The sequence below is a fragment of the Ostrea edulis genome, chromosome 7 (genome assembly GCF_947568905.1).
Source record: "Ostrea edulis chromosome 7, xbOstEdul1.1, whole genome shotgun sequence".
Classification (NCBI taxonomy): domain Eukaryota; kingdom Metazoa; phylum Mollusca; class Bivalvia; order Ostreida; family Ostreidae; genus Ostrea; species Ostrea edulis.
Window position 1 is genome coordinate 82,577,385 of NC_079170.1, and position 129,156 is coordinate 82,706,540.

The window sequence follows — 129,156 nt, forward strand, 5'->3', positions numbered from 1 at the left end:
TGTATTGAGTCTGTATTTGTTGTATTGAGTCTGTATTTATTGTATTGAGTCTGTATTTGTTGTATTAAGTCTGTATTTATTGTATTGAGTCTGTATTTGTTGTATTGAGTCTGGGTTTTTTATTGAGTCTGTATTTATTGTATTGAGTCTGTATTTATTGTATTGAGTCTGTATTTATTGTATTGAGTCTGTATTTGTTGTATTGAGTCTGTATTTATTGTATTGAGTCTGTATTTGTTGTATTGAGTCTGTATTTATTGTATTGAGTCTGTGTTTCTGTATTGAGTCTGTATTTGTTGTATTGAGTCTGTATTTCTTGTATTGAGTCTGTATTTATTGTATTGAGTCTATATTTGTTGTATTGAATCTGCATTTGTTGTATTGAGTCTGTTTTTATTGTATTAAATCTGTATTTATTGTATTGAGTCTGTATTTGTTATATTGAGTCTGTATTTATTGTATTGAGTCTATATTTGTTATATTGAGTCTGTTTTTATTGTAATGAGTCTGTATTTATTGTATTGAGTCTGTATTTATTGTATTGAGTCTGTATTTTTTGTATTGAGTCTGTATTTATTGTATTGAGTCTATATTTGTTGTATTGAATCTGTATTTGTTATATTGAGTCTGTTTTTATTGTATTGAGTCTGTATTTGTTGTATTGAGTCTGTATTTCTGTATTGAGTTTGTATCTATTGCATTGAGTCTATATTTATTGTATTGAGTCTGTATTTATTGTTCTGAGTCTGTATTTGTTGTATTAAATATGTATTTATTGTATTGAGTCTGTATTTGTTATATTGAGTCTGTATTTATTGTATTGAGTCTATATATGTTGTATTGATTCTGTATTTATTGTATTGAGTCTGTGTTTCTGTATTGAGTCTGTATTTGTTGTATTGAGTCTGTATTTGTTGTATTGAGTCTGTATATATTGTATTAAGCCTGTATTTATTGTATTGAGTCTGTATTTATTGTATTGAATCTGTATTTATTGTAATGAGTCTGTATTTATTGTATTGAGTCTGTATTTGTTGTATTGAGTCTGTATATATTGTATTAAGCCTGTATTTATTGTATTGAGTCTGTATTTATTGTATTGAGTCTGTATTTATTGTAATGAGTCTGTATTTATTGTATTGAGTCTGTATTTATTGTATTGAGTCTGTATTTCTTGTATTGAGTCTGTATTTATTGTATTGAATCTGTATTTGTTGTATTGAGTCTGTATTTATTGTATTGCGTCTGTATTTATTGTGTTGAGTCTGTTTTTATCGTATTGAGTCTGTATTTTTGTATTGAGTCTGGATTTATTGTATTGAGTCTGTATTTGTTGTATTGAGTCTGTATTTCTTGTATTGAGTCTGTATTTATTGTATTGAGTCTGTATTTGTTGTATTGAATCTGTATTTGTTGTATTGAGTCTGTATTTATTGTATTACGTCTGTATTTATTGTGTTGAGTCTGTATTTATCGTATTGAGTCTATATTTGTGGTATTGAGTCTGTATTTCTGTATTGAGTCTGGATTTATTGTATTGAGTCTGTATTTGTTGTATTGAGTCTGTATTTCTGTATTGAGTCTGTATTTCTCTATTGAGTCTGTATATTTGTTGTATTTAGCTTGATTATATCTATTGGGCGAATTCAGATTCTTTTGATTATAATTGTTCATATATAATTATTGATCACTGTTCGTGATCTTCACCTTTCTTTAATAACAATATCTTCGCTTTACACTAATAATAAAAATTTCCTGTGTCTGAAGGAAGTCCAAACGGAGCAAAATCATTTGCAAATGTGGTATGGAACACATAGGTTATGGAGCGAAAATAACCATGTGTGCAGTAGGGCAAACATTTCAGCAATGACATTTTAATTTTGACTTGGCATTCGACTATTGTAGAAGTGCAACGCTAACGACCGTATAGGCTTAAACTTCAAGCTGAATTACAATAATCCGTCATTTTCAGAATGATTAACAATGAAAAAGAAAATCACATGTGTGTGGGACTCTATAAAAAGACTGAACCTAAAACATAAATCGCCATTGTGCTGTGCGTTAGCTATCGTGATTAAATGTCAGAAAGAATGTTTTACTGGATGGGACTTCTCATGGCCGCCGGACTAGCTGGTGGTACTCACCTTAGCTACACCATAGAAGAATACACGGAACTGCAAAATTCTCTCCTCGGGAACTATTCAAGCAAGATCCGCCCCATCAAAAATCAAGGGCAATCTTTACAGATGGAGGCCAGCTTGTGGATATCGAGTATAAATGATGTGAGCGCCGTGGACCAGAAAATGATCACCACAGCTTATTTGAACATCGAATGGACGGACGAGTTACTGACCTGGGATTCTACTTCAACAGGGATTTATTGGATGCAGATTAATCAGGTTAGTAGGACGTCTTCATGCAGTTGTTATGAGAATTTTAAAACAATGGAAATTATCAAATTTTGGGAACGACATCTGACTGAAACATGATTGATGACGAAGAATTTGAACGCTTCTTTTGTTTTAAATGTGTAGATTATGTCTTACATTAATTTACAAATGAAGATAGTTACAGACAGTTATCATGTCAATTGCAGAAAGATATCTGGATGCCAGACATTGTACTGAAGAACGGGTTCTCGGCTTTCAAAGCATTGGGAGGTGATTTTTACTACAATTTTGTGGACTATGATGGCACGATTCACTGGTATCCGTATACGGTATTTGAATCCATCTGCGATATTGATGTTTCATTTTATCCATTTGACACACAAACGTGCGACATCATATTCACATCATGGAGCTACACGCGATGGGAAATAAATCTAACAGTTCCTACAGCTTCTAACATAGGGTTTTACGAATTTGTCCCAAACAGTGTTTGGGAAGTGGTGTCGACTGACGCGTCACATGACTTAACATCCTCCGATAATGATATCAAATTTACGATAAATCTTAAAAGGAAGCCCCTGTATTACATAATGACCTTAGTCCTTCCAATCGTGTTTCTGGGCATTCTTAATCTTTTAGTGTTTATAATCCCTGCCGATGCGGGAGAGAAAATGGGATTCGCTGTGACTATATTTCTCACTTTCGCAGTCTTTCTTACAATAGTCAGTGGTGAGCTTCCCATAAATTCAGACAGTGTTTCTATATTGAGCATTTACCTTATAATAAAGCTAGCCATGGGCATATTTGTGCTTCTTGTAACATCAATACAACTGCGATTGCATCACAGAGGTGCTGAACACACGATAGGAAAAGTATTTCGCTTTATAGTAAGGGTAGAACGAGGCGTAGAGTGTGATGGACGACCTAAATGCTGGAATGCAGGTTGCCTTTCAGGAAAATGTGGGACTAACACTCGTATAACTCAAGTACAAGTAGAAGAGAAATATGCTCGGGATGACGTCAAAACGGAAGAAGAGAAAAACGACAAAGAGGAAGAGGAAATGACGTGGTCTGATGTGTCGTCTGCCATAGACTTTGTATCTTTCTGGACTTTGCTATTATTTGAGTTTGTAGTTACAACTGTCGTGTTTACTTATGCATCGGTAAATTAGCATCATAAACGGATTGCTATGAAAGGTAAAGATGACGAACAGTGATCAATCTCATAACTCCTATAAGCAATACAAAATAGAGTATTGGGCAAACACAGACCCCTGGACACACCAGAGGTGGGATCGGGTGTCTAGGAGGAGTAAGCACCCCCTTTCAACCGGTCACACCTGCCTTGAGCCCTATATTGATCAGGTAAACGGAGTTATCCGTAGTCAAAATTAGTGTACCAATAACGGCCTAACAATCGGTATGAAACAAATCAGACAGCATTTGACCCAATGATAGGCTGAATTGGCATAATAGATTGTTTTAACGACCATATAATTTGCGAAATGCTGACTTTAAACGAGACTGTTAACATCCTTGCACCATCAACTTGTTTGTTTGAAGCCTGCATCTATTAAAAAAACTGAGCATACGCAGAACAAGCTCTTGCGTTTCGAATCAGATGAGAGATATAAACACCACATGCAGGTGATAATGGAATGTTGCTACAGAAATATGGGAAGTTGACAATGTATATCTCTTCTCATTATATCTGTCTGGCGTTCTATCGTTTTGTATTTCTATGATATAGGGACACTTCAACTTCTACATATTGTTTCTCTTTTTTTTCATAGTGTATATTGTAATTAATTACCACATGATGGGATATACTCTGGTGTCAAAGGGTTACAGATGTTTAGCATACACTTGATTTGTTAGGGGGTGGATACTGTAACAAATAACATTTTCTTGAACTGGGCCTGTATGGGTAAGATTTGGTATACGGTTTGTTTACCTATCATTAGAGACAGAAATTACAAAATAATTACATTCATTTTACACAAGCCGATGACCGTGGTATATATTACGACCATCAAGTGACGTGATCGGTAAATATTTCACATTACGGTTTCAAACAAGTCTATTTATCTGTTTTATTTACGACAATGATTAAATGCACATCTGCAATTTCAATGTCATTTGTTGTTGTCACTGGAATTCATGCAATTCAAGAAATAAAAAAAATCTCAAAGTATTGCAGCATGAAGACAGTAGTAATTTTTTTTAAAAAAAATTACCATATTCTTTGTTTTTTTTAAGATTCTGAATGATCGTAAATTTTCAATAATGAGATAAATCATTTTGGTTTTCTTTGCTTTTATTTTGCATTATTTTAGAGGTGGATGTTGTATATTCCTGAAATATTGTATTTTGAAACCAATGTTGTCGAAACTAATGTTGCAGGGGTGGTGGTTTGTAATGTAGAAATAACCAACTCCTGGCTTAGGGTTCACAATGCACTCATTTATTGCATGGTAAAACGAATAAGGATGATGACGATGATTACATAATGTTGATTACAAAATATCCATTATAAAAAATATGGCCCTAAAAGACAAAATAGTAACAATGAATATCACAGCGATTTACAATCAATAGAGAGTACATTTCAACCTTAAGAGTTATCTCCCTTAATTCAAATATAGTAAAATATACTTTACTCAAATATTTACAGTTGCATTACAAATAATGTAACACTATGAAATTACATCTTTTAAATATAATAAAAGGTAATATCTTTTAATTACCTATCTATGGGACAAGGCCCAATGCATGCAAACATCAAAATGCTGCCTGTATGCTTCTAATCTATTTATAACAAATATATCATTACAGTACTATATACACTATAATAACTATAGATATAATATAAGCATATACTGAGATGAAATAACTTTAAATTGATATTTACTGTTCTTCATAATATTTAAACTTTCACTCTTCTCTCAAACAGTGATATTAGTTATATATACATATTATGAAGATAAATGTTAATAAAATTAGTACTTACTGTCAGGTCTGGATTTGAAGGTCTAATAATGTCTTTGTCAAAACCAAAATGTCAAATCAGCACAAAGATACCAAAACTGCTTAAAATGCAAACCACAACCAACCTGACCAAAAACTCTCTAGATTCTAACTGAATAAAACTCAGTTCTATAGCCAATGAAATAGCAAGACCTGTGAACCTTTTCACTCACCTATTACACTAAGTAAATAAAGGGGTGGATCTGGGAATTTGACTTAAATCATAAAATGTGCTTTTAATTCCATATGCACTATTCATGTTTATCAAAATATGGTATCATATAATATATACAAGTTAAAACACACTGCTACACTAATACTCTACTACTAAATGTAAATCGTGTTCTGTTTACCGTTGATGAAATGGTTTTCCTCTATCTGGTTTAGTTGGGGGAGGTCTTGAGGGTTTGAATTGCTGTTTTGTTTTTAAATCTGCTAGATTTCAATAGATTTACCTTATTAAGCGTTTAAATCGTTGTGAATATTCTCAGAAATGCTTGAAATACCAGAATATTGTGTAAATTGAAGTATATGATACTATCAGTTAAGACACAAAGGTTTTCAATTTTGCACATGCGCCTAAGATGAATTTCGTTATGAAAGTTTTAATTAGAATCCACAACTCTACGTATGTAATATCCAGATAAAAATTTAGAAAGGGGGATCCAGTCATTTTTGCAGTATTGATCCTTTCTTTCAAGGAGGGGTATTACAGAACTATGATAGCATAATTAGACATTGGGGCGGTTTGGGATAGAGTGCCCCCTTCGGATAGAGAAAGTATGAATATTTCCCTCCAAAGAAGCCATATCAATTTTTATCTAATAACTTATCTATTTGCGAGATATGTGATCTAATTCAGAATTATTTCGAAAACATTTTTGACTGATATGTGAGCATTTACAAGAATAGAAATCCTTTATGAATTTAGAAAGCACCGATTTGCGGCTTATAGTGTTGTGTTGAAATAAATTAATACAATTATCTACATTATCAAGAAAAACTTAATATTAATAAATCAATCGAATTGAGAGCGTATTTACTATCTTTTGGTGGCTCCTTTCCCCGGGGATGTACTACCGGTACTGAATAAAACACAAAAGACAAACGAATCACACACACACACACACACACACACGCACGCACGCACGCACGCACGCACGCGCGCTACAACCTTTACTTTTAGCTGATTTTGTAGTTGATAGTATTTGCAACTCATTATGAAAATATCAGATATGGTTTTCACGGTAATTGTGATGCTACGGTTGTTATGGTTACCCCTCTTGTAGACTTTCCGTAATAAATGATGCAGGTGTTTCAGATGGTGTTTAAAAATGATACAAAGAGCGTAAGTGATACAATTGTTTTTATGAAATTGAAGTTAAATCTTTAATTCCTATATAATTTGCGTTCATATGAAGTAGACGCACGATTGCTTATTAGCAGTTTTGCTATTTTTAGAAGGCAATCATTTACCACAGCAGGCATATCTTCACCCCCTGAGAAATAAATGAACAATGAATTCTTTTTATTTTTACACATGTTAGTAGGAATGTTTCCCGAAAGTATCAATATTGGTTTTTAAGTTTACTATGCCGCTATGAGCATATAGTTACACCCCTTCCTCTCCTTATATAAATGCTACAAGTGATAATATAGATAAATATGCATCTTATTTGTGTTTGTTTTAACTCGTATTAAAACTATAATAATGTTTTGATGTTTATTATTGCATTCATTCCACATGGAATGCTCTTACTGTTGCTTTGGAGATGTATTTGTTACTTTCTGTTTGAGATTACTTGTATATTCATGTTCTGTTAATGTCAAACTCCCCGTCGAGGCCTCATTACGTCACCTACGTACAGAGCAAACGAACTCTGGCGGAAGTTTGCTGTTAATGTATGTTAAAAACGCGGGGAATGACGCGTGTCAACATACAGTCGATGTAAACTATGCATTGTGACATCATAGGCGTAGCTTGGGTTCGAATAATACCGAGGCAGGGGGTCTGGCTATCGACATTTTAACAACGTAAAAGGTGTTTTTTTTGTTTGTTTTTTTACCGAGGCAGCTGCCTCGGTTGCCTCAATGGAAGCTACGCCACTGGACATCGTATTACCTGCAATGTTTTGTTTTGTTTTTCCTTTTCAAACCAAGCGATTATCAACAACAAACATTTTCTCTTATTTTGATATTATATGAATTAACTGAATTAATTGAGAGAAAAAAATCTTAACAGCAAGTGCTAAGAATTATTGAACATTTTCGCTCAAAATGTGGCGTTTACGTAACCCGTGTTTCCTCGGCTTGCGGCTCCCCTTAGATATTATGTCTCCAGCATTTTAAATTAATATGTGCACTAACACTGTATGGTATGGAATTTATAACATTATATATCACGATTTTAATCGGCCTAGTGGTTTGAGAATTAGATTTACGTTTTGTAAGACTGAAAATTAACACGAGAGGGGGTAACATGGATACTTCAACTATTTTGAAAAAGATAATAAAAATGTAAGGGATTTTTCATATGTATTTATTTTTACTTGTATATTTCTAAACATATTTTCACTTTATCCTGTGTCTGGTTATATCTGACAAGTCTTTGTTTCCATCGTCTGTCATTACTGATACTCAAGTGCGCGATGTATTCCGGAATCAGAAACGAAAATAGTCTCCCTTTAGATACTACATGAATAAACCATGTGATGCCTTGCAACTCAATAATCATTGTGTTTAATCGCAAACTTTTGCGTTTTTAAAAACGCATTGTTGTTTGCGTTTAAACGCAAACTTTTGTGAATAAACGTAATAATCTTAGACGCAATAAAAGAAAGTTCTTTCTATGCACTTGCCGCAAAAGGCGTCCGTAATATAGTTAGCCTACATGTCATGTTACTCTCTTTAGAGAAGTCGCGAGACATAACCCTCGTTTAGCTGATGTTTGCGCAGGAGTGATTGTGCATTGCATGGCTACCGAGAATTTAGTTTTATGATATCGATATCGAAAGGGCATATAGACCATGGGCTAGTAAAGGTAATGGGGGACCCCCCTTGGGATTTTTGCAAACAAATATTTTTTGAAAGTACATAGTCCCTAGATTATAAATCAGGTTGTTTGACATTTCTACGTGGGGGCGTTTATGAGTTTTGGGGCAAAAAACATGAAATTTTGTAAAAATGATTGCCATAAACTGGAAAAACTCTGCAAATCCGATATAGATGTCATTGACATTTGCAAACAAGTATTTTTTGAACGAATATAACCCTTTGTTTGTATATAAAGTTGTTTGACATAAATATGTGAGGGTATTTACGAGTTTTGGGGCTAAAACATGATTTTTTTTTTCTTTAAAAATTGACAAAAAATAGAAAACTCCTTCAGATCCTATATAGATGACATGGACATTTGCAAACAATTATTTTTCTGAAAGTCTGTAACCCTTTAACTATAAATCAGATTGTTAACATTGAGACCTTTTAGATTTTGGGGGCAAAAACCAAAAATTCGTAAAAATAATAGCCGAAAACTGGAAAAAAATCTTCACAGATGTCATTGACATTTACACACAAGTATTATGTGAATTTATGTAACCCTTTGATTGACAAGATGTTTGACATAAATAATTAGGGGTGTTTACGACTTCTGGGGCTAAAATATGATTTTTTTCTTTAAAAATCACCGAAAAATGGAAAAGTTCTTCAGATCATTTATAAATAATATGGACCTTTGAAAACAATTATTTTTTGAAAGTATGTAACACTTGAATTGTGAAAAAGATTGTTTGACATTAATGCAAGGGGACCTTTTCAAGTTTTGGGGCAAACTCATGAAATTCGTAATTAAAGTATCATGTTGTTTAAGGTAAATCCATACTCGCAGTTTTATCTGATGCAAGTTTTAAACGTATATCTATTTCCATTCATTAGAGTTAAAACTCGCAAATTATCCAATAAAATACATAGGTCATCACACTTTTTAAGATGCGAGACTTACATAAACAGAATCATATATCACCGTCAGAAAATTGCAATTTTATAAATTTCATACAAACTGGTTATGACGATATAGTAGCATTAATAACAATTTCATGAAACCATATCTTCACAAAAATATACAAAATGTCTGTGAAAGTAAAGGAAATCGATCACATAATAGACTTGATATAGAAATCAATAAAACAGAGTTATTGCCCTTGGATTCAATATTTTAAAACGCATCATTGGTTATTCATATATAACTTAGACTTTTGAAATAGTTTATTTTTAACAAGATTTTTTACAATAACTATCGGAAAAGACTCTTAACAAAATATATGTTCCTATCATGCATAAATCTAAATAAATCATTGATTTTGCAAAGTCTGATGACATCACAGGAGGGTGGAATTACTTTAAGAATGGAAAAACTTCGAGAATCTTACAAACACGATATGGACATTTGCAAAAATGTATTTGCATTAAAGAACTTAACCCCTTGTTTATATATCAAGTTGTTTGATATTAAGGCGAGGTATATGAATTACTGAGCAATTAGTAAGAAATATTCTTGCATGCAATATTAATTCAGAATTTGTAATCGCATTGCAAACAGTAGTTTAAAACTCTTGAGTCTGTGAGTAACTTCTACAACCGGCCGCGAAAAACTAAGTTGTTAAAACAGGTAGTGACAGTTCCATCGCCAAACGCTAGGCATCAGGTGTGGATGTCACGAGTCTTCGGAGATGACCTTAAAAACGGATGTTCCGTGTCGCAGTAGGTGTGTCACGCTAAAGAACCCTCATTGCTTAATGGCCGCAAGTGCCGAGTAAAGGCCTAAATTTGAAGCCCTTCACCGGTCTTGGTGACGTCTCCATATCAGTGAAAAATTCTCGAGAGGGACGTTAAGCAAGATACAATCAATCAATCTACAGTGACATATGTTTGATAGTGTAATTAACTTAGTACTTTTCGTCAGATGGTGCATAGTCATTTTAAACGCGAGGTGCTTAGGTAATATTCATTTGCCATCCATAGCTGAGACACATATGTCCTGAGAATACGATTTGGGAAACCTTTTTGCCATTGAAAATAAGATGGATTGTCTGATACGACTTGAGAGAGACATGCAATGAGATATTATATACACATGTATTCAGAGATGATGGAGAGGTGGCCATGGTAAGTTATTGCATGGCAATTTTGTGGCAGTCAGAAATCTGAGTTTTGATTATCATAGCAGATTCTTTGTCTTGAAAGGACTAACGCAAATGCAGACTCAATTCAGTAGCAACACATGCAGATTATATAAGTTTGCCTTAGGCGTTTTCCGAAATTCAATTTTGCTACCAAATTTTCTTTGTGTGTTTTTTTTTTTAGGTTTCAAATTTTGTAATCACTGTTAAATGAATCGGGATAAATGACAAGTATCTCTCTCTGAGCTTTGTCATACTTTCAGCCACATAATTCTACACGATATTTATCTCCATATATTCGGATAAAGTCAAATGCCTTTCCATGTTGCTCAAGAATTATATCAATTTTAGGTGTTGATTTTAGATCATCGGACTTAGTGTACGTTTTTCTACAGGTTGGATAAAACATTCCCCCCTTTAGCAACCAAATCAATATACTGAACTTTACTTATAGTTGTCCCGTGGGTATCTGGTTTAGAAGTGATAGGTCCTCAGTACCTTTTGCTTTTCGTAAGAGGCGAATAATGGGGCAAGAAGACCATTGTCCCGTGGGAATCCAGATTAGAATAGGTCCTCATTACCCCTTTGCTTATTGTAATAGGTGACTAAATGGGGCAGTCTTTTGGATGATATCGCAAAACCGAGGTCTCGTTTCACAGCAGGTGTGGCATGATAAAGATCCCTCCCTGCTCAATGGCCGTACGCGCCAAGCTTAGGTCTAAATTTTGCAGCCCTTCACCGGCAACGGTTAACAGACATTTATGGGCGGGGAGAGTGTTGATAGTGAACACAGGTTGAGTGAACGTCTCTTAGTCTTACAGTTCACTTGACTCAGCGCAACTTCGTCAATGCTCAAGTTTTACTCCTACATGTAGTAACTAATTAATATTTGTAAATTATTATAACACCAGCGATACAAACCATGCAAGGTACCATTTAAAGCTACTAAGCAATCTATGCCTTTATTAATCTTGGGACTCTATCTTATGTGACATCTTTATAAGTAAGCTGAAAATTGAAAAAGTGTTCAATATTACATATGACAATATATTTATCTATTTTACAATTGTAGATTAATACAATTCATTAATCTAAATTATTCATAAACTAGTTTATTGTTTGTAATATGTCATATTCTCAATAGTCGAGCCATTATTTATCAGGGTTTTCCCCATATTTGCATTGTATACTCAAACGTAATCCATGCGCTTTCTTTTTATTGATTATACACATATATGGGTTTCCATACATTAGATATATCGTGTGAGACATGGAAATGTGGACAACGATTTTTATGTTGAAAGTTATATTTACTAACTCAAGATTTTATATATATCATATAAAGATAGGGTCTATAGATTATAGTATCTAGGAATGAACAGTTTTTCATACAGTACTGTTTATTTAGTATTGAATATGTTAATAGGTACACCTTATTTTGAAAATGCAGTATACACTGTATAATTTCGTAAGACATGAAGTTGTAGACATTTAAAAAAATGTACCACTTTCTATAATACACTGTCTTCTATTTTTTATACGTATTTCTCACAAATGCCCTCTCTGGGAAGTCCCTATCCCGTTGTTTGTGTTTACAATGTGTCGTCTTTAAAGCGGTATGGAACACCGTAACAGCCATGTTGAATTTGCCAAAATGTTGATAAATTCAAATGGCCATATCTTGAAAACGCCCCAACATAAATTTATCAAACAATCTTCATTTACCTTTATTTTATATACACTTTCAAAAAATCATAGTGTGAAAAATCCCGTGGGGGGTGGGGGTGGGGGGTGGGTAATGTGTTACTGGTCCATGGTCTAATACCATATTGGAAGGAAAATGTTTACTGTCACACATATATATGCTAGCTAGATTTAAAATGTCCGGAACGGATAATTTTGGGAAGTGGAAAGTTGGAAACAAGATTTTGTGATGTAGCATTCTTGGGATTCCGTGTTAGTATGTACTTATATTTACATTTTCAATGGTTTTGCCTTTCATATCTTTACCTACTGCAATAGCCAATACCTAATTAATGATTAATTATACACTGTGGTTGTGAAAAAAGGCGCACATGAATCTTTATATATATAGCACGTCTATTTTAACGGCTGGGAATACCCGACAGAATTGAAAACAGAAAGGAATTATAATAAATGAATTTCATGTTTAAAAATACACGAGAGTATGAACAGCAACGCTTCACATCGGCCTACATAACTGCACATTACGATGTATGCAGGCATTAAGCCTCTCAGTTCATACATATGTATTTCCAGAAGCAAAATGTACTTTAAAGCGTTATTAATAGCTGTGTCCGCCGGGAAACGCCGAGTGTGAGTTGTATAAGCTTCTTATAATATATATCTGCTTTAAACAATCTTGAAAGATTGAGTTATTTATCTATTACATTATATTTGTAAGTATATGTCGTTAATTTCTCAGCAGAATTCGTTTATAATTCCTTTAGCGCTTTTGAAATCATTGTGATTCATGTCAATGTTTTAATATACACTGTAGTCTTAAAACCAAAAAACATACATGTGTAGCAATGGTGCATGGTCAAAGTATGGTCTTGGGCTGGTGTACTATTTCGGGTTTACGCCCAGTATCACGCTCCTTTGTGAAAAGCGATTGAGAACGGTCTAAATTTTGGTGTAAATTAGTTAGTCGACCTGACTTACGTCCTAAATTTACACATTTTTGTGAAATGGGCCGCTGGGGCAGATGATGAATTACAAGTGATAGAATTATCAATTCGCGAAAATAGTGATACATGTATTCTGTTTGCAAACTTTCTCGTGAAAACACTTCGGAGAAAAAAAAAGGGAATTTGGAACGAAATAATCAAATAGTTAGTAGTCTTTCATGAGTTGAAATATACCGAACGTTCAGATAAATATACATGCAGTAAAAGGAGAAAATGTTAAAACATTTGATGTTGGGATTTGCCATGCTTCCCCAAAAATTGAAAATCAGGACTCAGTATGCAGTCGTTACCCTCTCTGATAGAGTATCATAACTTTGATGATATAAAAATTGTAAACTATCGGTCACTGGACACAGTCATTTTTTTTAAAAAACTTTGTTGATAGGAAGGAGTAAATTTCTAGAGGGTTGACATTAATCTCCCTTGGTAGTAAAAGAGACTTATTCTAAAATATGCATGTAACGTTTTACGTTCCGTGATTTTCCCTATAAATGAAAGTAAAATTTAGTAATTTTTTTTTTCAAAATTGAAACCTTCCAATATTGGCATCTGATATACATGTACAGTAGTAGCCCATAAGCCTGTACCTAGAAAGATTCTCACTATATATTTCATATAAAACAACAGTTTCTTTTTTACTAAACCTTAATGTAATATATTCGAAGTTTATAGCGATAGGAATTGGATATATTTTTTTTATATAGATGGTCCTTTTTAGAAATCATAATTCGATTCAGAGTGAATTTGACCAGTGTCTGAAAACCCTTTCTCTTCTTATCTGCCGATGTCTGCGTTGCCTCAAAATCAACACCGCCGCCATTATTCGTTTAGTTGTTTACAGACTACTAGTAAGAGTTACACCTAGGCACGAGTTCTAAATCTAAGCCATACATAGTCGGCTACAAACGTAGTCTGTTTTATGAAATGCAGCTTAGTTCGGTTTTATGACCTAGTCCTGTTTTTACTCCAGTCCTCCAACAGCTTCCATATACTGGAGAGAGAGAGAGAGAGAGAGAGAGAGAGAGAGAGAGAGAGAGAGAGACGTTTGCCGATATCCCTCCACAGAAGTGGTTAAATTCTAATCTCTAGTTTTGAGACAAGGGATTGAGGTCGACGTATCTTGATATGCACTCTTTAATGTTGATATGTTAACGGGTTAATGTGTCTTACGAGCACTTAATTCACATAAACTCCACTCTAAAATGTCGTCTTGCTTTGCCATAAATAAAATCATTTCTTGACATTCGGAGCTATTTTTACATTGGCATTTGTAAACACACTTCGTTAAATTGCCATGTGGTATGACATCTTCAACAATGAATATGCAGAAAGTTACGCCTCCGTGAAATCCTTCTTTTGAATTTGTCGTTGGGAAGGATACCTGAAAAGAAAAACCACAATGCTCGTATATATTTCTCAACTTTTACCATAGATAGACATTACTTAGATATTTTATTGAAAATAAATATTAACGGCAAAATAGCAACTCAGCTTTATGACAAACGGGATGATTTCAGCTTCTCCATCGTCAACTTCCCATATTTATGTAACAATATTCCATTATCACCTTTACATGGTGTTTATATCTCTCAACTCATTCGATACGTATGAGCTTGTTTTGCGTGTGATCAGTTTTTAAATAGAGGCAAAACAACTTGCTGTTACAGGTGTATCAACAGTTTCGTTTAAAGTCGGTATTTCCCAAATCCGTTATAACGATCTAGTTTGCCAATACAACCTATCATTGGGTCAAATGCTGTCTGACGTCTTACCACTTGTTAAACCGTACTTGGTACGCTGATTTTGATTACGAGTTACTCCGTTTACTTGATCAAAATATAGGGCTCGTGCAGGGTGTGACCAGTCGACGGGGGATGCTTACTCCTTCTAGGCACCTGATCACCTCTGATGCGTTTCCTAACTCGTTATGCTGTATTCCTGATAGGAATTATGAGACTGATCTCTGTTCGTTATCTTCACCTTTTTAAATGACTGATATTCATTAGAAGCTTCTTTGATTGTGCATCTCTGATTCACTTTTGAAGATTACGATGCCAGACTCAACATTTGTTGTGAGGGTTTGGAATTACGATGACATCAAATTTACAACTCCAAAAGAAACGTTATCGAAACATCATAACTGTCCAGAAACTTTGGTAGTGACATACTTTCACGAATTCCCTTTACTATTAGAAAAGTAATAATTGTTAGAAATTCGTGCAAACGAATAAAAAACATATTTGATCTAAAACTGAATTTACTCCTCCTACCTGTAGAATCCTTTGCCCATGCTGTGCACATGATATTCGCATGCCTACAACCGTTACAGTATACTCTGTAGACGAAATATTAAGCCATGATGTATAAATCCTCATCCACAGAAACGGAGGAACGGCTCCCTGCACGGGTAAGTGTAGACATGTAGTATGATTACCGTCGAAGATTTCATTAAGCTGTGACATAATGGTCCCGTTATCATCTCCCCAAACTTCCGGACTGTTAAATGAGATGTTGTACTCCGACACAGATTCACCAAGGACTGCGGATACAACATGGGTGTCTCCTAATTTCGCTTTACTGGTATCGATTTTGATGTCAATCTCAAACATTATATTGTTTGAAGTCTCGTCTTTGCCAATATTTATGTAATGTAAAGTTACAATAGCTAAATTCTGAATTGAAGAAACTGGAGTATGATTGTATGTCACTGTAAAGTTGGTGCAAAGAAAATTCGCACCTATTTCGTGGACTCTGATTGTGTCAATCATCAGGGCTGGTTCGTTTGTTGTGGTTATTTCGTGGGTGGAAACATTGATGGTTATTATATCTGCGCTATCTTTTAGTGTAGAAATCGTCATTACCAGTGATGTTGCACTATTTGGAAATAACTCACGTGATGATGTACCGTTAAGGTGAACTTTGGAGATCTGACAAGAGGAAATATATAATCCTTAATTGATCCATTGAAAGAAACCTAATGCGTAAAAGTTTAGATATTTTTTTCTGTATGCATATACTTACATACATTTCATTACATATTATTGAATACATAGTCCACCTTGAACGTATTGTTGATTTAACAATCCGAAGTTCGTGTAAGTCAAGGCAATGTTTAATGTTTTATTCATATTCTTACATTATCAAAACCACATCGTGATAATTGTGATGTTAGATGAAATAATGGTTGTATCACATTGTGTTAATTCTGAGATATGATGAAGACATGATTTTATCCCCCGTGGTGATTCTGAGATAAGATAAAGACATGATTTTATCCCACGTGATAATTCTGATATTAGATGAGGTGGTTTTATGACATTGTGGTGATTCTGATATTGGATGAGGAGATAGTTTTATGACATTGTGGTGATTCTGATATTAGATGAGGTGGTTTTATGACATTGTGGTGATTCTGCTATTGGATGAGGAGGTGGTTTTATGACATTGTGGTGGTTCTGATATTGGATGAGGAGGTGGTTTTATGACATTGTGGTGATTCTGATATTGGATGAGGAAGTGGTTTTATGACATTGTGGTGATTCTGATAATAGATGAAGACAAGATTTTTGTGATTGCTGTAACATGGAATGCATTAATACGAGAACTCATTTCTTTTATTACCATATGCCCTGAGTGAGCATCCATACTTATGAATATATTTTGTCGCTCTTTCCTTATTGATGTGAAATTACAGATATACATGTACTTAAATGATACGGAATGTTTTCAGCTTCTCCATCGTCAACTTCCCATATTTATGTAGCGATATTCCATTAACACCTGCATATGGTGTTTATATATCTCAATTGATTCGATATGCAAGAGCTTGATCTGCGTATAGCAGTTTTGAAATCGAGGTAAGCTACTGACAAACAAGTTGATGGTAAAGGGGTTTCAACAGTCTCGATTGAAGTCAGCATTTCGCAAATTCTATGGTCGTCATAACGATCTAGTTCGTCAATACAACCTCGCATTGGGTCAAATGCTGTCTGACGTGTTTCATGCCGATTGTTAAGCCGTTCTTGGCACACTGCTTTTGACTGCGGATAATCCGTTTACCTGATCAAGATATATGGCTCAAGGCGGGTGTGACCGGTCAACAGGGGATGCTTACTCCTCCTAGGCATCTGATCCCACCTCTGGTGTGTCCAGGGGTCCGTGTTTGCCCAACTATCTATTTTGTATTGCTTATAGGAGTTATGAGATTGATCACTGTTCGTGATCTTCACCTTGGATCAATTAGGAAAAGAACAAATATATTGTATCGTGTATTTAACATTTATATTACCAATTTCATGAAATTCTTATTTATGTTCTCAAAATTAATAAAAAGCTGGTCAAGTTTCAATATGATTGAATGATTCTCGGAAGGTGGGCAATCAGTTTTGTTGCTACGGTACTCACATTCGAAATCGATTTATTTGCAGCCAAGGAAATGGTTGACGCCCAGTCTTGAGTACCATTGAGCAGGATAGCGATGTCCACTTCGTCATTAATCCAAGTACTGACCGGGTCTAGTATGATCACTCCGGCCTCGAACTCGATTAGGTCCTCGTCTGTGGTATTTTGTGAAGCATAGTAGCCTGAAATTTCCGTATGAAAATATATCGAAGGCTTGATGAAAAAAATCTTCATTTTACATGTCTGTGCATTGAATATTGATGAAAAGAAATGTTTTCCATAATTATGATTGTGATAAACTTGATAACAAAATTGTAATGAATGATAGTTTTTTGTGCAGTTCATATCTATACAAAGGGATCGATAACACCATATAACCGACATTGTTCAATAGATGATGTAAACCAGCCAAGGACATTTTTAGAGGTGTGTGGGACAGTCGTGAGCGTGAAATTCGAGATATGTGTGGGACAGTCGTGAGCGTGAAATTCGAGATATGTGTGGGACAGTCGTGAGCATGAAATTTGAGATATGTGTGGGACAGTCGTGAGCGTGAAATTCGAGATATTTGTGGGAGAGTCGTGAGCATGAAATTTGAGATATTTGTGGGACAGTCGAGAGTGTGAAATTCGAGATATTTGTGGGACAGTCGTGAGCATGAAATTCGAGATATTTGTGGGACAGTCGTGAGCGTGAAATTCGAGATATTTGTGGGACAGTCGTGAACGTGAAATTCAAGATATTTGTGGGAAGTCGTGAAGGTGAAATTCGAGATATGTGTGGGACAGTCGTGAGCGTGAAATTCGAGATATTTGTGGGACAGTCGTGAGTGTGAAATTCGAGATATTTGTGGGACAGTCGTGAGGATGAAATTCGAGATATGTGTGGGACAGTCGTGAGCGTGAAATTCGAGATATGTGTGGGAGAGTCGTGAGCATGAAATTTGAGATATTTGTGGGACAGTCGTGAGCATGAAATTCGAGATATTTGTGGGACAGTCGTGAGCATGAAATTCGAGATACTGGTGGGAGAGTCGTGAGCATGAAATTCGAGATATTTGTGGGACAGTCGTGAGCGTGAAATTCGAGATATGTGTGGGACAGTCGTGAAGGTGAAATTCGAGATATTTGTGGGACAGTCGTGAGCGTGAAATTCGAGATATGTGTGGGAGAGTTGTGAGCATGAAATTCGAGATATTTGTGGGACAGTCATGAAGGTGAAATTCGAGATATTTGTGGGACAGTCGTGAGCGTGAAATTCGAGATATTTGTGGGACAGTCGTGAGCGTGAAATTCGAGATATTTGTGGGACAGTCGTGAGCATGAAATTCGAGATATTTGTGGGACAGTCGTGAGCGTGAAATTCGAGATATGTGTGGGACAGTCGTGAAGGTGAAATTCGAGATATTTGTGGGACAGTCGTGAGCGTGAAATTCGAGATATGTGTGGGAGAGTTGTGAGCATGAAATTCGAGATATTTGTGGGACAGTCATGAAGGTGAAATTCGAGATATGTGTGGGACAGTCGTGAAGGTGAAATTCGAGATATTTGTGGGAGAGTCGTGAGCGTGAAATTCGAGATATTTGTGGGAGAGTCGTGAGCGTGAAATTCGAGACATTTGTGGGACAGTCGTGAAGGTGAAATTTGAGATATTTGTGGGACAGTCGAGAGTGTGAAATTCGAGATATTTGTGGGACAGTCGAGAGTGTGAAATTCGAGATATTTGTGGGACAGTCATGAGGTAGATGCTGTCATGATCGGTAATGTAGATTTCTAAAACATGTTCAGCATCTTTTTACTATTCGAAGTAGTTCAGAGTTAGCGCGTTTGATTCTGACAGGGAGGTCATGATAGTCATTCCTCCTGCGCCAAACGCTCGACATTTAGAAGTGGGATTCGCGGATCGTTAGGATATGACCTTAGCAAAACAGAGGCCCCATGCTGCGGTAGGCATTTGCCCGTTAACGACGACCAAAGCGCTAAGCATTGTTGTAAATTTCTAGTTGTTCACCTACAACTACTGACGTCTCAAGATACGATGTACCATATGACGTACTCTGTCTTACGATACACCTAATTTTGTAAGATGGTTAAGGTGATCTGAGGTAGACCTCAATTACAAAACACGAAAGCAAAGGAAACATAGGGTAATATACTCCTAGTGTTCCACACAAATATCTGGAATGTCCAAGTATCCGTTTATACCCTAACCTTAATTATATATTCTGTATAGAATATATACGAGATCGATGACTGTTATCTTTACGTTTCCATTCATATGATTATAGTTTTGCGTTTCCAAACTTAAGTGACAGTAACATTTTCCATGTTTTAAATTTGCAGTACTTCACCTACAACCGGTGGCGTCTCAATATGAGTGAACAATTTTCGACGGGAGGTAAACAAACAAACAATACATATTTGCCATGTCAGTGGTAGTATTACATGTACATAGTAAACATTCACCCTCAAATTGGGTACCACATAAGCAATGTAGGTGTAAGACATTCTCCGTTTATCTGATCAGGAAATAGGGCCCATGATGGGTATGAGCGGTCGACAGGGGATGCTTACTTCTCCTAGGCACCTGATCCCACCTCTGATGTGTCCTGAGGTCCATATTTGCCCTACTCTCTATTTTGTATTTCTTATAGGAATTATGAGATTGATCACTGTTCGCTATCTTCACTTTTCATACATATATGATTTATATTTTGTAGTCATTAACATCATTCTGAAACATGGAAAAAGATAGCTTTATTGATTGAACTGATATACAAGTAAGATTGTTTGTTTTACCTCTGTTGACCCATTGTGCAGGAAATCCTAATCTAATATGGTCAGCAGAAAGATCGGAGAAATGACAGGCTGTTAAATAGTCTATCTTCGCACCCTACAAATACATTATTTCAAAGCAGCTGTTATAAAATAAATCGGCAAAAGTAATTTTAAAATATTATTTAAAACAAAGATGATAGCAACGAAATCGTTATACAATTTTGTAAAGCTATTTAGAAATGTTTTTGATATTATTAAACTTCATATTTGCCTCAAGATTTTTCTATTAGTCCATATTTTTACTTTTGCATTATTCATAGTTCTTGACTTGAAAATTCTATTACATTGTTTTTGTAATAAAATAAGAGAAAATTCATAGAAACACCGAATTGTAAAGATTTTTCCTTAATGAAAATATGTCCTATTCAAAGCAAAGCTATTTATATATTCAATAGAATCTAAATATTTATTTTCAAAAAACTTAAGCTAATTTTATTAGTAGTAATGGTTTAAGTGGCATACAAATCTATCATAATAGCATATTTTACAACAAAATAAAATTTTCAGACTTAGAGATGATTTTGCTTTCAAATGAAATACACGCAGTATACATGAAATACACCTGATCCCATCTCTGCCAATACAACCTATCACTGAGTCAAATACTGTCTGACAAGTTTCATACCGATTGTTAGACCATTCTTGGCACACTGATATTGACTACGGATTACTCCATTTACCTGATTAAGATAGAGGGCTAATGGTGGGTATGACCGGTCGACAGGGGATGTTTACTTCCCCTTGGCACCCGATCCCACCTCTGGTATAATCAGGTGTCCTTGTTTGCCTAACTCTCTATCTTGTATTCCTTAAGGGAATTATGAGATTGATCACTGTTCGTTATCTTCACCTTCATACAGTACAGTATGTACCATTATACACAAGGTATGTATATCACGTTGCATTAGTAACTTACGGGTTTAAAATGATTAGCGACTGTCAAAACTCTTAGATAGGCAGCCCAGGTTGTGTTTGATAACGTTCCATTTCCATAATTTACTGTAACTTCAATTCTAGGATTATAGTACGGCATCCATGATCTAAAAACCATCTTTGTAACCGCCTTAAATTCAGAGAAGATTTCTGAAGGAACTCCCGTGTCCAGTTCATAATACGCCGTTTTATTGATTTCCTGTAAAAACACGAACATATCTGTATTGTGTGCAATATTTCCAGTCATATAGAATTTAGTGAAATGCAATTTTTCGATCAAGCATAACAAAATTGAAAACAAATTACAACGACGGTCATTTTCTGTGTAGAATTTGCACTACACAGTTGTATCCAATTTAATTAAACAATCATCTGTTCGGGTTTCGTTCACTAGTGGCAAAGTACAAAGTAATAAAGGGAATCCGAACAGATGATTTTGATCCGATATAAGAATAAGGTCTGAAAATTGATGTGTTTCATATAATGGTATCGTGACTATTTATATATTTTTCGCTTTGAACAGTTTTATAATTTATTCAATTTCTATATACGAGTACTGAGGTTCTGGCAGTAAATACAATTTCTATATACCAGTACTGAGGTTCTGGCAGTAAATACAATTTCTATATACCAGTACTGAGGTTCTGGCAGTAAATACAATTTCTATATACCAGTACTGAGGTTCTGGCAGTAAATACAATTTCTATATACCAGTACTGAGGTTCTGGCAGTAAATACAATTTCTATATACCAGTACTGAGGTTCTGGCAGTAAATACAATTTCTATATACGAGTACTGAGGTTCTGGCAGTAAATACAATTTCTATATACCAGTACTGAGGTTCTGGCAGTAAATACAATTTCTATATACCAGTACTGAGGTTCTGGCAGTAAATACCACGATGTTTTCATATACAGCATCACCCGATTTTGTCTGGACCGTAGCTCGACCAATAACACTGATGTTTTGTCCATCCATCAGACCGTCTGCATTATGGAAGTAGATATCAGAATCACAGTTGCATTGTCGTTTTCCCACAGCATCCGAGATTGTCACGCTAGTCAGGTGTAGAGAGGTTTGGTACGCAAACTTTCTGGCAAAACCTGTCTAGAAAGCAGAAATAGAGTCAGTTAGATATCCGCCTTATGAACAAATGCATTCCGTCAAATCAAAACAGTACAATTAGTTCTTACACGCGAGAACCAAATTTGGCAAATGATCGATAAAATGTCATGTCTTATACCCCTGATGATTCTAATCACGCTTGGACCGTATTATACATTGTCTCGGTGATTTTTTTTACTGTGCCTTGATATCATAGGCTGGGTGATTTTTACTGTGCTCTGATATCACAGGCTGGATGATATTTACTGTGCCTACAGATCATATATAGCCTGTATGAAATTAACTTTGCCTTCCTATTATGCTTACCGTAGATGATTTTATTCTGCCTTCATACTATACATAGCCTGCATGGTGATGTTAACTGTGGATTAATATCATGCAGAGACTGGATGATTTTTGACTGCGCATTTATATGTGGTAGCACTTAAATATATTCTCTAGTCGGTTTTAACTCCATTAAAAAGAAAATGACTTACTATAGACCATGTTGTCTGTTATATCTAACATACGCCACTCTCAGTAGCAGAACAAGACTCATCATTAGGATTACTTACTCATTTACCACAGCTTCCAAAGTGAACTGTGAACGTGAAATATGTAAGATGTAAGTACATGTACTTACAAATGGGATGGTTTCAGCTTCTCCATCTTTAACTTCCCATATTTATGTAGCAATATTCCATTATCACCTGCGCGGCGATGGCCTACAGGCTAGAGCATTCGCCCCGCATGCAGAAGGCCGGGGTTCGAATCCCGGCCGCGACAAACTTAAATCGTTAAAACAGGTATTGACAGTTCCATTGCCAAACGCTCGGCACCAGGTGTAAATATCACGGGTCCTGGGAGATGACATTAAAACGGATGCCCCATGTCGCAATAGGTGTGGCACGCTAAAGAACCCCCACTGCTCAAAGGCTGTAAGCGTCGAGCAAAGGCCTAAATTTGGAGCCCTTCACCGATCTTGGTGACGTCTCCATGTGAAAGAAAATTCTCGAGAGAGACATTAAGCAAAATACAATCAATCAATCACCTGCGTGTGATGTTGATATATCTCAACTGATTCGAAACAGAAGAGCTCGTTCTGCATATGATCAGTTCTTAAATCGAGGCTGTCTACCGACAAACAACTTGATGTTACAGGGTTAAAGTAAGCATTTCGCTAATTATATTATCATTATAATGATCTAGTTTGCCACTACAAATTAGTATTGGATCTGACGGGTTTCATACCGATTGTTAGGCCATTCTTGGCACACTGATTTTGATTACGGATTACTCCGTTTACCTGATAAAGATATAGGGTTCTCGACGGGTGTGACTGGTCGACTGGGGATGCTTACTCCTCCTAGGCACCCAGTCCCACCTGATATGTCCAGGGATTTAATCCAGAGGGGATCAGGGTTAGAATAGGTCCTCAGTACCCCATCCCCGGGGATCAGGGTTAGAATAGGTCCTCAGTACCCCATCCCTGGGGATCAGGGTTAGAATAGGTCCTCAGTACCCCACCCCCGGGGATCAGAGTTAGAATAGGTCCTCAGTACCCCACCCCCGGGGATCAGGGTTAAAATAGGTCCTCAGTACCCATTGCTTGTCATGAGAGACGACTAAATGGGGCGGAACTTCGGATGAGACCGCAAAAACTGTGGTCCCGTGTCAGAGCAAGCGTGGAACGATAAAGATCCCTCCCTGCTCAGAGGCCATAAACGCCGAGCGCAGGCCTAAATTTTGCAGCCCTTCACCGGCAATGGTGATGTCTTCATATGAGTGAAAATTCTCAAGAGGGACATTAAACAATATACAATCAATCAATCATGCAGGGATCCGTGTTTGCCTAAATCTATTTTGTATTCCTTAACCCTTTCTCTACCGGCACATTTTAGAGGTAGCTAAGAGATTAATCTTCATCTTTCATTAATGTACAAAATGAAATTTCAACATCGATTTTTGGAAAACGTGTATAAAGTTAAAACAGATTCCTTTGATTTGTTGGATTCAATTGACTTCGGGGCAAAACTAAAACTAATTTACAATACATATTTCTCTTCTATACAGGCCCAACAAATCATTCTCAATGAACATTAGGAAAAATAAACTTACTTTTCCAAAATTGGCCACATATACTGTAGATTTAGACGCGTATCTAACAGAACTACCCCACTGACAGTTGAAGTATCCGATATCAATGTACTTTACTCCTCGTGCGATTCTGAGTTTAACCAGGTTGTAACTTCCGGGTGGTAATGTTAGAGATAGTCTTAAAGTGGCTTTCATACCGACATTCAGTTCCGTTGTGGTTTCGTTATACGGATAAGTGGAAAATTTCAAATTCGGGCAATCTGAATAAGAAAAAATCTTTATGAAAACAAAATAAACCCACTTTACTGTATGTAAGTCAGTCAATTGATTCTTCTTTCATAATGACAACAGTTCCTTTTAGGTGTTCTACAAACAAGTGTAGCTGGTGGATGCCTTACTTTACCTTCTCATGTGTTGTGCGCAAAGCAGCCGTTGCAGATGTTAAATGTTGTCTTTGTTATGAATTTACATCTACAGGTACTGTGCAAAATGTTGTCCATGTTATGAATTTACATCTACAGGTACTGTTTTAAATGTTGTCTTTGTTATGAATTTACATCTACAGGTATTGTGTTAAATGTTGTCTTTGTTATGAATTTACAACTACAGGTACTGTGGTAAATGTTGTCTTTGTTATGAATTTACAACTACAGGTACTGTGCTAAATGTTGTCTTTGTTATGAATTTACATCTACAGATATTGTGTTAAATGTTGTCTTTGTTATGAATTTACATCTACAGGTACTGTGCTAAATGTTGTCTTCGTTATGAATTTACATCTACAGATATTGTGTTAAATGTTGTCTTTGTTATGAATTTACATCTACAGGTACTGTGCTAAATGTTGTCTTCGTTATGAATTTACATCTACAGATATTGTGTTAAATGTTGTCTTTGTTATGAATTTACATCTACAGGTACTGTGTGTGTTAAATGTTGTCAATTTCCGTTTTCAATCCTTACGTTTGTTCATTATCTTTGAAATATCTCGTCTAATTATCGCACGATCTTTCAAATATTTTAATAATCCCGTGCGGATCCAGGTTAGAATTGATCATTAGTACCTCTCCCTTGACCTAAGAGGCGACTAAATGGGGCGGTCCTTCGGATGAGACCGCATAAACCGAGACCCCACAGCAGGAGTGAAACGATAAAGATCCCTCTCTGCTCAATGGCCATAAGCGCCAAGTATAGGCCTAAATTTTGCAGCCCTTCACTGGCAATGGTGGCGTCTTCAATATTCTAGAGAGGGACGTTAAACAATATACAATCAATCAATATTCTAATATAAAAGGGACACAAATCGTAAAGGAAGTCGCAAGCATATTGTGTGAGAAACTCTACACTGGAAGGATCATATGGCGGGTGTGACCGGTCAACAGGGGATGCTTACTCCTCCCAGGCACCTGGTACCACCTCTGGTATATCCAGGGCTCCGTGTTTGCCATGAAACTATCTATTTTGTATTGCTTATAGGAGTTATGAGATTGATCACTGTTCGTTATCTTCACCTTTTATACTAGAAAATCCCACGTAAACACAGCGAAAACTTAATCATTAGGTGCTTCCAACATCTTCACCATACAACCGCGACAGACCGTAAACCTCAAGGTAAACCTCAAGGTTCCGTGTCCCGCGTGGAGATAAAGACCCCCATTGTGATACATCTGTAGCACTTTATCAACTTACAGCTGATACTTAATGAAACATTCTAAAATTTGAACAACAAACAAATACATTGAAATATATTCTTACCTGTTACATTCGACGCTGTCTCAATATAGTTGTCGTCTGTCGTAGTGACGTCATTTAACAGAATTAGAGCTGTTGTTATGTCGGTAACTTGTGCCCATGCGTGATCTATAGAACCCAAGACAGATATTTGCATTATCAAATCATAATGTTCCATATATATATATGAGATTGATCACTGTTCGATGTCTTCACCTTGCATGCATATACAAAGCACTAAAATGACCAACGACACGAACAACCAGATTGTCAAATTTTCGGGACGACCCGTCCCTTCTTTAGGACAAACAAAAAGAATTACATAATGTGGTCAATATTAACAGAGAATAATAACAAAAACTACATATAAATACAACTAGCACTAATCTACAAACGTATTTACAACGCAGACTACATGTTTTTTGGTCTTTAGTCTTGCCAATCAATGTTAAAAGTGGAGCGAATTAGGACATGCCTTATTCGTCCAAAGAGCTGATCCAAAAATGTTTGGCTGTTGTTGGAACTTTAGTGCTTTTATTTATATATATATATATATATATATATATATATATATATATATATATAATCACCGAGTTCCAACAACACCCGATACCTAAAAGTGTCGGATCCACAACGTGCATACAAGCTGAAATACAAATATTAAACAAAGCACTAAAGTGACCAACGACACGAACAACCAAATTGTCAAATGTTCGGGATGACCTGTCCCTTCTTCAGGACGAACGAAATGAATTACATTATATGGCTAATATTAACAGAGAATAACAACAAAACAACAATAATTACACATAAATACACCTAGGACTGCAACAACACTAATCCACACACGTATCTACAGCGTAGACTACGTGGTTTTTTTTTGGCTTTTAGGCTCGATTGGTTGGCAAGCCTAAGGATATATATATTGTAACGTGTAACCTTGCGTAGGATTCTAAGGGGATAATTTTTCCTCTAACTCTACCTGAGTGTATGATTAATTTATATACAGTATAATAATTTTTCCCTAACCTATCTGGGTTCTTTTATTTTTAACTACAGAAGTTATGAGGTGGGCTTCGATTCTAATCACTGGGTAACTCTTATCACCGTGTACCTTGCTCCAGGTTCCTATTGATGGCGGATACTACATGTAGGTGTTTCAATCTTTCGATTTACAGCCCCCAGTATCTCGACTCAATCCCCCGAGATTCTTGCCACTGGTGCTACTCTACAAGTCTAGTTTTTTTTTTAAATTATTTATTCTTACCTCTCGAATTTCTTTCTTCAGCTTTCCAACAGCTGCTCTGTATCAGACTACCCTGAAACTCTTAGTGCGTTCTAATATATACCCTTCAGAGTAGTCCACTTTGAGGGAGGACAGGTCATTCCATTATTGTCCTGAATCTAGGTCTACTCTGCGTTATTCACTAATCATTTAATAACTTTTAAAGTGATGACTTAACAACGATGCTGATTGGTTGAAAAATTCGTTTGATTTCTCTGTCAAAATTTCGTTCGGAGTTCATCTGCACTAAGCACGCGGGACTACTTTTCTATGGAATGCGTCTTCCCCGTTCTAATTTTAGCACTATTTATAGAATGGGATTTTCTACACAAGCATTTTATATAATGATACGCATTCGTTTGATTTTTGTTTTTCATTGCTATAAAAAATAAGCACAACTAGAGCAAAGCTCGTTGCAAAGCAACGAGAGGTCTTCCGTCGGAGCTGTGTGACATAAAAACCTTGAACTTGACCATATGTCCTTGGGTCAGGTCCTAATGCAGCCTCAGTTAACATGAAAATCTGTTGTAAGTATGAAATCTAAATGTTTCTTCACTACTTGATATGGCCAGGACGGGGTTTGTATTTTCTAAAAAGTGAACTTGACAATGTGACCATGGGTCAAGGCCAGGACATATTCTTTTATCATATGGAAACTTTTTATCAATATTAATTAAAACACACAGTGCCCACAGAAGTCGCGTATGAATTTCACGCCAGGGGCACGTACCGAAGTTACATAATTTGGACCAGGAGTTCTGAATCAATGTTTAATCAAAGTCATTGTTTTTAAACAATACAACAACAAATCATTTGAAATGAGACTGGCCGGCCATGGGTTTCTGAATATTCTATACGCATGTTTAGATTTGCATGGTTTAATCCTGATTATAAACTATTGATTTCAAAACATGTTCAGAAATAATTCGTTATGATTGTAAAATGTATCCATTTTCTTTTTCCCAACGAAGAATTTGAGTAAAGCTTGTGTGTTCAGTTAAAGTAGTGTGAAATCACAGATCGCTAGTCCAACAGTGATGAATCTCCGATATTAAACACACATTCAATTAGACATGATTGAGAAACGAACTGTATATTAAATTGCCTGACTCAATGCTCTAGAGTTTTGAATTTAAAACAAATCAAACGTAAGACCAGGGACGTATAAACAAGTGTACACATCCCCGGAAAGACTGAATTATTCGAAAAATCCAATATGATCAAAAACATAACATTCTGTGTTATATCTAGGACGACAATGTTTACTTTGTGTACATGCCCTGGTTCACACGCGATGGTTCCTCGAGTCGGTTACGTAATTGTAAACAAAAACAAACCCCGCGGTGTATGTAAGATGCGTGTAGTTAATGACTGAGTTATTCTATGCTTGAAGGTTTGTTTCTTCAATCAAATATATCGTTGTTTTAATAACAAACGTAGAAGAGATAACCTTTTCCTCTTTTTTTTCTTTGGAACGATTGTTTATATTGAAGCTACTAAATAATAAAAAAAGAAAGTTGTCGATAGATGATTTTTAAAGGAACCATAGGTCACGTTAAAACCTTATTTTAAAAGAATATTAGCATTTCATGAAGTCAGATTTATCAATTAAAGCAAGTTTATTTAAGTTATACGCATATTTTTCCCCCTTCACCTACCTAATGATACGGTTACTTGTTTGCGGGTCAAGCTTTTTACTCATATATAACACAAAACTCGAACAAAATATTATGTTTATCAGATCAATAAGATGTTAAAGAACAACCTTTCCAGCAAAAGCCATATTGAAATATTTACCGTTTTGAGTTATAAAGCGAAAACTTTGAAGATCCCCAGATCCCTAATTTAAGAGACCAGCCCCTTTTAAGGGATATTAAAAGAAAGCTCTTAACATTTTGCACAACTTTTGTTCTACACGTCTTAACAAAATATTTTTAGTTTAAAAGATACAAAGGAAAATATGTGTAATTTTTTTGCTCCTTTAGGCGTCCTAATTCTTTTAACCCTGTCAACCACTATTTCGAACGCTGTAATTAAAAAACAAAAAACGATGTGCACAACTACAATGCTCCTACTTTTCATTTTCAATGCATTTTCTGCTCAAGCTTATACAGTCTCGGAGCCTTTGTCTGGAAACCAAAGCCCCTAAAATTTCATTCAAAGGGGAATAACTCGTGAACAGAAGGGAATTTCTCAAATGTAGTACATGATTTTAAAATTGTTCTGTAAAGTTTATAAACACTGAAAATTTGAGCAAAATCCATGCAGAAATGAGCGAGATATGAAGCTTCAAAGTTAGCGTCTAGGAAAAAGAAAGAAAAAAGAATAATAAGAATAATCTTAACCAGCACAATCAGTAGAAGGTCTCCCGTTGTTACGGAAGACCTTAACTAAAGATATGAATAAATTAAAAATTAATTTAAAGAAACAATTCATAAGCGATGACGTGGCAAAATAGTCAACTTGATGACGTAGACCCCTTACTGGTAGAAGTAGACAGATTACACGAATTCCCGGTATGAATCGTCTGCTTTACGAGATCGATAACATGACGGAGCAAGTGGCGACTTCTAATCTGGTAAATGTCAATGAAATTGAACTGCGTTATATGGGGCTCAGTCAACGAGTGCGTTTTACATGTAGATGAAGAGGTGTTGAACTTTTTACTCGATATTGAAATGGAGCCGAGTTGCATTCCACCGTTCCAACGACACAACCAGTGTTCAACATCTCCTTCAACACAATGCAGTATAAATCCAGTCACCACTTGTTATCCTCCTTTATATTTAATTCAGCTTTTAACCATTGCACCTTTAATTTGGCGTATAATCCATTTAAATCTGCACAGTAACTGGAACGCACAGCCATGCCGTTTGTTGTTGTTTTCATTCTTACATATATATGTTCAAAAACGTTGATCAAGCTTTTTGATGGGAGAAACTATTTGTTTGTCTATCTTAAAAACATAATTAAATGATAAGAAGTAAAATTATAATTCTTTGTTTGATGCATGCATCAAACGAAACATTGGACGGAAAACTTTTTCATCAATGCGCTACGAATTATAAGTTTCATTTTTTAATCATTACTATAACATATATAATTATATGAAAGTCAAACTTAAAAACCCGGATAACATTCTAGTTAGCGCTTTCGGCTTTAATCGTTAATACCTCCCCCCACCCCTCTAAAAAACCGAGGCATAAAATATTTCCGAGCAGAAGTAATTTTATGTCTGTGCTTGACTAGCGGAAAACCCATATTCACGATTTTGCACTATTGTAGACATGTACCGATGCATCTTATTAATAATTCTCTTAAATAAAAAGGTAAAGATAACGAACAGTGACCAATCTCCTAGTCTATAAGGAATACAAAATAGATAAGATTGACTCAAAGTACTTTAATTTTCAATGTTTCAGTTCCTGCACTTTTTTAAAACACAATTCATTCCATATAACGTACAAATGGTTTGAAAACACTTTCTAACAACTTATCGAGTTTTTTTTTCATAAGCTATATGTGTGGAATAGCTATACATTTGAAGGCGGAAAAAAGCTATAGAATATATATTTGGCACGCTGTTTTTGGCTATATTTAGCTCTAAAACTTCATAGTTATTTCGGATTTCAAACATTTCGGTTGAGCATCACCGAAGAGACATTATTTGTCGAAATGCGCATCTGGTGCATCAAAATTGGTACCGTATAAGTTATATATATTAGTGAAATACTAATTTCAGTTAAAAACAAAGTACCATACCAAAATTTAATAAAAATAGTTTGAATGCTAAGTTTAAAACAAAGTTAGAAAACTAAGCAAAATACAGCGTTAGATCCTAAGTTCAAACGTTGAATACGAACTTAGAATGCTTCAATAATGAATATGTAAAAGAAAAGTTGAAATATGATCTTAAGTTGATACTAAGTTAAAGATCATTTTAGATACAAAATCAGAATCCCTAGTTAAACAAAAACTTAGATACTGAGTGAAAAAAGAGTTGAAATACAAAATTAAGTTAAAAAACAAGTAAAATATTGAAATAATAAGTTGAATGCAAAGGTAGAATTTAAAGGCTGTTGTCATTGGGACAAATGATGTCTGACATATTTCACACCAATTGTTAAGTCGTTCTTTACACACTGATTATTGCTACATGTAGCTCCGTTTACCTGATCAAGATATAGGGCTCACAGCGGGTGTGACCGGTCGACAGGGTATGCTTACTTCTCCTAGGCACCTGATCCCACCTCTGGTATATCGAAGGGTCCGTGTTTGCTCAACGCTTAATTTTGTATTGATGTCTTTATAGGAGTAATGGCATTGATTACTGTTCCTTATCTTTACCTTTTCATCATAAGATGAATACATAGTTTGATAATGATTTTAAGAGAAAATTTAAAAGTACCAAGTAAAAAGCAAAGTTACGAAAGTTAATTGAATATGAGTTAGATATAGATTGAAATAGAACATTTGAATTTTTCATAGTATCTTCAAGTATCTACATCCTGAATAAACTTTTCTACAAAAATACGTACATGTACACCATAGAATTCTACTCAGTATCAGCATAGTAGGTGATGTGTTTCCTCAGCATCTAGTCACGTGACTTACTTATCTATTAACCCTTTTCTAACGGTATCAGTAAATTTGACTGATTGTCTTTAAAAAGGGGGAGGGGTAGACATGCCTAACTTTCAGACATCGCCCTGGAACTTACTTAAATTGAAATCAAATATTCATGACATAAATCTCTCTTTAGGGAATGCATCCTTTTTTCTGTTTCCATTTCTCAAATGAATTACTTTATTCAAGCGAGCCTATTGCATATTGATGATTGTGTAGAGTTTTGTGGACTGACCTTAATTTGATATGCGACTTGGATGTTTTGAACCACTATTTGAAATAAATTGCCTGCTAACATTGTGAGAAAAAGCATGTTCTAAGCTGATGTAGTACTTATATAATGCTCATCTTCTCTATTCTAATTATGGAGGTCACACGCACTTTGGTTGATTATAACATTCAGATATGAAGTACAAATATAACATTAAAAGTTGTAGTACAATTATAATATTCATATAGTTGGAGTACAAATATTCATATTTACATTTGTAATACAAGTATGGCATTTATAGTTGTAATACAATTGTATCATTAACAGTTGGAGTACTTGCACCTTGTGTCGACAGGTACAAATTCTATCATGTCTCAAAAATTGTCGTTCATTGCAGGCCTAAGTATTGCATTCTATTTAATGTTTTAGAAATTTAGGAACATTTCATTCCTATTATATCATCAGCTATATAATGTCACTATCCATAGAGTCGGTACTCATTTATCTTAATGACAATCAAGTCGGTGAATTGTTAATCGGAAAATACTTGTACAGAATCCCATGAGGTGCAGAAATCAACATACCGTATCAAAATATGCAATACCAATGGAAACGAAATAAACAAATGTTTAAATTTTAAAATGAATTAAAGAAACTAGACCATTTTACATAATTCAATCGTGATGTCAACATCGCGATATCTGTAGTTGAAGTGTCACGTATGCGCTACTCTCAGTAGCAGGGTGGTTTATTAAATGTGTCCGTGTCTGCCGCCACACAGGATATTGGGGTTTTTAAAAAAAAAAAAAAACCACAATTCACACTTCACGAGCATTTGGCAAAGACGCAATCACTAACCAATTTTGCGTCTTAGATTTGACGCGACCTTGACGCGAGCGGAGATTGACCTCCCGGCGGCGAGATGAATGATCAGACTACTGAGACTCAAACGACAGATCTAAAACCATTTGTGAAACTTTCTACATAACCAGTAACAATGAGATCAGTTCACAACGTAACCAAATCACGGTCCAGTCATACAAGAAAATAACCGAATCATGACACAGCCATACTATACAATAACTCAATCATGACACAGTCATACTATATAATAACCCAATCACGACACAGTCATACTATACAATAACCGAATCATGACACAGTCATACTATACAATAACCGAATCATGACACAGTCATACTATACAATAACCGAATCATGACACAGTCATACTATACAATAACCCAATCATGACACAGTCATACTATATAATAACCCAATTACCGCACATTCATATTATACAATAACCCAATCACAACATAGTCATACTATATAATAACCCAATCACCGCCCAGTCATACTATACAATAACTCAATCACGACACAGTCATACTATATAATAACCCAATCAGGACTCAAACATACTATATAAAAACTCAATCACGGTTTTGTCATATTTTTATAACCCAATCATTACCCTGTGCTATATATAATAAACCAATCACAACCTAGTCATACTATATGATAACACAATTGTGACGTATCGTTGCCGGATTTTAGATTTTTGACTGTTGCTGGTTCATAGTTGTAGTTTGTTATTGTTGCTTCCACGAAAATTACATTCGGAGAAAATGACCCTTGTTGGTTTTTTGTAGTGATTCTGGGCCCCAAAAGGAGTAAGTGTATTATCCTTATGCTTGATTTAGTTGATTTCGCAAATTCTATGGTCGTTATAACGATCTACTTCGTCAGTACAACCTCGCATTGGGTACCGATTGTTAAGCCGTTCTTGGCACACTGATTTTGACTGCGGATAACTCCGTTTACCTGATCAGGATATAGGGTTCACGGCGGGTGTGACCGGTCAACAGGGGATGCTTACTCCTCCTAGGCACCTGATCCCACCTCTGGTGTGTCCGGGGGTACGTGTCTGTCCAACTATCTATTTTAAATTGCTTGTAGGAGTTATGAGATTGATCACTGTTCATTATCTTCACCTTTATAGGAGTTATGAGATTGATCACTGTTCGCTATCTTCACCTTGTAGATCAGTTATATTAATCATATTTAAAGTGACTCCATTTGTTATTATGTTTCTGTTGCAAATTTCATATTTTTCAACGGATACCAACTTTCATCTTCGTTTGTGGAATTCGTGCATTTATATTGCAGTAAAGTTGTATGCGTCAATTGTCATTTTATGTGAACATTTTGTAAGGATTTGTTTTGTATGCAAAGTTAGATAATAGAGGGTGTTGTCATTGGGACAAATAATGTCTGACGTATTTCACACCAATTGTTAAGTCGTTCTTTACACACTGATTATTGCTACATGTAGCTCCGTTTACCTGATCAAGATATAGGGCTCACGGCGGGTGTGACCGGTCGACAGGGGATGCTTACTGCTCTTATGCACCTGATCCCACCTCTGGTATATCGAAGGGTCCGTGTTTGCTCAACGCTTAATCTTGTATTGATGTCTTTATAGGAGGAATGGAATTGATTACTGTTCCTTATCTTTACCTTTTCATTATAAGATGAATACATAGTTTGATAATGATTTTAAGAGAAATTAAGTACCAAGTAAAAAGCAAACTTACAAAAGTTAATTGAATATGAGTTAAATACAGATTAAAATACAAAGTTTAAATATATAATAGTATCTTCAAGTATCTACATCCTGAATAAACTTTTCTACAAAAATACGTACACCATAAAATTATACTCAGTATCAGCATAGTAGGTGATGTGTTTCATCAGCATCTAGTCACGTGAACTATTTATCTATCAACCCTTTTCTAAAGGTATCAGTAAATTTGACTGATTGTGCTTTAAACAAGAGGGGGAGGAAGACTTGCCTAACCTTCAGACATCGCCTTGGAACTTACTTAATTTGAAATAAGATGTTCATGATATAAATCTCTCTTTAGAGAATGTATTCCTTTTTCTGTTTCCATTTCTCAACTGAATTACAATGTACTTTATTCAAGCGAGCCTATTGCATATTGATGATTGTGTAGAGTTTTGCGGACTGACCTTAATTTGATATGCGACTTGGATGTTTTGAACCACTATTTGAAATAAATTGCCTGCTAACATTGTGAGAAAAAGCATGTTCTAAGCTGATGTAGTACTTACATAATGCTCATCTTCTCTATTCTAATTATGGAGGTCACACGCACTTTGGTTGATTATAACATTCAGATATGAAGTACAAATATAACATTAAAAGTTGTAGTACAATTATAATATTCATATAGTTGGAGTACAATTATCATATTTACATTTGTAACACACTTATAATATTTATAGTTGTAATACAAGTGTATCATTAACAGTTGGAGTACTTGCACCTTGTGCCGACATGGACAAATTCTATCATGTCTCAAAAATTGCCGTTTATTGAAGGCCTAAGTTTTGCATTCCATTTAATTTTTAGAAATTTAGGAACATTTCATTCCTATTATATCATCAACTATATAATGACACTATCCATAGAGTCGGTACTCATTTATCTTAATGACAATCAAGTCGATGAATTGTTAATCGGAAAATCCTTGTACAGAATCCCATGAGGTACAGAAATCGATATGTCGTATCGAAATATGCAATACCGATGGAAACGAAATAAACAAATGTTTAAATTTTAAAATGAATTATGGAGACTAAAACATTTTACATAATTCAATCGTTATGTCAACAGCTGCAGTTGGGGTGTCACGTATGCGGTACACGCAAGACAGTAGCAGGGTGGTTTATTTAATGTATCAATGTCTGCCGCCACACAGGATATTGTTTTTTTTTTTTTTTTTAAAACCACAATTCACACTTCACGAGCATTTGGCAAAGATGCAATCATTATCTATCTTTACGTCTTAGATTTGACGCGGTCGTGACGCGAGCGGAGATTGACCTCCCGGCGGCGAGATGAATGATCAGACTACTGAGACTCAAACGACAGATCTAAAACCATTTGTGAAACTTTCTACATAACCAGTAACAGTCAAAAAACCTTCCCAACATAACCTAATAACTGCCCAGACATTCTATATAATAACCCAATCACCCCCCAGTCATACTATATAGTAACCCAATCACGGCCCAGTTATACTATATGATAGCCGAATCCCAGCACATCATATACTAACCCAATCACAGCCCAGCCATACCATACAATTACCTAATTACCAATACTACATTCGAAAAGTAACAAAAAAATCCCACCCCAGAAGTGTTGTGAATATTGTCATTTATCATTTAACAACTACGGGGCCTAAAACCATTCAGTTTGGATGGATCAAATGTCAGTGACAGATCCCCCCCCCCCCCCCCCCTGTTGGAGGGTAATGATGCTTACTTTTACTATAGTTTACTTAAGCAATGAATTTATTATTTTTTGAAAGATGTAGTCTCATAACTGCAAAGGTATGTGCATACAAATTGTAGAATGTTGGTCAATCCGGCCCTAAGGTCAATCCGGCCCTAGTCGACCCGGCCCCTGTCGATCCGGCCCCAAGTCATTCCGGCCACAATTACCGTAGTCAGCCCGTCCCCATATACGTTTTATAGTTATTTTCTGTTTATAATTTATGTAATGGGGTGGGAAGTACATTTATGTTTTATAAATGATGAAACATTGTCTAATATGATAAATAAAAAATGTATCAATTCATCAAATTTCAGTTAAAGCAATACAAGTTAACTTAATTCAAAATAAAAGATCAAATAGAATAACATAGACAATTTTATTGACAATTAATTCATTATCAAAATTTCATTTGAGTGGCACGTTTGCTATTTATTATTTCCTCATACTTTGAATACTCAAAATTTACATGATGTAATACATTTGTATTTTAAAACAAATGAAATGTGTAGGTATGAGGATTATATTAGTCATACCGATAGGTGTTAATATTGGTGCAGACTACTGTGATAGTTGAAAGTACCGCCAGTTAATTACAGCTTGTATTGCTTTAACATATAACAATTATCACTTACAAATTGAAAAAAAAAAGATATAAAGAAATACAAATTCTAGAACTCTTAAGTGTCTGCATCCGTTGTGTTCCAAACAGATAACGTACACGTCACGCACATGTACATGTTACAAACAAATCTTTAATCTAAATCATGGTTATAATCACTACAAACAATATAATTATATTGATGTTTGGATGAAAATTATAGCATTAACTGTAAATAAGAAGACAGTAAAAGCTTTATTAACCTTGGGGCCGGATTGACTGGGGCCGGATCAACTAGGGACGGAACGACTTGAGGACGGAACGACTAGGGGACGGATTAGTTTTGGGGCCGGAACGACCTGTTACCCAAATGGTACTTATGAGACTACATCTTTCAAAGAATGATAATTCATTGTTTATATTTACATTTTTAAAACCTTTTTAACGTGTGCAATTTTCATTTATATTTCAAATCTCCCGCCTAATTCTTTGGGTAAGTAGCGATTAACGGAACAGCCATGGAAAGCAAAAGATGTCAAAACGTGGAAGAAAACAGTGCGCAATACTGAAAAAAATTATAATAGTCCTATTCTTGCATTGATTGTCAATTAGATATCATAAACATCAACATATCAACAAAATTGTACAATCTGTAACTGGGTTTAAACATAAAGTTCATTTCTATTCAAATTTATCTGATTGTAAACAGCGTAGGTATAATCACTAGAGGTGCTACATGTAGTATTCCATGTTGTCACTTCAAGACATTGAGAGTGCACTTACTGAAAGAAGAATTGTTGAAAACTCCCGCTCTTGGATTGATTTCTTGTGGGGTTTTTTGTGTGTGATTTCAATGTCATTAGATGTAAGATCAACTTCTCCGACATCGAATAAGGTGCACTTGTGTTGTCTGAGACGGGAATGGACAACAAAGCTTTGTTTTCATTCTGCACATGTGCGACCGATTTTATTTATAATGCTTATAGTATGTGTCTATACCATACTACCTTTAGTAAGGGGTAATAATAATTTTATTAGTAAATGGTATGGTATAGACCCATACTATTATTATTACAAAATCAACGGTTCCTTTAGGCAGAGATGCAGACGACATGCTCGACAGTGTTCATACGCCTAATAGATTTATAGTGATTCGTTGTATGCATGTATTAGCAAATACTTCAAAACTCTCTAATGAAAGGCGAAGATAACGAACAGTGATCAATCTCATAACTACTATCAACAATACAAAATAGATAGTTGGGCAAACACGGACCCCTGGACACACCAGATGTGGGATCAGCTGCCTAGGAGGAGTAAACATCCCCTGTCAACCAGTCACACCCGCCGTGAGCCCTATATCCTGATCAGGTAAACGGAGTTATCCGTAGGCAAAATCAGTGTGCCAAGAACGGTCTAACAATCGGTATGAAACACGTCAGAAAGCATATGACCCAATGATAGGTTGTATTGGCAAACTAGATCGTTATAACGAACATAGAATGGTCGAAATGCTGACTTTCATCGAGCCTGTTGAAACCCTTGTACATATGTACCATTAACTTGTTTGTCAATAGCTTGCATCGATTTAAAAACTGACCATACGCAGAACAAGCTCTTGAGTATCGAATCAGTTGAGAGATATAAACACCATATGCAGGTGATAATGGAATATTATCTCCCTCACGCATAGCTTTTATCCTTAGACGAATTTGACTCCACTTTTTTGGCACACCGTTTTTCCCTATAAAAGCTCTAAAACGTCATTGTTATTTCGGATTTCAAACATTTCGGTTGAGCATCACTGAAGAGACATTATTTGTCGAAATGCGCATCTGGTGCATCAAAATTGGTACCGTATAAGTTTTACATATTGCTACATAAATATGGGAAGTTGACGATGGAGAAGCTGACATCATCCCGTATGTCATACAGTTAAGTTGTCAGTTTGTCGTTAATGTCTATTTTCAATGCAATATCTAAATATGAAGCAGACGTGGACGACTCTGTGACGTCTCTTATTTCGAGCTCACAGGAATATATCGAATCGACACGTGAATGGAAATTGTTATTGTTAATAGACAAACCGTCGTCGATATACATGTATCTAAATGTCGAATTGAGGGCCACAGCAAGAGATTTTTTCTTCTCACGTAAGAGTTGTTTAAAAATTCCGCTTCATATGAATATAAAAACAGGTCAGCTAACAAAGGAGCACAATTCGTGCCCATGGGAATTCCAACAGACTGTTGGAAGACCTGATCACCAAAGACCACGAAGATATTGTCAATGAGAAACTCTAGCATATTTTTTATTTCAACTTCAGAGTACTTGTGCTTAGAATCAGAGTGGTGTTTAACAAAGTAATTTTTTTTGGATGATTGGTCTCTAGATATGAATATTCCGTTTTCCATTTTTGTTGAAGAAGCAACTGTCTATGATGTCAAAATGTCTAACTTATAGTGAGAAATGGTCGTGTAAAGTGTTGAAAAGTCATAGGTTTTGATGGTATTTATTTGGGAAAATTTTTGCAATTTCAAGTTTACTAAAAGTTCGTTAGAATTTTTAGGTCACCTGAGTAAAGCAATCGGTTGTTGTCCGTCGTCGTGCGTTAACAATTGAACATTTTTAACTTCTCCTTGATAACTACCTGTCCAATTCTTTTCATATTTGGTATGAAGCATCTTTGAAACAAGGGGGACAAAAATTGTAAATTGCAGTATTCCTGAACTCCTTGGGCCTTAGGGACGGGGCAAAAACTGCCCAAAATTGACCATTTTTCAAAAATCTTCTTCTCAAGAACCGCATATGTGTAAGAAAAACTAAATGCATGGTGATGGAGAACAGGAAGGCCTCTACCAAAAGGGTAAATTTCATGATCCCAGGGGTAGGGGTTCTGACCCCAGGGCGGGGCCAAACTTGGTATATAGTGTTTATGTGTAAAACACTTAAATAACATCTGCTTTAGTGCTGTTGATACTATATTGGAACTCAATAGATAATTAGAAAGAGCAGGTAGTCCTTTACCAAAATCGTAAATTTGATGATCCCAGGGGTAGGAGGTTTGGTATCAGGGTGGGGCCAAAATGGTCAGTTATTAAATATGTGAACAATATACATTTTAACTTCTTCTTGATAACTATCATTTCAATTCTTTTCATATTTGGTACCAAGCATTCTTGGAACAAGGGGGACATAAAATGTAAATTTAAGGATTCCTGCACCCCTGGGGCCTTAGGGGCGGGCCAAAAACTGCGCAAAATTGACAAATTTTCAAAAATCTACTTCTCAAGAACCGAACACGTGTAAGAAAAACTAAATGCATGGTGATGGAGAGCAGGAAGGCCTCTACCAAAAGGGTAAATTTCATGATACTCGGGGTAGGGGTTTTGACCCCCAGGGCGGGGCCAAACTTGTTATATAGTGTATATGTGTAAAACACTAAAGAACATTTTCTTTAGTGCTATATAATGTTTAAAATTTGAATGCAAGCTTAGGAATAGCAGAAAAGGATTACAAAAAATAGTGAATTTCAATCAAAACCCAGGGTTGTGACTTTAGGATGAGTCCAAATTAGTCTTATCTTTTGATGTTTTAATGTTAATACACCTATTATTTTAAGCCTTTCATCAGTGTATGCACTTTTGAAGGCAGTGAAGTTTTAAGAACACATCTTGTTTTATACTGTTGCTGAACATTAGAACTTTGCTTAGATATTCAGAACAGGAATTTTTTTTCTTCTAGATTGTATAGCCCATGGAAGTAGTGATACTTTTTCACTAGTATTCAGGTGACCGATAAGGCCTGTGTGCCTCTTGTTTAGAACCCACATTTGATTAACACCACTTCTGGCATATGCAGTCGCACTGTAAGTTTGAAGTTACTCCTTCACAGCTATTACTATTTTCGTGAGGAGCAAAGATAGGGGCTTGGTAGAGCAATAATGCACTTTATCAAAGGATTAAAGAGTAAATGTAAATATGAATTAAGTGCTTTATTTATTTAAACATCACGGCTTTAACAATGAGTACTGTGATTTTCAAATATCAACATTTATTTTCCTATCGCTAGGTATATGTAGGCTAATGCTACATTTTCAATACGAGTAATTTAAACAATTTACCATGTTCAAAATACATTTGATATTTATTCTCGCACCTTTAACAAATACTGTAGATTGGGTTTTAACACAATGGTTTTAATTTTACTATATTCACGATTTGTCATTTTCCCCACAAAATTAAATCCATAGTTATTAATATATTAGAACTATTTCAATGCTTTTGCAATGGGATTTTTCTATAACGTGAAAGTAAATTCATCGCTATTGTTGCCCATGTAAAAAGACGTAGAATTAAAGCTATGTACAGTAATTCTGAACTTGCAATACTGTATTTTAAAATTCTTATGATAATTGTAACTTTAATGTATTATAGGAGAAAATCACTTGCATCTTTAGAATTTAACTTGATTCTCATAAATATTTTATTACATATCTATCTATCTATCTATCTATCTACATGTATATCCATCCATCTCTCCGTCCACCTCTCGATCTTGATCTACAATTTCAATCATAAATCTCCTTCGGACACTTGACCTATGATCGATGAAATTGCTGAATATTTCAAGAAAACTCTTGAAAATTTTTAATGAAACCAAAATTTTGCAATGCAAATGCATATGTAGAAATAAACACCATTGTCAAACATTTTCCAGAGAGAGAGAGAGAGAGAGAGAGAGAGAGAGAATAAAATTGAATCTGAATATAGAAAACCAAAAGAAAGAAAGAAACATGATTTTTCCCCAAAATGTTGACTTAGAAAATTTATATGCAAATGATGTTAATCATTATGATTATATGCGAAAACAAGAGTTATGAATTGGATTACTAAATTGGATTTCAGATTAGAATTTTGGAGCATATCCTAACAAACAAGTCGATTGTTAAATGGGTTTCAACAGTCTCGTTTAGGGTCAGCATGTTGCAAATTCTATGGTCGTTATAATGACCTAGTTTGCCAATGCGGTCTATCAATGGATCAAATGCTGTCTGGCGTGTTTCATACCGATTGTTAGGCCGTTCTTGACACACTGATTTTAATTACAGATTACCCCGTTTACCTGATCAAGATATAGGGCATATGGTGGGTGTGACCGCTCGACGGGATATGTCTACTCCTCCTACAAACCTAATTCCACATCTGGTATATACAGGGATCCGTGTTTGCTCAACTCTCTAATTTGTATTCCTTTTGGGAGTTATGAGATTGATCACTGTTCGTTATCTTCACCCTTCATATTATTCAATACTTTACAACAAAGGCAAACTTGTACTTCCACTTCCTACTAGTAACATTTTAATGTACTTACTAATTACTTATCAATTATATCGTATTTACTAATTACTTATCAATCCGATCGTAGTTACTAATTATTTGGTACTTACTAATTACTTAAAATTATATTACATTTACTACTTAACGTATTACAAATTACTTAAATCAATTATGTCGTAGTTACTAGTTACTTATCAATAATATTACAGTTACTAATTATATTGAAATTACTTATCAAATTTATTGCACTTACTAACTTTCTATCAATTATATCGTAGTTACTAATTACTTGTCAATTCTATGGTAGTTATTAATTACTTATCAATTCTATTGTAGTTATTAATTACTTATCAATTCTATTGTAGTTATTAATTACTTATCAATTCTATTGTAGTTATTAATTACTTATCAATTCTATTGCACTTAGTAATTACTTATCAATTCTATTGTAGTTACAAATATTTAATAATTATAGATTATTTATCAATTACATGTATATTGCAGCTACTCCGTGTATATAATTGTTTAATCATATTATAAGATAAACAGGTGAAATGTACAAAGTAAAATACTCACTACCACCGTGTAAAATCACACCGACTCGCAGCAAGAAATCTACTACATACATATCCATCCTCAACCAAAGCCGGAAAGCAAGCGAACCCGCTTATTGCCGTAGCTTATAGCTGCTCAATGTAAAATATCGCTGGAGGTTGAAAGTCACCTGGTAGATACGATCTACAGTGTGTGGTGCATGTCAATGTTATTTCAAATAGATCGAATTTGTACAGATGATTATAGGTGCAGATGTTTTGGTACATCTATCGGGTTTATTGATATCAATTAAAGACATATTTAATTTGATTTTCTTGTATACATGGTATTACTTTCCCAATCATAAGTTCTGCCTCGTCAGAATACACGGGCCTTGTAAAAGCTTTAATTTCTTTAGTTCCATATTCACAGCACTTGATTTGAGTTTAATGTCATTGGGGATTACTAAACATCTCTCGTCTCATCATTGCTAAGTGGCTTTTTGAGCTAATGGAATATTTTAGTGACTGTTCTAGCATTTCAAAGTACATAAGAAATAAAAGTTTACCACTACATATAGTTCAATGTGTGTGGTGCATCGCTTGAGATGACAAATGATCGAACAATTGAATCCATGCTCTAACATTGAATTACACTCAGTTTTTACAACCAGTATTCGGAACAAACCCTCTCACCGTGTCGATATTACCATTATCAGAATATTAAGAAAGTGCTGGTTTTCTGAGAGTATTTAATTTATGACAGACATTTACAGCTATTCCGGACGCACGCGTGTTTGGTTTTACATTTAGACACGATTTTACTCGGATGTATTTGCTTTGATTGGTATTCTGCAATGCATTGATTGCAGTAAATCAACTGTTTCAGTGTTTGGAGATTTTGTGATTCCTCAGTCATGAAGTTTATTGTATGGTTAGAACAGAATACCCGTGTTCTGGTGTTCACCCCTATACGTAGTATTGGAAGTTTCTTATTAATGGTAGGACCTTAAATTCCATAGAGACATAAAAAGTAATTGCTTCCTTCAACCTTTGTACATAGGCGTAGCTTGGGTTCGAATATTACCGAGGCAGGAGGTCTGGGGGGCTTCGCCCCCCAGAAGCTATCGACATTTTAACAACGTAAAAGGTGTTGTTTTTTTTTTTACCGAGGCAGCTGCCTCGGTTGACTCAATGGAAGTTACGCCACTGTTTTAGCAAGTAATTCTTTTTTTAAAATTAATTATAAATTAAAGGAAAAAATCAAGAACAACTCACAAATATGAAAATAGAATAAGAATAATTCGGATTGCAGATAGCACTGTGTCGGTGTGCATGTGTATCTAGAAGCATTACCGACAAAATATTTCTTTCGACCTGTGACCCGCTTTGTGTTTTCAATCCAAATATCAAAGCCTTTGCTCTCATCTCTTAAATACATGTTGGTAGCTTTCAGAGCAAATTCCTTCTATACTAATATTACTTATATAGCTTATTCCATCAATCGATTGGGGTCAGAGGGAATAATAGAACCGTTTTCCTTTTGTATACATGTATAAGTATATTTTGGTAAACTTTTCTTGAGTACCAAGAACACAGGGAAATTCACTATTACATGGATACCCTTTTTCGCCCCTGCCCGGGGCCGATCTCACGACCTGCGGAACCAAACCTCCAAGCAGCGAGCGACCAGCGCGCTAGACTGCTCGACCATCTTAGCAAGTCTAACAAAATTGGGAATTCTCGCGATGTTTCAACACGCTATACGGTAATTGAGAATTGGAAATGGGATACAGTCATTTGCACACTGCATATGAGATACATGTATTTTATAAAGCACAGAGATTGCAATTGTAGTGTGTATCCTGATTGTAATGAACTCTGAAAATTAACACGACTACCCCAAGTGAAAGAATATTTTAATATAAAGCACAGGGAAATTCACTAATATATGGATACCCCACTTCCGCCCCTACCTGGGGTTGAACTCACGACCTGCGGTACTATATCGAGGTTACACTTTCATTGAAATTGGACAAAGATCACTTTCGATAAACTGTCCCCTTAAAGGGAAAGGCAACCCTAACCACAGTGTTGCTTTATTAATAAAGTATTACTTACTAATATATTAAATGACTGTCTTTAACAACAGCAATCCTTGCTTAACTATGAAATCAATATTAATCTATCATACATTCTAAATTAAAGAGCGGCCATTGAAGTCTAATTTATAACTTCACACAGTCGGTTCCAGTTTATTTCATCAGCAGCACTGTAAACATGACAAGTCACGAACAGTTAAGTTTGGAACTGTATAGATTTGAGCTTGTTTTTTCGCAAGAAGAAATTGAGAAAAGAAGACGTTCAGTCGAGTCGCAGACCAGGCAGACGGTACACGTTTCTTCATATAAATGTCTCGAACCTAAACTTTTATCATAACGCAAATGATGGATCCACAGTTTAAATAATCTTTTCTTTTCAGATGACTTGGTTGGGTCAGGAATTTCGAAAAAAACAACAACAAAAACAACCTTTTCTCACATCTCTCCTTCTCATTAGTACAATTAACAGCTTGGCAGGAAGACATCAACGTATTTATTCGTAAAATCTACCACATGTACATCTTTGATGATCTTACAATCTCACCAAAACCGGAATAGATGGCGTGACGTCAACATTAATTATATTTGTGGTTTTGAATACAAAAGAGTACCACATCATGGCAGCCTCTGCAGTTCGCGGGAATTTCAATTTTTAACTTTTTCAAATTAGTATTAAAGCTTATCTAGGCCGTATATCAAAAGAATAGAATGTTAAATGTTTTATCATATAATTAATCGTATCATTTATCATGTAAAACGATTTTGGGTTGTCTTCCCCTTTAAGAAATAAAATCTTAAATTGATGCAGTTACTCAAAAGATATACTCTCCCTGCAAAAAGCATTGTAAATACTTAAAACACTAACATCTCGCAATGCACTAAAATCCAGAAGTTTTGCTCAAAATCTTACTCAGCCTCTGAGGGCCATGGTAGCCCCCTAGAACCCTTCTTGAATCACTGTCTCCCCCAGATTAAGTATCACTGAAGGCTATTAATAGAATACATACTTTCCAACGTGGTTCGAATCCCGCTCACGCCGGTAAGTGAGAAAGTTTCCCAGTTTACTTTCGGAAGGTCGGTGGTCTCTTCCCAGGTACATTGTATCTGGGTTCTCTCTTCCACCAATAAAAACTGGGCGCCACCAGATAACTGAAAAATTGTTGAGTGTGGCGGAAAACATCAATCAATCAATCCAACGTACACACAATTCTTACATTTACCTGTCAATTTCAACATATAGTGCACTAGTATGAGATGACGTGACCCCGCCAACAATCATTGGTCAATCGCGACATCTGTAAAGATTTCGAATACTTCAGGAATACTCTTTTGATGTGTCTAATACGTGATTTTAATATTCATTTTATAATTTTTATTCATTCTGGTGTAAAGTTCCTCATATTTAGTATATCGTCTGGCATACATGTAATCTTCGACAGAATTCATAACAGAGATGAATTTCTGTCGCCAAGCCCGGGGTTCTCCGAATTCATACTTCGCTCGGTCAAACGCCGGTCACATCGTTATCAATGGTGAGAATAACGACCAGTGATAAATCTCATAGCTCCTATGAGCAATACAAAATAGCAAGGAGTAAGCATCCCCTGTCGACCGGTCACACCCGCCGTCCAGGAATAAAGAGGATTTTTGAAGTCGCATTAATTTTGATGGTTTTGGCCTCTTTGAGACAAGGTCCTTGAAATTCACAATTTTTATCCTCCTTTACATAGATTATATTTACTAAAGTTGGTTAGGAAACTTGAAATTGATTCAGCCGTTCAAGACAGATCCTGAAAATGTTCAGGGACCAGTTGCACAAGTTAGTCAAGTTTAACTGAAAGTTAACTTCAAGTTACGCTAAATAAATGTTCAAGTTAATGGCAAGTTAACTGTCAGTTAAAGTTAACTAAGCTTTGTGCAACTGAGTCCAAAAGTTTACGACTGACGGACAACAATGGGCGAAAACAGATAACAATAGGTCACTTGAGTAACGATAAATGAAAAATATCTCATAACTACAAAGGAATCAATCTCAGAGCATATTTGTGTATTGAATAAATAGATTTGGAGGTGCACCGTACATATAAAATATACATGTATTGATAAAAAAAAAAACTTCGAAATAATTGACGATTTCTTACTTCACTCTTATACAGCTTGGGATAACTTGGGGGTAAATAATCAAAAAAGCTCCTAAGCCATTCTTAACTCAGGTATATTATATTGTACAATACAGAACATCAAAGGCGTTGAATTCCCATAATATCCGAGAATCGAACCCGCGCTCCAAGGTCGTGTTTTAGAGCCCCAATTGTCCAAGAATGATCTCCGATTGCACTGATTACTTCTGTCATTGATTAGCATCAATAGAAAGACTACACTACCCGACAACCCGTGCACACATTGTTTTCTGGATATTTGTTAAATTAAGGGAAATATTTGCTAAAATGTTTATTCGCAGAGTGATTTCCACAAAAATAGATAAATTAATAAATCGCCCAACAAAACTTAACCCAGCAATGTTGTGTTGAACTCGGTGGATATACTCCATTAATCTACGTAATTAAACACTTAAATGTGAAATGGCTATTTACAAAATTGACAAGTAGATATGCCGCAAGTGTTAACAATATTTAACTTAAACAAAGCAATCAATAGTCGGTTTTCTCATCTGTCAAAATTATTCATAGATATTGTATTCTCAAATGGTTACCCAACCTATTTAGCGACAATAAAAGATAAAGAAACATTATCGTAACAGAATATCGGACACATTTCATGTTGTAACATACTCTATCTAACATAAAGGAGTGTCTGGAACAAATCAAAGAAGCGGGCCAGGGCCATTCTGAAATCCCCTAACGCTCCAGGAATAGTTCGCCTAGCCTACCAGACAAAGGCAGGGAAATAAAACTTTAATATCTATTTTCTGAGCTGCAACATTGTAATTCTTCAAAAGGTTTCAAAAGTGTGTTTATAATGAACAATGAAGCAACAGATGTTCACAAATCCCTGGCCATCTTTGTGCGGTACATCACTGACCGTTCACAAATCTCTGGCTTTCCGTGTGCGGTACATTGCTGACCGTTCACAAATCCCTGGCTTTCCGTGTGTGGTACTTCCTTGTCATGTCCGTCTGCTACATCGGCACTGCGGCAAACTGGCGACATTAGAGCGACCTCTATACAATAACGAACAGCAACCAATCTCATAAATCTTAGAAATACCACAACATTAAGAGAAGGGAAAACACGGAGCCCTGAACACACCCTCAGTGAGCCCTCTGTCTTGATCAGGTAAACGGTGTAATCCGTAGTCAAAATCAGCGTGCCAAGAACGGTCTAACAATCGGTATGAAACACGTCAGGCAGCATTCGATATTTTTTTGCAAATAGTATGAAAGAAGTGATCAATTTCATAACTCCCCTAAGGAATACAAAACATAGAATTGGGCAAACATGGACCCCTGGATATACAGAGTGTGACCAGGTGCCGAGGAGGAGTATTCAGTAAGCACCCCCTGTCGACCAGTCACACCCACCGTAAGCCCTGTATCTTAATCAGGTAAACGAAGTTATCCGTAGTCAAAATCAGTGTAGCAAGAACGGCCTAACAATCGGTATGAAACAGGTCAGATGGCATTTGACCCAAACGTAGGTTGTATTGGCAAACTAGATCATTATAGCGACCACAGAATTGGCAAAATGAGGTCTGTGTTTGCCCGACTGTCTATTTTGTATTGATTATAGGAGTTATGAGATTGATCACTGTTGGTTATCTTTGCCTTTCACGAGACTGTTGAAACCCCTGTTAAAGCTGACATGAATTAATAAATATAGTATAATTCTATATGTCCGCCATATTTCTCTGCTAATCCTCCATATTTGTTGGAATTTCTATTGTTATATGTATCAGGGTTCGCATGGTATATAAGGGGACGAGCTTTGCTACGCTTCACTTCACATCAGTGTCTTCGATTTACCTGTGCGGGTAGCTTTGACAGGTAACACGTAAATCTCCGATACTAATTTATAGGACACCAAGAAGAAATGAAATCACGTTTTGAAACACCATGCAGTGCTCAAAATTACAATAAACATATCGTACAGTAGTAAATCATTCTAAATATATATATTTGGATAAATATATATAGAATGCCTTTTCTTTACGCGAACGTGCGTACATTTGCAGTAAATATGTCAAAACTATACAAAAATGCGGAGAAATATTTCATCTTTTATCTATTGATAAAATGGAATAAGCAAAGAGTATACAATCTATACCATTCACAACTACTTCAAGTAAAAGGCAAAGACATAAACACTACTGTACTTATAAAAATGGCATGTATGCTCGCCATGAAAACGCATCGAATGCGGACGACTATTTACCTGGGCCTACTCGTAATATCTGTAAAGGACCGCAGATGTACGTGTACACTTGTCGAAAATACTCTAAGTAGTAGTAAAACTCCCTTTATTTGCATAATCCATGAAACAAAACGATAAACTCCATTTACATTCCAACAGTAAACAACATTGTCCATTGTACAGACTGCGACACACTTAGCCCGTGCCGATCAGCTATCTTCAATCAGGGGAAGTATCAGAGTATAATATTTACCCTGTATTGTGCATGAATCCTTATACCATACGATTTACTGGTCAGAGTATTGCAGATTTATAAATCAGGAAATCATTTAGGTACATAAATTTGCATATACAACATTGTACGAGTGTATGGGATGAGAGAGAGAGAGAGAGAGAGAGAGAGAGAGAGAGAGAGAGAGAACCATTGATCTTGTAATAATCGTGCTCTTATTAAGACAAATGATATCGTAATTCAATAAAAAGTGAACAGTACTAGTAACTCAATATTGCTCTCATTAATTGATAATACAAATTTATGTGATTCATTTAAAGCACGCAATAATTAAAAATTAAACATATTTTTAAATAATGTTATTTTCAATTACTTCATTTTATGTTAATTTGGCGCTTAATAGATCTTATATATCTATGCCATTTTGCGTTATTACATTCTGCGTCGAACTCGACGCAAATTGCACTAATGCAAAATGTAATAATCGAGTTTATCATATTATGCGTCGTTATCAAACATCAAGGGGAGAGGACAAGAGTGTCTGTCACCCACCTTTAATAACAATATCCATTTTTTGTTAGTTTGTAATGCAAATAAAAGATACATTGAGTGACAACCCCTTCCCCACTTACCCCAGCTTGAAAGTTCTGATATAATAGTAGAAGACACACACCACCACCAATTAAGAAAATGAAGATATGAGGCACTCATAGTAGAGGACTCTAACCACCCCATGCGACCCCCAACGATTGAAGAAAATGAAGTGTAAGGGGAAATTATTGAGGTAGTCAAAGTAAAAGACTCTTTAACCCTTCACCCCCACATTAGGACTTTGAACATCGGACAAAACATATTGGTTTGTTTGGGTGTTTTATTTTATTTTATTGCTGTTTTCGTTCATATTTTTTAATTATTATTTTGAATGGCAAGAGATTTTGCCCCCCCCCCCCCCCATGAAAAATTACGATACATGTCTGGTTATTACATGTACATTTTGCTTTGAAGCACATGCGTGTATACTAATTGTATGGTGCATGTAGAATTGCACCCTTTACCAACTTTTCCTTTATTTACAGTGTAAGGAATGGTAAACCAAAATCACAAAACAAAATGCATAAAGACCAAGATATTTTCAAGCGTAGGAACTTCATTCATAAATACATAAATACATGTATTCAGAAAAATAGCATGCATGCATTGCAGGACTATAGCATTTGTATGTTTTAACGTTTCTGTAACATGCCATAATGATTGCTTTGAGGCTTGAGTGTAATTTATTCATAAATATTTTCATTTCGTAGATCTGGCGCAATGGCCATACCGCTGTACGTAGAAATTTCAAATTCAAATGTATTCGATAAGATGTTAGTATGCATAAATCAGTAAAATTCGTGTTGAGGTTTTATTTGATATGATACAATGTCAATATACTGTAATGCATTAGTAGGATATGCAGAAGGCAAGAGTATAAACATTTCCTTTTTTTGATTATCAGTATCAATATCTATATGATCACGAAAAAACATTATATAATTTATATCCGGATTCATTTATACCGATTTAGATATCAATAAAAACAAAGCTGCATAGTTTGGGAGAGGGGTTTCTAATGAGTCTGATGAAATTAAAAGAAGGAACCCAACATTTGCATTCAAACTAGATGTACTTCAAAATGAATTCATTTCTGCTCTGACTGAAAGCATGATTCTAAATTCGGGAGCGAATCTTGCATACAAAATGATTAATAGGGGAACACATAAATTCGAGCTCCTTTGGAATTTAATGAAATGTAGATATGCACCTTTCTTTCAACACGAATTGATATGTTGTTTCAGGCACGAAAACAGGGGGTTGGGGTGGGCAGGAAGGCTGGTCTGCTTTTCCCACTTTTTTTTTGACAATTTACTTTTCCCCCCGTTATTCTAACATACAAAGTCAGTATTTTCTACATGCACATTTCAAACTAATATTCTTTTTTTTTAAAATTTGTAATGAATTCAATTATAAGCATCAACTACTGTAAGTTTCCAATATATTGTCAATCACAAATTTTTAAATAGCTGGAAATTTTTAATACTTGTAAGCTTACATTTATATAAGTGATCAATTTTCTTTCCTTCTGTGAAATGATATCTTATAAATCGAAGTAGGACGGTCTCTCTCTCTCTCTCTCTCTCTCTCTGAATATGGACATACAGAGACCGTAAATAATTATGTGGTTCCAAAAGAGACAACAAAACTATATTTTCGTTTATAAATTTCCTTTCATATGTGTCTTTGTGTAATGAACTGTTTATTATGGATTGCAAATGTAATACACGCATTTGCACATAGATGTATATTTTCGATCATTATTCCCTTATTTGTATATCCAAGTTTGTATATGATCATCGAGAAATTTTGAATTGTGCACGCAATATATCCAACCAGATATTAGATTCCCGATTTCTATGAACTGCAAAACCTCGACCAGACAAGCATTCAATACAGGAAAAATTTTCGACTCTGACATCTCCCCTGATTGAAGACACCCTGTTTGGCACGGGTGAAGTGTGTCGCAGTCTGTATAATGGAATGACAATGTGTTGTAAAGTTCTAACGAGATACAAATGGAGTTTATCATTTTGTTTCGTGGATTTATCAGAATAAAGAGAATCTAATATTTTCGGTAAGTGCACATCTCCGATACCTGTTGAATAGACGCTCGAATTTGATACTTTGTTTGGCGATTATACCTTGTGCATTGCATATTATGCATATGGCATGCACCTTTATTTTGCAAGAATTGATATAAATAATATATTTTATGCTCTTTGCCTATTCCATTCTATCAGTCTGTAATTGGCAAATGATTTATCCGCATTTAATTTATTAGAAAATGCAAATACCTGCATGCACTTGCAAGTATGCAAGAAAAGTTTTTTTTTTTTTTTTGTATTTTTGTCTAACTTATCTAAACTTCCAGAATGTTGCATTAGTATACAATCAATATTTTGTAATTTTGAGCAAAGCATATTGTTTTAAAATGTTATTTTATTTGTTTCTCATTCCCTATATATTACTATCGGAGATGTGCACTGGTCGAGTCCACCTAGAAAAATCACTCAGGTGTGACAATCACATTTGGGGTATATACGGGTAGAATAAATTAGGCTACCTGAGAGAAATATGGCGGATAAGATGAGAAAGGTGTACGTATTTATTAATTCATGTCAGCTTTAACATAAACTTGTTTGTCAGTAGCCTGCCTCAATTTAAAAACTGGTCATACGCAGAACGAGCTCTTGCATATTGAATCAGTGAAGATATTGTAGTATAAGAAGAGAGGAGAAAATATTTGGCTGGACCGGGAATCGAACCCGGGACCCCTGCATTACTAGTCAGGTGCTCTAACCTCCGAGCTATCCAGGCCGATATCCACGGTCCGTATAGCCCTAATTACTACAATATATAAACACTATATGCTGGTGATAATGGATTATTGCTACATAAATATGGGAAGTTGATGATGGAGAAGCTGAAATCATCCAGTTTGTCATAAAGTTGAGTTGTTAGTTTACTGTTAATATCTATTTTCAATAAAATATCTAAGTACGAAGCAGATGTGGAGGACTTTGTAGTGTCTTTCATTTCAAGGTCATAGGGATATATCAAATCGATATATGAATGAAAAGTATTATTGTTAATAAATAAAAGGTCTTCGATATATCTAAATGTCGAGTTGAAGGCCACAGCAAGAGTTTGATCTCTAAGTTCATTTGAGATTAAAACATTTAAAGAAAGAAAAACACTAGAATGTAACTGCTTTCGTAAAATAAATAAAAAATTAAAATCTGGAGATTCTGTGTTTCTAGCTCAGGTCAATTTAAATCTGAAGATTCTGCTCGTCAACATCAGGCCATTACTTTTGAGTTCCAAAGTGAGTGGAAATATCGTTAAAAAGCAGAGGTGAAAACAAACATACACCGATAGAGTAGCAGTAATCCTTCACATTATATAATTAATAATTATCAAAAGTGGGGAAAATTATCTGAGCAAGCCTCTCAGTCCAGACTGTGTATAAACCTCAAGTTCCTACTGCAGATAAAACTCTTGGTACAAACTGGGGAAAACCCTCTCGGTTCAAAGTGGAAAAACCTCTCTGTACAAAATGTGGAAAACCTCTCTGTACAAATTGTGGAAAAACCTCTGTACAAAATATGGAAAACTTCTCAGTGCAAACTGTGGAAAAACCTCTCTGTACAAAATGTGAAAAATTCTCTCTTCAAACTGTGGAAAACCTTTCAACACAAACTGTGAAAAAACTCTCAGTACAAACTGTGGAAAAACCTCTGTACAAACTGTGGAAAAACCTCTCTGTTCAAACTGTGGAAAACCCTCTATGCTCAAACTGTGGAAAAACCCATCTCTTTAAACTTTGGAAAACCTCTTGGTACAAACTGTGGAAAACCTCTCTGTACAAACTGGAAAAATCTCTGGGTACAAACTGTGGAAAAACTTATCCGTTCAAACTGTGAATACCTTTTAGTATAAACCTTGGATAATCCTCTTGATGTGCAGAGTGCATACCTCTTAGTACAACCTGTGGATACAACTTAATACAACCTGTGGATACAACTCTTAGTACAACCTGTGGATACAACTCTTGGTACAACCTGAGGATACAACTCTTAGTACAACCTGAGGATACAGCTCTTAATACAACCTGTGGATAAAACTCTTGGTACAACCTGTGGCTACAACTCCTAGTATAACCTGTGGATACAACTCTTAGTACAACCTGTGGATACAACTCTTAGTACAACCTGTTGTAAAACCTCTCTGTGCAAACCTCTTGGTAATGACTGTTGACAATTATTATAAATGAAATATTGTTTTTATTTCAGCAGTGCGTGCACTCATTGGTATACATTATTACAATCTCAATATATAAATATCATCATTTAAGAATGATCACCTTGGAAAGAAAAACAAATTTAAATAAAATGGAACAGCCTTAAAGCCCGTTAGTGATTTCCATCTGAGCATTTAAAAGTCAGCAGATTCTAATCATTTGATGTCTCACATATAGACACATTCCTTATTACATACTGAATTATGGATAATAAAAAACAACTATTTGTACATCTCTAGGGATATTTCACTTGCAGCTTCACCAACCAAAATACACAGTGAATAAAACTGATAGAAAATACACCAACTGTTTTCTTAAGCGTATCTTGATAAAAACACAGCACCATGATCAAATAAAATAATTAAATCAAGAACATCTGTACTGCTTTAAGTGCTTCACATTTAATGAAATAACAGTCTGATTTCATGATTTTAACCATTAATTGCAGAGCTATAAGGTATCAGTCATTGCTTATAGACTGAGAACATTGATCATACCATAATCATTTTGCAATGTAAAGCAGTGATTGTATATATACAAAATCCAGTACACAAAAACCAAGTATATCACAGAGAAACCCACATATCTATACATCTCTTTAAAACTGTCTTTAGAAGCAAACTCTTAAAAATAAAACATGCAGTGTAAAGAAATAATGGTAAAAATGTCATTATACAACATATGGTGTGTGAGATCATATATAATTACTGATGTGAAACAGTCTTGTTTAACCAAATGCCCTTTTATTTCTCACTGTTGGTTTTGCCACATCACATCTGTCAGCCATTGCTGGTCACATCATTATTGTCTTCCTCCTCGCCATCCATTTATTCTCAGGCATTCCATGGAAAACAAGAGAATGCTCTAATTCTTCCAAAATTTTCCCTGAGCTTACTGTAGATGTGTTTGTGTCCCTGTATCCATGATAACAACAGTTGTATGCTGTTACCATGGCAATGCCCTAATTTGCTTTGACATCAAATGTGGTCTGGCACTGTCTCCAGGGCCTCATTGCTGCTTCTCTGTGGCTGGACATTCTGTGAAAAAAGAAAAATGGTCAGTTGGCAGCATATTTAGCTGTTAATTTACATGATGTCAGGTAGCACATTACACAGTAAATCTCTCTCTCTCTCTCTCTCTCTCTCTCTCTCTCTCTTGTAACTGTTAATTTACATGATGTCATAACAAACATTTCAAGGTACATGTAGGCCCTCTCTGGTTTGCTTCCTCTCTGGTTTGCTTCCTCCTGTAGTAATGGGACCTTTGTTATAAAAGTCATGTTTTAAAAGACCTGCAACTTTCACTTCTAATGCCTCATGCTGGGTCAAGTGATATAGATCTATATGGTCAAGTGACATAGATCTATATGGTCAAGTGATTGATTTTGACAGTTCAGTGAGGACAACTGAGGCATGGTCCAGCGATATCTACAGTTTAACAAGGCCAACTAAGGCATGGTCAAGTTCAATGAGGCCATCTGAAGCATGGTCCATTGATTTTCAATAAGCATGATCAAGTGAAGCCTACATTCAAATGAGACACAGTCAAGACCTAAAAACTTATCACATCTTACTTAACAACTTATCACGTCTTACTTAACAACTTATCACGTCTTACTTAACAACTTATCACGTCTTACTTAACAACTTATCACGTCTTACTGAACAACTTATCACGTCTTACTGAACAACTTATCACGTCTTACTGAACAACTTATCACATCTTACTTAACAACTTTGTCACAAAGAACAAAAAACTTCTCTGTTACAATAGGTTGCAAGAAAACATTCATTACTCTTTGGTTGAACACATCATTCATTTGTTGTTGTTCATGGGCATTAGTAACATGTCCTACATTGGACCCCCCCCCCCCCCCCCCCCATTTACAGATAGTAATAGCATCTCCTTCCTTGGATACCCCCCCCCCCCCCCCCCCCAGGTGAACATGTTTGTTCCCTAGATTTCTCTTTGGGCAGTCTATGCGAAAGACATCGGACCGTACCGATGTGCAGTGCCTCAGGTCCGATGTGTCATTTTTTACACCGGACCGGAATGTCCGATGTCTCAGTATCCGGTTTTAAGCTTTATTATTTTGACGCGGAGTCATTTAAATGTTTGTTATAAGTAAAAAATATCACACAAATCCAAATACGTAAATGAATGTGATTAAACCGCATGGACCGTCTAAAGTATTATGCGGGAGGGATCCCTGGTATAGTATTACTAGTATAATAAATAAGATTCCCTTGGTTTTGCATTTTCACATGTTTCACTTTTTTACATTAGGTTTTTCGGTCTGACAAAATTTGGTTCGGTCCGGTGTGTTCATTGATTACACAGGACAGAATGTCCTGTGTGGTCCAAAAAACTTTCGCATAGACTGTTTGGGTGAACACATAATTTGCTATTTATTATTATTTTATTCATTTATAAAGTGCAAAATTACATATAGTTTCTATGCGCTGTACAATGTTTGTGCTAATAATCAATGATAATATACAGACCCTGAAACGTGCTACTACACCTTAAAAATGAACCGAACCGTTCCGTGCAAGAAACGAACCGTACCGTTCAAGAAACGTACCGTACCGTGCAAAAAACGAACCGTACCGTTCAAGAAACGTACCGTCCCGTTCAAGAAACGAACCGTATCGTTCAAAAAGCGTACCGTACCGTGCAGAAAGCGTGCAGGATAATATTATGCACACCCCGCCCCCAAAAGCGTACCGTACCGTGCAGAAAGCGTGCAATTTATGTCACGTGACCCACTTTTTCAGCCACAGTATATTATTTTCACAATGGCGCCCGATGGGAAAGGAGGTCGTAGACTATCGCTGGCTATTCGAAGCATTATCCTCAAACATCACGAAGCTGGGTTGTCAACTGTGAAAATCACCGAGATGCTTTAAACATCTTTGATATTCTTTTTTTTTTAAAATTACTTTCCGTAAATGTCACATTGTTTCAGTGCATATATGTGTATGTATGTTATCAACAAGTACCCAAGTTTTGACTGAATTATGCATAAAAATTCGTTTTATACTGTGAACTGTTAACAGAAATAGACGTCAGATCACTGCACGGATTTTGCATGCATGCTTCTGCAGCCAGTCCTGTGTACTGTGGATGTATATTTCACTTGCAGACTTTTAAAGAGTGAACCAAGGGGCATTTCGTTGTTTTAACGGAATTTCTGTTTCAATCAATTCTTTTAAATTCAAGGGTGAAGTTAACTACAATACTGTAATAGTACTTACAAGTAGCCTATTTAATTTCTTCATATAATCAGGGACGTCGACGTCCCTGATAATGCTACTACACGTATGGCACAGGGCTTGCCGTAAGAAGATGAAATTGATATTTGTAGCGTTAATGTATTCAATATGTACTTTCCTACGTACAGTGTCTGAATCATATGAGAAATTTCTAGACCGATTAGAAAAATTGTCACGTTCTACACTGTAATATTTTCATTACTTTATTAGCAATAATTTTGACATATCTTTTTCTCTTCTACATTGATAACGACCCATATAGATAGATGTAGATTGGCGGATTTATTATATACACTAATAAACAATTTTTAATTACACCGACAGAGAAATAAATAGATACATACATGTGCAAAAGAATGTAAACAAGTTAAATTGATGCAAAGCATCAAATCGGCTGCAAAAAATTATTCATTTCAGCATTTTCAAGTATTTCAACAATATATAGAAAAGGTATATGAAACATTTTTATTGCAAACTATACACTTGCCTTACTTTTCTGTTAATTTTTTTAAATTCAATTTTCAGTGATCAAAAATAAAGTCAGGGAAATGAAAATCGGACTTCGCGTGATAAAGGATGGGAATATATATGTATTATCATCATTTTATTTGATTCAAAGACAAATGCAACAGATATCTAACATTATTAATTATGAATGACTGAATGCTGACAAAAAAGGACGTACAAACTTCACGTGCAGATATCCTGGATCTTTCATAATGCCGATGATAAATCACAATAAATGTGAAGTGCAGAAAATAATCATTGTGTCATTTGCGACTTTAGTGTATTCAAAACAAAATTCACTTCTTCTTAAAAACTTTTCCAATTTAGGCACTGTAATTTATATCCGGAAACTTAATATGCTTTGTTTTTACACTTATGCACGCCCATGTCGGGGAGCAGTTCATGTAACAACTTTTTATAAAATCGTAAATTAATAAATGTCTGATGAGAAATGAAAAACAAATTGAAACGTAATAACAACCATTAAGACTTAGACTTAAGCAAATTCTAAAAAATTTTATTCATAACTTTTATGTACGTTATCAATATGGAATTATTCCATCGAAGCAATCAAAAATAACGTCTCATTTCCCCATGTGCACATTCTAACACAACCACAAATCCTGCAGCCGATAATCAAAGAGCCGAATAAGACCGATCGAGTGAAAACAAACTATCGAAACGTACAATTTATACGAAGTCAAAGCGTTCAGGCCACGCCCACCTCATTAATAAAACGTTTTTAGCAAACCGTACCGTGCAAGAAGCGAACCATACCGTTCAAGAAGCGTACCGTACTGTGCAAGAAACGAACCGTACCGTTCAAGAAACGAACCGTACCGTTCAGAAAACGAACTGTACCGTTCATAAAGCGTACCGAACCGTACCGTGCAACTGGTGTAGTAGCACGTTTCAGGGTCTGTACCAATAAAAGACCTGCAAGAGCTATAAAGGAAATTATAAAACAATAGAAAGACATTAAATAAAACTTCGTAGTATGATGACAAGGTGGTTAACTTTGACTAAAAAAGATACAACTGGCACACAGGTAATTGCATTCATATAAATAATGGATTAATGTTTATAGGCATCAGAGGGATTTCCTACCTTAGATTTACCCCTGGGTGAACACATCTGTTATTTATAGGCATCAAAGGGATTTCCTAACTTAGATTTCCCCTTAGGTGAACACTTTTGCTATTTATAGATATGAGCAGCATTTCCTACCTTGGGTTTTTCCCTGTGAGTGTTGACAGCTTCGATATTGAGGTTGACAAACTCCACCCTACAACCATAGGCTACTGGTGTCAGTTTGATGACTGTGTGCAAGGGAACCTTCAGATAAGCCAGGTCTTCTACAATGAATGAGAACTGCTAAATCATTTACTAAGTAGCTAAAATTAGTATTTAATTCAATATTGATTAAAATATATACCGGTATCTAAAAATTAACAGAATCTCCTTACACAATATCTAAATTAAATCAAAATTTCAGTCATTTTGGAATACCATATCATGTTGCATATAAGGCTAGCGTCTGTTGCTATGCAAGACCTCAAAATTCAACACATTCTAAATCTAGGAGAAAACTGCACAATGTACTTCTCAAATTACTTTCGTCATAAAGGAAAGTAGGGAAAAAAAACAAAGAAAAAAAACAACAACAAATGGTGTCATGGTGAAAGTAATGAGAAAATAATCAAAGAACTGAAAGTGATGACAGCTAAAAGGCTGCACTAACATCTCTTGTACTGGATTATTGCAATCCACAATGACTAAAATAAACTACATAATTAAAAAATGTTAATTCTAGTATTATTATCACCATCCATAGTCAGTAAGCAATGTCAATTTCACTTCCATCAACTTTTACAGGTCTTGACATTATTTTCACTTTGAGAAAACAAAACCAATAAACAAACAATACACAGTAAACATGGCTACCATCTTTAGCTCAATCCATTTCTAAAATCATCATTCACTGAAATCTGTCATGATTTTAACAGCGGGGGCCACAAAGAGGAGAATCTGAGTGAAATGAAGACAATACAAAATCCTGATGTTCTTAAACGTTACAGAGATCATGACTTATTAAATAGTGCTGCATAACCTTGCTACGAGATCTTCTCCAATTCTGTTGTAAAAGAACAATAATTTGTGTGAGAGGCATTCAGAAAACACGATCACATGAAACACATCAAGGATAAATTTGTAGAACTTCGGTTAAAAATGGAAAGAAACAACCATGAATTCAAAGATATCAAGATCAGAAATAAAGTAGATGTCAGTTAGCTCACTGTTTCTGTTAGTGTGACAATAAGATATCAAGTATATTGTTAATGAAGTCCGACGACAAGTATTAGTGTCCATTAAATTATCATAACTTATGTTAACCATAAATCAAGGTTATCATTATTGAAAGTGAAGTGCCCCCCCCCCCCCCCCCCCCCCCCCCCCCCCCCCCCCATCTTTTCATCCTATCACTCTGCATAAGTTTAATCAAACTATCATCAAACTACATGCAACAACAGCAATCATTCATTTTGATAAATACTTGAGAGAAATGTGAGAGGCTGTTGGTTGATTGTATATTATTTAATGTCTCACTCAAGAATCTTTCACTCATAGAGACGTCACCATTGCGGGTAAAGGGCTGCAAAATTTAGGCCTATGTTTGGTATTTACGGCCTTTGAGCATAGAGAGATCTTCATTGTGTCACACCTGCTGTGACAAAGGGCCCAGGTTTTGCGATCTCATCCGAAGGACTGCCCCATTTAGTCACCTCTTATGACAAAGGAGGTGTACTGAGGATCAATTCTAACCTGGATCCCCAGGGACCAAAAACATCCTTAAAAAGATAATTTCCAACAAGAATTGTCTGTGACTGTACACTTAGTCTGATAAACACAACGACAGGTTAATCCTACACTTATTTATCACCTTTCAATGTCACCCTATATCTCAAAGCTAACACGTCAACTCTCTAATGTATAAAACTGAGAAAGCAAGTTACAATGAAAAACACAACATATTGATGTTAACAGACAGACTAACGAACAAAGGCTGTAAGCTTTTCAACTGCATGTTCTTGTGTCATGATTTAGAGCAAGCAAACAAGTTAACGAGTGAGCAACAAGTGTAAAAAGAAAGTGATGCTATGATTGTTGCTATAGCATTGTCAGTTCCTACAGGTAATACCATTTTCTACCTGGGTTTTAACAGGTGTATGTTTTCACACTCGCAACCCCGTCCAGACATTCTCATTTTGACCACTGCCTCGCTGGGAACCGGCACGTGTGGGATTTCATCTAGAAATTAGAAATTTATTGTCCCCAAAAATGAAACAGCTATACATGCACAGACATGATACACACCGCAGACTAGATCTGATTCAGATAGTCACCACATAACACCGCGGACTAGATCTGATTCAGATAGTCACCACATAACACCGCAGACTAGATCTGATTCAGATACAGCCATCCATAACACTGCAGACTAGATCTGATTCAGATAGTCACCACATAACACCGCGGACTAGATCTGATTCAGATAGTCACCACATAACACCGCGGACTAGATCTGATTCAGATAGTCACCACATAACACCGCAGACTAGATCTGATTCAGATACAGCCATCCATGACACCGCAGACTAGATCTGATTCAGATACAGCCATCCATAACACCGCTGACTAGATCTGATTCAGATACAGCCATCCATAACACCGCAGACTAGATCTGATTCAGATAGTCACCACATAACACCGCAGACTAGATCTGATTCAGAAATAGTCACCACATAACACCATGGACTAGATCTGATTCAGAAATAGTCACCACAAAACACCACAGACTATATCTGATTCAGAAATAGTCACCACAAAACACCGCAGACTAGATCTGATTCAGATAGAGTGTACAGTCACCACAAAACACCGCAGGCTAGATCTGATTCAGAAATAGTCACCAAATTACCACTTGTATGTTGCTTGCAATTCAACATGTTCTAAAAGGTGTATGATATAAAGAGAGAAAAAAGCTATCATTTACTTACTTCTCAAGTTTTGATACATTAAGATTTTATACTGTTGATTAAATAAATGTGACTGTTTAAGCTCTGACAATATGTGGCAGACATCTAGTTTGGACAATATATGTTAAAGCCACCCAATCATTTCCCATGAACATCTTTGGACCATCATCATAATCATCATGTCTGATTTTGAATGGAATGTTGCAAGAGGAAATAAAAATATGTGTAAAACAAATAAGATTTTTGCACACTACTTTCACATTGAAATCATGAATTCGATCTGCTGCTTGAAATCAGCTTTCGTTTGCATGTTGTGATATACATGTCTATATATATAATTCATGAATTTATTCCACACTCGAGTAAGTTTTTTTATCTACATACACATATGTAACATACATTGTACATTTTTATTTAAGGATTTTAAACTAACTACGGAAAAGCATTTCGAGATACTAAGAAAACTTCAGTGTAAAGTTAAAAAGAAACGTGTATAAGCCAATAAATAAAGCATGCGGCAGATTCTAACACAGAATTCTTTAAGCTTTTGTTTAAGCTGAGGACGTCTTGTTGAAGTGTGAAACATACACCACTAATGTAACCAGTACAACACTTCATCTGATTCTCAATCTCTACTGCATCCAGTGAAACTGCAGGAATTATGAGCATGATGTAAAAGAAAATGTTTTAAAAACTGAACAAACAGATGACTACAAAGCTGTAAAGCTAGCCATAAATAATGTAATCAGCATGCAATAAAGTTGTTCAATAAGCACTGCTCACCAGATCAGACATGATACATGTAGGTAGAAATGTTGTCATTTGTATCTATACCTAATCTTGTATTTCAGTTTGTTTATTTTGGCATTTCACCACAACAGGGATACAAAACAAATACTGTATTTGTGGCCATTTCATATAGGACAAGTAATATTAATAATAAGATTTTAATGGGCACATTTTAATATCACCCCCCCCCCCCTCCTCAAGAGAGGAAAGAACTTTCAGAAGTTTAATTTGGCCCCTCAAAAATGTGAATATTCTTGTGAAATCTTCCAAGTTTTCAAATGCAATGTACCATTATCATTTTTTTTATAACGTGTGACAAAACGGATATCATTAACAATTGATTTCACACCATTTATTTGTTTCTTTTACATGTCTTTGAGAATTTTATCACTCGTACAGAGATGTCACCATTTGTAAGTGAAGCTCTACAGATTTGAACCCTGTGTATGGTGCTCAGTTAGAATCTTCACTGCTGCGATGGTCAACACCAGGCATAGGTACTTCACCATTAGCTGGCGACAATTTACCTGTCAAGGACCTGAAGCCGGTGTTTTGATACAGCGGGGAATGCACAAAACACTGTATATACAGTAACTAAGTGGTAGAATGTTCGCTTTGTAACAGGAAGGCCATGAGTTTGAGCTCCAGTCGTGCTATGGGTGCCTCAAACTTAAGACGTTAACATAGGTAGTGATTGCTCCTTTGTCAAACAGTTTGCATTTAGAAGTGAGAATCACTGATCTTGCAGATATGACCTTATAAATGGAGGTCCTGTGTCGCGGCAGGCGTTGCCACGATAAAGAACCCTCACTGTTACAGCCCTGAGTGAGCGCTAAGCATAGGTCTAAATTTGAGGTACTTCACCTACAGCTGGTGACGTCTCAATATGAGTGAAAAATTCTCAACAAGACGTAAAACAATAAATCAATCATCATAATTATGAAATGTGAAAATAACGAACAGTGATTAATCTCATAACTCCTATAAGCAATACAAAATATAGAGTTGGACAAACACCAACCACTGGATATTCCATATTATACACAAAATTTATGATGTAGACAATAAAAAATTATACACAAATACGGTGGTCAGTGAAGACTACACACAATTCTAAAAATAGACTAAACATTACACGTCAATTATCATGCGATTCAACACCCCAAAGCCCCCTTCCCCTAAAGAAAAAAATCCCCAAATTAAAAACCCGGCGCGCGCGCGCCAGCAGTAAAGGGCTCGGGTCGGTTCTAAATTTTTTTACTTCAGGTTCGGGTATTTCAGTTCGGGTCTATATAACTATTTTTGGAATCTAATATACAGTTAAAATCAAAAACCTTTATAATGTATATAGTCACAATAATTACTCGGGGACGTGGACTGAGGTTAAGACTCGATATCCATGGTACTAGAAACAACATTGTCACTTCTACTCGTTTTCATTCATGCTTTCAATGTTTTGTCATTGACGATGTTGCTCCTGTGGCGTATTTTCAATGCGTCTGACATATCTTACATGTACTGTCATTATTTACAGTTACAATGCCATCATTTAACAATTGATCAAAATACAGGCACCTTTGAGGATTTTGGCGACATAATGATTCTATTTGAAAAACCAAACCCAAACCGAAATACAGAAAACTGGAACCGAACACGACCCAAACAACACGACCCGCGGTTTTCAGTTATTTCGGGTACCCGTTGCAGCCCTACAGCAGTATTACACTAGACATAAATCCTATCACTGATTGAAGTCCTGACAAAATCAGGACATCATTGAGATTGGGATGGATTGTATTACATTTAGTAAGATTGACAAGAATCATATTATCATAAATTCTGGTAAAACTGGCTTTTCCCCTGCTGCTCTTATAACAAGCCACTACAACAGAAGTGGGCATTGATATACCATAATATTCAATTTTACACTAATACAAAGGGATACAATTGTCTGGCAGTTTTGAATCATAGGAAGAAATGCAAGTTGTCCCATATCTAAATCATAATGCAATATCTGTATAAATTTGACATAGAATTAAATAGAAAAGATAATTATTCATACTGAATGATTATGGAAACATTTTTATCCTGCTGCAGAACAGCCATGGTGAAAGGAAATGTATATTGATCAACAGAAAACTAATTCATTTAGACTTCAGACGTGACCAAAGATAATGAAATCAGGTCTACCAGTGGAACTGCTAAAGCTACAACTGTCACAGGGAACCTCCAAACTGCCACAAATACCGCCACGGAACCTCCAACTGGTTCTGATCAATGACCTTGACCTTATGCCAAATAATTTGGCTCAAGGTGAAGACACACCCTTTTGCCATAAGTGTAACTTAATATGTACATGTACTCAATTCTTAGAATCAACTGCATCTCTAAAACCTGAAATTTGGGGATAGGGGGTTGAGTAGGTAGGTAGATCAAAGCATAACATTATGCATAGTCCAAACTTTTATAAAGCAAAAGTTGTAGGGAAATGCATGCAGACTTTCAAACCATGCATTAGTTTTTCAATGGTAGAGAAAATGACCAGTGGCTTTTCACAAAAAAAATCTTAACGGCTTTATTCAAAATTGAAAAACACTGCAACTTCTTTACAGTTCATCTCTTGGATATGATTGATTGTGTATTGTTTAACGTCCCACCCGAGAATCTTTCACTCATATGGAGATGTCACCATTGCTGGGGAATGGCTGCAAATTTAGGACTATGTTTGGTGCTCATGCACGGCCTTTGAGCAGGAAAGGTTCTTTATCGTGCCACATTTGCTGTGACATGGGGCCTTGGTTTTTGCAATCTCTTCTGAATGACCATAGGAGTGTTAGATAATCTAATACTATGGGGAAAAAAAGCTTATAGATTGATTTTTAGCAGCAAATGTTTACAGAATCAGAAATTATATTTCACATAGTAATTAGGCCGACATCTGTCATGAAAAAAAAAATAACAAGAGGTACTGTGAGCAATGCTCACTAAGAATACCCCCCGCTTACCCCAATCTCCCAAAGGGTGTTGGTAATAGATATAAACTACCTCTTTTCTGAGTGTAAAAAACAAATGGCATGACAAACCGAACCATATTGCTACTTCGATGTCCAGTGCGCGTGACCTTTGACCTTTTGACCCCAAAATCGATAGGGAACATCTTCATCCCATGGGTAGTCCATATGTATGATATGGTGACTGTAGGTGGAAAGGATAACGCTTTAGAGCCCGGAAACCATATTGCTACTTCGATGTCCAGTGCATGTGACCTTTTGACCCCAAAATCAATAGGGAACATCTTCATCCCATGGGTAGTCCATATGTATGATATGGTGACTAGGTGGAAAGGATAACGTTTTAGAGCCCGGAAACCATATTGCTACTTCGATGTCCAGTGCGCTTGACCTTTGACCTTTTGACCCCAAAATCGATAGGGAACATCTTCATCCCATGGGTAGCCCATATATATGATATGGTGATGGTAGGTGGAAAGGATAATGCTTTAGAGCCCGGAAACCATTGCTTCTACAGACGGACGGACAGATGGACAACCCGATTCCAGTGTAACCCCCCCACAACTTGTTGCGGGGGGCATAATAACATAATTTCCCAATCCTAAATACAGTACTTTCCCCTCCTTTATACCTTCCGTATAGAACACACTGAATGCCTCAACTCAGTGGCTCTGCATTCAAGTTACTGCTAGAGCTCCTAATGGAGAAATTCCAGTCGAGTTTGTGGGACTACAGACAATGATGTTTGCGATTAGAGAGTTTGTGGGACTACAGATAATGTTTGGGATTACAGAGTTTGTGGGACTGTCAGATAACGATGTTTGGGATTTCAGAGTATGTGGGACTGTCATATAATGATATTTGGGATTTCAGAGTTTGTGGGACTATCAGAATTAATAATGTTTGGGATTTCAGAGTTTGTGGGACTGTCAGATAATGATGTTTGGGATTACAGAGTTTGTGGGATTACAGATAATGATGTTTGGGATTACAGAGTTTGTGGGACTGTCAGATAATGATGTTTGGGATTACAGAGTTTGTGGAACTGTCAGATAATGATGTTTGGGATTACAGAGTTTGTGGAACTGTCAGATAATGATGTTTGGGATTAGAGTTTGTGGGACTGTCAGATAATGATGTTTGGGATTACAGAGTTTGTGGGACTATCAAAATTAATAATGTTTGGGATTACAGAGTTTGTGGAACTGTCAGATAATGATGTTTGGGATTAGAGTTTGTGGGACTGTCAGATAATGATGTTTGGGATTACAGAGTTAGTGGAACTGTCAGATAATGATGTTTGGGATTAGAGTTTGTGGGACTGTCAGATAATGATGTTTGGGATTACAGAGTTTGTGGGACTGTCAGACAATGTTTGGGATTACAGAGCCAGGGTGAGATAGTGACTAGGTATGAGGTATGATAAGGTAACAGAGGACTAACAAAGTCAGACAGGTGTGTGTTTTACCTGAGGACTTATCAGACAGGTGTGTGTTTTACCTGAGGACTTGTCAGACAGGTGTGTGTATTACCTGAGGACTTGTCAGACAGGTGTGTGTTTTACCTGAGGATTTGTCCTGGAAGTAGGCCAATAAACAGCGAGCCACGGCCTGATGACAGATCACCAATACATTCTCTTGTCTCTCCAGCTCCTGAAAGACGTCAACGCAGCGATTAGACGAGAATGGCACCAAGAGAAAAAATGTTCTATCGAGTTGTATACAGAAAAAAAAAAGTTCTGTCAAAATCCCACTTTAGTCCTTACAATTGTGCATTAAGTATATTTTATTACTTTTCTCTGTAAATTTTCTATTTTTAAAGTTATTTAAGAATCAATTACTGTAAATGTACATTTTTACGCAAACTATTTACTTTCGCCAAGTCTACAGGCACATAAAATACATTTAATTTCCTACCAGTGGACTTTAAGTGTGTAAGTTAATTTCATGTAAGCCACATGCATTCATACCAATTGACAAAATCAAAAACTGGATTCCAATTCCAATTTTTTTTTTAAATATTTGTATTATTTACCATTATCACTGGTTCAAGTCGAGCAACCAAATCTTGGTAAGACTGAAAAAATAAAAAATAAAAATGATAAACCATTGGAATTGAAACATTATGGTTCGATACTAAAATGCAGGTCCTCTAGTCCAAGGCTAGTGAAATGAAAGCTGAATCAGAGTATCAAAAACTCTGGAAAGTCCAGCGGACTAGTCGAAATCATAAGAATATATTATTCTAAAGAGTTCAAAGTTTCCAGCAACTTTCTTGGTGAAGTTATTCTACCTGCAGGGTGTTTAAACTTGGCACTTGTCTATGCAACAAATGCCAGTAAAAGTTCCAGTGGGCTCACAAAATCCAATATCTTAATGCTTGCCCACATGGGGAATAAACTTTGCAACAATTTGGCTGGGTTTGATGTTAAAAAAAATAATGTATGTCAGGTGCTTGAATGGAAAATCACTTTTGTGTCATTGTAGAGTATTGGATGAACAACACAATAAAATTGAAAGCAGAAATGACGGCATGTGAAATATTCCAGACAGTAAAACAATAGTGTTTTTGTAATGTAAATGAAATAAAGTAGTAATCAAAATTGTGTAAATTCCTAAGGTGGATCATTTTTATTTGATGAACCCTTCAAAATACCATGAATAGAAAAACCCCACCATCTATTTATTACATATGAAACATGATTGCTAGTATGCATTGAATACCTTAACAGACAATTAAGGCAATCATTCTGGAATTCACCATCATTACTAGCAGCTATAATTGTGAGAAAAAAAAGAAATCAATTTTGAATTCCCCGCTCAAATCATGGGAACAATCTTGGGAATTCTGATTTTCAAGAAAAGCAACACCTCTTCAAAGCTCCTAAAAAAAGAAATTGTTCTAAACTTTGTCAACAGCCATGTGATCTTTTTGAAGAATTAATTCTAACTAATGAATATGTGATGTGACATGTCAAACATTTAGAAATTTTGATCGCGAAAATGCTACTGCACCAGTGGTTTAAGGATGCTAACCATTGCATAGTAATAGCAGCTATAATGAACACACTCATATTAGAACATTTTTACTTTTACTCGGTGAAATACAGTTATAGCGAAGGCACTTATAGTAAGTAATCGCTTAAAACAATTGTGTTCTACGTGTCCCTGCCGCTTCAATGTATTTTATTACAATAGTTATTCTCGTAAAGAAATTGAAAATGCAAGCACTTACATGCGACAGAGAGATGTTAAAATTTAGTGAGGCATACTTTTACTTTAAAACCATGATTTTTTGTTCTGAGACAATGAAGAGTTACCTCTCCCCCTGGGTATCGGTAGTGAAATTTATCCTGGTCTCTCATTGCGAACTCTTTCGGGTGCTTGGACTGGATTTCCTCATAAGTCATGCCTTCACAAATACCCTGCAGAAGAACGAGAAACAGTACATTTATTTGGATGGCATAGTTTATTTTTAACAGTCAACTGAACGGTCACCATATAGCTGTAACAGGAGGGGAGGAAACGCAACAGACCCGCCCACCGACAATTAAGCCCGTCTGCAACAGACCCGCCCACTGACAATTAAGCCCGTCTGCAACAGACCTGCCTACCGACAATTAAGCCCGTCTGCAACAGACCTGCCCACCGACAATTAAACCCGTCTGCAACAGACCCGCCCACCGACAATTAAGCCCGTCTGCAACAGACCCGCCCACCGACAATTAAGCCCGTCTGCAACAGACCCGCCCACCAACAATTAAGCCCGTCTGACCGCCACATATGACAATTCATTTGAAGAAGGTACACCCAACTGATTTGTTACATATTTTCATAAAAAAAAAAAACCCAGTAAGATTTATCTTTGCTAATGTCTCACACACGTGGTGACCCCTAAAATGTCAGGTTGATCCTTGAAATGCCATTGGTTGGCTCTTGAAATGTCACAGAGAAGCTACTAGCCACTGAAATGTCATAGAATGGCCCATGAAAATCCCCCCTCCCATCTCCACCTCCAGCATTGAAATCTCTTGGGCTGCCCTTGAAATATTATAGGGTTGCCCTTGAAATGTCATGGAGAAGCTACTGAAATGTCATAAGGTAGCCCATGAAAGTCCCTCCCCAGCATTGAAATCTCCTGGGTTGCCCTTGAAATGTTATAGGGTAGCCCATGAAAATCCCCCCTCCCATCTCCACCTCCTGCATTGAAATCTCCTGGGTTGCCCTTGAAATGTTATAGGGTTGCCTATTAAATGTCCTGGGGTGTTTCCGGTATTGTCTTGCAATGGACCCTGTAAGAATGCTAAATATGTAACTTACTGCGTCAATTTCATTTAAAGCTTTCCAGTGCTCTACAGGGGCGTCCACATGTCGGGCTGTGGCCTTGGTACGCTGTAGTTCGCTTGTCCACACCTTTAGATTCGCTATCTTTTCTTTCTCTAAGTATTCCCCTAAGGCAAAGGCGTACTGCAAATGAACACATAACACATCAACATTCACTGAATTACAAATACACTAATAAATGTGAAGAGATGCTGTACATCAACTTTCCTCAGCAAGAGACAAACAACTACATTTATTCCCCAACTGAAAATGGGAAACTACTTTCAATGAATATTTTCTGAGTGAGTTAAAATCTATGACGCATTATAGAAGCGTTTGCTTTCAGACTAAAAAGGTGCCATGCAAATCAGCAACCAGAAAGACCGAATCTCACAACGACAGTTCTCGCATGTGAATGAAAGTTAATTCTAGTAAAAGTGTTGTTACTGCCGTGTTTTCAGTAGTCTTTTAAAAGATCTTAAATTTAATATTTTCAGTAGATCTCGAGTTCGAGTGATTCGTACCTCCTCTCCGCGAGGTGACAATGCGCTGTCTCCTCCAATTCTTCCTTCTAAGTTCATACAAGATTCTCCATGCTGAAATTAGAAACAAAAGTTAGGTAATCATGTCCTACTGGGTACTCCAGTTCTTCTCTACAAAATCACACGATAAAAGAAATCCCAAAAATCACACGATAAAAGAAATCCCAAATCTCCCAGCACGTTTGTCATGTATCACACATAGAACTACAGAACCCATGCCTGGCTCTGATTTCCACGATGTTCTATAATACTGCAGTGAAAATAATAACATCTCGGTTGCACCTGTAGATATTGATAATTGTTTTATTTGTAAATACATGTTCTTGGCACAATGATTTTGACTACGGATAACTCCGTTTACCTGATCAGGATATAGGGCTCACGGCGGGTGTGACCGGTCGACAGGGGATGATTACTCCTCCTAGGCACCTGATCCTACCTCTGGTGTGTCCAGGGGTTCGTGTTTGCCCAACTATCTATTTTGTATTGCTTATAGGAGTTATGAAATTGATCACTGTTCATTATCTTCACCTTTCATGTATTAGATATAAAAAAGATCTAGACCAAATACATGTAAATAGTACCCACAGGCAATTGTATCGCTTGGGTTTGAATTTACTGTTAAAGTACTCTTTAATAGTAAATTCGAACCCAAGCGATATAATCATGATAATTGCCTGTGATTGTAGCTATCACATTTTATAAAGTTCTAGACCCTAGATTTGTAGCTCTTTGGAGCTATTCTAAAATACAACATAGCTATTACATTTTACTTCTATAGAAAGGAGAAGGTATAACAAACATATATCACTGATTTACATACACATAAATACTAGCTGCAATAATGTAGCCCTCTCCGATTCTTTTTCACTCTGTCATTTTCAGGAGGGCTACATTATTGCAGCTAATAAATAATCTCAGACTGAAATTTCACCCACAAGACCTGAGGCAGATACTGGGCATTCAGATGAATTATCACTTCTCTCAGATATGATGAAATACAGAACCTTGGTTTTTTTTATCACATTTTTTTTTTGAAACTATAAAATTTTGCTCTTGCCTAATCAACAGGGGCCCTAAAAATAAGTCATATTCTTACCCTTGTTAAGTATATAGTCCTTGGTAATACATGAATATTCATGAGATAATATACAACTCGACTTTGTAGATGACCTGAAAAGGAGAAGAAATCACGTCAATAATGAGTAATGGCTCCCATCTACATTCTACAATGTTGTTACATACTTACTGCTGTAAAAGTTAATATAATTATTTTAGCATAATCAAATTTAGCACTTTCTCTAACATAAACATTTACCAGCGGAGTTATAAATCAGCAGAGATTTATTACACACTACAGTGAAACCTAATTTCTGTGGAAACGAGGGGGTTATTTATATTTGGTCTTTTCTTTAAGAAATGAAGGTATTGATGAAAAGGTTTACCGCCCAATTTCCCCCTATGACACCGCCTTTAAGAAATGAATTACAAGATTAATTTTTTATCAATTAATTATCAATTAAATATTTTAAAACATTGAGTTTAGATAATGAATTTTGATTTAGTTTTCTAATTCATACAACGTATCAATACATAGCATCAGGTCAAAGTCAGGTTTTCTTTAATGCAGAACTCAAACAAATTTTTCACCCCATCAAAATTGCCGTAATTTCATCAAGACATAAATGTTATATCGTTTCCACTTGTTTAAATCGACACACCTAGAGTCAGAATAGACAATGCGTGGGATAACACAGGATAAAGAACACGAGAACCAGGACTGAAATATAGGGTCAGGATTCACACAAAATAAATTATTATAGGATTAAACATTCTTTTTGAAGAATTTATCGATGTGTAAACTCCGGACATTTTACTCACACAAAATAAATTATACAGGTAGAGTTATACAGTGTCTGTTGTCAGGATTCACACAAAATAAATTACAGGTATAATATATAAAGGAGAGAGGAGAAAATCTTTGGCTGGACCGGGTATCGAACCCGAGACCCCTGCATTACTAGTCAGGTGCTCTAAACACTGAGCTATCCAGGCCGATATCCATGGTCCGTATAGCTTTAACTACTACATTCCTCCATCCTTTAATTTGTCTTCATCCTCGAAGACACACAACCCAGATTCTTTTCGCCCCTGGCAGGAAAACCTGCAGTGCAGGGGTGGTCAATGATACCAACTGTTCTTCTATCTCCTATATGTTACAGTTGGTGCCACTGACCACCCCTGGACTTGCAAGTGAAACTACTGTCAGGGGTGAAAAGAGCCTGGGTTGTGTGAGTTTTGAGAACTCTGCTACACGTACCTGCTAGTTTATGGACTAGGAATCTTTCGCCCTGGTTAAATATCTGTATATAGGACAGATCTTTGTCGGTTGCGTGGTCGAGCGATTGGTACATGGAGTTGTAGTGCTCGATTCTCCTCATGAAATCCTTCACTGCCTCATCCTTGTTCATCCCGATGTAGTCCGGACTGCAAATCTTTACTTCCTGTAAAACCGGAAATATTCCTAAAATTCGACCAATGATGCTCTTCTTGAAGAGGCACTAGGTGCAAGTCCTGTTTGCTGAGTATTAACAAATAGACTAAAAAGCAGTTCCAAGTGACTAAAAAAAACAAAACAGCATTGATATATCAAAATTCATACTTTCTGCAATCTTTTGTTGCCGTGTTAAATAAAGTCTATTTTCTTTTTGGTTTATATTGAAAAAATGGTCCAAACGGTATTGGGTAGAAGAAAATACTTCATTGCAGAGAATGGACTAGGTAATGATAACATTGTGATTCCCCATAAAATTCAAAATTTCAAAGTTTTAAAAAACTTTATCTTTTATTTCACAAAAGTATAATTTCACATATTTAGTTATTTGTAGTTCACAATGTCAATTCAAAGTGATGCAAATTTCCAATCGTTCCCAAATTCAAAATAAAATGCTGATTTTCGGGAAAGTTTTTTTTACAGTAAATATAGAGTGCAGCTTTGGACAAGCAAATTCTTTTTATCACATATGTGTACTAAAAATATAAATTTATGGTATGAATGCGAAGTTTGTCCAAGTCTATGGGAATGGGACCAATGCTAATTCAGTTAGGAAAAATAGTCAAACACAGTTGGCATTAGAAACATATCTACAACTTCAATACGTGGTAGTCTCTTTTCATTTCATGATTACATACATTTACCTACGCAAAATCAAATACATATTCAAGTGCATTAGCAATTATTTTCCAGTGAAAATAGATGGTAAACACTTTAGCGATTATTTTCCAGTGGAAGGTAGACATATCAGCGATTATTTTCCAGTGGAAGATAGACACATCAGCGATTATTTTCCAGTGGAAGGTAGATACATCAGCGATTATTTTCCAGTGGAAGATAGACACATCAGCGATTATTTTCCAGTGGAAGGTAGATACATCAGCGATTATTTTCCAGTGGAAGGTAGATACATCAGCGATTATTTTCCAGTGGAAGATAGACACATCAGCAATTATTTTCCAGTGGAAGATAGACACATCAGCGATTATTTTCCAATGGAAGGTAGACACATCAGCGATTATTTTCCAGTGGAAGGTAGACACATCAGCGATTATTTTCCAGTGGAAGGTAGACACATCAGCGATTATTTTCCAGTGGAAGGTAGACACATCAGCGATTATTTTCCAGTGGAAGGTAGACACATCAGCGATTATTTTCCAGTGGAAGGTAGATACATCAGCAATTATTTTCCAGTGGAAGGTAAACACTTACCAGTACATTGGCCTCCACAATGGTGGGATCATCACAGATGGACTCCACAAAGAACAGCTTGAATTTGTACTGGACCTGAATGATGTCGAAAAGCAACTTCCTCCGTTCTCGCGTCGTGTTGGTGGCATCCAGCACCTGTTTATAGAGAGTATTTAAAATTAGTGAATACAAATTTAATACAAATGTCACCCAGTACTGGTTTATAGACAGTATTTAAAATTAGTGAATACAAAGGTCACCCAGCACCGGTTAAAAGATAGTATCTAAATCTAGTGAATACAAAGGTCCCCCAGCACTGGTTTATAGACAGTATCTAAATCTAGTGAATACAAAGGTCCCCCAGCACTGGTTTATAGACAGTATCTAGGTTAGTGCAAGGTTGAAGTCTAGCACAATTCCATTTCAGTTAAAAATAAACAATGCATCAAGTCAATGTAAAGATCTCTATATCAAAATACAGGTTCACTGGAAACTCACCCCGACTAATGATACACTAACAAACAACATGCTGACTAATGATACACTAACAAACAACATGTTCACTGATGACATGCTGACTGACAACACGCTGACTAATGACACTAACGTCTCGCTGACTGATGACACACTTACTGACGCAGCGTTTTGTTTCCTTATATAACTGGTACTGATAAACGGTACCATTTCCAATGCCAAAAACCGTTGATTTTTCCCAATTTTGAGACTAAAATTTCCCAATTCACTTGCCAAAAAACAGACCGCTGACATCGTATATTGACTTAGTCTGAAACGTTATAGGAGTTAACTAAAATGTTCACTTCCGGTATTAAATCAAAAGTACAGATCATGGCAGTGCGCATGTTTTGTAGAGCTACGACGATTCTAAAACGAGTCTACAACGATTCCTTGTCTCAAATCAGCAAATATTACCGTAAAAAAGTTTGTAAAGAAGTGAATACTTCTTGTTTTGTTCTTTTTTTCTTTTCTTATAATTGAAATCATTTGCCGATACATTGGTAGAAAATTCCCAATTTGTTTGATTTAGACGCTATTATTCCCAAATGAATGGGTACTGGTACTAGAGCCAGTGGGTAGGAAAAAAACACTGCTGTGACGTCTCGCTGATTAGCGACACGCTCACTGACGACTTGCTAACTAACACATATCCACCACGTTTATCGCGACTAGCTGCATATTTCAAATTAAATGTATCTTACAGGTGATTTTAGTGAAAAGCAATTGTACTCACTGCCACTTCACCTCCATTCTGAAGAAAATTACAGGCATCATCAATCGCCATCAACGCACACTTCCTGTAATGACCGAATAGTTTCCATTAGATTTGTAAGCAAATCAAATTACAGTAAGTAATATCATTTACTTTTATCGCTTTATGAACCATAACAGATAATGATGATTTATAAATGCATTAGGATTTCATATAATATATGTAATGCGAATTATAAATATTTATTAGATGGCAGGTTAATGAACTGCAATATCAAATACATGTAATTATGGATATATAGCGCAATAGAAATGAAATCTGCAAGAAGATATATTAATATCTAAAACAATGAAATCTGCAAGAAGTCATTTACCTGAAACAATGACATCCCCTAAAAGATATTCTAAATTACAGAGAATGCTCATAATGTCGAAATCACTCAATTGAACCGATACAATGTCAGTGTGCTGCAGCATCTATTCTAGTTAATATCAAGCTTTGCTACATCTACCCACCACACATATTCCCAGGGACACGCAGTACACACACGCGTACACACAACACTCACATATCCTAAAAGTGGAATTTTAACCAGGAATCTAATTTTGACCTGGTATTAGGAAGCATTTGGAAATCCCTTTGATTGAAGCTGCTCACATTTCTTACTGCTATGTGTTTGCATCGAAAAGTTTACAATAAGCAGCTACATGTATATTGTACTACAGCCGTGTTCTTATTCAGACATCCACATTTATCTCCCCTTTTTATCCTTTCATACAATTCTATATTCGAAGTTGCTGGTGTACATCTCATTAATGGACAGGTAAGAACTGCCACATATCACATTGATTAAGGTGTCATCAATCAGATGTACATGTATAAGATTAACAAAATAAAGATTTACAGTTAACTTAATGATCAGCATGCACAGGAATAGTGATCACTAAGAAAACAGTAAGTACAGTTTGGTTTGGAGCTCTGAGGACTTAAATAACACTTATGGTTTAATTTGGAATTCTGAAGACTTAGATAACACTTAGATTTTGATCTGAAGCTCTGAAGGCTTTGATAACACTTAAATTTTGATCTGGACCTCTGAAGGCTTAGATAACATTTAAATTTTGATCTGGAGCTCTGAAGGCTTAGATAACACTTAAATTTTGATCTGTAGCTCTTAAGACTTGAATTACATTTATGTTTTCATCTGGGGTTCTGAAGTCTTACAATACACATGGATTACACTTATGTTATAATCTGAGTCTCTGAAGACTTAGATAACACTTAAATTATGATTTGGAGCTCAGTAGACTTATTAATAAATAAAACTTGTTTTAATTTGGAGCTCTGAAGATTTAGTTAGATTACACTTATGTTATAATCTGAAGCTCTGAAGACTTAGATAACACTTAAATTATGATTTGGAGCTCTGTAGACTTATTAATGAATAAAACTTATGTTTTAATTTGGAGCTCTGAAGACTTAAATAAAACTTATGTTTTAATTTGGAGCTCTGAAGACTTAAATAAAACTTATGTTTTAATTTGGAGCTCTGAAGACTTACTTAGATTACACTTATATTTTTAATATGGAGTTGTTAAGACTAAGACTTAGTTAGATTACACTTATGTTTTAATCTTTATCGATGACCTGTTATCGTTGACCTAGCTATCGATGACCTGAGATTGATGACCTGAGCCACAGAGAGGTGTACGGAGAAGGCTGCTCTCTTAAAGCAATCAATCTAGCTGTCATTTTGGTGTTGAAAGTTTTTGCTGCAAAATTGTGATTTACTAATTCAATGACAGAAAGCAGAATAAGGTCTATAAACTTTTGCTATTATTATTTGCGTTGGAATTAAATCCTATCCAGAGGCTCTCAATGAAGCAAGATACATTTTAGTCTTCCCGTACAGAAATAGATTTCAATGTAATGGTATATATTTACATGCAATATAGAACCGAAATCTTTATTTAGATAAAATCTTGAACATAGTTTTAATTTTATCAATGACTATGGTTAAAGTTAAATACAAAACTATTATAATAGCATATTAAGATAAAGTTTTCAGATTTTAAGAGAGCTAATATTACTTTAATCAATTCAAACAATTCTTATAACATAAATTCACACATGTAAAATGGACAGTGCAAGCATAAGTGAGATATGTAAGTACAAAATAAGTTAGTACTCCGAAAAAAATAATAATAAAAAATCCCCGACACTCTTCTTCACTTACTGTCTGATCGCCTGGGCTTCCGAGTTATCTTGTCGGAAAAAATCATGACTTCGATACTTATCCGTGGCTGCCCGGCGATATTCCCCAACGTTAAAGGCTGAAAATGTTATAAAACACTCGTCAAACATTTCAGTGACTGTGATCAACTTACTGTCGAAGGGCCTCTGCTTCCACGTTATCAGCACGGAAAAAGTTGTGGCTGCAATAAATATCTGTGCAGGCTTCTCGCCGGTACTCCCCAACATTGAACGCTGAAATAGAGTGGACTGATGGGAAGAGGCAATTAACGTTTTATCCAGGAATAAAGTGAGAAATTTAATATTTGAAAATTCTGACAAATTATCAAATTGACATTATCATGAATATATAGGATTCTTATATAACAGTAATCAAATTTTTCAAAACTACCATGAATAGTAAGTTCTTCTTCAGGTTTATCATACCTAAAATAAAATCAGTCTATAAATATATTTTTGGGTTATTACCGAAACAATTTTTAATGCAGGTCTTCAAAGGCCCCTTCATACAATCAGGGTAATTTTTTTTTCCTCCTAGCTGTTACAGAAGGGTTACATATATGACTTCTAAATGTTGTACTTGTCCTTCTGGCAACTAAACATGTAACAATCTGGGGTTGTTTGATACAATCTGTGTAGTATTTTGTCTACCAAATCTCAAAAGATTGGTAGTATAGCGATATTAGAATTTAGTAATTCAATATATATAGTTTACCATTACTGGCGTATTGTACATCTCATTCTGGTGCATCTAGTCCTTTCTATAAATATGATATACATGTCGTAAATCTAAAAACGTTTCTATATATAGTCCCGTCACCCCTATCAAATTCACATTTAACACATGTTGACAGAATACTGGTTTATAGATCGGTATTGACATTTCATATGCATTGCAGTTAATGGTTCATGCTCCTTGGGTTTATTGATAGAGACTGAGATGCAAAATATAACATTTAGAATACACATTCAACATCCAGATAATAAAAAAATTATATAACTACCTACAGTCTGAAAATTTAGGGTTGGGTTAGAGCCTGAGGGGAAGCCATGCCATTTTTAATTATCTTTAATTATTTGGTGGACACCTTTCAGCATGTTCAGTTTTTTCTCTTGTACTTGCTTCACATTTATCAGGTAAAGAACGAGAAACAGCTACTGTATGATTTCCAGGTCAAAGGACAAGGTCATATCAAAGTCATAATTGTAAAAAGTTTCCCTTCAGTCAGATATCAATTTGATGTGTAATGTTATAAGTATCATTTCAGTTTTCAGTATCATGCTACACTAGTACAGCATAAATGGTTGGTGGCAATAAGAAATGTGTATTGATTTCAAAGTCATTCGACCATACAGTCAAGGTCATGCATCTTCAGTTTCTAATGAAACAATGTTGGGAACACAATTAAAAGAATATCATCTGATCTTTTGTACTTGTAACAGATACAACGTTATAAACACGAGGAAAAGACAACTGCAACGATTCATTTCTTGGTCAAAGATCAAGGTCACATTTATCAAATGCTGTCTTAATTAGTACACAAAGTACTCTATGAGGAAACTGAATGCTAGCTGCTGTGTAGAAAGGTGGTACTCTGCTCTGAGGTGCCCTAGCTGTGACTGAAAAAATAATAATACAGGACTGGTACACAATTTTATCATATTTATAAATTCCACTCCTTCCCAATCCCGTGTGATTCCTGCCCTCTCACACGTCTGTGTGCTGCTGGAGATCATACCTTTAGTTCGGATCCCGATCCAGTTAAGGTAGCGCGTCAGCTTCTTTGACATGTATGTTTTGCCGCGGGCGGGTAACCCCACCATGGAAATCACTGTCGGTTTCTGAATCACGTTGGGACATGATGCTGAAAAGAAAAATCATTTTAAATCAAGTATGGTGTTCCTGTGGATGACATGAGCTTCAAGTGCATGGCTTCAGAAAGGATGAAAAAGGAAGCAAAATTTCGCTCCTTAAAGGGAATGATTCACGATTTTCCACAAAATTTTGTTTTTCACTTTTAATGATCAAAATCATTAATTTTTTAAGCACATTACTCTAATGTGTTTAAAAGATTTGACATAAAAATTAAGGTTATACATTATCACAGAAGGTCATTTTAGAGAGTTTGTTATTTGTTTTGTAAACAAAGATTGCGGTATGTTATATATATTGTTTACGAAATATTCAAAAGAAATGGATATATCAACCTAAGTTTATTATATCTTTCACATTTCTAGCATTCTTTGGGTAATATGTGTCATCTAAAAGTTAAAATTTGTGAGTGCAAAATGAAAATGCTTTATAATACAAAATTAACATTTCACCAATTTGTTTGTATACATGAAAAGACTCAAGTCTTTGATTAAGACTAAAATGTTGCTTTTATTCTTGCGTTCGACAGAAGGTCAAAATTTTGGCTGTCAACATTAAATCAGTTACCTTTTTAATGTTAAATTAACATAAAAAAAAAATTGTGAACCATGCAGTCCCTTTATAAGCTATGTGGTCTCTTTTATCACTGTGCTTTTGAGAAGTTCCTACATTAAATTATTATTATTATACTAATTAAAACATGGTGCTATATCTCACAATGAATTAACTGAGAAGTGGGATAATCTATCAAAATCTTTGGGACATCAATAATGATGTCATATCAACAGTTGGATTTTCCCACTTTTATTTGCTGAAGTAGGGAAAGACACATACATGTAGTTTAGCTCGGAAAAAAAAAAGAGAACAAATATACTACTTAATTTAACAAAATATTCTTCTATCTGTAAATAATAACCTTGATATTAATTCTTTTTTATCTGTCATACAAACACACTGAACTTTCCCCTGGCAGTTTGATGGGTTTATGGATTATATCTGACAGCTGATAGTGTGAAAACATTTATACATGTATGTCATATACACCGCTACCATCTTTATGCTTGTTTGTCTGTTGGTTTAAGTACATCTTCTGATCTCATTCAACAATTTTTCACTTGCAAGGTCAGGATTTAAAACGTTGAACAAGCTAGGTCAGAGATTGCTGTTGACGAAAGTTCCTCACATTGGAGTGTGTTTGGGAGCCACATTGTTATTATTTCTTAGATTCATGAAGGTCAATATATATAAACATGTAGATGCAGGTTTAAATTTAAAATTTTTAAATTTACACACTGAAGAAGTATTTAATAAATATTCTCCTGGTCATTTCCAAAGTCTAAATTATGATTTTCTCCTGGTCATTTTCAAAGTCTAAATTACAATTCTCTATACTGGTCATTTTCAAAGTCTAAATTACAACCTGTTTTTGCACACTGTAGCTTTAAAATCAGAGTTTATAGTTCAGTTCTATTTCGCCAATATACAAGGAAATTATAGAGGGAATACTGAATTAACAACTTTATCATCAAATAACCACTTTAAGCTTTTGACTAATTTGTCATGCGATTGCATACACTTTATAGGCATGCAATCAATCTTAATTTTTGGAGATAGCAAAACAAAATCCAAAATGACTACCAAATGGAAGGTGAACTTACAAATGTACTTGGTAGAATACATATGAATATTAAACTGTAACTGAGCTGTAGACGAAAACGTCAAATACAAATTAAATTCTTTCACCAATGACTGAGTATATCAATGTAAAGGTTTTATTCCCACAGTAGGATCTTTATTTTCATTTTGCATGCCTGAAAAAGCAGATCAGAGATTTCTAAAGAATTCAGGACCTTAAGCTGATATACATTTTCCTCCCTCAAACATTAAAACATGATTTTTAAAAGATAGAGTCTGAGATTATTTTTTTTTTATAGAATTCCATACAAACTTTTTATGGGATTTTGAAAATAAAACTTTTTTGATGTGTTTTCATTGTAAGTCTGTTATAATAAAATAATGATAATTATAATGATCTTTATCAACTGTGGAAAATTCTGTCAGATGGTCCGTGACAAACTCGATAAGGTATACTAATTAATGTACTATCTTTAAAGCAATGACCTGAGAGGGGAGGGGGGACCCGGGCAGACCTCGGGTCCCAGATTTTCAGTAACAAACTCGATATGGTATATACTAATGTAATATTTTTAGATATATGTATAATTCCAAGACGGTGGACTGGATAGAGGTATTTGTACAATCTTTATAGAGCTATATATTAATTCCCAGGCTGTCTCTCACAAACTAGATAGAGGTATATGGACTTGTACAATCTTTATAGAGCTGTAATTCAACACATTTCCAGATTTTCTTATGTTGATCACACATGCTTTTAAACCCAATACATATAAACATACACTGACATACATACTATAGTGAAAGAATAACAACTACATGATTATCCCTATATATATACTAATTAGGACAATGAAAATAGCTAGATTATCCATTCCTTGGCAGACACTGTGTCATACCGGACTACAGGTGCCCCGAGGTCTGCCCTGTCCCCCTCTCAAGTCAGTGACAGTGTGTCATCCCTCCCAGGTCAGTGACTCGAGGTCTGCACCCTCCTAGGTCAGTGACCCGGGGTCTGCCCCTCTCCCAGGTCAATGACAGTGTGTCATAATGGACTGTAGGTGGCCCGGGGTCTGCCCCTCTCCCAGGTCAATGACAGTGTGTCATAATGGACTGTAGGTGACCCAGGGTCTGCCCCTCTCCCAGGTCAGTGACCCTCTACTTTAAAGAGACACACCGTTATTGTCAGAGCAACCTTTCTACAATTACTCCATCTATCATAAATAAATAATAAATCAAATATTACAACTGATACATGTTCCAAGCATTAAATCATAGTTCTTTTGGAACATTAAAATAAAACTCAGACTTGAAGATTACTAATACCTGTTCCAGATCGATGCCAAGCCATGATAATGAATATAATTGATATGAACGCCCAGTTTCACAGTCTCAAGCTCCGTAATGTTATAGACTTCCTCGAAATCAACAGAGCTTTCTCTAGGCGTGCAGCATTCAACACCTGAGAGAATGTTTATAACCCCAAACACGTCTGCCACCCCCTCACCTGTATGTAAACAAAAACTCTAGCATGTAAGCTAGGATATTTAAATCATTCACTGTAGCAGATATATTTATCCCTTTACTAAGTGGCAAACTGTTGTGGGATTTTCTAACCGGTCTCTTGCTTTTAAATGACAGGAACAGTATAGAGTTGAGAGCTCAGCGAGATTTAGAGAGAAGGTGGAAGTCAGACACTCGGTACTGTCTCCTTGTCTAACTACTCGTAAGTCAGGAATCAACAAGTCAATCACATCCCCTTCTTCAGGTGAGGTCATCTCAGGAAGGCCACATCATGCAGAGCACAACAAACCAGGACCAGACGGTATCAGTCATCCTCAAGGTCACGGTTTTATCCTGGTTATCTGGTATCAATAACAAGTTGTCAACAGGGCCTTCATCCACATTCCACCTCTTAGAAACTCCGCATTACCCCCATCCACACACCTCTTACAAATCTTGCATGACCTTCATCCACAATCTACCTCCTAGAAAACCTTGGTCACAGCAACAGATTTATAAAATATCAATCCAGATGACAATTGTATGGGCAGACGATCAATGACAACAGCTAGCTTATTCCAAAATCCCTCCACTTCATCCGTAAAATGACAGAGGGGAACAAGTTACACATCTGATAATATAAAGAGGCTCAGGAAGCATTAATATTGATAGTGTATTAAAGCCAAGAGCAGCCCGAAACAGATTGTAAACATTCCAATGATGTGCACATCAGCTGACGGAAACTCATCAGAATTCTGTAAGCAGAGCTGCAAAACAAATTTATATATAATTGTCCTGTGTGTGCCTGATGCATGTATTGGTACAGTGTATCCGCACATGCATTTACGTAAACAGAGAATTTAATTATATGTTCGGGAGGTTGGACCTGTTAATTGTGCAGCGTTAATATGTAGGAAATCACACTTTTGCAGTGAATAAAATTAATGCATGGATTTCATTTTCCAATTAGGGCCCTATAATTACCAGCTATTATCAGGCATCACAAATCCATCACTAGATCTCTCTCTCTCTCTCTCTCTCTCTCTCTTTCAGCTCTCTCTCTCTCTCAGCAATTATATATATACACCATTATAAACACCAATTTTAATTAAAATAATGGCATGTCTGGAGCCTGCAGAGGGGCTCTGATAAGATCTGGTGTACACAATATGCGATGTTCACACTAGCAAAGCAATGTATCAGGTTAACACCAACTATCATATTAAATAATAGCATGGTGTCATGTTATCTGGAGGGCTATTAAAATTACAACTAAGCATGATATAATAGATCTATAAACAAATTGCAGTCATTGGAATGACTAATATCAATTTGCATACAAGTTTTCAATTGCCACATCTTATTTTGTTGATTGTATGATCTAACTTTTCATGGTCTGAATATTGTCTGGTATTCAGAGCTTGGGGTGCGAGGTGACCCCTGCAATCAAAACATCCATATAGGGAGACATAATGACTTAGCTGCAGGCAATAGGAATCCACTATATACCAGAATTAAGTTCTACATATCTGTAGAACTCTGTAAACATTGTATAAATATATGCACCTAAAATATAAGTAGCTGTGCTATATGGTGGTAAACAGATTAAAACTCAATAATTATAAATAAAAAAACAGGAATGGATCTATATATTTAAAGTAACATATTTAGTTGTCATTTTCGTGGCAAAAATTTTTGCTGTAAAATTTTGATATGCTATTTCACTGACGGGGGAAAAAAAAAAAAGTATATATATACACTTTTCTTATTGATATTTGTATTAGAAAATCCATATTTAGAAGCTCTAAATGAAGCAAAATTACATCATTGTTTTCCCGTACAAAAACTGATTTCTATAAACAGAGTATTATTGAAATATGGAATTATTTTAATTATTGGAATTTATTAGATTGTAGGAAAAAGTCATTAGTCACAACTAACTACTACTAATATCATTAAACTGTAGGTAAATTTACATTAGTTACAACTAACCTACCTAACTAACCAAACTTTTGTTTACTAATATTGGGTTGGCTGAAATTGAAGTAAATCTGACAGTTATTTGAAATGTGACAATTCTATATGCCTGTGTTAAAAGTTGTAATGCACACAAGTTTTCATTTATTTGCATCTTGTAATCTATTGATGTTGCATTTGTTTGTGTCTGTGTTATTTTATTTTTATTTCTCAATCTATGTTGGACTTGCATTATTAATTCACGCATGCGCAGATAGGGGTTATTTTTTGTGTTTACATCGGGGAAGAGGACTGGTTTGGATTTCATCGCGTTTTCGTCGCAGATACATGGGTTTTCTGCATATATCATGCTTTTATTGCATATATCATGCTTTTATCGTCGTTTCCTGTGATGTTGATCGTACGGACACAGGTTGTAGTGCAAAAATGAAATTGAAACATGTCAACATCCATGGAAGCGGCACGACCTTTGATCGGCATTTCAGTGCACTTTGCCGTTGTAACTGAGATGTCTTACTCATAGGGGCGGGATTCCCATGCCATATGGATAGAGTAATGAAAAATTGTTGATAACAAGGATTTTTATTTACTTTGAAGCATTTTATTAAATGCCACGCATGCGCAGATAGAAGTTATTTCTGCCGCGGCAGTACTAACCCCTAGGAGGTTATTTCTGCCACGGCAGTACTAACCCCTAGGAGGTTATTTCTGCCGCAGCAGTACTAACCCCTCGGAGGTTAGTACTGCCACGGCAGAAATAACCCCTATCTGCGCATGCGTGAATTAATAATGCAAGTCCAACATAGATTGAGAAATAAAAATGAAATAACACAGACACAAACAAATGCAACATCAATAGATTACAAGATGCAAATAAATGAAAACTTGTGTGCATTACAACTTTTAACACAGGCATATAGAACTGTCACATTTCAAATAACTGTCAGATTTACTTCAATTTTTATAGGGATAGGCATGCACTGTGCAAATTTCAGCCAACCCAATATTAGTAAACAAAAGTTTGGTTAGTTAGGTAGGTTAGTTGTAACTAATGTAAATTTACCTACAGTTTAATGATATTAGTAGTAGTTAGTTGTGACTAATGACTTTATCCTACAATCTCATAAATTCCAATAATTAAAATAATTCCATATTTCAATAATACTCTGTTTATATAATAATGTACTACATATTCAATAGAACCACAATTTTAAACTTATAGTTTTATTTTCATCAAAAGATTAAGCAGTTAATTATAACAATTAAACAGATTATAACAATTAAACAGATAATTATAACAATTAAACTGATAATCATAACAATTAAAGAAGTCCCTGATAAAGTATTAACATGTGATTGGTTACCCAAAAACAAAAGTAAAATCGAGCGGTTTCATCGAAATCTACAAGATCTTTTTTCAACGGCCTCGCCCAAAAATTTGCACGCTCGATCAAGCGAAGTGACATATGTTACTGGAACAATAGTATAGCCATCATCGGACTGTTAGTTTAAAGATGACAACTATTACTTCCAACTCCAGAATGCTAGAGGTTCACAGTGAGATACTTCTGACTTGTGTCGGTACGGAGACAGAATGCTAGAGGTTCACAGTGAGATACTTTTGACTTGTGTCGGTACAGAGACAGAATGCTAGAGGTTCACAGTGAGATACTTTTGACTTGATGTCGGTACGGAGACAGAATGCTAGAGGTTCACAGTGAGATACTTTTGACTTGATGTCGGTACGGAGACAGAATGCTAGAGGTTCACAGTGAGATACTTTTGACTTGATGTCGGTACGGAGACAGAATGCTAGAGGTTCACAGTGAGATACTTTTGACTTGATGTCGGTATATACGGGACAGAATGCTAGAGGTTCACAGTGAGATACTTTTGACTTGTTGTCGGTACGGAGACAGAATGCTAGAGGTTCACAGTGAGATACTTTTGACTTGATGTCGGTATATACGGGACAGAATGCTAGAGGTTCACAGTGAGATACTTTTGACTTGATGTCGGTACGGAGACAGAATGCTAGAGGTTCACAGTGAGATACTTTTGACTTGTTGTCGGTATGGAGACAGAATGCTAGAGGTTCACAGTGAGATACTTTTGACTTGTTGTCGGTATGGAGACAGAATGCTAGAGGTTCACAGTGAGATACTTTTGACTTGATGTCGGTACGGAGACAGAATGCTAGAGGTTCACAGTGAGATACTTTTGACTTGTTGTCGGTATGGAGACAGAATGCTAGAGGTTCACAGTGAGATACTTTTGACTTGATGTCAGTACGGAGACAGAATGCTAGAGGTTCACAGTGAGATACTTTTGACTTGTTGTCGGTATGGAGACAGAATGCTAGAGGTTCACAGTGAGATACTTTTGACTTGTTGTCGGTATGGAGACAGAATGCTAGAGGTTCACAGCGAGATACTTTTGACTTGTTGTCAGTACGGAGGCAGAATGCTAGAGATTCACAGTGAGATACTTTTGACTTGGTGTCGGTATTCTTAGGACGTACACTGTGGTTCTAACTGGTAGGGGTATTGGTATATATATATATATATGCTACTCATACAGAGCATAGAATGTAAAGCAACCATCAATATACACTGTACAGCTCACATATAACTGCATTTGTAATGCACTCCAGCCAAAGGCCTAGATCTTTCATATAGGTAACTGCAGACTCCATATGTCCAAACAATCAACTGTCAATTAAACTCCATCCTTATAATATGTTTAAGGATTCACACTCCCCTCTTCTGACCCTCACACTTTTAACCAGGTTGTGAATGTTCATTTCAAAACTTTTGAATTCAAGTCCTCCAAATCTGATTTTATAAGACTAATTAAACTATTTTTTTTCTAAGCAGTGTCCCCAAGAATTAGCAACATGGGTGCAAGAGTTGTCCCCCTTTGTATGATAAAAAGATTTAATAAATAAATAAATTAAAATAACTGTACACATACTCATTAAGAACAGATAAACCGGGGGCTATCAATCAGTAATGGACATTATAAAGTCTACCCATGGTCACTTCTTGAGAGACAATTCACTTTCTGCTCATCCATCACAGAATTAAACAACCCTGGAGTTTTGTTAAAATGAAAATTAACCCTCATCATCCATACTCTCTTCAGGAAGCTAGGCAACTTTTAAATATAATTGAATTTAATTACCTGGAGGAACAGGTGTAATAAATGATGGCATGCTGACTCCCTGACACAGTCACAGCCCGACCCTCAGTGAGGTAGCCCGACCCTCAGTGAGGTACCCTGACCCTCAGTGATGGTACCCCCGAAGGAAACGTCTCGAATTGTGAGATACAAATCACACACAAGTCCAAACTGAAAACCTGGTTCAATATATCCCTCTAATGAATTAATCCACTGCTCTCATTCACAAATTAAAAGTTAGAAGTGACGGGGTAAAAAAGGCATAATAAAAATCCTGTGCTGATGACGGATGTACAGGCTATCGAGGCACTCACGATCACAACACCTACTGTTTGTAAACAAACTGGATAAACTTTTACATCAGATAAATAAAATAAACAGATATTCTTTTTGGTGGGAGATTTAATTTACACTGTGCTGGATGACATTCAATGTACCTTGACAATTTTGAAATCCTGTAAAGTTCCACTGTAAGTCAAATATCATCCACTTGTCACATGTTAGCCATCAACTTGTACACGAGCCAGTATGAATACACAGTCTGTGTAGTGTTAAAAAACCCTGACGTGTGTATTATGAGTGTAGTATATATATAAATGTATGTATAAATATATGTCTTTATGTTTACAATTATCCACACAGTTACAATTAGTTCAATACAATCTATAGCCTTCACTGATAGGGGCACTGGCTCTCTGCCATATTTACTCAGATTAAGAAGGTTTCTGGGCCAAGTGCAACAATTAATTATAGATACTATTTATAGTGCATTCATTAATAAATACGTCCTCATTGTACAACATCCAAACTTGAATGTTCTTGCTTTTAATATTGTGTAGCAGCTAGCCCACATAGCTCAGAAAAAAAAATATCAAGATCAAAATTTTAGATTACACTTTAGACATTTGTGTTCAAAATTAAAAGGGAAAAAAATCAATAAATTCATTTTTCAACTTTTAAAATTATCTCCAATTTTCTGAGGAATCTCAAATGAATAAAATTATTACAATCATATAACATATTTCATAATCAATGGTAATCAAATTATCTGCATTATTTTGGACTGTGTTTGTATTCATTTGGGGCTGTCCTCACGGTAACAATTTATATTTCGATGTACTGAATGCGAGTACAATGAGTGTGAGACTCAGATTCATGACATGGGATGAACTAACACGGGAAACTGATTCATGTGATGAACTAACACGGGAAACTGATTCATGTGATGAACTAACACGGGAAACTGATTCATGTCATGAACTAACACGGGAAACTGATTCATGTGATGAACTAACACGGGAAACTGATTCATTTGATGAATTAACACAGGAAACTGATTCATGTGATGAATTAACAAGCAAAACTGATTCATGGGATGAACTAACCAGTGGGGAGTGGAGAGTAGAGCAATTTACAATCTTGACCAGTACAAATACTTCTGACTCAGAGGTTTAGATATATACCAGTATAACTAAAAGTTTAAGAGCTATTTCTATCTAATGAAACACAGAAACCAGTACAAACCAATACGCCGGTTTCGAGATACACCCGAGTTATTTCCCTTTGGAGAACTCTCGTACATAGTGAGGCGCGAACCAATTTGTTTACACGTGAGAGTGGGACTAATATTCATCACTGCGTAAGTGAATGTACTCAGTAAGTTTCTCATACGCTGTTTGATCACCCGAATTCGACTGATACACAAACTAAGTAAGTTATAAGTATTTAGGGAGTAATTAAATACATAGAATTCTTATTATATCACGTTATTTCGTTGGTCATAAGTACCATATCTAAGATATTACTTGCAAATACGACATTGTTTTTATGTTTCCACTTTAGTAAAACATTTCTTTCGATAGTATTTTGTATTTTCCACATTTACTTATCAAAAGATAAGCCGCTTTTTATACATTTCATCGTCTTCCTCGTTGACTGTAGGTCCACTCTGTCCCACTTAGGCATTCAAAGTTCCTCTAATTGCACCTCCTACACAGAAGAGTTCGTATCTCGAAACTGGCGTATTAACACATGTGTATGTAGATTTCAAAACACATTGGTCTAAATTGGTTACATTAACATATTTAAGTATTAAATTAGTGCTTTTTAAAAAACTTGATTTTCTGGGGTTACAATACTGGGTCCCAATGGTAAATAACATCTATTACTCCAGTCAGCAGCAGTCTTCATGAAAACTCACTAACCCGACGCTCGAGCTACTAGATTTCACGCCGGGCTAGTAAAATTCGAGTACGCACTGGCCTGACAGGCTAGTAAAAAATACCATTGATTTTTCTACATTTTTTACAAGGGTCCTGTGGCTTTCGAATTGGGAAAAATTGTCGACATTTCAATCAAACTGGGAAAAATCAATTTTATAGTAAATAAGTTTTAAAATCATATCAAACATTATAATTATCTTTATTTTACACATCTAATTTTCTTTAGCCTTCTAAATTTTTCAACTATTCTATCCAAATTATAATTTCCATAACTCTTTCTTAAGTTGTATATATATAATTCACAGCGAATGTTTATATTTTTCGAATACATTTTTCTTTCATAATGTTATTAGTGAGAAAAATGCAAGCTAAATTGGGGAAAATTTGACAATTTTTAGAAGGGGAAAGGGCCGAATTTCGGACCCAAAATGGGCCTTAAAAATCACTGAATACCGCTTATGTATGGTACAAATTGTCTTTAAAAATCATAGGAGATCTATCGAAGTCTTTAAAACGCTTCAGTCAGCATGGTCAGTGATTCATTTCAATACTTCAACGAGAGTCTCGATGACATGATAACGGTGACTAAGTAAATATAAACACTTACACCAAGAACACTTTTGAAAAATTAAAATTGGGTGCAAATTAATAGAGAATTTAGCGAAGGAAAATCTGATACTGTGCAGAATAATAAACAGAAAAGATACGAGACAGAAAAGAGGAAGAGATCGCCAAATGGAGGGAAAACCGGGAATGGCTACATTATGATGAGATGCAGGACCTGATTCAGAAATAGAAATGGAAATAGAACGCAATTAAAAAGAAGTGAAATTTCATGGTTGTTATTTATTTTTTGTCTTGGGCTACTAAATTTTTTTCTAAATTGACAAAATAGCTATAAGCATGATATGAATTTCCCAATTATTATTCAGATGATGGAAAATAATATTCTAATAAGATTATCTCCATGCACCTTCATCATAGGTTTGTGAAATATCTTAATAATAATAAACAAATCTGTGCATGATAGAAATCTTTTGGGGGAATTTTATTGACTGCATGGGCATTATAAAAAACAAAAATTTAAGACAATAAACTATTTGATACATTGAAAAAGTTTATATTTCCTATAAATAATCAATTACAATATTCCCGTGGGGATCCGGGTTAGAATAGGTCCCCAGTACCCCTTGCTTATCGCAAGAGGCGACTAAATGGGCGGTCCTTCAGATGAGACTGCAAAAATCGAGGTCCCGTGTCACAGCAGGTGTGGCATATGATAAAGATCCCTCCCTGCTCAATGGCCATAAGCGCCGAGCATAGGCCTAAATTTTGCAGCCCTTCACCGGCAGTGGACTGACGTCTCCATATGAGTGAAATATTCTCGAGAGGGACGTTAAACAATATTCAATCAATCAATTACAATATCTGTGATGTTAAAAATGTGTTGTCAAGGGCAATAACTCCTCTGCTGGTATTTTCTCTATTGTATGTCTATCATCATGATCATACCATGACTTCCCCCAAATCCACAATTATTTTAATTTCTTAATTAATATGTATTTACAAAGGAGCATGAGACAATAAGATTAGACAAGACAAACTTGTCAATTGACTATATGGATTATTTATACAACATATATTAAACTGCTAATTGACTACTCTATATACAATTGTATTTCGGACATGCTGTACAACTGACTAAAGTCTGAGATTGCAAATTCAAGTACTCGCCAGTGCAGGTAAATTTAGCAGTGTGGGTGATCAAGAGTTGCAAATTTGTCTCACCCACTTTGGTGAGCAGATTTTTTTCTGGAATTATTCATTACAAGTCATATTCAGTTATTCTATTTCATATGCATGCACTTCTACAGTAAAACGCTTCTCTGACAATGAAAACCAATAAAAAGATCAGCGTTGCCGTCAGGTATTCACATCAGGTTGATAATGGTTTTTTGTTTTCGACGTTATGTCGAAATTAAAGGACTCTTCTTTAATGTGCATATACCTGCCACAACACAGGACCTCCATTTTTAAGGTCTTATCTGAAAGACCCGTGATTCCTACTTCTAAATGCTGAGCGTTTGGTGAAGTAGCAATCACTTATACAGGTCTACATATAGATGTTTACGTTAATTAGATTCGATGAAGCCATGTCACGAGCAGAGTTCGAACTCACGACAACCCATGTACCCAGTTACGAAGTGAATGCTCTACCACTGAGCTATACCACGACCGGTATTATTCAATTTTTAAATTATCGTTTCGTCTTTGTGTTGCCTGGATTCTGAAAATGAGTCAGAGTGTGGGGTTCCTGAATGTTGCAATATTTCAGTAGATCTACACGATTGTTCACTAAGAGTTGATGAAGATTAGTTATAATCCCGATATAATTTTACTAGCACATTTACCTATAGGGTCTGCAGGTTTTAACTGATCAACGCCTGCGCTTTGATTTTCTATCAGTCTACCACAAAAATCGATATACACAGCTGATACATGCACTGCTTAAGTTATGATGCAATGCAGCTGAGGAAATTCGAATCACAAATAGAATATGTGAACTATGTGTGCACATGCTTCAATAATATGTAGAAAAGGCATTGATATAAAGAACTTGTCATTTTAAACTTACAAATCTTACCTTTATTTAACATTGGAACACTCTCTTTCAGAGCCATGCTACCCTGTTGATGTGCACAGGAAATGATGACGTAGAATACAATTCCGGTTTGATTTTGGAGACTAGAGGAAATTCGCTCAGCAAGTAATAATAAATTATATTTCGTATCTAGCTGTTCCTGAATGAAGTGAAGTCGGTGAGAAAACTGTATATAATTCAACTGTTGAGGTGTAGGCTGTAAATTCTTAGAACGTATCGCTATAACATATTCCCAACTGGGTTCATTCAATCACGATTTGAATTTTTAATGCTCTCTCGTGAATGCATTGCGCGGATAAGATATTGACCAGTATAAAAATCAATATCAAGGGTAGACAATTTTATTAATAAATCAAGAAAAAGTTATATACAGACAAAAATATCACAGCAAGCTTTGCAATATTTGTGCACATATACATTTTTCGTGATTGATTAAATTGACAACTCATTTGAATTTGCCAAATGAATATAGATCTACACCTACACTTGCTGAGAAACATGGATAGAATGTTGGTTGTTTTTTTTTAAGGTTTTTTTTTTTTTTTTTTTTTTTATATTAATAAGGTTTTGATTTATGACATGAAATGTCCTCCAAGATGAATAGCCAGTGTTTGCATTGTAGACATTTATTCAATATTAATACCTCACTCTGGCAAAATATATTGTTGGTTTACATATTATATTAGTAAACATCTATCTTTATATTGTTAAGGAAAGAAAGCTACCGATTTTGATGATCGATTATTTTTTTTTATGTAATCGATTATTGAATGTATATATTATATATCTTATAGAATGCATTCTTGAACTAGCTCGTTTTCACTCCTACAAAGTCTAACAGCCAGCTACTATCGAAACACGCATATCTATAGTTCCCAGTTTTGTTTACCCAAAGTAATGCCATATATATCATTTCGTTTCATTGGTTAATGCAATGCGAGTTGACCAATGAAATGTCATAATTCTTCATTCGGAATATCTTGGGTGTGTAGTACATTCTGGAGCTTAGATTTCATACTTATTATCAGGGGTGGGGGGTGGAAATAAAAACATTTTCATATAATATAAAATCTTTATGCTTCCTTTGGGATGCACATTAATTGAAATCATGCGTCCTGAGCAAAGTCAATGTGTAATTTATGTGCGGGACGCACTCCAAAATGAATCACTGTTATCATTTGTAAATGGGGGAAAACATGCAATATTTTGTAGTGTTATGCTTTTTGAAATAAAAATGTGTCCGATTATAATTGGTAAAATCGCATCGGAAGCAGCAACCGATTCCATCCGATGATCGATTATAAAATTCAGCCGATGTCCCATCACTAATGTCGGATTGCCCGAGTCAAAATAATTCACAACTAAGCCGAAATGTCCTCCAAGATAGCCAGTGTTTGCATTGTCGCATTATAGACAGTTATTGCCTCACTGTGGCAAAATATTGTTGGTTTACACTCAATAACATCTATATAGTAATATTATAGTTTCCGTAAACATAATGGTAAATATGATATTAAGAACAATATATCACGTAGAGATAGGTACAACGTGTATAATGTTCAGGAGATTTGGCTAGCTTGTGATATTTTGCTTCATGTCAAATATTGCCCTTATTAAGAGAAAATAATTCACAGCTAAGCTGAATTTTGCAGACTCCGAGGTTTATTTATATGTACAGATATGCAGTGGATGTTACAGTATTGTGGACTTTGATTCAGTAGAGTATGTTAGATTTACCTTTGTATTTCAGACCATAAGCATGGCATCTAGACCTCTGCAGCTCAGATGTAAAACCAAAACTGGCCAACATTTACTCTCGGGATTGAATCTAAATTCTCAAATCAGTGAACTTAAGGACAAGATTGTTCAGGTCACCAAATTCTCCAGAGGATCAATCATAATAAGACAGGGCTACCCCCCGAAAATCATTGACATCAGCGACGAGAACAGCCCATTATCATCGCTCCCGTTCCGATCAGGAGACACACTGATTGTGGAGGAAAATCGTAAACTTCAGGGGGAACTTCAACAGCAGGGAATGGACAATGTCTTACAGAAGCAGTCCATGAACTCTAAAGGAGTCCTAATGAGGAAAGTCGTGCCGGCTGACAACTCGTGTTTATTTACCAGTATTAACGCTTTAATGAACAATGGTGTCGTAGATCTTTCCTGCTCTAAAGCCATGAGAGATCTCATTGCTGGAGTTGTAATGAGTGACCCTGTTAATTTCTCAGAAGCATTCCTCGGAAAGACTAACAATGCCTACTGTAACTGGATCAGGAATGCGGACTCTTGGGGAGGGGCTATTGAGGTTTCTATCCTGTCTCAGTACTTTGATGTAGAGATTGCTGTTGTGGACACTCAGAGTAGTCGCATTGATAGGTTTGGAGAGGACAAACTTTATAAGGAACGGATATTTGTAATATATGATGGCATACATTATGACCCTTTAATCTTGGAACCTTTAGATCCAAACCTTCATGTGCAGACAATATTTCCCACTTCTGATGCATCAGTCCTGGGCCAGGCAATGGAGATCGCATCAGAAGCAAAGTCGGCTCGTCAATTTACGGACGTCTCCAACTTCTCCATCAAATGCCTGGTGTGTCAGAAGCTTCTCACAGGTCAAAGCGAAGCTCAAGGTCATGCCAAGGTCACTGGACATATCAACTTTGGGGAAGTTTGATGTGGAATTAGGCTAGTCTTAGGCAATAAGTAGCTTAACATATGATTCCAGGACTGGCTTAATAGGAGCCTTGTTTCCTTGGGGTAGGGGAGGGGGGGGGGGGGGGCTCTCTTAATACTGATGGGTATGTTAAATTGACAGTTAAACACTCCTTGTGGATATACATGGTTCATCCAAGTTGATAATATGTGCCAGTGCTTTATGTACATGTACAAAGCAATTTGTAAGCCATGTAAGATTTGTTTCAAATGAAAACTGTCTTTTAGTATGATTATTATAATTTATAGATCTATGTATTATATATGCCAATGGCTATATTTCCTTCCAAAATTTTTGGTTGTGCTTTTGATTCCAACTTCAATGTACAAGATATTTTTGTTTGTGTTTTTTAAATTTTACTGAAATTGCAGGCAATTATTGGGTTGGAATTTACTATTAAGGAGTAATAGCAAATTTGAACCCAAGCAAATATGATTGCCTTTGACCAAAATAACTTATTTAAGATTCAGTCTCAGAATTTTTTGGCCAAAAATTTATATTCCTGTGTTGTACTTTTCGCAGTTTTTATTCTATAGACTATGGTGTGTAGGTTTGGACATACTTTATGTTTATGTCGTAGATTTTTTCCCAGTACAATAAAGTTATAAATATGAAAATATGTTCATCTAAAATTGCACTATGTTAGATAATCATTTACAAAAGTGGTACTGTGTTTGAATTAGATTTAAGAAATTGCTTGTTTTTAATTGCAAATGATTGAAAACAAATTCTATGGAATGGTAAATTCTATTAGACATACACTACCTTATCAAATGAAATGAAAGTTTGTTTTTTTTTTTACTTTTTTTAAAAAAAGTTGATGGGGGACAAAAAGGGTGGGAGTGGGGGGTTATGAAGCATAGAAATCTACTACTCCTTTCCAAACAAAGATGCAATATATTTATAAAACCTTACATTTGTTTCAAAGAAACTGAAATATTGAATGAATGTATATAGCAATATGTAGATGCACAAGGTCTAGAAGCATAATTATCATTTACACTTTATTTGATCTCTATCGAGTTATCGTTCCTTACACGTGAGTATAAGGAAGGATAACTCTGGGTAGAATATTATTATATTATGACATGTGATGCTGTATGTGGTACAGTAACCAAAGTAACTTATAAGTTTATGCTATATAGTCTCTAGTCAGCCACAAGTCTTAGTTTAGTTTCATGAATTAAAGAATACTTGCATGATATGATTTGCTGATGAATAAATATTTTGTATTTTGTGATTGTGTGGTACTGTGTAAAGCATTATAATTATAAATGCAGCATTGATAACACAGTCAGAAAGCAATTGTGTTCCAAGTTGACAAAATTTGTTTTTAGCTCACCTGAGCCAAAGGCTCAAGTGACTTTCCTGATCATAATTTGTCCATTTTCTGGCGCCGTAGTCGTTGTTGTAAACTTTTCACATTTTCATCTTCTCCAGAACCACTGGGTCAATTTCAACCAAATTTGCCACAAAACATCCTTGGGTGAAGGACTTCCAAGTTTGTTAAAATGAAGGGCCATGTCCCCTTAAAAGGAGAGATAATCACAATCAAAGTACATGTACTGAGAAGCGCTAAGCTGACTTCATGAATTGTCTGTAATATTAATGAGCAGGAACAACAGTAAAAAAAAAAAAACAGTTCATGCGTTATTCTTTATTTTTGCACAACTAAATAATACATTTCCTGTAAGGAAATAACAAATATGGATTGGAAACAATGTCCTGAAACTTTTCAACATATTCAAATATAAACTTTATATGATTTTGTTCAAAACAATAGTCACCAGAATAATTTTGGTCCCAGCTGGAACTAAAACCCTGTCCTTGGATCATGAAATTTACAATTTTGGTAAAGGATACCTGCTCTTTTTTTAAAATACCTATAATCAAAATTTAGTATCAATAGCATTACCACCGCTGTGGTGGTCTGGATGTAGAGTGTCTGCCCTGTATGCGGACGGTCGGGGTTCGAATCCCAGCCGCGACAGACCTATGTCGTTAAAACAGGTAGTGGCAATTCCATCTCCAAACCCTCAGCATCGGGTGTGAATGTCAAGGGTCCTCGGAGATGGCCTTAAAAACGTATGTCCCGTGTCACAGTAGGTGTGGCACACTAATGAACTCTCACTGCTCAATGGCCATATGCGTCGAACAAAGGCCTAAATGTTGCAGCCCTTCACCGGTCTTGGTTACATCTCCATATGAATTAAAAATTATCGAGAGGGATGTTAAACAAGATACAATCAATCAGTAGCATTAAAGCCTATGCTATTCAAATATTTTACATATAAACACCTTATACCCAGTTTGGCCCCTACCTATCTTCCCAAGTCAAGGGTTTCTGATCTGCTACGCTCCGGCCCCACCCTGGATCATGAAATGCTCTACATGACTATGCATTTTTTTTCCCTTACAGATGTGATATTGTAGAGAATATTTTTGGAAATGTCAAGTTTTGGTAGAAAATGTGAAAACTTGTGTTCCAGTTGTGTGAAATATTTTTAGAATACAACTAAAATGAAACAAATCAGTAGTTTAATACATACATGTATGTCAAATAATAATAGAAAGGAACAAACAACTGGACAGAAAAGAGAAATACACATAACTACATACACTAACTAACAAGTGCCACAGATATTCATGTCAAAACACACCAATAATGCAGGTCTACGAAACACTTTACATCCATTTCATCACCTCACCAGAAACATGCATCTGTATGACTTGTACTACAGAATCCAGTACATGATTATCTGTATATAGCAATCAAACCATGAAAGTGGAGTTATTTTTTGTAATCAATAATGAAGTTGATTTCAATTCAAAATCAGGTTGGAGAGAATGTGAATCCAAATAAGTCCGATAAATACATGTATAACTGAAAACAAAATTTAGGAAATTATTCAAAAAAGATGTTCATCATACATGTGCAATATTAATAATTTTTGAAACTGAATGCTGCATTATCAACAAGAGTGGAAAAAGCTCATTTTTAACATGAAAGTTATTTGTATGTAAAACTTTGATCCCCTATTGTGGCCCCATCCTATCCCCGGGGGGGGGGGGGGGGCATGATTTGAACAAACTTGAATCTGCACTATGTCAGAAAGTTTTCATGTAAATCTCAGCTTTTCTGGCTTTTTCTGGGGGGGGGGGGGGGGGGGGGGCATGATTTGAACAAACTTGAATCTGCACTATGTCAGAAAGTTTTCATGTAAATCTCAGCTTTTCTGGCTTTTTCGGGGGGGGGGGGGGGGGGGGGGGGGGGCATGATTTGAACAAACTTGAATCTGCACTATGTCAGAAAGTTTTCATGTAAATCTCAGCTTTTCTGGCTTAGTGGTTCTTGAGAAGAAGATTTTTAAAGTTTTTCCCTATATATTTGTGTGCAAAACTTTGAGGTCCCATCCTATCCCCGGGGGGCCATGATTTGAAGAAACTTGAATCTGCACTATGTCAGAAAGTTTTCATGTAAATCTCAGCTTTTCTGGCTTTTTCTGGGGGGGGGGGGGGGGGGGCATGATTTGAACAAACTTGAATCTGCACTATGTCAGAAAGTTTTCATGTAAATCTCAGCTTTTCTGGCTTAGTGGTTCTTGAGAAGAAGATTTTTAAAGTTTTTCCCTATATATTTGTGTGCAAAACTTTGAGGTCCCATCCTATCCCCGGGGGCCATGATTTGAACAAACTTGAATCTGCACTATGTCAGAAAGTTTTCATGTAAAAATCAGCTTTTCTGAGTCCGTGGTTCTTGAGAAGAAGATTTTTAAAGATTTTTCCTATATATTTGTATGTAAAACTTTGATCCCCTATTATGGCCCCATCCAACCCCCGGGGCCCATGATTTGAACAAACTTGAATCTGCATTATGTCAGGAAGCTTTCATGTAAATCTCAGCTTTTCTGGCTAAGTGGTTCTTGAGAAGAAGATTTTTAAAGTTTTTCCCTATATATTTGTATATAAAACCTTGACCCCCCTTGTGGCCCCATCCTACCACCGGGAGCCATGATTTGAAGAAACTTGAATCTTCAATATGTCAGAAAGTTTTCAGGTAAATTTCAGCTCTTCTGGCCCAGTGGTTCTTGAGAAGAAGATTTTTAAATGACCCCACCCTATTTTTGCATTTTTGTGATTATCTCCCCTTTGAAAGGGACATGGCCCTTCATTTGAACAAACTTGAAAGCCCTTCACCCAAGGATGCTTTTGGCCATGTTTGGTTGAAATTGGTCCAGTGGTTCTGGAGAAGAAGTCGAAAATGTGAAAAGTTTAACAGGCAGACAGACGACGCACAAAAGCTCACTTGAGCTTTGAGCTCAGGTGAGCTAAAAACTCCAAGAGTTTGTACACAGGTACATTAAACACTGTACTCATCAACATGTGTGTATTACACTCCTTGTGTAAAAGCTCATATTCATATTGCAAAGGAAACTCACCTGTTTGTCTGAATGAGACATTTTATAAAACAGTTCTTTATATGAAAATGCAAATAACCTTAACAAACAAGAGGCCCATGGGATACATCGCTCACAAGAGTGCCTCTCTATTCTGAAAAAATCACTGGCACATATTTGAAGATTTTCCCTATATATTCGCATGTAAAACTTTCATCCTTTTTAGTTTCACAAAGTTGAATCTGCACTATGTCATGAAGCTTTCATGTAAATGTAAACTTTTCTGGCCAGTGATTTTTTCAGAATAAGATTTTTAATGATTTCCCCTATATATATGTATGTAAAATTTTGATCCCCAACTGTGGCCCCATCTTACCCCCGGGGACCATGGTTTTTACAAACTTCAATCTGCACTATGTCAGTAAGCTTTTGTGCAAATGTAAACTTCTTTATCCCAATGGTTCTTGAGGAGAATTTTAAAAAAATGTTTCTATTTATTAGTTATCATGTAAAACTTTGATCCCCTATTATGACCCCATCCTAACCCCAGGGGTCATGAATTTAACAAACTTGAATCTACATTATGTCAGGAAGCTTTCGCCAGCTTTTCTGGCTCAGTAGTTTTGGAGAAGAAGATTTGTAAAGATTTTCCCTATATATTTGTATGTAAAACTTTGATCCCCTATTGTTGCCTCATCTTACCCCTGGGGGCCATGATTTTAACAAATTTGAATCTTCACTATGTCAGGAAGCTTTCAGGTAAATTTCCACTTTCCTGGAAGTTTTGAGAATATTTTTAAAGATTGTCCCTATATATTTGTATGTAAAACTTTTATCCCCTATTCTCAGCTCACCTTTTAGCTCAGATTCGCAGCTTGTGCAGGAGTAAAAGAAGTGACTCGCAATAAATATATATTTACAACATGTAAATGTATAAGCTCAATGAGAATCCCAAGCTAGACACTTAACTAAATGTATTTTTATATGAAAAGATCGTTCAACGAAAATAAAATGTGGGGACAGGGAATGACAGAAAAAAGCCATGCCCCCCTTCCCCTCCCTCATCCTTTATACGTTTGGAAAATACATGTAGCATAAACCTGTCATTGTCAATTGTTTGTTTGAAGTACAAACAAATTGAAAACACGATTACTTTTCGTTGTATGTAGCGTGCTATGGACCGCAAACCATTTTACATTCATGCTTGACACTATGGCAATGTTTATCTAACACTTGTTCTGACTTATATGTATTTCAGTAAACAGCCCTCCTAAAATTCCAGGCGGTGTTTTGAAGACTTGAAACCGGGGCATTGTCTTCCGTAAACGCAGACCTACCTTTTGTCTTTTCCCTTCCCCAAGACCATTATTTTCAGTCTCATTTTTGAAACTAAATAACGAAATCAAATTTGATTGCGTTGACGATGATTCTGAAGAATATCTTGGTCGTTTAGAAATACTATTTCAAATAGTAAGGTAAGCCTAAATTACACCATTGTATCCTTTAAATTCCTGCATGACCTACTGTGCTTACACATATATCGGGGGATGTGTAATCAGTTACGCAATATCGTCCCTCTGAGACACCGATCTCTGTCCTTCGCTGTCAAAACATAATCGTGCATAAGTTCTTTCTCGTTCACGATCGACGCGGATCAGATAATTATTTTTTTTACTGTGTTGCACACATTTTTACTGTGTCGGACAAAATTTTTACCGAGTCAGAACAGCAATCAAAACACAAATGGAAAACCTTCATGACTCGTGTATAGCTTACTGACGTACCTTCTAATTATAGATTGCACCAGGCAAAAGTATTGATTTTCTTGACCTCTAAGCGCTATGCGAAGGTAACAATGCAAAGGCACCCTAGCCAAAAAGGTTTCATGTACAGATTCTTATTCATTTTTAGATTTTGAATTACTTAATAATCACTTTAATTATTACAAACGCAGATTCAAACGGGAATTTTAACTGAAGAATGACCTGCTTCTGTGTTGCACTTTCCCCCAGAATAAGGACAAAAATGTCACCTTTTTATACATACTTTATCCACTGTCCAACGAATTGTATTTCCGAGGGGGGATGCCTCTGCGGATATGAATGTTATCCCCGTACTAGATCGGTTGCAAAATTGCGACTACTTTAAACACGACTTGTTTACTACAGCGATGCATAAATTTGCCTATAGGTGGCGATAAACCGGAAACGTGATGACGAAAGCAAAACCCAACTGGCGACAATAAACCGCAGCTACGCTTAGCGCTTTAAAAATGCAATTTAGGGTAGAGTCATTTAAAAATCTTCTTAAGAACCACTGGGTCAGAGGAGCTGCTAGCTGATATTTACATGAAAGCTTTCTGACATAGTGCAGATTCAAGTTTGTTCAAATCACGGCCCCTGGGGGTAGGATGTGGCCACAATAGGGGATCAAAGTTTGACATTGAAATATATAGGGAAAGTCTTTAAAAATCTTCTTCTCAAGAACCAATGACCCAGAAGAGCTAAGATTTACATGAAAGCTTCCTGACACAGTGCAGATTCACGTCTGTTCAAATCATAGCCTCCGGGGGTAGGTTGGGGTCACAATAGGGGATCATAGTTTTACATACAAATATATAGGGAAAATCTTTTAAAATCTTCTTCTCAAGAGCCATGGAGCCAAAGAAGTTGACATTTACATGAAAGCTCTCTTTCATAGTGCAGATTCAAGTCTGTAAAAATCATGGCATCCAGAGGTACGTTGGGGCCACAATATGGACTAGGGTTTTACATGCAGATGTATATGGAAAGTCTTCAGATGTGGGCCAAGGTGACTCGGGTGAGTTTTTAGCCGAGTTGCTATTGGTTTGGTGATGCGGGCGGGCGTCAACAATTGGTTTCCGGATGTTAACCCGAAAAGTTTACAATGTAATCGAATGAAACTTTGATATATTGTTGGGTACCAGGTAAGGGAGACCCTTATTAATATTGGAGAAAAATGGTCAAAGGTCAAGGTCACAGTGACCGAATATAGAATGCAAATTTCAGGAAAATTTGGTTTCCGGATGATACATGTAACTCAGAAAGTTTAAATCCGAATCAAATGAAACTGCTATATTGTTGGGTACCAGGTAAGGAAGACTCCTATTGATTTTGGAGAAAATAGGTCAAAGGTCAAGGTCACAGTGACCGAATATAGAATGAAAATTTCAGAAATATTTGGTTTCCGGATGATAACTCAGAAAGTTTAAATCCGAATCAAATGATACTTAAAAGATATTGTTATGTACCAGGTAAGGAAGGCCCCTTTTGATTTTGGAGAAAATAGGTCAAAGGTCAAGGTCACTGACCGAAAATAGAATGAAAATTCCAAAAAAAATTGGTTTCCGGAGGATAACTCGAAAATTATTAATTTGAGTCAAATGAAACTTGGATATATTGTTGGATACCAGCAAAGAAAGGCCCCTATTGATTTTGGAGAAGAAAGGTCAAGGTCACAGTGACCTAAAATGGATTGAAAACTTCAGACAAATATGGTTTCTGGACAGTAACTCGAGAAGTTTAAAACTGAAATAAGTTCTTCACAATTATAAATATGCCACATCATTCCTGACTTCACAATATATCCCATGCAACTCGGCTCATGCACCCCTGGGTGCATATATTGATTTTTTATTCATTTATTATTTGGGGAGGGGGGGGGGGGTAGAAATAGAAACAAAAACTAGATGTGTCTGTTAGAACCACACAACACCCCCCCCCCCTCACACACACACACACATACACACACACACACACACACACACACAGGAACACACACACAATGTGATTTCTTTCGTTTGAGGAATGAATTAACCAGAAATCAATTTCTAATTGGTAATTATAATGAATGGATTATTCCGGATATTTCAGGTTTTCAATTCGAATACCTGTATAAGTATGTTTAATCATGCGGTTCAATAGAACTGGTTTTGATTTATTGATTGATGTTTTCCGCCACACTAAACAATCTTTCAGTTATCTGGTGGCGCCCAGTTTTTATTGGTAGAAGAGAGAACCCAGATACAATGTACCTGGGAAGAGACCACCAACCTTCCGAAAGTAAACTGGGAAACTTTCTCACTTACTGGCGCGAGTGGGATTCGAACCCTCGCCGGTTTTAATCGAGTAACGATGGAAAATCAGTTAAGAACGACACGTAGAGCTGACAACAAGTTTAAATTTTATACTAATACTAACTTGTATCTACATGTTATGTAATTATAGTGCGTTGTATTGTTACAACATTAAAGCAGCTGCGTGTCGTCTCTAGTCCATTTAGTGTGTTATGTTGTTTTTATTACTGATCTTATATCAGAAATGAATGGGTTTTGAAGGAGAACGCATATAAGCACACAGAGAAGTGGTGTCTATGCAATAGCAGATTAGAGTTTGATCTGAACTTATGAAATTATGTATGTTTATGCAGATAATGAATTGAACTAGAAAAGTAAATTCCTATCACGGGACTGCACGTGACCGGGTATGATTCATGTTTTATTTGCTTGGTATTAACATGATTTAGGGCTAGTACGACATTTTATCAATCTGATTAAAATCAGATCCTCGATCCGCTCCTCTCTTTTTTTTTCGTGTAGCGACATGAAAAGAAAAAAGAGGAGCGGATCGAAGATCTGATTTTAATCAGATTGGACATTTTATCTTCCATATTGCGAAGTATAGGACTTGAGACCGTACAGTTCTCACCAGTTTGGTTAGAAATTGCTGTTGCACTCTACATTAATTTTTCACAAGAAAAAAAAGAAGAAGAAAAAGCAAAAATAAAGCTAAGAAATCAAAAATAGAGTTAAAACCACAAGATACAGGGAAGAAAATGTTTATTTACTTCAAGTTGTAGATATGAAAAAAGGAACAACTACTTTCATTTTCGACGATTTTCAAAAATAGGCAGAGAACACGTGTGCGTGCGTGCGTGTTTCATCATTTTGACCTTGTACATGATAATTTGTTTAAAGGTATTGTCAATATCGAGCACAAACATCACGGGCTCTTGTTTCTGTAAATAAAGTTGTGATGTCTGTATACTAATTACATGAATAGCATGCTATCGTTAGATCTATCTGTCGTCGGGTACCCACGGGTGCTTCTCAACGATTCTCTCCATGGAATAAATGTACCCATTACTCGTTCTATTATACGTGTGCACGGCCATTTTTTTTTTTTTTAACTTAAAACGATTTTTAGAAAAGGCTTTTTATACCATGATAGGGATTTTAGGATGTCCAAAATCGACATCAAGCGTTGCATGTATGTGTCGTATAGAATCGATTTTGGAGATATTGGACTATCCGAGTCAGAGAGAGAGAGAGAGAGAGAGAGAGAGAGAGAGAGAGAGAGAGAGGGGGGGGTATGTGTATAGCATATATTCCGCTCCTCAACAAGATGAGCGGGTCAAAGGATCGAAAATTAATTACATAACAAGAGTATAGAAACGGTCAAATCTTTCATTAAATTTTCCATACGACCATACCAATCGATGATTTTTTTATTTGAAGCGGACATCGGTGTGTTTATTATAATTATTTAAATTTTCAATCCCTCCTACCATATTGATGTATTATTTTTAGAAATACCTGCTCATTTTTTTAAAATGTTTGAAAATGAAAGTAGATGTAGAATTCTTGGAATTCAAAAACATATATATTTAAATACTTGTAATGTTGCTGTCGGGTGTATTTATAAATTATGTATCAGCTTTATATAGACAAATGAATGCATTTTAGCAACGAGGAACACGTCACTTCAAGTTATATTGGGAGAGTTTCTCTGCATTACAGATAGGATTACGTAGTGTCTCTACATTAAGATTGAGAGAGTTTCTCTGCATTACAGACAGGATTACGTGGTGTCTCTACATTACGATTGGGAGAGTTTCTCTGCATTACAGACAGGATTACGTAGTGTCTCTACATTACGATTGGGAGAGTTTCTCTACATTACAGATAGGATTACGTAGTGTCTTTACATTACGATTGGGAGAGTTTCTCTACATTACAGACAGGATTACGTAGTGTCTCTACATTAAGATTGGGAGAGTTTTCTACATTAAGATTTGGAGAGTTTCTCTACATTAAGATTTGGAGAGTTTCTCTACATTACAGGTAAGTATTATGTAGTCTCTACATCGATATTTTTTTTAGGGAGATCTCTACATTAAGATCGGGAGGGTTTCTCTACATTAAGATTGGGAGAGTTTTCCTACATTACAAGTAAGTATGTAAGTATTATTTAGTTTCTACATTGAGATTGGGGGGGGGGTGTCTCTACATTAAGACTGGGAGAGTTTCTTTACATTGAGATTGGGAGAGTTTCTCTACATTGAGATTGGGAGAGTTTCTCTACATTGAGATTGGGAGGGTTTCTCTACATTGAGATTGGGAGGGTTTCTCTACATTGAGATTGGGAGAGTTTCTCTACATTGAGATTGGGAGAGTTTCTCTACATTGAGATTGGGAGGGTTTCTCTACATTGAGATTGGGAGGGTTTCTCTACATTGAGATTGGGAGGGTTTCTCTACATTGCAGGTAAGTATTATGTGGTTTCTACATGTACATTGGGGGGAGGGGGTCTGTACATTGAGATTAGGAGAGTTTATCTACATTAAGATTGGGAGTTTCCCTACATTAAGATTGGGAGAGTTTATCTACATTAAGATTGGGAGAGTTTCTCTACATTAAGATTGGGAGTTTCCCTACATTAAGATTGGGAGAGTTTATCTACATTAAGATTGGGAGAATTTATCTACATTAAGATTAGGAGGGTTTTTCTACATTACAGATAGGAAGTACATAGTCTCACTCTACATGGACGACTTTGATTAGGACCAGAAACGACACATAATTGAGAACTAGGATGATGTGTTTAAAATCATAAGAAGTTGTTATTTCAATGAAAATATAACTCATTTATACATGGCTGTTTACTGTAACTTCAAGTCGAGACTTTCGTTGGAAACATACATTTTTATATGACTCCGTGAGAAACTTGAAGATTTCGGTGTACAGTAGACGCGCCCTGTATTGTTCTAGCCGTTGTAGATTAGTTAGAATTGTGGTAGTTTTGTCTTTAATTGTTTTTATTGTTTAAATTACATTGCTTTTACTTTCGTTTCTATGACCTCTCGTCCTGAAGAAGGGACAGTTTGTTTAGAAAATTTGATGATTACATATTGTTCTTGCGTAGAGAGATTGGAGGTAGATAGACGTGTCCACAGGCACCTGTGTTGTTGCAATGCGTCACACACACACACACACACACACACACACACATATATATATATGGGGAGGGGGGGTATAATATATCCCGCTCCTCAACAAAGTGAGCGGTTAAAAGGATCGAAAATTGATTAGGCAACAAGAGTATCGAGAAGGTCAAATCTTTCATTCAATTTTTCATACCGTGATACGTCCATTCAAAGTGATGATTTTTCGTTTCAAGCGGGCATTGTTTTTGGTTCAATTTTTAATTCTTCATACGATACGATGCATTTAGAAATGCCTGCTCATTTTTGAAAATGAAAGTAAATATAGAATTCTTTGAATTCAGCTACGTATATATTTAAATACTCGTAATGTGGCTGTCGGGTGTATTTATAAATTATGAATTAGCTTTATAAAGATAAAGGATGCATTTTATCAACGAAGAACACGTCACCTCCATTTAAATTGGGAGAGTTTTTCTGCATTACAGACAGGATTACGTAGTGTCTCCACATTAAGATTGGGAGAGTTACAGATTGGGAGAATTTCTCTACATTATGATTGGGAGAATTTATCTACATTAAGATTGAGAGAGTTTTCCACATTGAGATTGGGAGAGTTACAGATTGGGAGAATTTCTCTACATTATGGTTGGGAGAATTTATCTACATTAAGATTGAGAGAGTTTTCCACATTGAGATTGGGAGAGTTACAGATTGGGAGAATTTCTCTACATTATGATTGGGAGAATTTATCTACATTAAGATTGAGAGAGTTTTCTACATTAAGATTGGGAGAATTTATCTACATTAAGATTGGAAGAATTTCTACATTATGATTGGGAGAATTTATCTACGTTAAGATTGAGAGAGTTTTCTACATTAAGATTGGGAGAATTTCCCTAAATTAAGATTGAGAGAGTGTTCTACATTAAGATTGGGAGAATTTATCTACATTAAGATTAGGAGGGTTTTTCTACATTACAGATAGGAAGTACATAGTCTCACTCTACATGGACGACTTTGATTAGGACCAGAAACGACACATAATTGAGAACTAGGATGATGTGTTTAAAATCATAAAAAGTTGTTATTTCCAATAAATGTGTAACTGATTTATGACTCTTTACCGTAACTTTACTGTTTACCGTAACTTTACTGTATACTGTAACTTTACTGTTTACTGTAACTTTACTGTTTACCATAACTTTACTGTTTACTGTAACTTTACTGTTTACTGTAACTTTACTGTTTACTGTAACTTTACTGTTTACTGTAACTTTACTGTATACTGTAACTTTACTGTTTACTGTAACTTTACTGTTTACCGTAACTTTACTGTTTACTGTAACTTTAAGTCTTGACTCTCATTGAAAACAGACTTGTCGTATAACTGCGTGAGAAACCTGAAGATTTCATCATGTAGACGCCCTGTACTGGTCTAGCCGCTGTAGCTTTGTTATTAATACATGTAGTACAGTAGTAGTTTGTCTTTATCTTAATTACATTGATTTGACTTTCGTTTCTATGATATCTCGTCCTGAAGAAGGGACAGTTTGTTTTAAAAAAAAATGATGATTCCATATTGTTTGTGGAGAGAGAGAGAGAGAGAGAGAGAGAGAGAGAGAGAGAGAGAGAGAGAGAAGGGGGGGGGCAGTAAGTTCTAACAACACTCAATACATGTACTTATATGTGTCGGATCCACAACGCAGACAATAAGAAATGGCAATCAATCTCATAACCCCTATGAAAAATATTTTAAAAAATCAGAGTAAGGCAAGCACGGACCCTTGCACGCACAAGAAGTGGGATCAGGTGCCTAGGGAGAGTAAGCATCCCCTGATAACCGGTTACACTTGCTGTTACCCCCTCTAGCTTGATCAGGGAAAAGGAGTACAATCCGTAGTCAAAAATAGTATGTAAAGAAAGGTCTAACAATAGGTATAAAACAAGTCAGACAGCATTTCACCCAATGACAGGTTGTATTGGTAAACTGGATCGTTGTGATGACCATATGATTTGCGAAATGCTGACTTTAAACGAGACTGTGTAAACCCTTTAAATATTAAAGTCTTTGTCAGTAGCCTTCCTCTATTCAAAAACTTATCATACCCAGAAAACATACCCTTGTGTATTGAATCAGTTGAGAGACATGAACACCATATGCCGGTGACAATGGAATATTGCTACATAGATATGAGAAGCTGAAGTCATTCTGTTTGTCATAAAGTTGAGTTGTTACTTTGCAGTTTAACATTCACGTTTAATAAATGTCCAAGTATGAAGCGGATGTGAAGACTCCGTTGTGTCTTCTATTTCGAGTTACCTGGGTTATATCAAATCAACGTATAAATGAAAATAAGCATTGTTAATAGATAACTAGATGTTGAGTTTTAGGCCACGATAAAAGATTTTTTTATTTACGGAAGATTGCACATGTATGATTACATTAAGTTACAATCTATATGGTTAAATACATTGACCTAAGATAAAGACATTGACCTACATGTACATTGATAAATACATTGACCTGCATGGATAAATACATTGACCTACATGGATAAATACATTGAACCACATAGATAAATACGTTGACCCACATGGATAAATACGTTGACCCACATGGATAAATACGTTGACCTACATGGAAAAATACGTTGACCTACATGGATAAAAGCGTTGACCTACATGGAAAAAATACGTTGACCTACATGGATAACGACATTGACCTACATGGATAAATACATTGACCTACATTGATAAATACATTGACCTACATTGATAAATACATTAACCTACATTGATAAAGATATTGACCTACATTGATAAATACATTAACCTACATGGATAAATACGTTGACCCACATGGATAAATACGTTGACCTACATGGAAAAATACGTTGACCTATATGGATAAAAGCGTTGACCTACATGGATAACGACATTGACCTACATGGATAAATACATTGATGTACTTATCTTTATTATAGTAACAAACCCCAGGGAGTAAACATTAAGTCAGGTGGATGAAGATGAAGCGTTTTAGAGAGATTGGGAGACATAATGAAGTTCATTTGAAAAGGTCATGGACCGAGAGTCATTCAAGACATAAGGAAAACCGTCACACTAACAAGCCGTACAGCAGACATCAAGACAAGAGACGCCGTCGTTCTAGATCGCCAGCTCGGCACCAAACGTCTCGAGAAGGTCGTCGCCGGATTAAGGAGATATACCCTTCACACTGTGATGAACAGCGCAGAACAGGGAATGAAGGTCATAGACCAAGGTCAGATACTTGGAAAGTAACCCCTTTTAAAAATAGCAGGGAAGAAAACGATGACTTGGCCGCTAAGATTCTTACTGTCTTGCTTGATAATGGAGGTAAATTAAAGCAGAAAGAACTAGAGGTCTGCCTAAGTGCCAAGCCGTTGACTATAAGATTCATACCCAGGGAATCTTTTTCCACGTTTCTTAAAGTTTATGGAAACCTTTTTGACGTCAGTGACGTCTCTAACAGTGAATCAGAAGAGGGGGAGATAACTGATGCAGAAGTCGCCGCTAAGTCGGACATTCAGATCTGCCTTAAACACACTAGTTCATCCCAACGGTGTAGCGGGGATTGTGACCATCTGCATTTTTGCAAATTTAAGCTTATTAGCGATTGCAGTTTTGAGAATTGCAAATTTGGTCATGATCTGAAAACTGATCACAATCGTCGGGTTTTGCAGCTGCATTCCATGCAGTTCCTGAGCCTTGCACAAGTTCAGTTTCTGATCTCCAATTTGGAGCATAGAAAGGGCGTCACAATTCCCTCCATTTGTACATACTATAACAAAATAAAAGGTTGCATTGACCCCAAGAAATGTCCTCACTTGCACGTTTGTGCATATATAGCAGGGAAATGCGCATTTCAACCAAACTGCAAACGTTCTCATGATATAGATGATGACCAACCAAAACAGGTTCTGATGAAGTATGGGATATATGTGACGTCACAGAACAAGGATAGTCTGTTAAGATTACTGAGGCGTGGTCCTCTTTATTCTCAGACGTTTTCAAAGGGTCAAGATCAAGATCATTGTGAAATGTCCAGTGCAAAGACCATAACAAGGTGCGGCGACAAAGGTGGTGATGTCACAAAGAGCAAGAAAGAAACACCTATCCGTTACTGGAATGTGTTGGTAAGATTTCCGTCTATCTTGATAGCAAAAAAAAAAAAAAAAAAAAAAAGGATGAAAGTATAATTATTTATTGTAATGATAGCTTTTTTGGGGTTGTTTTCTGCACCAGCATAACTCTGCAATGGGCGTGTAGTATATCTTAGTAGCTATACATTTGTCTTGATTGAAATATTTTATCGCTGTTTGATAATGTATTTGAAAAGTATACTAGTATGTATATTACGTCGGTTATGAGAAATGAAATTTTAACGGCAATTTATTCTAGGATGACACAGATTCGCCCTGATTGATGAAATGGAAATCCGAAATTTGTTCTGACATTTAGAGAAGCGAGGATTCATGTTCTGTATACTTAGCGATGAAGTGGAAATCTGAAGAGAGGCTGCAGTGGACGATCTTGTCAGCATTTTGTGATGTTTGCCCCTAGAAACTATAATAAATCCTTCTTAAACAAAAGTGTTTTTGTAATCAATGCAATGAGATCAGCGGAGAGAGTTATTTCAGCAATGTGTATCTACACTATTGATGAAAAGATGAAGATAACGAACAGTGTTCAATCTCAGAACTCATGTAAGCAATACAAAATAGAGAGTTGGGCAAACACGGACCCCTAGACATACCAGAGGTGGGATCAGGTGCCTAGGAGGAGTATTCATCCCCTGTCAACCTGTCACATCCACTGTGAACCCCATATCTCGATCAGGTAAACGGAGTAACCCGTAGTCAAAATCAATGTGTAAGGAACGGTCTAACAACTGGTTTGGAACTTGTTAGACAACATTTGACCCAATGACAAGTTGTATTGGCAAACTAAACCGTTATAACGACCATAAGATTTGCGAAATTTTGTAATTAAAGGAGAATTTCCTGTAACATCAACTTGTTTGTCAGTAGCCTTTCTCGATTTAAGAATTGATCCCACGAAGAACAAGCTCTTGTCTATCGAATCAGTTAACAAACATAATATGCAGGTGATGATGGAATATTGTAAGTTTACGATAGAGACGCCGAAGTCATCATAAAGTTGAGTTGTTAGTATGCCATTAACATCTGATATAATTAAAATTGTGAAATACCTTGAAGTTTTAATTCAACGTCATCCGCACGACATTTTTAGCTAATTATTTTGACGCTGACTATCGTCCAATCACATAGTAGGCGGAGCCAAGATCTGAGCGCTGTCTTGTGTGCATAAAGTAGTTTTGTAGGGGTATCGTGATCGGGTTAAATTTCTGATGAATCCATGGAAGACAAAATAAAACAGCTGTTTATCATCATGACTAGGATTAATACATTTAGCAGTTCAATTCTTACTATATCAAATATGCCTTTACGTCTTTATCATTAGAAGCGCGTACCAAAGTTGAAAAAATATGCATGGTAGCTATATTTTGGTACATCTTTGCGATTCTTGGGAGCCTGTGAAGTACATGTAGTTGGGGTGGGTGTCGCGATCGGGTAAGTTTTGACGAAGCAATGGAAGACAAAACAAAAAAAAGCTGTTTATAAACACACACATCCCACCCCAACCCCCCGAGTAGCTCAAAGTTACGTGGGAATGACGTTGAATTCAAACTTCAGGGTATTTCACATTCAAATGCAATCAATTTACATTTGCTATTTATTTATTCATGATTTCGCTATTTATAAATGATATTTTTTTATGGTTTCGTATTTTTTATATTTCTTATTTAGTATTATTATACAGAATACAAAAGTTCAAACAGGAACAGAAGTTAGAAAATGTCGTCTGAAATGAAGGTCACACTGGTCACATGTTGCTGGTTTCCCTGAGTTATTAGGGATACTTTAACGATGAATATCTCATGGTTTCATGGACGAGCATGTTGAGAAAGAATTCGCACTAGCGTCTCGTTTTATAGTTTATTCTCCGATTTGATTGATAACATTTTAGGAGTAATTGCTTATTCTACACCTGTCTTGCTAAAGGGTCACTCAGTATGGGCGGATCCAGCGCCAGGCGCACGCTCCTTAAGAAAACGACCCATTTTTGTAAAAGAAGTGTGTCCTAAAACACTAAACAATACATTCTATTAGAAAAAACTCGATATTCTTAAGGAGTCTTAGTCTCTTGGGGCCCCCACCAGGGCTTCGCCATGGGCCTAAAAACAGACCCCGGACATCCAGTCGTTTATTATGACCTGGATCCCATTTTTTGATGTTAAAAGAGACGAATTCTAAATCTACTGAATCAGGTCTCTGGTAGCTGCTTTAAAAATGAAAACTTTTACAAGCGGACAAAAAACAAGACTGACTGTTAACCTGATCAGTGATGACCTTTATCTACCTTTATCAGCAATGAAACAGGAACAATCAAACATAGGAAATTCTAATTCATGCAATCGATGCTGCGCTTAGTCTTAGAATTATCACGGTGAATTTGGGAGACATAACAGTATTACTTGAAAGGGACCTTTTGGGTTCTTGTAGCAAACTTTGAATTTCTTTACTTTTTTAGAGAAAACCTGTAATACGTTTAGGTGGCGAAACATTTATGGAATATGCATGTATTTTTTTTTTGTCAAGAAAACCGGAAGCATGGTTTCCAGACTGCCGGGAAGGCAGAATGTGGATACTGCCTCTATCACAGATCCTTTTATCAATCTCTAAGAACTGATTGCACTTTGTCTATTCCTTTAAATTTCAATTCAACATGATCAGTTGTGTAGAAACGATATCGGAATATACAGATATCAGGTTCTGAGTTTGTGTACAATGAATTTACTTAGAACTTGAAATTTAGGGCGATGAACTTTTAGATAACGATATTTCATTCTCGAGCACTTCAGAGAGTTTTGAACACAGGGATACAACAATGCATTGAGATCACAATCCATATTTTCAGAAGGATGAGACACAAACAAACCATTTTCATAACCAGTGATGTCGAAATAACTTGATACCGTATCCCGGTATATAACAACATATAATAATGATATTTTAAAAGTTGTAAAATTGGACTTTTGTCGAAAACGGCGAACCCTTTAAGTTGAAATGATGGTGAAGATGGGGAATCTCTGAATTTGCAAACCGAGTCGATGCGAGAAGTATGTTGTCTACCTGGACTCCAAGGTGTTTTTCATTGCTAACATTTTCTTAGAGATAACCACAAACGTGAAGATCTAAGACTGGAAATTTGATTTTGACCTTCTTTAATGTGTACCCAGAAGTCGTTGATAGGATTAAAATCGATTTGATTTTGAACAAGCGAAGTTTGAATACGATGACTATCTGAAAGTGAAGATAACGAACAGTGATCAATTTCAACTCCCACTAGTAATACATAATAAAGAGTTGGGCAAACACAAACCCCTGGACATACCAGAGGTGGGATCAGGTGAAAATGAAAATATCCCTTTATAGATGATAAATGAGAATTACTTGTATGTATTGTTCCATCATCAGGAAAAAGATCTAGTCCACAATATTCGATATATAATGGAATACAATTAATGTATAATAATAAAAAAATAAGGACCCGGGACAGAACCTTTTGGTACTCCTTCTGTAGTGCTTAAAGTACCAGAGGAAATAGAACCCATCAACACAGACTGAATTCTATCCTGCATATGTGATTTAAACTGGTCCGTTGTCGATTGACCCTACCATGGTCCCATCTAGATTATACAGGCAAATGTGCCTCACGTGAATTTCACGTGAAATTCACATGAATTTCACGTGAAAATTTCTATGTGAAATTCACGTTAAAAGAGCATCAAATGTGAATTCACACGAAAAAAAATCACGTGAAATTCACATGAATTTCACATAAAATTCACGTGAATTTCACGTGAAATTTTTACCATGAATTTCACATAAAATTCACGTGAATTTCACATAAACTTTATAACGTTAAATCATACATGAATATTTTGATACTCTGAATCTCGGGTTCAGATGAACACAAAAAGGAGTACAAATCTGCTTTCAATCTGCTGATAATTTAATTGATTGAATTTGTTTTTACATGGTTGTCTTCATTGTCTTTTTTTCTTTCTTTTAATCTCTGAAAAAGAAATATTTATGCATTAGAAGGACTGTTAAATATACAAAAGGAGTCATATTAAGCCTTATGTACACATACTGTACTATGAATGAAATTGCACGTAGATGTAGCAGAAACGAAGAAAAAAAAAAGTTGCAAAATTATCAATAATTTGTGTTTGAAAGAAACATAACCTTTTATATATCATCATACAGAATAGAATAGAATTATTATAATACAAGATACAGAAGGAAGTCATGGAATGTTTTCAAATTGTCATGTTCTAATCCAGAGGCGATTTGAAAATGACTTTGCATTCCTCATTATCTAGATTAAATCTATATAAATGCATTGCTTAAAATGATAGCTGCAGAACTGTAGCTCTCTGAAAAAATATTTTGACATATCTCTGTTATGTCAAAATATTTTTTCAGAGAGCTACAGTTTACACATCACCCCCCCCCCCCCCCCCCCCCCCTTCAACGTGCCTGATCTCGATCCTCTATGAAGGTAATATAGAACGTTACTTAGCACCCCTAATCAATATATAGATCAATTAAATTATAAACATTATGTTCTGAATTACGATTACCATGTTCTCTGATGAATAAGGAAAGATTAACAAACCGTGTAGCGTTGTGCGATTCTGCGACACGTCCCCGGAAGTGACTTCCGTATTTTCGCTGTCGTGCCTATTCGTTGACGTACCCCGTCTAAAGTAATTCTCATCAGTCTGAAATAAGCGGCTGCATTAGGAACTTTAGATCACATAAATGTAATAAGCCTAATGGCTTGAATTTACACTAAACATTTATAATTACAATGCTCAATCTCATCTTACCTGTAGAGTTTCTATGTACTTTCACATTCGCTGTCTTGCATACGTCAGACGCGTCAGACGGCTTACGCGAGTGTGACGTCACAGTCTTGTAAATATTACCGGAATCTGACTGTAGTGTAAAGCTTTATAGATATTTTTAAAAGTTATCTAAATATACATGAACAGTAATGTTAAGGATTGTTTATGTTTTTCGCTTTCTTCCGAGTGCTAGAAATCTGTGTTTTCCTTTTGATTGACGATCTACAAATTCGGGATAGTGAATACGGCTATACGGCTGATAGAAAATTTTCATTTCTACATGCGTGTATCAGCAATTTCCAGTAGGTCTAACTTTATGCATACACCAGCTTCCAAGGTATCACACCGGTAATTATTCTCGATGTATCTAATAAGGAAGGAGGGGGGGGGGGGGGGGGGGGGGGAGGGAATTAAAATTGATGCCAAACTACCGACAGCGGAAAACAATATCATGGCATTTTTCCCCACCTGCACAATACTACCCTCAAATCACATGTATGTAAACAGCCCAAGTGCACCCCGACAAGTAGCCTGTTACTAACATAATAAAGCAGCGAGATAAAAAATTTAACTCATCTTCAGTAGTTTTACAAAACTGACCAAAACAACAATCTTTTGGAATGCATGGTTTTGAATATTCACCAGTTTCAATTTCTAAAGGGTGGGCAAATATTCTTAGCTATTTAAAACGTACTACTCTCACAAATGGAAATTTCAAATGGTCTTATTAGTTTTAATTCATAGTTCTTTCTGACTTTACTATAAAATAGTAATTTTCCATGTTTAGAAAATTTCGTGGTTTTGAAGTTGCATATTCTAACTCTATCAATATAGTGATTCTTCAAGTAGTTGGAAAATATGCTTTCATTAATATCTATGATGATGGGAGATTTAATTTATATTTTAATTCTTAAGAGAAAAAATAATGGGAAATGAGAGAAATCAGGTGTCGAAAGTACATGTAATCATACTGCGTACAGAACTACAATGCAAGTTAATAATTTCGCAAATAAACGAGGAGAGGAAGGCGTGAGCAGGATCTACTTTATTGGTCGTTTGCCTACATTTTATGAATGTACTCTAACTTTTGAATTGCCTAATCTCCATATCGTTTTATATTTTACCTTAATTTTATTTATTTTTTCGCTTGAATATATTAAGAAGTGTGAATATTTCACTTTAATCGCTTTTCTTGTGAAATTTTTAACGTGAATAGCTTTTCACGTGAAATTCGTGTGAAATTGTTCGTGTGAATTTCACATGAAGAAATTTCACATGAAATTCGTGTGAATCTTTTCACGTGAAATTCACGTGAATCAACGTTCACATTATTTCCTTGCGAAAATCAAATCACATTAAAATTTTCGCAAGGAACTAATGTGAAAAGTGATATAATGCTTTTTACGTGAAATTCATGTGAAAAATTTAACGTGAATTTCACGTGAAATTCATGTGAATATTTTAACGTGAATTTCACGTGAAAAGGGATTCACGTGAAATTCATGTGGACATATTAACGTGAATTTCACGTGAATCACTTTTCACGTGAAATTCACATGAAATTTACGTGAATTTCACGTGAAAAGTTCATGTGAATTTCACGTGAACAGCATTTCACGTGAAATTCACGTGAGGCACATTTGCCTGTGTACAGCAGTCATGATGTGAAAAAAAGTAAATCTGCACACGAGTGTATTTGTATAGTAGTTTAAACTGTACTTGAGAATATATTTCAAATGTTCCTTTGTGTATTTCAATATGAACCCTTATTGAGGGCAATCCTTGACACTAGGGCCGTACTAGTGTAAAATATTTATACTTTGTGTGGGTTCATGTATATTTAGTGATTTGATTTGTAGCGTTTGAAAGATTTGAAAAAAAATCCGTATATTTCAATAAAAACTTGTTTCAACCCCATCGTTGATCCAGAGGTCTACATCTTACAGAATGCATCTTTTAAAGTTTCCAGAACTACGTCCTTGTGGTTCTTAAGTTGTTTTGAAAGATTACAACGTTTGCTTACATCGCAGTGGGCAAATTAAGATAATCAATTTTATACATCATAGAAAGATCACAAAATTAAGAGAAGGGCACACTGACCCCTGGATGTACAGAGGTGGAATCAGGTGCCTGTTCATCGGCCACATCCGCCGTGAGCCCTATATTTTGTTAAGGTTAACTGAGTAATTCGTATCTAGAATCAGTATGTAAAGAACAGCCGAACAATTGGTACATGTATGAAACACGTCAAATAGCATTCAACCCCAGTTTGTGTATTTGCAAATCATATTATTATAACGACCAAACATTTGTGAAATGATTACTTTAAACAAGACTTACTTCAACATTGATCAACTGATTTGTTAGTAGCCTTGTCAATATTAAGAACTGCATTAATAAGATTTCTTCCGCAAAACCTCTATCGTTGCCAGGTGCGATGGTTGGATTTGAACGTATTTTATTGTATGAAAGGTGAATATAACGAACAGTGATCAATCTCATAACTCCTATATAATATGTACAAAAGGACCAGAAGCAAGTTCGTACAACGTACGAGTTCTTCTCTTTATAACTTAATAGCACACACTTGTCATTGAAAAAATAATACACAGAAAATACAATTATGGTAAGTGTTCTATAGATAAACAGTACAATGTGATAATCACCTATATCTTTTAGTCTCATGAATATACGTCTGAACATAAGAAGAAAAAATACAATCATTTAATTCGGTAAATAAGACTTTAATTATCGCCCCACAGTAGAAGTTGTGTATAAATGATAACCAAATCATTTAACCTAAGCAATCTATCCATTAATATTATCTAGCAATTGATTATTTCTTAGAAATAAAGAAAACGTGATATACGTCTTCACACATGCCACAGGAAGATAGTGGAGAATCAGCATCTATCTATAAAGATCATACCTCAAAACAGGTGTGTCTCAGTTTGGTACATGTGTGAATTATGTTCAGCAAAACGAGAATCACATGAACAATATACAGGGGTTGGGATTGTTGATATTATTACAGCTAATATTTTTATGAAATTGTTTAATTGAAGATGCCTGTTTTGATTCAATACTAAGATAATTCCACTTAGATACAGTGTCTGGTACAAATGTTGTTGTTTTTTGTGTAAACTTCAAATATGCATTTTGGTATTGTATAGTTATCTCCACAACGGAGATATTACATGTGGACATATTGTTTATTTTACTATGTATTGTTTGTTTTGGATACTGCGGAACCTCGTTATTATGAATCTTGTACATGCTAACTAATCTAAGATTTGCTCGTCTAGAAGATATATGTTTTTAATAACAGAATATCTAGAGGAAAGCCACTATTAAATTATTCCTTCTGCGCATTATTTGACTTTTTCTAACATATCACTGTAGATGATCTACATCCATCCCAAACAATAGAGGAACATTCTAAAGTTGGTCTAATAAAATAGCGTGCATTTTTTGAAAAAGTGTTTCTTCCAAAGGTAAATTTTATTTTTTTTTTAAAGAAGTACTAGTTTTTTGTAAGCCGTACTAGTTATTTTATTCATATACTGGGACCAACCCACATTGCATGAAACAAGCAATCCTAAACTTAAACCTATTCTTTATAAGGATACTTCCATAAATATATTAGCAAAGTGAGATGGGGTCATCGAGAAGATTTCAAACCAATTATCCAACTGAATGTATTCCAGTTCGAACATATGTGAATCTTTGTTCTATAAAGAATTCACCTATATGCATGTAATGCAAATCTTTTAAACTGGTACATGTATATATAAGATACTATTAGAGAAAATCTTTGGTCTTAGTGGAGGTTGTTGGGAATTGAGTTTTATACTCAATTGGCATATTGTTGATACTATCATTGGTATGGGGCCATATTGAAACATAACCTAACGCAACATAAGAATATATCACTTACACACTGTTGAAACACAAAATCTTGATGGCAAATCCTTGATTAAATCAAAGTACTTAAAGTACTCGTGGGAGTTGAACATTGTGGAAATTCAGTTAGAACAGATAGTACTGGAAGGGTAGGGGGATAAATGACTGAATATTATCATGATTTTAAATACAAATCAATTGTTGTTGTTTTTCAAAGCGTTACAACAGCAAACATGGATAATGGAAGGCCCATGGGCCACAACGCTCCTCGAGTAACTGAAGTCGTGTTGTTGTTTTCTAGAATTTCACCCCTTTATATTCTCATGAAAAATGTGACCACATATTATGGCCCAAACATTCAAATCAATATGGTTTTCAATGCCTTGCAGTTATGAAGAAGTTTTTCCCCATTATATATACATTCAAGTTTAATCCTAGTTGTAGCTAATTCTAAGGATTCATTACTTGAAAAGGTAGTCCAATATGCTAAACTGTCACCTGAGTATACTACAGTCCTGTAGAGGATCAATGGAATGGTAAATAATTGTATAATAACTCAAAATAAATGAAATGCAAAAAAATTAAAAAATGTCCGGCATCGGAAATGCACAAGCCGAGTTGCGCAGGGAATGGGCATGGAGGGAACCGGCAGAAAAGTTTGCAAGAATTATCAAGCAGGGAGCAAAATATTGCGTACATAAATTTCAGCCGACTTAAATCCTTTGTGACCTTGACCTTTAACCCCTTGACCAAAATCAATAGGCTTCTTTGTCTCATCAAGGGCGATAATCCATCTAAGTTTAATTGAGATCCTATAATTTATTAAAAAATCATAGTGCAGAAAACAAAATTTTCTTCAAATTTCAGTCTATTTATAGCCACTGTGACTTTGACCTTTGACCTTGTGACCCCAGAATCGATAGGCTTCTTGTCTTACTTAATCGATCTAAGTTTGATTGGGATCCTATAATTTGTTCAAGAGCTATGGTGTGGAAAACAAAATTTTCTCCAAATTTTAGTCTATTTATAGCCCTTGACCTTTGACCTAGTGACCCCAGAATCGATAGGCTTCCTGGTCTTACTGAGGGTGACAATCCATCTAAGTTTGATTGAGATCGTATGATTCGTTCAAGAGCTATGGTGCGGAAAACAAAATTGTCTCCAAATTTCAGTCTATTTATAGCCACTGTGACCTTGACCTTTGACCTAGTGACCCCAGAATCGATAAGCTTCTTTATCTTACTGAGGGTGACAATCCATCTAAGTTTGAATGAGATCCTATAATTTGCTCAAGAGCTATGGTGCGGAAATGAAATGTTGATGCGTGCCCACCTGCCAGCCCAAAGGCACTTCATCAGATCATAAGCCGAGTTCGACTTCATCGCAACTCCGCTAAAAATGAAACACTAGTCAAATAATGTTATTTATTGCCAAGGTATTTGGGATATTATACTCTGGCTCAAACAGGGGGTGAATGAACCTGACAGAATGGGAAGAATATAGCGGAATCAGACTCGTGATGTTGGAAATCTATAGTGATTAATAAACTATACATGTACAAGATCCATAACTATTTTTTTTCTTCAGTTTGTGAGGGAGAATCCTCATGTCTCTTTCATCTGTAGACAAATAAACAATGTGTTTTGACCAGAGCAATTTCCAATCCTTTTTGCAGCATAAATTCAACACTGTGGCAACTGGGTTAAACTTTGATAGTGAAGTCATACATGGCAGCACCTTATCCCATACACTTAAAATTTCTGTTTGACACACACTCATGACATCCACTCAAACATTACAGAATGCAGCAAAATCTCATTGTAATAGGGGATTCAAAATGGATAACTGGTACAAAATATGGTACATACTATTCAAAAAGGATAATGAATTTGACATATTGATGTCTTGGAAAAGGAAATTCTGACATCGGGGCTCTAAGCGTTTTCAAACATTGTCATTTGATAAAAGTGTTCTACATTTTTAAAAATAGAGATTAATATGTCTTTACATACATAGGTGAGAAAGTTTCCATTATTCCTAGCCGAGACATACCATGTATGCACAAAAAATTCATAAACAAATATCACACTACTCACGTAGAATATGTGGACCTTACCGTCATCAAGCGCAGCGAAACACGTCATTTTGAGGTTTTCGTCGACGAAAGCTCGGTAACAGTAATGAATAAGGTACACTCATTTTGTATCTATTTTGTGACTTTCTTTATTAAAAGACACAGTTCTCTAATGTGTAACGTGCAATTACTACGTAATTCAATAACTTGAAGCATGAAGCAGTTTCACTTTGCAACCGGATATAAGAAATTTTATTTCGTATTCCGATCCCAATCGAAAGTTGTTGACTGGGAATGACGTGTTTTCATTCAATATACATGTAACATCAAGCAATTTTTATATCACATTAAAAAAAACCCAAATATATACACATACGCAATGTTGTAGAGTTATTTCTTGTAAATATTCTGAGGTTTCGCACCATATTCGATATTTCGCGCCACGGTGTCAATAGGTCTTGTGTGCAGTTGTCGTTCGTTTCCCTATCAATGTTTATAGGTGACGCTGCGCTACAAACGACAATTTTCAACCTTATCTTTTATTTTTCTATGTATATCAGTATCAATTTGATCGAAATCCTGTATTCAAATTGATTTGAATACAATATCATTGCATTTACTTACATGTCAATTATCAAAATTAGATTGATTCAAAAAAGTTACATGGATTATTTAATGGCGGATGTTTATAAAAGTTTATGTTGATTTACCTAGGAGTAAATCAGCTGACACAGAACCCCCGCTGACGACCACTATACAAATCAATACAAATTACTGCGCAGAAAAGTGCGTGATGACCCAGGGAGATTGAACATAGTTCAACTCCCAAAAATTAGGTCTCATCCTCATCAGTGATGATAACAACTTCGATTCTGTTGTCCTATTTGCTATTCCCCTCCTTTTTCCAGATATTGGGGAATGTGCTCAGACGTTATAAAAAACTCTTACAGAGTACAAAATGCTGTATGCCTTAAATTGGTATACTATAAAAACAACACTTTTTCTCTTGCTGTAGAATACTGTTAATGATAGAATGGGTGGTCGGTTGATGGGGTTGATCTTGAGCTTCCATTGATATGATGATTCAAAATGCTCTGTTGATGCAGGACATTCTCTGCTGTTGTTAGGTGATCTGACTTGTGCTGCTGTAACAAATATACCCAATTAATTTATAAAGAAACAACAAAAACATTTTTGGCATTTGGAAGTTTAACAAAATGCTGCGATAGACCATGGTTTTTTAAAAAAAAAAAGTGATCTGACCTATTTCAATAATGTTCCTATGCATACATTACACCAACATATTCATTTCATAGTATTTCAATAAATAGAAATTTCTTAGTTTAATACTTTTTATTTTTTAGGATCCGCCCCGGAAACAGGCCTTTAAAGTAGTGTATGCACACATGTATAGCGCAGTGCCGTAAATGAATCAGCTTTCGTATGTTATGATCTATATTTCATTTAAAATATCTTGTTTGAAAAATCATTCTGAACGCATTTCTTCCATAATTATCATGACGATTATGAAATCTGAATTCTAAACCATTTATTACAAAATATATGGACTAGGGCTGGGACGATTCAGGGTTAGCTCGATTCGGTTCGGTTTCGATTCAGAACAGCACGGTTCGGTTATTTTCGATTCGGTTCATGTCAAGTCCAATTTATCTACTGACAGCACACAAATCAACAATTTTAATGACTGAGTAGTATATTTGATTTTATTTTATTCAAGTTATATAACTTTATGTCGTCATTTGTAAAATCATATATATCTATTTATAATGACATTTTATAACTTTGATAGAAAAAAGAAAACATTGCAAGTCTATTAAAATTTGTTACATTAATGTGCTGCATAAGTTTTGGATTATTAAACAAATCTATAGTGAATCTAAAATGTATATGATATTGGTTTCATTGATATGTAAAAATTCAACTATTCTATCAATTGAGAGTCTTTTAAAATCTTTTCTTTATTGATTTACTTCTCTCATATTACCTGTCAAATATGTGTCATTACCTACGGTGTTGATTTCATTCCACCACTGACAGAAATGCTAAATGACATGTAAAGATAAACTGCAATGATCTTACGGACCATATTCTGTTGGTATATGAGTGGTGAAAATGCTAACTTGTAACACAGTAATGATTTAAATCTCTGATGCATAAAAAACCACATGTTCTGCACATCACTTGGACGCCATATTTGTTGTTTTGGTGTATGTAAAATCTAAACCGAACCGAACCGAAATCCGGAATTTGTCATCGGTGCATCGAATCGAATGGTATGAATCGCGGTGCACCGAAATTTTCGGTGCACCGCACAGCCCTAATATGGACATTAATTTTTTTAATGATATTTAAAAACTTAGTCTACAAATATTGTAGAAATACAATTACTACGGATTAGTGAAACTTTAGAACTTCATTTCGTGTTTTGTAAGAATGAAATGAAAATCCTGAATGAATGGTGAAGATAAATTTTTTTTACCATTCTCATAACTCTTATAAGAAATACTAAATAGAGAGTTGGGGAAACACGGACCCCTGAACACACCAGAAGTGGGATCAGATGCCTAGGAGAAGTAAGCATCCCCTATCGACCGACCACTCCTGCCGTGTATATCTTGATCTGGCGTTCTTACAGCCATATGATACTATGTATGTACATTCATGACTGTGAAGGAAAACTTTAAAACAATGAGACCAGACCTACTATTATGGTGTAAAAGTTACTGTCGAAGATTATGCCAGACGATGGGCTAAATATGAAAAAGAAGAACTTGATACATTGTCAGAATTGGTTAAAAGCATATGAGGAATATTAAAATCCCGCATTAGACATATGAAAACAAAAGTACGTACCATCTATCCTTCTGTGTTTTGTAAACCAGAAGTGATAAAAGAATTAGATAGGTTACATGAGGAATATGTTTTGGTTCCAGCTGACAAAGCTAGTAACCACATTGTCTATGTTTGTAAGGCTCATTATTACAACTGTATTTTCAACGAACTTGACATTAATTCCACTTTTGGTAATCGTACTTATACACCAACTGCCCTTTCAAAAGATGAAATTCTTCAAAACCATGTTTCAGTTTTCAACACATTTAATATCCCAGTCAATGGGTCGAATGCATATGAGTTACCGTACCTATACTGGATTCCTAAACTACATAAGAACCGTTACAAACAATGATACATTGCTGGACACAGTAAGTGCTTTAACAAGCCCCTATCTTTGCTCCTCACGAAAATATTAACAGCTGTGAAATAGAAACTTCAAACTTACTTTGCGACTACATATGCCAGAAGTGGTGTTAATCAAATGTGGATTCTAAAAATTCTAAAGAACTTTTAGTAAACTTGAAATCGCAGAATTTTTCCCAAATCAATAACATTAAAACCTATGACTTTTCAACACTATGTAAAACTTATACGGTACCAATTTTGATGTTTGATGCACCAGATGCGCATTTCGACAAATAATGTCTCTTCAGTGATGCTCAACCGAAATGTTTGAAATCCGAAATAACTATGACGTTTTAGAGCTAAATATAGCCAAAAATAGCGTGTCAAAAAAGTGGAGCCAAATTCGTCCAAGGATAAGAGCTATGCATGAGGGAGATAATCCTTAATTTTGAAATGAATTTCTAAATTTAATAACAGCAATTAAATATACATCCTATACACGACCATTCCTCATGATAAATTAAAGACTAGACTTTTTGACATCATATACAGTTGCTTTTTCAACAAAAATGGAAAACGGAAATATTCATATCTAGTGATCAGTCATTCAAAATCTTACTTTGTTAAACACCACTCTGATTGCACGCACAAGTACTCTGAAGTTGAAATAAAAAATGTTAGAGTTCCCCATTGACAATATCTTCGTGGACTTTGATGATAAGGTCTTCCAACAGTCTGTTGGAATTCCCATGGGCACGAATTGTCCTTTATTGTTAGCTGACCTGTTTCTATATTAATATGAAGCAGAATTTATTCAAAAACTTCTACGTAAGAAGAAAAAATCTCTTGCTGTGGCCTTCATTTTGACATTTCGATATATCAATGACGTTTTGTCAGTTAAGAATAACAACTTTCATTCATATGTCGATTTGATATATCCCTGTGAGCTCGAAATAAAGGACACCACAGAGTCGTCCACTTCTGCTTCATACTTAGATATTTTATTGAAAGTAGACATTAACGTTAAACTGACAACTCAACTGTATGACAAACGGGATGATTTCAGCTTCTCCATCGTCAACTTCCCATATTTATGTAGCAATATTCCATTATCACCTGCATATGGTGTTTATATATCTCAACTGAATCGATATGCAAGAGCTTGTTCTGCATATAATCAGTTTTTAAATCGAGGTAAGCTACTGACAAACAAGTTGATGGTACAGGGTTTCAACAGTCTCGATTGAAGTCAGCATTTCGCAAATTCTATGGTCGTTATAACGATCTAGTTCGTCAATACAACCTATCATTGGGTCAAATGCTGTCTGACGTGTTTCATATCGATTGTTAAGCCGTTCTTGGTACACTGATTTTGACTGCGGATAACTCCATTTACCTGAACAGGATATAGGGCTCACGACGAGTGTGACCGGTCGCCAGGGGATGCTTACTCCTCCTAGACACATGCTCCCATCTCTGGTGTGTCCAGAGGTCTTTGTTTGCCCAACTATCTATTTTGTATTGCTTGTAGGAGTTATGAGATTGATCACTGTTTGTTATCTTCACCTTTCATGTATGAATTGATCCTAGATATGAAAATAGTTTACATGCACAAAACGTCCCTAGAGTGGTCAACTTATTTCCACTTGTTAACTGATTGAGCCGATATTGACCTCCTTCTGCTCTCGGAAACTCATCTCGTGTCGTTTTAAATGTGGGTAGTTGTGGTTATTTCGTCTGCTTTAATCATTTCTACAACTGACTACATTCCCTGATTTTCGTCAACAGTGGTTAAATTAACATGAAAAACTCAGATTTATCTATCTGTCAAAGTGGTGTGTTGTTTTGTTTTGACTCATAACCGGAAACACTCCGTACGAATGTTCTTGCATAACCGATGCGTTATCATTTATGACATGGGTAGCCGTGACACCTGCTGTGACACGAGCCTTCGGTTTTTGCGGTCTCCTCCGAAGGACTACCCCATTTAAGGTATTCAATGTATAATGACAATATTTCATATCTAATAAATGGATGGTGGAATATTTGTAATTATGGTATCATTTTGAAGGGTTCATCAAATAAAAATAATCCACCATAAGAATTTTCAAAAAAAATTTACTGCCTGATTTATTTAACCTAGAATTTAACATTGAAGTATATGGGGAACGCATGTTTTATTACAATATTTTTAAAATCAACTATTTTTTCATAATTATCTCTTGGTAAAAAGTTACATACACTTTCTTTTTATGAAAATATAAAATAAAATTAATCATTGACCACACACATTTTTAGAAAATTAGATTTTTCTTATTTTTACAATGGGCAGACAACTCTTCCAAAAAGTCTTAAGTGCAAAAAGGTCAGATTCTAATCATTTACCAGTCATGTGAATTTCATCTGCTTCACTTTCACCATTCTTTAACAATAAACTTTTATGTTAATCTAAATCCTTTAAAATTGTTCATTATCCTTTCATTATGCATGGAATACCTTAATCGCCTTTTACGAAAGGCAAAGGGTGCTGAGGATCTATTCTAACCTGTATCCCCACGCGATCATTTTTAAAGATAGATTGATTGGTTGCATCTTGCTTACATGTAATGTTTCGCTCGAGAATTTTTCACTCATATGGAGACGTCACCAAAACCGGTGAAAGACTTCAAATTTAGGCCTATGATCGGCGCTTATGGCCATTGAGGGTTCTTTAGCGTGCCACACCTACTGTGACACAGGACATCCGTTTTTAAGGTAATATTCGAGGACCCGTGACATTCACACCTGATGCCGAGCGTTTGGTGATGGAACTATCACTACCTATTTTAACGACTTAGGTTTG

At 35.7% G+C, this 129,156-nt stretch overlaps 5 protein-coding genes and 1 long non-coding RNA gene across 31 annotated transcripts; 3 read left to right on the forward strand and 3 right to left on the reverse strand.

Annotated features, from left to right (window-relative positions):
- The first annotated feature begins 2,102 nt into the window (after positions 1 to 2,102).
- On the forward strand, positions 2,103 to 3,562 carry LOC125654694 (acetylcholine receptor subunit beta-type lev-1-like). Its single transcript, XM_048884719.1, has 2 exons — positions 2,103 to 2,399; positions 2,597 to 3,562. Exons 1-2 carry the CDS (start codon positions 2,103 to 2,105, stop codon positions 3,560 to 3,562), a joined length of 1,263 nt encoding a protein of 420 aa, XP_048740676.1.
- Positions 3,563 to 14,309: 10,747 nt separating this feature from the next.
- On the reverse strand, positions 14,310 to 20,592 carry LOC125654778 (uncharacterized). The gene is made up of 4 exons (XM_048884833.2): positions 20,505 to 20,592; positions 17,710 to 17,888; positions 15,576 to 16,232; positions 14,310 to 14,686 (listed from the first exon to the last, which is right to left on the reverse strand). The coding sequence occupies exons 3-4, from the start codon at positions 16,161 to 16,163 to the stop codon at positions 14,462 to 14,464; spliced, it is 813 nt and encodes a 270-aa protein (XP_048740790.1). The 5' UTR covers positions 16,164 to 16,232; positions 17,710 to 17,888; positions 20,505 to 20,592; the 3' UTR covers positions 14,310 to 14,461.
- A 34,339-nt stretch (positions 20,593 to 54,931) lies between these two features.
- Positions 54,932 to 94,425, reverse strand: LOC125654772 (6-phosphofructo-2-kinase/fructose-2,6-bisphosphatase 4-like). Of its 18 annotated transcripts, none has more exons than XR_008797367.1 (15): positions 89,283 to 89,406; positions 80,417 to 80,542; positions 78,812 to 78,911; positions 76,446 to 76,509; positions 75,218 to 75,352; positions 73,772 to 73,955; positions 72,551 to 72,624; positions 71,434 to 71,505; positions 70,907 to 71,053; positions 69,907 to 70,011; positions 68,622 to 68,663; positions 68,152 to 68,239; positions 61,960 to 62,059; positions 59,978 to 60,102; positions 57,226 to 59,695 (listed from the first exon to the last, which is right to left on the reverse strand). XR_008797367.1 is itself a non-coding variant. In XM_056145513.1 (14 exons), exons 1-14 carry the CDS (start codon positions 93,746 to 93,748, stop codon positions 55,946 to 55,948), a joined length of 1,356 nt encoding a protein of 451 aa, XP_056001488.1. In that variant the 5' UTR covers positions 93,749 to 94,425; the 3' UTR covers positions 54,932 to 55,945. The 18 variants fall into 18 exon arrangements, 15 of the variants coding, with proteins under 15 accessions (XP_056001488.1, XP_048740774.1, XP_056001487.1 ...); XR_007362459.2 differs by having other exon boundaries at positions 59,978 to 60,105; XR_008797368.1 differs by lacking the exon at positions 78,812 to 78,911 and adding an exon at positions 78,661 to 78,757 and having other exon boundaries at positions 59,978 to 60,105; positions 88,849 to 89,349.
- Positions 85,945 to 97,691, forward strand: LOC125654777 (ubiquitin thioesterase OTU1-like). Of its 6 annotated transcripts, none has more exons than XM_056145522.1 (3): positions 85,945 to 86,217; positions 93,743 to 93,834; positions 95,480 to 97,691. In XM_056145522.1, exon 3 carries the CDS (start codon positions 95,489 to 95,491, stop codon positions 96,413 to 96,415), a length of 927 nt encoding a protein of 308 aa, XP_056001497.1. In that variant the 5' UTR covers positions 85,945 to 86,217; positions 93,743 to 93,834; positions 95,480 to 95,488; the 3' UTR covers positions 96,416 to 97,691. The 6 variants fall into 6 exon arrangements, with proteins under 6 accessions (XP_056001497.1, XP_056001496.1, XP_056001493.1 ...); XM_056145521.1 differs by lacking the exon at positions 85,945 to 86,217 and adding an exon at positions 90,055 to 90,501; XM_056145518.1 differs by lacking the exon at positions 85,945 to 86,217 and adding an exon at positions 90,055 to 90,484.
- An 8,357-nt stretch (positions 97,692 to 106,048) lies between these two features.
- On the forward strand, positions 106,049 to 112,727 carry LOC125654774 (uncharacterized). 4 transcript variants are annotated; one of them, XM_048884824.2, is made up of 3 exons: positions 106,049 to 106,993; positions 111,081 to 112,271; positions 112,537 to 112,727. In XM_048884824.2, exons 2-3 carry the CDS (start codon positions 111,117 to 111,119, stop codon positions 112,555 to 112,557), a joined length of 1,176 nt encoding a protein of 391 aa, XP_048740781.2. In that variant the 5' UTR covers positions 106,049 to 106,993; positions 111,081 to 111,116; the 3' UTR covers positions 112,558 to 112,727. The 4 variants fall into 4 exon arrangements, with proteins under 4 accessions (XP_048740781.2, XP_048740782.2, XP_056001498.1 ...); XM_048884825.2 differs by lacking the exon at positions 112,537 to 112,727 and having other exon boundaries at positions 107,670 to 112,530; XM_056145523.1 differs by lacking the exon at positions 112,537 to 112,727 and having other exon boundaries at positions 111,081 to 112,530.
- A 3,489-nt stretch (positions 112,728 to 116,216) lies between these two features.
- LOC130048590 (uncharacterized) lies at positions 116,217 to 118,781 on the reverse strand. Its single transcript, XR_008797369.1, has 2 exons — positions 116,905 to 118,781; positions 116,217 to 116,298 (listed from the first exon to the last, which is right to left on the reverse strand). It is a non-coding gene; the product is annotated as an uncharacterized LOC130048590 (long non-coding RNA).
- Positions 118,782 to 129,156: the final 10,375 nt, after the last annotated feature.

Coding starts and splice junctions, on each gene's coding strand:
- LOC125654778 (XM_048884833.2), bottom strand. CDS start 16,163: ATGACGATTTCTACACTAAAAGATAGCGCAGATATAATAACCATCAAT. Junction 14,687..15,575: donor ATGGGCAAAGGATTCTACAG/GTAGGAGGAGTA, acceptor TTTTCTTTTCAG/GTATCCTTCCCAACGACAAA.
- LOC125654772 (XM_048884813.2), bottom strand. CDS start 89,331: ATGATATTTGACTTACAGTGGAACTTTACAGGATTTCAAAATTGTCAA. Junction 71,054..71,433: donor TGTCACCTCGCGGAGAGGAG/GTACGAATCACT, acceptor GTTCATTTGCAG/TACGCCTTTGCCTTAGGGGA. Junction 70,012..70,906: donor CTTTAAATGAAATTGACGCA/GTAAGTTACATA, acceptor GTTCTTCTGCAG/GGTATTTGTGAAGGCATGAC.
- LOC125654694 (XM_048884719.1), top strand. CDS start 2,103: ATGGGACTTCTCATGGCCGCCGGACTAGCTGGTGGTACTCACCTTAGC. Junction 2,400..2,596: donor ATTGGATGCAGATTAATCAG/GTTAGTAGGACG, acceptor TGTCAATTGCAG/AAAGATATCTGGATGCCAGA.
- LOC125654774 (XM_048884825.2), top strand. CDS start 111,117: ATGAAGATGAAGCGTTTTAGAGAGATTGGGAGACATAATGAAGTTCAT.
- LOC125654777 (XM_056145522.1), top strand. CDS start 95,489: ATGGCATCTAGACCTCTGCAGCTCAGATGTAAAACCAAAACTGGCCAA.